Source organism: Salvelinus namaycush, chromosome 31 (genome assembly GCF_016432855.1).
Source record: "Salvelinus namaycush isolate Seneca chromosome 31, SaNama_1.0, whole genome shotgun sequence".
NCBI classification, from domain to species: domain Eukaryota; kingdom Metazoa; phylum Chordata; class Actinopteri; order Salmoniformes; family Salmonidae; genus Salvelinus; species Salvelinus namaycush.
The window spans coordinates 19096738-19237658 of NC_052337.1; the positions used below are offsets into that span (position 1 = coordinate 19096738).

A 140921-nucleotide genomic window follows, 5' to 3' on the forward strand; every position below is an offset into this window, starting at 1 on the left:
CAATCACCGTATTCTAATCGGCAGACTCAACAGCCTTGGTTTCTCAAATGACTGCCTCGCCTGGTTCACTAACTACTTCTCAGATAGAGTTCAGTGTGTCAAATCGGAGGGCCTGTTGTCCGGACCACTGGCAGTCTCTATGGGTGTGCCACAGGGTTCAATTCTCAGGCCGACTCTTTTCTCTGTATATATCAATGATGTCCCTCTTGCGGCGGGTGATTCTTTGATCCACCTCTATGCAGACGACACCATTATGTATACATCTGGCCCTTCTTTGGACACTGTGTTAACAAACCTCCAAACGAGCATCAACGCCATACAACACTCCTTCCGTGGACTCCAACTGCTTTTAAATGCTAGTAAAACAAAATGCATGCTCTTCAACCGATAGCTGCCCACACCTGCACGCCCGACTAGCATCACTACTCTGGATGGTTCTGACTTAGAATATGTGGACAACCTATAAATACCTAGGTGTCTGGCTAGACTGTAAACTCTCCTTCCAGACTCACATTAAGCATCTCCAATCCAAAGTTAAATCTAGAATTGGCTTCCTATTTCGCAACAAAGCCTCCAAAGCCTCCTGCTGCCAAACTTACCCTTGTAAAACTGACTATCCTACCGATCCTTGACTTCGGCGATGTCATTTACAAATTAGCCTCCAACACTCTACTTAGCAAATTGGATGCAGTCTATCACAGTGCCATCCGTTTTGTCACCAAAGCCCCATATACTACCCACCACTGCGACCTGTATGCTCTCGTTGGCTGGTCCTCGCGACATATTCGTCGCCAAACCCACTGGCTCCTGGTCATCTATATGTCTTTGCTAGGTATAGCTCCGCCTTATCTCAGCTCACTGGTCACTATAGCAACACCCACCCGTAGCACGCGCTCCAGCAGGTATATTTCACTGGTCATCCCCAAAGCCAACACCCCCTTTGGCCGCCTTTCCTTCCAGTTCTTTGCTGCCAATGACTGGAACGAATTGCAAAAAATAAATGTTAAAAATCCCCCCCCAAAAAATCACTGAAGTTGGAGACTTATATCTCCCTCACTAACTTTAAGTGTCAGCTGTCACAACAGCTTACTGATCGTTGCAGCTGTACACAGCCCATCTGTAAATAGCCCATCCAACCAGCAACCTACCTCATCCCCATAATTGTTTGTTTTTCTGCACACCAGTATTTATACTTGCACATCCTCATCTGCACATATATCACTCCAGTGTAAATTGCTAAATTGTAATTACTTCGCCACTATTGGCCTATTTATTGCCTTACCTCCTTACTTCATTTGCACACACTGTATACAGATGTTTCTATTGTGTTATTGACTGTGTTTGTTTATCCCATGTGTAACGCTGTGTTGTTGTTTTTGTCGCACTGCTTTGCTTTATCTTGGCCAGGTCTCAGTTGTAAATGAGAACATGTTCTCAACTGGCCTACCTGGTTAAATAAAGGTGAAATAAAATAAAATAAACTTAAATTCTACATATTTTGCCATGGCTTATGCTAGCCGAGTGACTCAAACATAAAATTCAAAGGAGCCCAATACAATGACAAAAATACTGCGGAATACATCATTTTTGGAATTTTAGATTTCCCTGACTGTATAGCTTTTATATTGGTGATTGTTGGTTCTCAAAAATGATCTTATTTAAAAATTATATTGGTCCATTATCTTTTCAACATACTTTATATCTGATTTTAGTTGTTTAAGTTTCCACTGAAAAAAAAATTTACATTCCAAAAAGTATTTTTGGGACATAGCCGGACCGAAAAAACACTTTTCTTTACAGAAAGAAACCCTGGAGTTCCGTCCATTCTATATGGGTCTGAATGGAGTTCCATCCATTCTATACAGCTCTGAATAGAATTCCATCCATCCTACATGGGTCTGAATAGCATTCACTGCTAAAACATATCGTAGCACGGACATAAAGCAACCTTCAAGACAAGGCCAAAGTCAAATAGGTTGGATGATCATGTAAATGCTGTTGCTCGATACGTGCCCCCTATGACCGCTTTGCTGTGCTATCTGAGGGGTCAAGCAGGGGTGGGAGGTCAAGGCTGCGGCTTGCACACACTGGTATGCACAGGGGGGATATCCAGAACTGGAGAGAGAGTTTCCAATAGCAACACCATTAGAGGGTCCAGGACGCCATTCAGCTGTTGTGGACCTGATGAAAGGCCAACTCGCTGAGGTAGGAGGTGGATTGTGTGTGTGTCTCGCTTGTCATGTTCATGTCCATAAGGAGCTGTAGACCTTGGGCCGCTAGAGAAGGTAATATATAGATTTAATTGCACGGCATTGTTAATGGGCATCTCAACCATTTACACTACCATTCAAAAGTTTGGGGTCACTTAGAAATGTCCTTGTTTTTTAAATAAAAGTACATTTTTTGTCCATTAAAATAACATCAAATTGATTAGAAATACAGTGTAAACATTGTTAATGTTGTAAATGACTATTGTAGCTGGAAACAGGTGATTTTTTATGGAATATCTACATAGGCCATTATCAGCAACCATCACTCCTGTGTTCCAATGGCATGTTGTGTTAGCTAATCCAAGTTTATCATTTTAAAAAGGCTAATTGATCATTAGAAAACACTTTTTCAATTATGTTAATACAGCTGAAAACTGTTGTTCTGATTAAAAAAGCAATAAAAAACTGGCCTTCTTTAGACTAGTTGAGTATCTGGAGCATCAGCATTTGTGGGTTTGATTAAAGGCTCAAAATGGCCAGAAACAAAGAAACTCATCAGTCTATTCTTGTTCTGAGAAATGAAGGCTATTCCATGTGAGAAATTGCCAAGAAACTGAAGATCTCACACAACGCTGTGTACTACTCCCGTCACAGAACAGCGCAAACTGGCCCTAACCAGAATAGAAAGGAGTGGGAGGCCCCGGTGCACAACTGAGCAAGAGGACAAGAACATTAGAGTATCTAGTTTGAGAAACAGACGCCTCACAAATCCTCAACTGGCAGCTTCATTAAATAGTACCCGCAAAACACCAGTTTCAACAGTGAAGAGGTGACTCCGGGATGCTGGCCTTCTAGGCAGAGTTGCAAAGAAAAAGCCATATCTCAGACTGGCCAATAAAAATAAAATATTAAGATGGGCAAAAGAACAGACACTGGACAGAGGAACTCTGCCTAGAAGGCCAGCATCCCGGAGTCGCCTCTTCACTGTTGACGTTGAGACTGGTGTTTTGTGGGTACTGCATGAATGAAAATGGACTGAAACAGGGGACCTCAAGGACAAATAAGAAACAATTTTTGTTTTCTATTGCGTCCCCTAATGAACACAATGCTGAAAAAGCAAAGCACATTATCTACTCTTGGCATCAGATGAAAACACAAAGTCACTCTAGCAGGACACCTTCTAATCTATGCGATCTCATGGCAGTGATCAAATATTTGACTCCACAAAATATAATTCTACTAGAAGCTGTTAGACGATAAAATAAAGTTCTACTAGAAAACAGGTTGACAAAGCCATTTGTTTGCGAAACAAATAACATTTTCTGGAAGAGAAAGGCTGCAAGTTCATAGACAAAGAGAAAGTGAAAGAATATGAATTGCAACATGCATGAATGAAAAGTCATTGATGAAAAGTTATGGATGAATAATGGTCAGTGTGAATGATCATTTTAAATTCAAGTCATTATGAAAACACTGCTCATGACGCCATCATGGTTAAAAATGACCTAAGTTAAATAAAGGGGGAACAGACTTCACGCAGCGATCTGTGACATAGATGGATTATAAGACAGTGGGTGTGTGCGTGCATGCGGAGTCGCTGCCATAGCAGTAGCATGCTGAAGTGTGATTGACCAGATCTAAGCTACTCCTCACAATGCAGACGGAGGAAAACCTCTCTCTCTCCTCCCTAAAATAGACTGCTTCCCCCGTACTGTATGCCTCTATCATTGTTCAGAAAGCCTCAACAGGATTGATGAGGGGAGAGGGGGCGAAATGGAGAAGAGAACCCCCTCTATGTCATTCCACCCCCGTGGCCTCAACAGTTGAACAACTATTTCCCAGAGGGGGGAGAGAGATCAACATGTCCCTGCAGTCGCCCCCCCCCCCACACACACACACACACACACACACACACACACACACACACACACACACAGAGAGAGAGAGAGCGAGAGAGACTCGCCGGCTACATCTCAAACATCTGCCAGGCTTTTTCCTCCAGGCTAGCACACAGAGACACACGCACAACGACCACACAGAGAGAGATACATAGTGTCACATTATATCCTTGACCTATCAGATATAGCAGGAGCAGGACTGAACACACATATTGAGAGAGAAACACACACACACACAGACGAGAGAGAGAGATTCTTACAAGAAATCCATGCATCATTGTTCAGCTCTATTTCCTTGGCTGATCAGTAGTTTAAAGTGGGGAACTTGCTCCATAGTCAGTGTATAATTTACCATACCAGAAGCTAAAACAATGATTAAGAAAATGTAAACATGTTACATTCAAATTACAAAGCTTAAACATGCAGAGTTTGAATTGTTGATGTTCGATTTTGTTATGAGTCATGATCATGTAATGTGACTTCAATGTCCAAAAAAAAAGGATTCTGAAAAATGAGTCAAATAATACATGAGGTACAGGAGTTAACGCGATGGCAGAGAATTCCCCCGAAAATAACCATTTACCTCAAATTAGTAAGAGACAATATAAAATGTTTCAATTAAGAAAATGACTACACATTTGTACAGAGCATAAATAATAACCTACACTCATGGTAAGAAAATAGTAGGCTAGCATTCAATCATATACACTAAAATCTTAATTAGAAAAACATTTAGTGGTCGGTCCATATGAAGAGAGAGACGTTTTGTTATTTGTATGTGTGCATTTTACTTACATTTGCACATTTTATTTTAACAGTTCGATCACATACATTTATGCTCTAACTAAACCATATTAAACTATTCCAATAGCCGTGTCTTTTCATAAAAATAATTTAACAGTTTTCTCTGAAAATATCAATATTGACATGTCCCACATAACATTTGTCCAAATTTTTAACTCACTTAACCCCAAGATTTTCACAGGTTTTCACCATCACTGTAAAGTATTGGTTAATTTGTTGCTTTGGGAAAGTAATTCCTGGAGATCTTTGATTAGTGATTAATTTACATTTGACCCTCAGGTTTATGGTCAACCCTGTAACGTGAACGTAACTCTCATTTTAATATGGTAAAACTACTCCTTTTTAAATTATTAAAAAACTGTAAGTGTCGAGGATAAAATGTCAACCCAGTTATCAATAGAAAGATAGGCTCGAAATGTTTTTATTTTTTGTTAATGACTCGTGACTGCCAGTGTGGCAGTAATACTGTCACCGTAACAGCCCTAGTCATGAAGAGCACATGTTCAACTTTGTTAACAAACATGTTTTGCCATCTCAAGATTAAATTAAGAAAAAAATACTATAGAATTCACAGGTTTGACGATTACATGTTAAATCAGCCATAAACTCTTGCCTAGTTAAAGGTTAAATAAAACTCCCTTTGTGACAGGGGGAAATGGAAGCTTGTTGTGTGCAACAGGAAGGGGTTAACGCAGTCAAATTCCACATGACCGTTTAGTCATGGTAATAAGGCTTCTCCATGCTTTGATGCTGCTGATGGTCATTAGTAGCCTACCAAACTTGCTAACTGCCTGGTACTCAGCACTCTACTGTCCCTCTAATCACTCTGACATCAATGAAAATGTAATCGGAAATCAAATCAAACACTTCATGAGAGCCCATGAGATCATGTTGTGCAACATTTCTATAGAATATGCAATTGCGTGAGAAAACAGTGATGGCCTCTACTAAAAAGATAAACCCACCAGCTTTCTATAGGCTAGGCCTAATATATCTATTTCTCAACTTTCCTAATATTAAGCACATTGCTTCGCTTTACAACAGGAGTATAGCCTACCTGGCTGGCATGAAAATTTACCAAGGGAAAAGCGATAGCATGTCTTTTTCCCCCTGCCCCCATTTTGAGACAGGTGCATGATAATGGTCCATTCTAAATCAAAACTCATTTCACACATACAGTACCAGTCAAAAGTTTGGACACACCTACTCAGTTAAAGGTTTTTCTTTATTTTTACTATTTTCTACATTGTAGAATAATAGTCAAGACATCAAAACTATGAACCAACACATATGGAATCATGTAGTAACCAAAAAATTGTTAAACAAATAAAAATATTTTATATTTGAAATTCTTAAAAAAGTAGCCACCCTTTGCCTTGATGACAGCTTTGCACACTCTTGGCATTCTCTCAACCAGCTTCGTGAGGTAGTCATGTGGAATGCATTTCAATTAACAGGTATGCCTTGTTGTAAGTTAATTTGTGGAATTTCTTTCCTTCTTAATGCATTTGAGCCAATCAGTTGTGTTGTGACAAGGTAGGGGTAGTATACAGAAGAAAGCCCTATCTGGTAAAAGACCAAGTCCATATTATGGCAAGAACAGCTTAAATAAGCAAAAAGAAACGACAGTCCATCATTACTTTAAGATATCAAGTAATTTCTTCAATAACTTTCTTCAAGTACAGTCGCAAAAACCATCAAGCGCTATGATGAAAATGGCTCTCAAGAGGACCACCACAGGAAACAAAGACCCAGAGTTACAACTGCTGCAGAGGATAACTTAATTAGAGTTAACTACACCTCAGAAATTGCAGACAAAATAAATGCTTCACAGAGTTCAAGTAACAGACATCTCAACATCAACTGTTCAAAGGAGACTGTGTATCAGGCCTTCATGTTCAAATTTCTGCAAAGAAATCACTACTAAAGGACACCAATAAGAAAAAAAAACTTGCTTGGACCGGTGGACATTAGACTGGTGGAAATCTGTCCTTTGGTCTGACGAGTCCAAATTTGAGATTTTTGGTTACAACCGCTGTGTCTTTGTAAAACACAGAGTAGGTGAACAGATTATCTCTGCATGTGTGGTCCCCAACGTGAAGCACGGAGGAGGAGGAGGTGTGATGGTGCTTTGCTGGTGACACTGTCAGTGACTTATTTTGAATTCAAGGTACACTTAACCAGCATGGCTACCACAGCATTCTGCAGCGATACACCATCCCACCTGGCTTGCGCTTATTGGGACTATCAATTTTTCAACAGGACAATGACCCAACACACCTCCAGGCTATGTAAGGGCTATTTGACTAAGAAGGAGAGTGATGGAGTGCTGCATCAGATGACCTGGCCTCCACAATCACCCGGCCTCAACTCAATTACTGTGGTAGCAATTTGCTTACCGCCCCAATAGATCCACAGTTGATGCAATCACCACCACACTGCCCTGTCCGGTCTGGACAAGAGGAATACCTATGTAAGAATGCTGTTCATTGACTATAGCTCAGCATTCAACACCATAGTACCCTCCAAGCTCATAATCAAGATCGAGGCCCTGGGTCTGAACCCCGCCCTGTGCAACTGGGTCCTGGACTTCCTGACGGGTCACCCCCAGGTGGTGAAGATAGGAAACAACACCTCTTCGCTGATCCTCAACACTGTGGCCCCACAAGGGTGCGTGCTCAGTTCCCTCCTGTACTACCTGTTCACCCATGACTGCGTGGCCAAGCACATATCCAACTCAATCATCAAGTTTGCAGACGACAAGACAGTAGTAGGCTTGATTACCAACAACAATGAGACAGCCTACAGGGAGGAGGTGAGGGCTCTGGGAGTGTGGTTCCAGGAAAATAACCTCTCACTCAACGTCAACAAAACAAAGGAGCTGATCGTGGACTTCAGGAAACAGCAGAGGGAGCACCCCCCATCCACATCGATGGGACCGCAGTGGAGAAGGTGGAAAGCTTCAAGTTCCTCAGTGTACACATCACTGACAAACAAATGGTCCACCCACACAGACAGTGTGGTGAAGAAGGCGCAACAGTGCCTCTTCAACTTCGAGGCTAAAACTCTCACAAACTTTTACAGATGCACAATTGAGAGCATCCTGTCAGGCTGTATCACAGCCTGGTACGGCAACTGCACCGCCTACAACCGCAAAGCTCTCCAGAGTGGTGGTCTGACCAACGCATTACCGGGATCAAACTTCCCACCCTCCTGGACACCTACAGCATTCGATGCCATAGGAAGGCCAAAAAGATCATCAAGAACATCAACCACCTGAGCCACTGCCTGTTATCCCGCCTACCATCCAGAAGGCAAGGTCAGTACAGGTGCATCAAAGCTGGGACCGAGAGACTGAAAAACAGCTTCTATCTCAAGGCCATCAGACTGCTAAACAGCCATCACTAGCACATCATAGGCAGCTGCCTATAGACAGATTAGGAATCACTGGCCACTTTTAGAAATTGATCACTAGCCACTTTAATAAATGTTGCGTATCTAGAGTTACTCATCTCAGATGTATAAACTTCACTCCACACTAATCTACAGTATCTTAGGCAGGTTTCAATTGTGTTTACATATTGCATCACACATTTCATATGTATATACTGTATTGCATTCTATACTGCACCACTGACTGTTAACAGCCATCTCCAGCACATCAGAGGCTGTTGCCTATATACCTAGATTAGGAATCACTGGCCACTTCCAGGAAATGAAACAGTAGCCACTTTAATATTGTCTCCGTATCTTGCATTACTCATCTCATCTGTGAAAACTGTACTCTACGGTATCTCTGTACTCTACGGTATCTTAGTCACTTTAATTGTGTGTAAATATTGCATCAACCATCTCATATGTATGTACTGTATTCTATACTATGCCAATCTTAGTCCAATGCCGCTCTGACATATACGTATATTCTTAATCCATTCCTTACTTAGATGTACGTGTATATGTTGTGAAACTGTTAGATATTACTTGTTAGAATTTACTGCACTGTCGGAGCTATACGCACCAGCATTTCGCTACACCTGCAATAACATCTGCTAAACACGTGTATGTGACCAATAAAATTTGATTTGAATGTAGATGGTTTGGGATGAGTTGGACCGCAGAGTGAAGGAAAAGCATCCAACAAGTGCTCAGCATATGTGGGAAATCATTCAAGAATGTTGGAAAAGCATTCCAGGTGAAGCTGGTTGAGAGAATGCCAAGAGGATGCAAAGCTGTCAAGGCAAAGGGTGGCTACTTTGAAGAATCTCAAATATAAAATATATTTAGATCTGTTTAACACTTTTTTGGTTACTACCTGATTCCATGTGTTATTTCCTAGTTTTGATGTCTTCACTGTTATTCTACAATGTATAAAATAGTACAAATAAAAGAAAAATCCTTGAATGAGTAGGTGTGTCCAAACTTTTGACTGGTACTGTTTATTATTCAGTATATGTAAAGACAACATTAAACTAAGAATAGTCTGATGGGGTGACAATTTTAGCCTTTCACTTGTGAATTATGTATTATCACCTGTGAATGATGCCCAGCGGGTGCAGTATTGCAAGGAACAGCACGTCTTTTTTTTGCGACTTTTCAAATCATAGTCACACACCTCATGTAGACTGATAAGGTTTGTATCACAACTAAAGTGGCCAAAAAACTAAATAACACAATTCGCTTTACAACCAGTGTAGAGCCTAACCGGCATACATAGGCGACGCGTGAGTTTAAAGTTAGGTTTAGATCATTTTCACCATAAAACTGTACCTTTATAATAAAGCATTACATGCGTAATGGCATTTGCGGTCACTTCTGAGAATGGTGTTTTCCTGCTAATTGATTGCATTTTTTTTTTTTTTACATCTGCACTTATAGCCTACTGCCGTGTGCGCATTGCTGCACTTATAACGTGATGAAACAGCTTAATAGTTTATAAAAATGTTAAGCCAAACGATCAGCCTCTTTGCTTTAAAAGGTTTTTTGATGCTATTGATTGTATTCAATTGGGATCTATCGCATCCCACAACTGTCCCAGACTATGTTTGGAATATTTATTTCTCGCACAGAATATGTCAACTTTTGTACTATGGGGGATAGTAGATTGACATAGGCTAGTGCTTTTGCTGTTCGTTAGACCTACTCATCTTGTTGGCTGAAGAAACGTGAACGTGGACAGTTCTTTAGCATCTTTAATATGCGCCTCGGAATTCGATAAGAAGGAAGCACACAGTTGCGTCCCTGATGTGTCTGTCTTCAATTGTAGCCTACTTCAGATGCCTTTGAGAAGGACCCGATCACGTGACAGGCATTGGCTAATAACAATTGAGATATCTGAGACAGCTATGTGAGTGAGAGGTGCTTCAGAGCACGGCAATTGGCAGCCGGGAGAAGGGAATTAATATTATTATATTCAGCCTAAGGTCACAAGGGCCACTTTGGCAGCAAAACGCATGGATTTTTTTAGGGGGCATTACGGCCACACAAGGGGGATGCCAACGGGAAATTTGAGGCCTGGTGAGAATATTATCAAGTCCTCGTCAAATTGTGAATGAGAGACTGATGAAGTGTGTGCAGCAACTTAAAGAAAAATCATCACTAGAGTCGCATCATGCAGCCTTAGAATGTTTTAAAAATCAAAACATATAGCCCAACGTTTATATCACAGCTACATTTGCATAAATAACTAAATTAAGCATATAGGAGGACCTGTTTCTTTGTTAACCAATCAACACAGAATAGCCACATGTGCGTACTCCCTCGCAAATCGTTTGCGGAAAATATCCTTTCTATTTTATGTTCAATTGTATTGTTCATTCTTAAAATAACGCCACGGAATTCTTAGCAAATCTTGTCTGCTAAATGAACTCATGTAGCCCACAGCCATAAGGCATAGCCAAACGTAAGGACATCTCAGAGTATGCTATTCTGTTCTTTTGAAATAGACTACATTTTCTTAATATCATGTTTCTTTAGAGCTGTCTAAAATAAATAATAAATGTATTGTGATGTATATGCTATATTAAATTGATGTAGACTTTTTTTATGTAGATGTTCCAAAGGTCTGCATCAGTGGCTTGCAGACTATGTGTGGAAGCCAGGAGATGCTCAACATGTTTATGTTAATTAACGGTCAATTACCGTAAGACTGGCAATTATTTTCTAGACAATTACCAGCTGACAAAATGTAATGACCGCCACAGTCCTATTCATGACAGAATGTTAACATTTGGTGAATTTATTTATTCATTTTTAAATTACACTTCCTAAAATGCACTCTATTTGTAGAATGACACAAACATAATTTGTTTTCAGCAGCTGTAGCCCTCCTACTGGTTGGTCTATCTTACAGAAATAAACTAGAAAAACAAGTTATTTTTGAGGCTTTGATCTGCAGGTTACGTCTGGTAACACCACAATTGAGAGACATGTCCTTGTAGCTTGAGGGCAATTCCACATTAACAGTGTCATGCTTAGAGAGATTTTTCACTTTAAAATGTTTGTCAAACTAAAATCAATGATTGCAAAGTTAAACAAACCATAACTCTATGCACAAGGACTAAAACTCTTCCAAAAACCTATTTACTTTTAGAATGGTGCGGATGCAAAGTTTCGCCATAGAATGACGGCTTTTGCTGCCATTCTGTTACCAAACTTTGCATCTGCAATGTTCTTAAAGTAAAAAATGTTTTGTAAAATGTTCAAAGTAGTCCCTGTGCATAGTATTGTATGGTTTAACTTTGCAATCATTGGTTTTTGTTTGACATACATTTAAAAAGTGAAACATCTGTCTCAGCGTCACTCTGTTACCATGGAATTGCCCTTAGTTAACATTAAATGCCTACAATACCATTTAATTGTAATAGAGACATCCAAAATGCATACAAAGAATGTGTCAAATTTGTGTTATGGCCTAAGATGATCCACCCCCAAAAATGAAATGATTCAATCTTGGAAGAGACTAATCAGACCTGGAATAATCTGAGTGGTCTAATGTTACATTTATTCAATTGTATTTTTACTTAATGATAGGCAAATTAAAGAGATCAATAAACAGAATAATTAGTAGGTGTTGCACACTAATCACCATCATAACCTTTCAAGTAATTTCAAGACCAGTTCTTCCTATTTGTGACAGTAGAATAATTACTCATATTTAACCATCTGCATTGACTAATTATGGATGTTGATACAGCTTATACAAAAAGTAGGTGTAGCCTACAAGTCTTTTTAATTAGGTGGATTTTGCTGATTCTGCTTGAAGCATACTAAACTACCTCACTGTAAAATCAACGAGGAATATCACAATTAGGCTGTCAGCCCACCCCAGTCAATGTGACAATGGTTTCACATCATAGAGTCGTTCACTTTAATGTTGTCCTTGCACTTTATTTGGGTTGGGGAGTCAGAGCGTTATAAATGGGCAACCACTTTGCCAACATCACCGTGGCTATAGCCTCAGCTTCTGCTTTAATTTGAGAAATTAGGCTACATGGGTGTTTGGGAACGTGGAGTTATGGTTAATTTCACAATGGAAAATAAATGATAGAGGCGACATACCATTAATTGACTTGCTCCGATCAGTGTACTCAAATCCATTTGTCCTCTTCTCAATCTCCATCCTCCTACCGCTAAATAGATCTTCGTCTTGGTTTCAACAGTTGTCCTCTGGAAATTACGAAATGTGTCTTTATGTTTTCATCCAGGTCGCTAATTATAGAAGAACCACTTCATGCCTCTGCCAGTTCAAAGGAAAAACATTTTGCGCCACTCTCGTGCTACAAAACACACCTTGACGTTTTCATGAATCACGTGACGAAACACTATTTGGCGTCTGAATTCTGGGATTTGTAGGATTCAATCATTGTGGGGTTGTATTAGGACAAAACAGTAGTCTAAAATGTCTGAAATAACCTACTAGTTCATCCATTGCATTTCAAACAGTTTCAAACACTTTAATATTTAGTAGTGTCTGTCATAGGCCTAATAACAAATCACAGTAATATAGCTACACTGTATTGACCGGCTTCTCACCTCTGAAAAGCAAAATGCCATCCATAAGAGATCATGACATGATAATGTCTTGTTTGTAATATGGAACTGATTTCCATATTAGGTAAAGGGTTTGTGGAAGGAGGATGTCTCTCTCTCTCTAATATCTGTAGAGTGTATATACACTAAACAAAAATATAAACGCAACATGTAAAGTGTTGGTCCCATGTTTGGTTTATATTTTTGTTTAGTGTATAAATGCTGTATCTACAGATATCAGAGAGAGAGAGAGAGAGAGATCCTCCTTCCACAAACCCTTTACCTAATATGGAAAGAGTGTGCAAAGCTGTCATCAAGGCAAATGGTGGCTACTTTGAAGAATCTAAAATCTAAAATATATTTTGATTTGTTCAACACTTTTTTGGTTACTACATCATACGATATGTGTCATTTCATAGTGTTGTTGTCTTCACTATTATTCTACAATGTAGAAAATATTAAAAATAAAGAAAAACCCTTGAATGAGTAACTGTGTCCAAACTTTTGACTGGTACAGTAAATACAGATTACATGTAATCCGTTACATTACTAGCAAAAATACTGTAATCAGATTACAGATACTTTTGAAAAACCATCGGATTACTTTTATATTCAGAAAGAATGTTTACGAAAAAAAATATTTCACACTTCTCTGTTTTCTCAGTGACATTCAAATCAGCATTGAAAAAATGCGCAAATTTAAATTTGTTCCACCTGAGCGAGTCTGACTACTAGTCAGAGACCACTACGATGACACACCAAATGTATTTGATGGATCGCGGGAAAAAATATTATAGGAATAGGCTTTTGTAGGTTACAGTCCAAGCTATCTCTTCCAATGGTGCGACTGGTGTAGGCATCCAAAAATGATCTAACTTGAATACACGCTTGGAGGTAAGGATGACAGCAGTCTACAGCGTAAGATGGTGAGGATAAGGATGGTGTAGTCTACAGCGATACGGACAACCCTTATTATTGATATCTACAAAGCGGATTGACGTGAATCACGCTGCTACTCTCTCATTTAGCTATTTGCGCCTTTCCGATTGTGGTTGTTGTGGATGGCTGTTCACAAATCTAAATGTGTGATATTTAAACCAAATAATGGTTGAATTCAAGAAGTTTAAACTGCCCATGAAACATTGTTTTTGAAACCAGTGGACAGTCAGTGAAAAATGCGCTCTTACGACAGCTGCATAGTGCGGAACCCAGCCTATGGAATAAAAGTGGGGTTTTTATTGCTCAATCTAATTCATGGTGATAAAAATGTTTTTATCCTTAGGCTTAATGGACACATGCTCAAACTCGTACACTTTTTATAGACTTAAAAGAACAATATGTAGTTGCTACATCCATTTTGGACTTATAAATGATAAATATAAAGATATAATTGAATCGTATTATTATATGTGGTAGAAAGCGATAGGTTAGAAGTAGCCTACATAACCAAACCATAAAGTAAAATGTAACATCCATGTATGGCCAGCTATGTAAACTTTAACATTGATTTATCCTTGCAATAGATGTCGTTCAATTGGTAACATACATGTTTTGTCTTCTTCTAATGCCTCTTAAGGGGAAAGTAATCTAAAAGTAACTGATTACATTTAGAAAGTAACCTACCCAACCCTGCAGAATATATATATATATATATTTTTTTTTTTAACTGGGTGTTTCGAGCCCTGAATGCTGACTGGCTGATAGCCGCGGTATATCAGACCATATACCACAGGTATAACAAAATATGTATTTTTACTGCTCTAATTACATTGGTAGCCAGTTTATAATAGCAATAAGGCACCTCGGGGGTTTGCGGTATATGGCCAATATACCACCGCTAAGGGCTGTATCCAGGCCATGGTATATTGGCCATATACCACACCCCCCCGTGCCTTATTGCTTAAATATATTATATGCAGCCTGCAGGATCGACAGCGTAAATGCTCATCAAATCAAATGTTATTTGTCACATGCACCGAATACAACAGGTGTAGGTAGACCTTACAGTGAAATGCTTATTTACAAGCCCTTAACCAACAATGCAGTTTTAAGAAAAATAAGTGTTAAGAAAGTATTTACTCAAATAAACTAAAGTAAAAAAATAAATAATAATAATTAAAGAGCAACAATAAAATAACAGTAGCGAGGCTATATACAGGTGGTACAGAGTCAATGTGCAGGGGCACAGGTTAGTCTAGGTAATATGTATAGGTTTTTATTTAACTAGGCAAGTCATGTTTTACTTTACCTTAACTAGTCAGTTGAGAACACATTTTTATTTTCAATGACAGCCTAGGAACTGCCTTGTTCGGGGGCAGAACGACATATTTTTACCTTGTCAGCTCGGGGATTTGATCTTCCAACCTTTCGGTTACTAGTCCAACGGTTTAACCACTAGGCTACCTGCCGCCCCGATAAAGCTAGATGTAGGCTAGATGTCCCAGGTACAGTGATGCCAGAGACATCAAAACCAAGTGAGAAATTCCTTATTGTGTTGTCCAACCATTGGAGAGATGCAGAGATGGCTCATTTGAGCACACTTCACTTCACATCCAGGCATAACCTGACTGTGGTCAACTCAGGGCTAGTACATTTCCCCCCATTCCCCTGTATATTGCTGCCCTCTGGTGATGTCATTACATACTTGCTTTGGTTTAATCCAGCAGACTAAAAATAAGGAAGATATTCTCTGTAACAATCCAGCAAAGGACCATTGAAAATGCAGGGTTTCTAATTCTACCCACAGTTTGAATGTACAACTTTGTCGTAGGCTTATCCTGCCACCCACCCTCACATGTGAAATTCATGGGACTTTGCTGGAATAATGTCAGCTATTTAGAAAAAATAAATACATGTTGAATTGTATTTTGCTTCCTTGTAATGTGTTATGCTGACATTTTACATTACATTTTAGTCATTTAGCAAACACCTATCCAGAGCACTGTACAATCCGTGCCGTCAACTAAGGTAGGTAAAACAACCACTTATCACAATAATTTTTTGATAGTAGTAGGCCTATCATAAGCATTTTTTATAGTTTTTGCATTCATAATTGGCACTGGCTTACAAATTATGTACAGTAGCATAAAAGTCTGAAATAAAACGAATACACAGAAACACTCTCACTCTCCTCCTATGCTGTCTTCAGAAGTAATACCTCTAAAACATTAGCTAGATTAGAAATTAATACATTCCCAGAGAGAACTTCCATTTTCACAATCCTAGGATTTGGGAGAAATAATCTCTAATCTATCTAGACTACAGAGAGCTTAATCTGTGACAGTCAACCCTCTGAGATTCATTCATCGGCAGGTAGCATAGCGGTTAAGAGTTTTGTGGCCAGTGACCAAAAAGTTGCGGGTTCGAATCCCTGAGCCGACTAGGTGAAAAATCTGTTGTTGTCCCCTTGAGCAAGGCACTTAACCCGAATTGCTTCTGTAAATTGCTCTAGATAAGAGCATCTGCTGAATGACTAACACTTTTAAATGTATAATCGATTCACAGAATACGGCATGGTATTCTGGTATGTTTTTTTTGTCACACTGCTTTGCTTTATCTTGGCCAGGTCGCAGTTGTAAATGAGAACTTGTTCTCAACTGGCGTACCTGGTTAAATAAAGGTGAAATAAAAATGGTAAAGCATCACTCTGACAGGGGGAGGAGAAAGAGAGTTTGACAGTCAATCAATGAAGCTCTTTGATGTTCAAGAGATGTGAGTCTAGGTTGGCAAGTAAAATAATGTTATATACGTACTACCAGCATCCTATGAAGGATTTGGGAAACCCACCCCACAATAATGACTACCTTTTTCAATGACAGACAGACAGACAATCATTCAGTGAGGTTACCTCCAGGAAATGGATGTGAGCCTCTGTGTGAGCTTCTCCAGCTCAACCTCGCTCTTCTTCAGCTCAGCGATCTCCTGTTCCAAACACTCCATGAAGGCTTCAGCTGCGTTCTCCCAGGCTACAACCAGCTCCTTCACCTCAAAGTGTACGTCTTCTCTCAATTTTACAGATTGACTGACCTTCATGTCTTAAAGTAATGACGGACTACCATTTCTCTTTGCTTGTTTGAGATGTTCTTGCCATAATATTGACTTGGTCTTTACCAAATAGGGCTATCTTCTGTATACCACCCCACCCACCTCCCACCTTGTCACAACACAACTGATTGGCTCAAACGCATTAAGAAGGAAAGAAATTTCACAAATTAACTTTTAACAAGGCACACCTGTTAATTGAAATTCATTCCAGGTGACTACCTCATGAAGCTGGTTGAGAGAATGCCAAGAGTGTGCATAGCTGTCATCAAAGCAAAGGGTGGCTACTTTGAAGAATCTCAAATATAAATTATATTTTGATTTGTTTAACACTTTTTTGGTTACTACATGATTCCATTTGTGTTAGTTCATAGTTTTGATGTCTTCACTATTATTCTACAATGTAGAAAATAGTAAAATAAAGAAAAACACTTGAATGAGTAGGTGTTCTAAAACTTTTGACCAGTAGTATATATATATATATCACTCTGCATTGTTGGGAAGGGCCTGTAAGTAAGTATTTCACTGTTAGTCCACACCTGTTGATTACGAAGCATGTGACAAATAACATTATTTGATACGATACGATACAGGACTCTTATTCTGAAATATTCCCAAAAATCAGACCTGGAAGTACTTAGTCATTCTGGCCTACTTCGCACCAGTTTTTGTAACTAGCTAGCTATAGCAACTCTTGAGCAGCACAAAAATCAATAACTTCTTCCACTATTTTTCTCCCCAAAATGTCTAAACTACAGCTACTCAATGAGGTTCTCGATGAAAAATTAGCTGCAGTTCCCCTGGAGATATCCGTGGTAGTTAAAACAACGATAGCAGAGTACCAGGGAGAAATCTCCCGTTTGAAGCGGGCGGTTGCACGTCTACGAAGACTGCTCGATTTGGTTTTCAAACCAGAGATAAAATTGCAAAGATTAGCAGGTTTGTGACTACGTGTCTCTGTTTGACATGCATTTACAGTGTAGCCCAATATTAATCATTACAATTTTAGGCTTTGATTAGTACATTAGTATATACTGACGAGTAGCAATAAAAGATGTGGGGGATACGCAAGCAGTATGGCTAGCTAACTACATAACGTTAGCTAGCAAGCATGTACAATTACTTTAATTACAATTTAATAGCATACCAATTTCACGACGAAATATTTAAAGAAAATGTGGCCATTGTCCATTGAAAATGCATTTTAAAAAAGTGTTCTATGTGCCATTTTGTCTTAAATGGTCTTTAATCCGTTTTTGAAAAGGTATTATATTTTACTGGGACTCGTGTGTTCAGTACGATAAATCAGTCAAAGTAGTCCTATTTCTTCCATTTCGGCATTTATTTTGTGGATGGGCTCCTGAGCTAAAACACTACATCTCAGTGCAAGGGGTGTCACTACAGACCCTGGTTCGATTCCAGGCTATTTCATAACTTGACGTTATTGCGAGTCCCATAGGGTGGCGCACAATTGGCCCAGCGTCGTACAGGTTAGGGTTTGTCCGGGGTAGGCCGTCATTGTAAATAAGAATGTTCTTAACTGACTTTCCTAGTTAAATAAATACAAATACATTTGATTCTTTCTCCAGACCTCCAGCAGCTCACTCTCACTGAAGAGGTTATTCCTGAGCAGGAATGGAGCCCTGGTCTGGGGCCGGTGGAGTCGGATACCGAAGAGTCTATGTGGGACTCTTTCAACATCATAACTGTGGAGAACCAAACAGAATCTGATGGCGAGAGCCACAACAGAGAATCTGAATCAACCAGTGACTATGAGCCCCCCTCTGAAGTAAGTCCAGACAGTGACAACAGTGAAAATGGAAACGTGGATGGAGTGGAGAGTAGAATACCACTGTCAGGATTAAAGCCTCTCAAATCAAAGAGAGGAAGAGGACGGCCAAGGAAAGGAACCAGTAAGTTGCCTGATCTGAAATGTGACGTGTGCGGGAAATGCTTTACAGCAGCACGTAGTCTGAAAAGGCATCAGCTAAATCTGCACAGTGAAGAGAGACTAACAGGACAGCCAAAGAAAGAAAACTGTGAATTTCCTGATCTGAAATGTGATGTGTGTGGAAAATGCTTTGAGAAAGCACGTAATCTGCAACGGCATCGGCAATATCGGCACAGTGAGGAGAGACGACACATGTGCGACACTTGTGGGAAATGTTTCATCCGGAAGGACCATATGACCCAGCACATGAAGCTTCACACAGAGGAGAAAAAACACTGCTGCACTGAATGTGGCAAACGTTTCCTTCACAAGTCCATCCTGAAAAATCATATGGGTACTCATACAGGGGAGGCTTTTAAATGTGATGTGTGTGGAAAATGCATGACGACTGCAGGTGGTCTGAAAGTGCATCAGAAAAATCACACTGAGAAATCGCATCAGTGCAAAGAATGTGACAAAGCCTACACCTTTAAGGGAGACCTGATAAAGCATGTGAGGATTCACACTGGGGAGAAACCATTTCAATGCAAAGAATGTGGCAAATGCTTCAGCGACAAGGGAAGCCTTCCAAAGCATATGATGACTCACACAGAGGAGAAACCACATCGCTGTAACGAATGTGGCAAATGCTTCAGTCTGAAGGGAAGCCTGACAGCACATATGAAGATTCATACAGGGGAGGGAGTTCAATGTCATTTGTGTGGAACTCACTTGAAGTTAAAATCAAGTCTAAAAAGACATCTGCGAACTCATAGAAGGAATAGCCCTAATGAATGAGAACACGTACAAATGTTTTGGAAAGATCCAAGCTGAATATGAATTATAATTGTTATTTCTGTGGAATGGAGAAGGAGACCATTTTTCATAAATATTTTACCTGTATTTATAGTGTAATGTTTTGGATTGACAAACAGGACATGTGGTACAATTGAATGGCTTTGATCATTACTTATTTCAGAAATGAGATTGATAAGGATTTAGTATATTTAATTAAACTGCTAATAATTATAGGTCAAATTCATATTTACATAACAACTGGTCTGATTTAACTAATATGGCACTATTTTAAATACAATTAAAAACAAAGGCACTATTATTAATCAATATGATTTGTTTGGGTAGGACTCCTGGCAATGTAAAAAGTTTGTTTTTGTATGTGACTATTCCTCTTTCGCTAAAATAATATATATATATTTATATATATATATATATATATATATATATAAAAAAGAGTTAAGGCCCCCACTTGTGTCATGTCACATCATACCTGGACCACCTATTGAGATTAGCTTTTTTTAAAGTAAATCAGGAGTTAAATGAGGTGAAAGGGAGACTGGAGGACTTTAAGCAGATTTCCCAATATTAATGGCCAAAAAATTTGCACAACCACCCTGGGTGGGTAAACGGTGGATTTAGAAACTAGAGGTGCTCCTGTGTAGAATGGACCCCACTTTTACTGTGACACAATTTCCAGAAATGTGTGTATAGTCCCCCCCCCCACAAAACAAATGTCAAGCATAAATGGTCATAGAAATCACAATAGCTTAAAAATACATTAAATTATTTGGATGATAACTAGTATTAAATATATCAACAATAGTGCATATTTTCCCCCAAATTATTTGTTTACAAGGTAAACAGGACAGGACTCTTATTCTGGAGGATTCCAAAATGGTCTCTGTTAACTGGAATCCTTGGGAAGTCCCTTTCTGTTAGGGAACACCTACTCTGGGAAGTGTTTTTTTTCTCACCTTTATTTAACCAGGTAGGCCAGTTGAGAACAAGTTCTCATTTACAACTGTGACCTGGCCAAGATAAAGCAAAGCAGTGCGACACAAACAACAACATAGAGTTACACATGGGATAAACAAACGTACAGTCAATAACACAATAGAAAAATCTATATACAGTGTGTGCAAATGTAGTAAGATTAGGAAGTTAAGGCAATACATAGGCCATAGTGGTGAAATAATTACAATTTAGCATTGACACTGGAGTGATAGATGTGCAGAAGATGAATGTGCAAGTAGAGATACTGGGGTGCAAAAGAGCAAGAAGATAAATAACAATATGGGGATGAGGTAGTTGGGTGGGCTATTTACAGATGGGCTGTGTACAGGTGCAATGATCGGTAAGCTGCACTGACAGCTGATGCTTAAAGTTAGTGAGTGAGATATAAGACTCCAGCTTCAGTGATTTTTGCAATTTGTTCCAGTCATTGGCAGCAGAGAACTGTAAGGAAAGGCGGCCAAAGGAGGAGTTGGCTTTGGCGATGACCAGTGAAATATACCTGCTGGAGCGTGTGCTACGGGTGGGTGCTGCTATGGTGACCAGTGAGCTGAGATAAGGCGGGGCTTTACCTAGCAAAGACTTATAGATGACCTGGAGCCAGTGGGTTTAGCGACGAATATGAAGCGAGGGCCAGCCAATGAGAGCATACAGGGTGCAGTGGTGGGTAGTATATGGGGCTTTAGTGACAAAACGGATGGCACGGTGATAGACTACATCCAATTTGCTGAGTAGAGTGTTGGAGGCTATTTTGTAAATGACATCGCCGAAGTCAAGGATCGGTAGGATTGTCGTGTGCATGTACAATAACTCAAATTTGCCTTTGCACTCCTAAACAGCGCGATTTAAAAACACTTTTGCAAAGGGTAAAGTCTACAAAACTTAGTCCACACTGTTCATAACAGATTCTAGTTTTATGAACAGAAAACAGTATTGAGATCAAATGTTTAATTGAAAATTTGCAAAAGGTTGGCTAAAATCCATCTCTCACTTCCCACCAGTGGGCTTCCTCACATATTTGGTAGTGAGTGGAAACGCTAACCGGATGCTTCACCTTTATACATCAGGTGGAATATCTGTCTCATTGTTCTATCTGTGGTATGAGTATTCGAACACAACTTATGGCTCTGGCACTGACCATTCCCGGAATGCGTCGTTATTCTTGCCAGAAGCACAGATAGAACAATGAGACACACACACACCCATAAAATGAGGTGGAAACTGAGCTGCACTTCCTAACCTCCTGCCAAATGTATGACCATATTAGAGAGACATATTTCCCCCAGACTACAAACTCACAAAGAATTCGAAAACAAATACAATTTTGATAGACTCCCATATCTATTGGGTGAAATACCAGTGTGCAATCACATCAGCAATTTTTGTGACCTGTTGCCACAAGAAAAGGGCAACCAGTGAAGAGCAAACACCATTGTAAATATTTATTTATTTTCCCTTTTGTACTTTAACTATTTGCACATCGCTACAACACTGTATATTTGAAATGTCTTTATTCTTTTAGAACTTGTGTGTGTAATATTTACTTGAAATGTTTTGTTTTTCATTTTTGTTTATCTATTTCACTTGCTTTGGCAAAGTAAACATATGTTTCCCTGCCAATAAAGCCCCTAGAATTGCATCTGCTTGGTGTTTCCACTCACTACCAAATATGGTAGTGAGCGGAAGCCCAGTGGACAGCAGTGGAAGAAGATGGATTCTGCATGTTCTCAGATGAAACATTTGATCTCAAGTTTTCTGTTCCCAAAACTAGAATATGCTATCAACAGAGTGGACTAAGTCTTGTAGACTTTACCCTTTGCCAAAGTTGTAAAAAATTGCGTTGTTTCGAAAGAGTGCAAGGGCTAATTAAGTTATTGCACAAGCGCACTTCAGAGTAGGCGATCTGTAATGGAAATATACAGATGATGCTAGAACGGGCCAATAGAATCTCACTAGCTCGTGTTTGGCTTTGCCCCTCCTTGCTTGTTCTGCCCACTATGACTAATTTGTTCCCATTGGAAACGACAGGCTGTGGTCTATCTTGGTTTAGTTATAAAAAAAAAATCATTGCAATAAGTATTTTAAGAAATTAAGAGATGGTGAACCTAAACTCGATTCGTATTAACGCCCATTTGCCGTGTTCAAAACAACTGGGATATTGTAAAAATACGAGGTCAAATCATGACGTCAGTGATCTTCAGATCAGAGCCTTAGAAAGAGGCCCGAGTTCCCTGGTTAGAATTCCAAGTTGGATGACCTTTCAAATCCATTTTTCCCAGTTGTTTTGAATGCTCAGAAGTGTGAGATTTCCGAGTTCCCAATTGTTTTGAATCTAATCTCATTGTTCTATCTGTGACTATACCCTAGCTTTTTACAATGGTTTTCGTGATGATTAATTTAGCAACAGAGTGACACACCATGACAACGTGAACGTGATTGGTTGATAGTATGCTGGGCAGGCATTATACATTCCTCCATTTATTAACCAATGAGATTACTATCCTCATTTCTTGGGGAGAAGCATGAAGCGAGACGGTGGATGGAAGAGTGCGCTTGTTTGAAATGGAAAAGTGTTGTGGTAGCTTTTGATAAAGAAGAACATCAAGACGAAGCAGCTGCTTTATAAGTGGGATACACTTAGGGGTTTGTGCTGATTGTATGGAGATTGTGACAGCCGGTTAAATGGCGTCCCTTGAGAAGGCAAGAACAATACGTGTCAGGAGATGTGCAGTATTATCATAAGGAGACGTATACTAGGAATACGAAGGAGGAATGAAGGGAAAAAGCGAGGCAGAGGAGGTCTGAGGGAGGAAGAGGGTGAGCTTGAGTCGGTCAAAATAGGGAGATGGTTTGTTAAAGGATGGTAGAAAGTAGCAGAGTGAGCTGAAGACAGGAGGAGAAATGGAAGTGAATGAGGTCGAAGTATCGGAGGTGGTAGGTGTGAAGTTCTCGGAGCCCGAGGCTTGCACTGAGGGTCAGGATAAATATGTCCGACAGTAGGAGTGAAGTTTTTGGAAAAAGTGGACCCTGCCTTTTGGCTGATCCATTTGTGGTTGCAGGGTGGCTAAAAACAGAGTTGGGTGCTGTGGAATCGGTGAGGGTAACCAGAAGTGGTCATAATAATTGTTTGTGTTTCTGTTGGTCAGAGGGAGATGACACTGCGCTTAAACGAATGGGAGCAAGAAATGTGAATGGTTTTGCTCTCAAGAAAAAGGGCGCCATTGAAAGGAGTGATTACTGTTGTAGCAGTCAATGTAAAAGTTGACCAACTGAAGAGGAAGATTCCCGGTGTTTGTGATGCTTGTCGTTTGGTGCGACACACAGGGTGGCGTGACTGGTGAAACAGAAGAGTCTGTTCTTTTGAGTTTTCATGTTGAGGCTTTGCCCGGACAGTGATGTTAGGATATATACGTTATCCTGTACAAGCTTTTGTGCTGAATACATTACGTTGTTACAGGTGTCACGTTTATGGGCATGTGGCAGCAGTGTGTAGTAGAGAGGTTCCTAGGTGTGCAGAAGGGCATGAGACAAAGGAATGTGTAGCATTGGGGAAAGTAGTGGTATGTGTTAATTGTAGGGGTGCCCATGTGGCTGGGGATCAGAAATGTCCTGTGCGAGAGAGGCAGGTTGAGGTTTCCAGGGTTAGAGTAGTGCAGAAGTTGTCATATGCTGAGACAGTGAAGAAAGTAGAGTAAGATGGGTCAAGGGGGAGGGATCCTGAGAGGAGTGGTGTGAGTAGTAGATCTGTACCAGTACAGAGGGATAGGCCAACAAGTGATATGTTTCAGTGAGATTTGATTTTTAGCATTTATAGCAATTGTTATCAACTGTACTGCAGGGATAGAACGTAAGTCTCCGAAAATGTAGGTTGTGGTGGCAGATGCGGAGAGGTATTTGGGTGTGCAAGACTTGACATCAGACAAATTACAGGGTGTGTTAAGCAGTGGTGCAGAATGGTGTTATTTTTGTATAATTTTTGTATAATTTTCAGAGTGTAGTGTTAATGGTAGGGTATGTATTTATTTAAAAATTCAAGCAAAGTATAAGGGAGTTGTACTCCGGTCTAGTAGATGGCGGTAATGCAACATTTATTGGATACCAACCGCCGTTAAACGTCATCGAAGAATCCTCGTTTCTTCAAATATTTCTGTTATTGCCTGCTTCACAGCGGTAGCAAAAAAAAATGCTAGCTAACACATGTAGCTAGCTATATATTTTAACGTTACGTGAATGAGTGAGGGCGAAATGTCAACTTACAATATGTTCCAGTCAGAAACAACATCGATTATGGCTTTTGTCGTCGAGACTGTAATGAAAGAAATTAGCCATCTTTCAAACGCGCAACACTCGGACGCTAACGACTGCAGTAAATCTGAGAGAGAGGTGAGCGCTGACAAATACTCTACTGAGCAGCGTGATGACGGGTGCGTAGTGACTATAGTTAACGTCGAACAAAAGTTTTAGATAACTAGCTTTCTCAATGGTTTAGCTAGGTAACGTCACTACTGCTATACCTTATGCCGCGTTCTTGTCCTAGTCGGAGCTAGGAAACTCGGACATTTCCGACTTGATAATTGGTTGAACGAGGCACGTGTAATTTAAACCAGTTTGCAAGTCTAATTTCCGAGTCTCCTATTTCCGACTAGGACGTGAACGCGGCATTAGCTCCCGAAAACTAGGGAGAAGGCAGAATGCCGCCTAGTTGTCAGGCATTAGCTTCGCCCACTACTACATGTGAACAATCCCGAAGCGCTGTTAACGTTTAGAAACGTCAATAATCGCTTGCAATATGGCTTTCGAAAAATGTAATTTATCTTTCATCAGTGAGAAAAAAATCCTTCAAATAAAACATTTACATACTGTAGCAGTTTTGCATAGAGCCATACAGCTGGGCGCCTACCACCATCGAAACTACACTTCGAGTTACGCTTACACAGGTGTTCGGAGCATGCTAGATAGCTTATTAGCACAGGTGGTAGCTTTTTGTCTCACGTAAACAAGCGCTGTAACATGGAGATATGGCCCTGTGGGAGCATGAACCAAGCCCAATCAAGGTGCTTATCAATTTAACCAGATATCAAGAGACTAGTGTTAATGTTCAGATTGAGCTTTGGGCTCTTTTCTACTAGCAGTATTTCAATCTGTTCAATTTCGCAGTGTGGATAAAGGTCAAATGTGCATGTCCCATCCCAGAATTGAGGTGTCTTAATGTAACCATGATTGCATTCGACCCCAGTGCAACTCGGTGTAAACAAGCTTAACAGTAGGGTCAGCATCTTCTGGCAAAACCCTAAGCTATGTTACTAACTTGCTAGGTAACTATGGTTTCACATCCTCTGCTGTGGCTGGCTGTATACTGTTAGGTAGTCTAATATCCACAGGAAAGTGTTTTACACTTCTCCAGCGTGCCAGTGGCCATCGAAGGTGAGCATTTGCCCACTGAAGTTGGTTACGACTCCAAACTGCAGTCAGGTCAAGACCCTGGTAAGGACAACGAGCACGCATATAAGCTTCCCAGTGATGATTTCTGGCAGTTTGAGGAAATAGTTTGCTTGTGCAAACCCACAGTTTCATCAGCTGTCCGGGTGGCTGGTCTCAGACAATCCCACAGGTGAAGAAGCCAGATGTGTGCTGGTGGTCCTGGGCTGACGTGGTCTGCTGTTGGACGTACTGCCAAATTCTCTTAAATGACATTGGAGGTGGCCTTTTATTGTCCCCAGCACAAGGTGCACCTGTGTAATGATCGTGCTGTTAATCAGCTTATTGATATGCCACACCTGTCAGGTGGATGGATTATCTTGGCAAAGGAGAAATGCTCACAGATTTGTGCACAATTTGAGAGAAATAAGCTTTTTGTGCATATGGAACATTTATGGAATATTTTATTTCTGCTCATGAAACATGGGACCAACACCATACATGTTGTGTTTTGTATTTTTGTTCAGTGTAGTAGCTAGCTAACCAGTTTACTTTTTAAAATTTCTCTACAGCTTTGCACCATAATGAATCTGGTGATGGGGGAGGCTATTCGTAAAATCTGCCAACTATTCCTCGTGGCCTCCTCACGTCTACAAAATGAAAATGGGAAACTGAAGACCAAGATGGAGCAGATGGAGGAAGATATGAAGACAATAACTGAGAAGGCTGAACATTATAGAATGTCTCTAGCTAAAGTGCAGGCACAAGCAGAACCGAAAGGACCTACCCATGTTCTGCACAATGGAATCATCTTTGCAATTAAACCACTTGGTGAGTGTTATAGACCTACAGTCATTACTGTCTATAGCAAGTTAATTAACTTATTTTTTCCCCCTGTATATTTAATAGTTTTGTTTATCAACTTACATCACACACATTGTGTGGAAAGAAAGGGAAAAGTGTTGTAAATATTTCAATGTAATATTGCATGTTACTTTTAGATCTCCCAGTGTTGCCTGGAATGACAGCGGGTTCAGCATTGCCAGGGAATGTCAGTCAAGCAAACCCTGTGACTAACGCAACATCAGTCCGTGCAGGTAATATCCTCAAGTTGGTTTTCATTTGAATAATTGTTGACAAACCAGAGGTGCATTCAATTTAGTTAAATGTTGTCTACGGTTTAATGTTTGTTGGCTGCGTGATGGGTTGTACTTGAACTACATGTTTTCCCTGAATGGTGCATGTGCTATTCTTCAATCTTTTAGTTATGTTTGGTGGGTCAAGTGGGTTTGGCCTGATCAATATGTGACTGTTTCAAATCGCAAAACTTGTGCCGCAAAAAATCACCCTCTGGGCCAACTTAATCACAACATTCTTGGACTGGTCGTTCAGGACAGCGCTGTTTCTGTTGAATCAAATGTTGCACCCCGTTGTGTCCTGCTGAATGCGCTCCAGCATTCAGCAGGACACTAGGAACCAAAATGGTGACTACCTGAACTTGTCCAAGAAACGCTTGTGTTCGTTTTGTTGCTAAATATTTCCATATATTAGTTGATTTTTATTTGACTAATTAACTTCTCTGGGATATGTGGGACGGTAGCGTCCCACCTAACCAACAGCCAGTGAAATTGCAGGGCGCCAAATTCAAAACAGAAATCTCATAATTAAAATTCCTCAAACATACAATTATTATACACCATTTTAAAGATAAACTTCTCGTTAATCCAGCCAACATGTCTGATTTCAAAAAGGATTTACGGCGAAAGCACACCTTGCGATTATGTTAGGTCAGTACATAGCCACAGAAAAACACAGCCATTTTTCCAGCCAAAGAGAGGAGTAACAAAAAGCAGAAAGAGTTAAAGTTAATCACTAACCTTTGATGATCTTCATCAGATGACACTCATAGGACTTCATGTTACACAATACATGTATGTTTTGTTCGGTAAAGTTCATATTTATATCCCAAAATCTGAGTTTAGGCGGGACGCTACTGTCTCATTTGGCCAAAAGCCAGAGAAAATGCAGCGCGCCAAATTCAAATAAAATACTATAAAAATCTAACTTTCATTAAATCACCCATGAAAGATACCAAATTAAAGCTACACTTGGTTGTAAATCCAGCCAACATGTCAGAATTCAAAGAGGCTTTTCGGCAAAAGCAAACGATGCTATTTTCTGAGGATAGCAACATTGTAAACAAAGAGAGAGAAGCATATTTCAACCCTGCAGGCGCGACAAAAGATGCAGAAATAAAATATAATTCATGCCTTACCTTTGACGAGCTGCTGTTGTTGACACTCCAATATGTCCCATAAACATCACAAATGGTCCTTTTTGTTCGATTAATTCCGTCGATATATATCCAAAATGTCAATTTATTTGGCGCGTTTGATCCAGAAAAACACCAGTTCCAACTTGCTCAAACGTGGCTACAAAATATCTCAAAGGTTACCTGTAAACTTTGCCAAAACATTTCAAACTACTTTTGTAATACAACTTTAGGTATTTTTTAACATAAATAAGCAAAACATTTAAGACGGGATGATCTGTGTTCAATACAGGAATAAAACAAACTGTAGCATGCTTTCTGGTTACACGCCTCAAACAAAAAGTACACTTCACTCGACTCTCGTTCTGAACAGGGCTACTTCTTCATTACACAAAGGAAAAACCCTCAACCAATTTCTCAAGACTGTTGACATCCAGTGGAAGTGGTAGGAACTGCAGAAGGTCAATTAGAAATCTGGATTCCCAATGAAAATCAATTGAAAAGAGTGACCTCAAAAAAAAAAAAATATCTGAATGGTTTGTCCTCGGGGTTTCGCCTGCTAAATTAGTTCTGTTATACTCAGACATGATTCAAACAGTTTTAGAAACTTCAGAGTGTTTTCTATCCAAATCTACTAACAATATGCATATCTTATCTTCTGGGGATGAGTAGCTGGCAGTTGAATTTGGGTATGCTTTTCATCCAAATGTGAAAATGCTGCCCCCTATCCTAGAGAGGTTAACCAAATTGGTTTTGGACAACTTTGTTTTCTTATGTCCTCTTAACTTGGGCCATAGTTTTACAATGTGTGTCATCATATTCCTTTTTATATTTAGGTCCTGCAATGGTTTGCAGTAAACCCACAGAGACGTCTTCATTGGAGAATGACTCCTCTCTGGGAGACACAGATGGACTGAATACAGACCTCTCCCCAAGAGACACTGAATCCAACCTTGAGCATATGAGAGCTGCTCTGCCAGAGGGCAACGGGAGAGACAGCCATGAAAGCCAGAAAAACAGCAATACTAAAGGGACACGATCCAAAGAAACCAAACGCTTCAAGTGTGATGTTTGTGAGAAGACCTTCAGCAAGAAAGAGTTGTTGAGAGTTCACAAGTTAACGCACATGAGACCCTTCAAGTGTGATGTTTGTGACAAGGTCTTCAACCTGAACCGCTTGCTGGTACGTCACAAGCTACTTCACACAGGAGAGAGGCCATTCGCTTGTGGTCAATGTGGCAAAACATTCAGAATGTCCAAGCAGCTTGAACATCACATGTTGCGTCACAGAGAAAAAACATTCAGTTGCAAAGTTTGCGAAAGTATATTCCCTACCAAGAAAGATCTGACACAACATCGGCTTGTTCATGCAGTGGAGAGACCGTTCAAGTGCCTGACTTGTGGAAAAGGTTTCACATCAAGGGCCGTGCTTATGGGGCACGAGAGAATCCACACCGGTGAAAAACCACACAGCTGCGCTGAATGTGGGAAGAGTTACAGACTGTCTTATGACCTAAGTATTCATATGCGAAGACATACAGGTGAACGTCCACACTTATGCTCGGAGTGTGGTAAGAGCTTTATAACTAAATCCAGCCTTGAAAACCACAAGGTAATCCATACAGGGGAGAAGCCATTTACATGTGAGACCTGTGGAGCTGCTTTCGGCCATAAAGCAAACCTTCAGAGACACCAAGTGCTTCACACAGGGGAGAGACCGTACAAATGTAAAGTGTGTGGGAAAAGCTACCTTCAGTCCACCGACCTAAAAGCTCACATGCACCGTCATGGGGCAACCAAACCATTTATGTGTGACCTATGTGGAAAGACTTTCATTTACAATTACCAAATGAGACAGCACAATATAAAATGGCACACAGCTGAAGGAGAGAACATTCCTGGGGGAGTGGGAACCTCGACAAAGCCATTCAGTTGTGATGTATGTTTGAATGGCTTCAGCTCCATGCTAACTCTGAAAAACCATCAACAAGTTCACACAGGACAAAATCAATACTCTTGTTCTGTTTGCGGAAAGACCTTTGCCTATAAAAATACTTTGGACTATCACATGAAACTTCACAGTGGAGAGAAGCCCCATGAATGTAAATACTGTGGAAGAAAATTCATTCTTAAGCAAGCTCTCAAAGGACATGAGCGAACCCATACAGGTGAAAAGCCCTTCAAATGCAGTTATTGTGACAAGACTTTCTCAGTCAACAGCAATCTCAAAAGGCATGAGCGAGTCCACACGGGAGTGAAGCCATTCAAATGTGACGTCTGCGGGAGAGGTTTCAGCCAAGCCAACAATGTCAAAGCCCACATGCAAGTCCACACTGGAGTTAGGCCTTATTATTGCAAGAGATGTGGAAAGGGCTTTTCTGACATAAGACACTACAAAAACCATAGCTGTAATGGTGTGGCAGCGACACGCAATCAGTCTCGTAAACCTTCTGACCGTACTTTTAGAAGTAGGAAAGGAGGTAGAGACAGGAGTGCTTGCCTTAATGCTGCTGTGATGTAGACTCAGTGATATAATCTCTATCATTCACAGTGGGGCAACTTCCTGCTTTCAGACATCAGGAACAACATGGATGTATTCAGCAGGGTGAAAAGTTCTCGGGTGAGTTTCCCGAAAGCCTCGTAGGAAATGAAGCATATCTGCCGTAATGCTTGGAGATTTTGCTATAAGTCTTAGTCAATGTTCATGAGCCCACATTATCATGGAGACGTTGTATATTTCTGACTGTGCTCAATCATTTACCATGTGTTTTTTCCTATTGTGTAAATCCTTAAACACCGAATTCATGTGAAAATATCAGAACTACACATTTAATACTTTGTACGTCAGCTACATAGGACTGCTAGAATAGTTATTCAGGTGATTGTCCTGATTGGGCAAGAATTTTGAAGGAATTCTTGTTTTTAAAGGTGCAATTCGGCTGTTTTCATATCAATATCATATAATTTCTTGGTAACAATTGAAGTACCTCATTTTGCTTGTTTTCAATTAAAATGGTCAAAAATATTTATTTTAAAATAGCTTTTTAGCAATGAGCAATTTCTCAAGCAAGAATTTTGCTTGGACTGTCGGAGTGGGGAGAGAAACTGTTGTTATTGGCAGAGGTTTGGAACTCTTCCTTATTGGTCTATTAACTCATTTATCATCAGGCCGCCAGAAACTCCATCCCACCAAAACAGGCTGAAATGTCAGCCGGTCTTTTCAAACAACTCTTACTCTAAAAGGGAATTATCATTCTCACTATTATTCCAACCTCATAGTGTGGAAATACTGTACATGACCAAAGGTATGTGGGACACCTGCTCATGTCACATCTCATTACAAATTCATGGGCATTAATATGGAGTTGGTCCCCCCCTTTGCTGCTATACCAGCCACCCTCCACTCTCCGGGAAGGCTTTCCACTAGATGTTGGAACATTGCTGCGGGGACTAATGCTCTTGTAGCTGAATGGAAGCAAATCCCTGCAGCATTGTTCCAACATTTAGTGGAAAGCCTTCCCAGAAGAGTGGAGGCTGTTATAGCAGCAAAGGGGGGACCAACTCCATATGAATGCCCATGATTTAATGTCCAGCTTTAAGCTGTTCACCTTGGTGTACTATTTTTCCTTTTTGTTAAGAGACTTAAGAATGTCTTTACCTTGTTTGGTTAGTTACTTCCATTTCAAGTTACTTTTGGGAGAAGTAGCCTTTTAGCTTGAGGAGAAGTGCATTGGATCTCCTTTTATTTGCAACACTGCATTTATGGTTTTTAAATACTACATTTAAGACTCGATTCTTGAGTTGTATCTGCATTAGTCCCCATGTATTCTCATTGTCTTACTTTTTTATGATGGTATAATTTATCGTGACATTTTTATTATCTGGAACTGATGCTTGACTTCAGAGTAATTGGTTGTAGACTAGGGCGTCTCAGACTAAGGTAAGTAAGGACTAACCAGTTAATCTTTGAAGCCTAATTATACTGAACAAAAATCTAAATGCAACATGCAATAATGTCAAAGATTTTACTGAGTTGCAGTTCATATAAGGAAATCAGTCAATTGAAAAAAATTCATTTGGCCCTAATCTATGGATTTCACATTACTGGGCGGGGGTGCAGCCATGGGTGGGCCTGGGAGGGCATAGGACCACCCACTGGGGAGCCAGGCCCAGCCAATCAGAATGAGTTTGCCCCCACAAAAGGGCTTTATTACAGTTCACATAAAGCTTTGTAGACTATTAGGAATACAGTTGGTTCACTTACACCACACAAATCTCCTGTTTCACAATGAAGGTCCAAGATGCTAAAAATCTCAAGGTGATAAGTACTAGGAGGGATGGGCCTTCTGTAAAGAGTCAGATGAAAGCCCTGGCTTTCACTAGGCAAGTCGGTTAAGAACAAATTGTTACTTACGGCCTAACCCAGACGCCGCCCTATGGGACTCCCAATCACGGCCGGTTGTGATACAGCCTGAAATCGAACCAGGGTCTGTAGTGACTCTAGCACTGAGATGCAGTGCTTTAGACCGCTGCGCCACTCGGGAGTCAAGGTGAACCTGGGGGCCAACATCCATCAAAGTTAAACCTACTTCTGGACAGGTTTAATGTAAGCTTTCACTTAGATCTAGATTAACTGTAATAGTCCTTCTGGAAATCTGACTTTTTTCGAATCTAGACTAGGGCAAGTCAGACTATTAAACCATGTCTGAGAAAAGCCAATTCAGTTAGTCCAGTTTAAATGCAGTTAGTCTAGGATTAGGCTTAATCTGTGTCTGCGAAATCGCCCCTGAGTGTACAAAATATTAAGGACACCTTCCTAATATTGAGTTGCATCACACCCCTTATGCCCTCAGAACAGCTTCAATTCGTCAGGGTATGGACTCTACAAACTGTCAAGCGTATCACAGGGATGCTGGCCCATGTTGACTCCAATGCTTCCTACAGTTGTCAAATTGTCTGGATGTCCTTTGGCTGGTGGACCATTCTTAATACACACAGGAAACTGTTGTGTGAAAAACCCAGCAGCGTTGCAGTTTTTGACACAAAACAGTGCATTTGGCACATACTTCCATACCACATTCAAAGGCACTTAAATGTGTTGTCTTGCCCATTCACCCTCCATTTCTTTCACCTGGTCAAGCTATCTCAAGGTTGCCCAACTGGAGACCCACGGGTGGCTTTATTTGGCCCCCCAAGTTTGCTGAGCAAAAAAAACAGTTTTCATTGTTGGATATAAAAGACTAAACACCAGGAAATCAGCTCTAGTTGAATTTAATTTTGGAAGTCTGTTCCCAAATGTTCCCACACAACAGATGTGATCGTATACAAATGTAAGCAAGTTTTTAATTTTTTTTTGTGAAATATTATATCTGTTTGGGCTTCTTGCAGTCGATTTGACATTACAAATGATTTGTAATTATGTTCCGGCTGCCCGACCATCCGCTCAAGAACAGAAATCGGTACGTGGCTCAGTCTAGTTGATGATCCCTGGTATGTCATGGAAAGAGCAGGTGTCCTTAATGTTTTGTTCACTCATTCTAAATTCACTTTCATCTTATTCCATTTTGATAGACTGCAGCGGATTTAGAATGTTGAATTTGTTTCATATCTCACTGATGACCTGACACTCCCATCCTCTGAGTTATGTTTGTTATCAGAATTTAACATCATAATCATTATATAGGTTACTAGTTTGTGTTGCTGTACTCATCTTATTTTCAACAATGAATTCCATTTAGAGGAAATAGAATTTCAGCTTTTCTATTGGCATGGTTTCCAAGAACATTGATGTTGCTTCTTTACTGGTAATCTGACACCTTCATCCTCTATATGAGCATCTGTCTGATTATCAACATCATGACCTGTATCTAAGTGACTTGTTTGATGTTCCATAATGATCTTGTTTTCATTCATTGATTCCACTTTGATAGACAAATCTATTTCCTCCATTGGCATGGTTTTCAAGTCCATTGATTCAGATTATTTTGTTTTAGCTTGACCATCATCCTGCATTCATCATCCTGCATTTGGGCTCCCGAATTGCGCAGCAGTCTAAGGCACTGTATCTCAATGCAAGAGGCAAGAACCAATCCCTGGTTCAAATCCAGGCTGTATCACATCCGGCCGTGATTGAGAGTCCCATAGGGCGTTGCACAATTGGCCCAGCGTTGTCCGTGTTTGGCCAGGTTAGGCCGTTGTAAATAAGAATTTGTTCTTAATTTACGTGCCTAGTTAATTAAATAAAGTCTAGGTTCAGGTAACAGTAGCTGTACCCAATGATGCAAACTTTAATGGTATGACACATTTGAGTTATTCAGCAGATGCTCTTATCCAGAGCAATTTACAGGAGCAATTAGGGTTAAGTGCCTTGCTCAAGGGCACTTCGTGATATGTTTCGCCTCATATTTCTACAATGAGTTTCCAAGTCTGACATTTGAGTTGTCTTGAACGTGGCACTATTAGTGTTGGGTCTGAGGATTCTGAAACGCCCCTTTCACTTTGACAACTTCTATAGTTTGAAACCGTACAGAAGCAGACGTGTGGATATGAAAATGCTCTCTTCAAACATGTTAATCCTATTTGACATTGGTTAACTTTTAAACCCACCAACCGTGTTGTTTTTCACAGGGGATTATAATTAAAACCGTCACCAATATACTTTTAAATAATACAGTAAAACTTAGATCTTTGTTAATTGACAAAACATTTGTTTGCATTTCCAAGTCGGGCGACTTTTATTTTGAATGAGGCGTATGATCACGTGACCAAATTTGAACTAGCTTCATTGCTGGCAGGTGCTGGGTTTCCAGTAGATTGTACGCCACAAATTCAAAATAGTCAGTCTGAGCGCAAAATGGCTACAACTTGTTATAATAGGTTTCAGTCAGAAACAACATCGATTATGGCCGTTGTCGTTGACACGGCAATGACAGAAATTAACCGATTTCTGCCCACCGTGCCAAACTCTTACCCTAACGTTAGCAATCCGGAGAGAGAGGTGAGTAGCCTACAGTGCAAATTGCACTACAGCAAAGACTGGATCTCTGGCAACGGTCATTGGTACGTGATTGACGGAGTCGAGCTTGCTACGTAACGTCTAACTTTAGCTGACGAGCTAAAGTTACACCACACAGAACAATTATTAAAACAAATGTTTGGTTACACGTTACGTTGTCTAATAGCAGAGAGGAAGAGGTAAATAGAGGCCTAATATGGCGGGAAGTCACACTCCCTACGGCATGTAGCGTTTTTTCGCCAACCAAGCAAGGCGTTTTTGTCAATAAGTGTCGAATTTGGGCATAAAAAGGTTTATTTGATTAGAAGTTTTGTGCTGGCATAAGTAGGACACTTGACAAACCAGCAACTCAGTGAGAGAAAAAAAAACATCGGAGTTGTCTCGAAATGGATGTACATATTTATAGCATGGGGCCTAGTAGCATAGCATCTCACTCAATTGTTAGGGCGGAGACAAGTATCTTGTCAGTATATCCATAATCTTTGCTAATTTAGTAGTTTATCCACTATGATAGGCTTTGGCGTAACTATGACTACGTTAGCTAGCAAGTTAGCTCTAGAGTGCAATAGCAAAGACAGTACAGTATAAAGATGGACAGAAACTGCTTCTCCTATAGAAATCCCCGATCACGCTTGTACGTGATGTCAATGTGACGTTGGCTAGCTATGCCGCGTTCAAAACAACTCGGAACTGGTAACTCAGTAATTTCTGACTTCAGACAAGCTTCGACTAGGAATATCGTTTTGACTCGAACTCTGGCTTCTTTCTCGAGATCCGAACTGAAGATTACTGACTTAATGATTTCTCCTCGTATTTTTACCAGTTCCCAGTTGTTTTGAATGCGGCACCAGTTGTCTTGAATGTACCATTAAGCTCATCGGGTCTAATGATCATCGCACCTAACTGCGCATGTGCAGGCCGTAAAATCAAAGACACCCCTTCAATATAAACGCGGAAAATGAAAACGTGTCAGTTTGTAACTTTCAGGAGGTCTGATTTAATAACATGTTCAGCTACTTAAAGGAACATTTTACTCAACTCTTAAGGTATCAGCAGTCAAGTTATCAAAGTATTGGACCTTTTGAGAAGTTGTGCGTTTTAGATTTCAAGAAAAGGAACAACTAAGGAATCATTTTTCACTTCTCTCATTGACCACGTTAACATGCACACCAATGTCCTGTTATTATTCGGGATACCCAAGTGTTCTGTTTTTAATTTGACATGTAAACAGCATATCCCGTTTACAATATCCCGGTTATGAGAAACCAGGACAAGATGCCTGGTATATGCTGATACTGTGGCATGTAAACATCGTATCCTGTTTTGCATATCATGGGTGTTGTGTGATGTTTTCAAACAAATCACTTCAAAAAGTAGGCTACCTGCTCAGTTCGATCTGGACTGTATAGCCTACTGGCTACTTTCACCCCTAATTTAGACAACTTTCTGCTTATAATTTCCGCCATTTGCTAGGCCATATTATAATTTACGCCATTTGCTAGGCCATATTATAATTTACGCCATTTGCTAGGCCATTTTTATAATTTACGCCATTTGGTTGCATGTATCAAACTATAGTTTGATACGTGCAGCTTCTCTTCTGTCATTACATTTACATTTAAGTCATTTAGCAGACGCTCTTATCCAGAGCGACTTACAAATTGGTGCATTCACCTTATGATATCCAGTGGAACAACCACTTTACAATAGTGCATCTAACTCTTTTAAGGGGGGGGGGGGGGGGGGGTTAGAAGGATTACTTTATCCTATCCTAGGTATTCCTTAAAGAGGTGGGGTTTCAGGTGTCTCCGGAAGGTGGTGATTGACTCCGCTGACCTGGCGTCGTGAGGGAGTTTGTTCCACCATTGGGGTGCCAGAGCAGCGAACAGTTTTGACTGGGCTGAGTGGGAACTGTACTTCCTCAGAGGTAGGGAGGCGAGCAGGCCAGCGGTGGATGAACGCAGTGCCCTTGTTTGGGTGTAGGGCCTGATCAGAGCCTGAAGGTACGGAGGTGCCGTTCCCCTCACAGCTCCGTAGGCAAGCACCATGGTCTTGTAGCGGATGCGAGCTTCAACTGGAAGCCAGTGGAGAGAGCGGAGGAGCGGGGTGACGTGAGAGAACTTGGGAAGGTTGAACACCAGACGGGCTGCGGCGTTCTGGATGAGTTGTAGGGGTTTAATGGCACAGGCAGGGAGCCCAGCCAACAGCGAGTTGCAGTAATCCAGACGGGAGATGACAAGTGCCTGGATTAGGACCTGCGCCGCTTCCTGCGTGAGGCAGGGTCGTACTCTGCGAATGTTGTAGAGCATGAACCTACAGGAACGGGTCACCGCCTTGATGTTAGTTGAGAACGACAGGGTGTCGTCCAGGATCACGCCAAGGTTCTTAGCACTCTGGGAGGAGGACACAATGGAGTTGTCAACCGTGATGGCGAGATCATGGAACGGGCAGTCCTTCCCCGGGAGGAAGAGCAGCTCCGTCTTGCCGAGGTTCAGCTTGAGGTGGTGATCCGTCATCCACACTGATATGTCTGCCAGACATGCAGAGATGCGATTCACCACCTGGTTATCAGAGGGGGAAAAGGAGAAGATTAATTGTGTGTCGTCTGCATAGCAATGATAGGAGAGACCATGTGAGGATATGACAGAGCCAAGTGACTTGGTGTATAGCGAGAATAGGAGAGGGCCTAGAACAGAGCCCTGGGGGACACCAGTGGTGAGAGCACGTGGTGCGGAGACAGATTCTCGCCACGCCACCTGGTAGGAGCGACCTGTCAGGTAGGACGCAATCCAAGCGTGGACCTTGCCGGAGATGCCCAGCTCGGAGAGGGTGGAGAGGAGGATCTGATGGTTCACAGTATCAAAGGCAGCCGATAGGTCTAGAAGGATGAGAGCAGAGGAGAGAGAGTTAGCTTTAGCAGTGCGGAGCGCCTCCGTGACACAGAGAAGAGCAGTCTCAGTTGAATGACTAGTCTTGAAACCTGACTGATTTGGATCAAGAAGGTCATTCTGAGAGAGATAGCAGGAGAGCTGGCCAAGGACGGCACGTTCAAGAGTTTTGGAGAGAAAAGAAAGAAGGGATACTGGTCTGTAGTTGTTGACATCGGAGGGATCGAGTGTAGGTTTTTTCAGAAGGGGTGCAACTCTCGCTCTCTTGAAGACGGAAGGGACGTAGCCAGCGGTCAAGGATGAGTTGATGAGCGAGGTGAGGTAAGGGAGAAGGTCTCCGGAAATGGTCTGGAGAAGAGAGGAGGGGATAGGGTCAAGCGGGCAGGTTGTTGGGCGGCCGGCCGTCACAAGACGCGAGATTTCATCTGGAGAGAGAGGGGAGAAAGAGGTCAAAGCACAGGGTAGGGCAGTGTGAGCAGAACCAGCGGTGTCGTTTGACTTAGCAAACGAGGATCGGATGTCGTCGACCTTCTTTTCAAAATGGTTGACGAAGTCATCCGCAGAGAGGGAGGAGGGGGAGGAGGATTCAGGAGGGAGGAGAAGGTGGCAAAGAGCTTCCTAGGGTTAGAGGCAGATGCTTGGAATTTAGAGTGGTAGAAATTGGCTTTAGCAGCAGAGACAGAAGAGGAGAATGTAGAGAGGAGGGAGTGAAAGGATGCCAGGTCCGCAGGGAGGCGAGTTTTCCTCCATTTCCGCTCGGCTGCCCAGAGCCCTGTTCTGTGAGCTCGCAATGAGTCGTCGAGCCACGGAGCAGGAGGGGAGGACCGAGCCGGCCTGGAGGATAGGGGACATAGAGAGTCAAAGGATGCAGAAAGGGAGGAGAGGAGGGTTGAGGAGGCAGAATCAGGAGATAGGTTGGAGAAGGTTTGAGCAGAGGGAAGAGATGATAGGATGGAAGAGGAGAGAGTAGCGGGGGAGAGAGAGCGAAGGTTGGGACGGCGCGATACCATCCGAGTAGGGGCAGTGTGGGAAGTGTTGGATGAGAGCGAGAGGGAAAAGGATACAAGGTAGTGATCGGAGACTTGGAGGGGAGTTGCAATGAGATTAGTGGAAGAACAGCATCTAGTAAAGATGAGGTCAAGCGTATTGCCTGCCTTGTGAGTAGGGGGGGAAGGTGAGAGGGTGAGGTCAAAAGAGGAGAGGAGTGGAAAGAAGGAGGCAGAGAGGAATGAGTCAAAGGTAGACGTGGGGAGGTTAAAGTCACCCAGAACTGTGAGAGGTGAGCCATCCTCAGGAAAGGAACTTATCAGGGCGTCAAGCTCATTGATGAACTCTCCAAGGGAACCTGGAGGGCGATAAATGATAAGGATGTTAAGCTTGAAAGGGCTGGTAACTGTGACAGCATGGAATTCAAAGGAGGCGATAGACAGATGGGTCAGGGGAGAAAGAGAAAATGTCCACTTGGGAGAGATGAGGATCCCAGTGCCACCACCCCGCTGACCAGAAGCTCTCGGGGTGTGCGAGAACACGTGGGCAGACGAGGAGAGAGCAGTAGGAGTAGCAGTGTTCTCATTGGTAATCCATGTTTCCGTCAGTGCCAAGAAGTCGAGGGACTGGAGGGAAGCATAGGCTGAGATGAACTCTGCCTTGTTGGCCACAGATCGGCAGTTCCAGAGGCTGCCTGAGACCTGGAACTCCACGTGGGTCGTGCGCGCTGGTACCACCAGGTTAGAGTAGCAGCGGCCACGCGGTGTGAAGCGTTTGTATGGTCTGTGCAGAGAGGAGAGAACAGGGATAGACAGACACATAGTTGACAGGCTACAGAAGAGGCTACGCTAATGCAAAGGAGATTGGAATGACAAGTGGACTACACGTCTCGAATGTTCAGAAAGTTAAGCTTACGTTGCAAAAAATCTTATTGATTAAAATGATATAGTACTGCTGGCTGGTGAAATAGGCTAGCTAGCAGTGGCTGCGTTGTTGACTTTGTTTGAAAGTGTAGCTGGCTAGGTAACCTCGACAATTACTCTAGACTACACAATTATCTTGGATACAAAGACGGCTATGTAGCCAGCTAAGATCAAACAAATCAAACTGTTGTACTGTAATGAAATGAAATGTAATACTACCTGTGGAGCGAAGCGGAATGCAACTACTCGCTCCAACCCGGAAATGCGTATCGTAGAGGGAGAGGCAATAGAAGTGTTGTTTCTTGTATTATTGTCTTTTGTGTCTTTAGAGGACTGCTTCACCTTAATGTCCCCTTTCCCTTTTCTTCTGTCCTTATTTTGTCCCACTTTGTCCCTTCTTTGTCCCTTCTTCTCTTCTGCCAACTAGACACTCCTTGTTAGCTAGCTAGCTTCTTCCAGGAATGTCCCTAGCAACTGCCTAGCAACAGGTAAACAACTTAGCTAGCTAAGAAAACGGTATAATTTTATGAAAAATTGTTACTTTTTCAAAAGCCTTTCTTCTTTGTTAGCTGCTTGTTTGGTCTCCTATTCAGTTTGCAGTTTTCTTTTGATTTTTTTCGATGTACTTTACTCTAAAAAAAACATTTAAATTTCAATATTTGTAGGAGCTCATCTTTTCAGCTGCTGCTGCTTAATTTGGAACTCCGGAACACTGTCATAACATGTTGCCCCAGAAGACTAAAGAATTGCTCACCAGAATGTCTTACATTGATACAATGAATGCACTAGTAATTTAGTTAACACTGGTAAAGTTGTCAGTTTTGTTTAAGGGACAGGGGGAAAACGCAATAACTCAGTGTAAAGGTTGGTCCTGTGCAGAATGTCCAAATGTCATCAGTTTGACTGGTTTTAAGGAAATGGAAGGCTGGGAAAACGATGAAACACGTTACAGATAAGACTTCAGTTTGTCTTGGGTGCATATTTTATGGGTTTGAAATACTGTCTGCTTGCATAAGTGTCAAAGATAACACATTACATTTGCATTTGCTCGAGATGCCGAAAGAAAGAAATCATATTTCTGCGCTAGTGTTCCCGAGACAAACATTTGTTGTATAATTTTACTGCAAGATATACATAATTCTGCAGAAGTTAATATTACACTACGCTACATGTCAGAAGTTATAGGCCTGCAGTCAGTGTCCATATTTCAATTACTATTCCATTTAACGCATATTAACTTAAATGAGGAATATTCTGTTTATTCAATAGTAATGCCAGAGTTTCTAAACCCAGAAGCGCAACATCTCGAGACTTCCGGGAGCACTTGTGAAACAGATTAAGCAGACCGGTTTGAGAAGTCAATGAGAGAAGTGAAAAATTCTTACAAATCTAGGCACTACCTAGATTTGAGTTGTCTTCAGTAATTGAACATGTTATTACTCCAACCTTTTGAAAGTGACAAACTGACAAGTTTTAATTTGAGTCAAAAACATCTTTATCGGAGTGCTTTTGATATGATGGCCTGCACATGCACAGTTTGGCGCGAGACGACCGTTAGGTCCGATGACGTTTCTGCGCATGTACTTAGCTAGCCAACGTCGCCATGCCATCGCCTAGAAGCGTGATCGGGGATTTCTATTGGAGAAGCAGTTTCTGCCTGTCTTCATGCTGTACAGTCTTTGGTAATGTCGTCTTTTTGTAGGCACGAACACCGCCATGGTTCGTTGGACAAAGTCTATGGGGAAATTAATGGAGATTTTTGTAGCGTTTTTGGTTTAATGCCAAAAGTTAGGTCTGTGGTAAGCACAGGCTTATGAGTTCTTATACGTTTTGTTCTATGAGATAGTCTTCATCAGGTTACACAACTTTTTGTGAATTTTTAAGCATTTATCAGAAATCACAAAGGCTTCATAGTTCATAAAGGCCAGGTTAACCGACGACTATAATGTCATAGAACAAAACGTATAAGATCCCCTAAGCCTGTGTTAACCTCAGACCCTTTTTTCTGTGTTCATTCCAAAACCCTATTCTTTTCCCATAGGAATGGCTGAACGAACCAGAGGTAACTCTTTTCCGGTTTTTATGACTACAGGCTGGCGAGTTTTATTGCTAGCCCATCTAGCTAGCTAACTTACTGGTTTCACTTCTTAATTTCAGTGTAGCTGGCTGCACAGCTATCTACTTGGGTAACCTTTTTTTTCTCTCTACACAGCTGTGCACAATTATGAATCTTGTGACAGGGGAGGCTATTAGGAAAATCTGCCAACTATTCCTAGTGGTCTCCTCAAGTTTACAAAATGAGAACGATGAACTGAAGACCAAGGTGGAGCAGATGGATGAAGATATGAAAACCAAGGTGGAGCAGATGGATGAAGTTCTGAAAACCAAGGTGGAGCAGATGGATGAAGATATGAAGGAATTAACTGAGAAGGCTGAACATTATAGAGCATCACTGGCTAAAATGCAGGCACAAGCAGAACTGAAAGGACCCACGCATATTCTGCTCAATGGAATGATTTTTGCAATTCCACCAGTTGGTGAGTGTTCTAGACCTAGCTAGCTACCTAGTCATTAGTGCCTAGGCTTTAGCTATGACTAGCATGTTAGCTATAAGGGTTCTTGGCCTGTTTTTTGTATCAATTTAGACCTACATGACTTGCATCACACATCATTTTGTGGAAAGAAAGGTAAAAGCGAAGCAGCGTTTTGAACGTGTTTTAATGTAATTATGATTGATATGTTTTTAGGTCTCCCAATGTTGTCTGGAATGACAGAAGCTTCAACGTTGCCAGGGAATGTCAGTCAAGCAAACCCGGTCACTAACGCAATGTCAGTCTCTGCAGGTAATCCTTAAGAAGATTCTATTTTGCATAATGGTTACCAGACCAGGGTCTTATTCACTAGGAAGCAAATGGGCCAAAACTGAATGTTTATTTTAACACTCATGTAAAAAAAATTTTTTACATAAATTAATGTATTGGTAGATTTATTTGACAAATGAAATTTGACTAGCGTCCTGTCCAGCTAGTGAATTTGTACATCAAGATGCCTCATGCTACATAAAAGTTTGCTCTATAGTAGGGCAGGGCAATATATCAAATTAATTCAAACGTGTGTTAGTGTAGCGTTCCAAATGCCTGTATTGCAAGACTCTAGGCTGAATTTATTTCCCATTTTTATGAGCATTTGTCTTATTGGTCACGTCTCCTTCGCTCGTCCCTGTACTCTGTGCACACTCTCCCCCTGCTACCAAGCCCCTCCCCCTGACACTCACAACAACAAAGAGTAAAGATCACTTCTTCCTCTCTGACAACAAGCGGTTTCAACTCTATTTGCATTTGAGGTTTGGTCCAACAGGACTGGTCATGTGGACACTGAGACACAATTTTACTGTAATAGAGGAGAAGTGAACGTCTAACGATACCATTTGTAGGTCTCAAATTGTGTGAATAACCTATTAAAACGTGAGTATCAACGAACATTGATTCTGGAAAACATGCTCAGTTTCTGTTGCTTGTGGTACTACGTACCGATAGCAGCATTTTAGCCACAGACAGTAATACTAGATGTCTAGTCTGTTTTATAAATGTGCAATGAGCATAAACTATATTATAAGGAATAGGCAACTCTTTCTCATTCTGAGAAATAAGGTAGGCCACTTGATTTCAACATCTGAACAAAGAGGACAGGCTAGCATCCTTTTAAACAGTTGGAGATGGACAGAAGGGTGTGTTCAAAACAATTCAACTGTTCTGCCTTGTTAACTAGCAAATAGATCCAAGTTGGCTTGACTTTAAATATAAAGGTTAGCTGGCTATTTGCTAGCACCTGGGCTTGAGATTGTTTGAGACCTGTGTTCATTTTCTATAACGCCTACTACAAGAACTTGGTCATTAGTAAATTTGGATTATGCGTGGTTCTGGTTAAATGTTTAACCAAAAGGGCATTTTCATAGATGGACTTAAAAGCCAGATCAGTGATTATTGCAAAAATCAGGTTTAACTATTTTGATAAAATATTAGTGGGTCTTGTGGAAGGCTTTTTAATAGCCTAGGTATATTTTCAGAAGTCCTGAATTCATTAGATTATTGCTGACTGTTTGAAATGCAGTGTATTTTACTTTTAATTGTACAACAAAGTTAATTTAGAGAACATATAAAGTGTGTATCGCCCATGAGTTAGAAGAAATAGATGATTTTTAGGCCATATCGCCCAGCCCTACTCTATAGGCTCCGGACCTATGGGCCGTTCTGGCTCAGACGAGGCTACTTACTTTCAATTAATGAAATTAGTTTAGTATAATCCTCACATTTGTAAAACCTATTTAATTTATAGTTTTCTAATGTGTGTATATACTCATATTTCTTTCATCTTTAGGTCCTGCAAAGGTTTGCAGTAAACCCACAGAAACTTCTTCGTTGGAGTGTGACTCCTCTCTGGGAGACACACATGGACTGAATACAGACCCTTCACCAAGAGACACTGAATCCAACGTTGAGGATATGAGAGCTGCTCTGCCAGAGAGCAACAAGAGAGACAGCCATGAAAGCCAGAAAAACAGCAATACTAAAGGGACACGATCCAAAGAAACCAAACGCTTCAAGTGTGATATTTGTGAGAAGAATTTCAGCCGGAACAACCTACTGGTACAACACAAGCTAACTCACACAAGACCCTTCAAGTGTGATGTTTGTGAAAAGACCTTCAGCAGGAAGGGGTCACTGGAAGCTCACAAGCTAAGTAAACCAAGACCCTTCAAGTGTGACGTTTGTGAGAAGAACTTCTGTCTGAACCGCTTGCTGGTACGTCACAAGCTAATTCACACAGGAGAGAGGCCATTCGCTTGTGGTCAATGTGGCAAAACATTCAGAATGTCTAAGCAGCTCGAACATCACATGTTGCGTCACAGAGAAAAAACGCTCAGTTGCAAAGTCTGTGGAAATACATTCTCAACCAAAAAAGATCTGAAACGACATCAGCTTGTTCATGCAGTGGAGAGACCGTTCAAGTGCCTGACTTGTGACAAGGGTTTCACATCAAGGAAACTGCTTATCGAGCACGAGAGAATCCACACTGGTGAAAAACCATACAGCTGTGCTGTATGTGGAAAGAGTTACAGACAGCATGGTGGCCTTAGTATTCATATGCGACGACATACAGGTGTACGGCCGCACTCATGTTCAGAGTGTGGTAAGGGTTTTATGACAAGCAGCAGCCTCAAAAACCACATGGTTGTTCATACAGGGGAGAAGGCATTTACATGTGAGACATGTGGAGCTGCTTTCGGCCATAAAGGAAACCTTGTGAGACACCAAGTGCTTCACACAGGGGAGAGACCGTACAAATGTAAAGTGTGTGGGAAAAGCTACCTTCAGTCCACCGACCTAAAAGCTCACATGCACCGTCATGGGGCAACCAAACCATTTATGTGTGACCTATGTGGAAAGACTTTTATGTACAATTTTCAAGTGAGACGGCACCATCTAAAATGGCACGCAGCTGAAGGAGAGAAGCAGAAAGAACGAGAGAGAAAAGAGAGAGCGAGAACCGCCAGGAGACCGAGAACCTCAACAAAGCCATTCAGTTGCGACATATGTTTGAACGGCTTCAGCTCCATGCTAACTCTGAAAAACCATCAACAAGTTCACACAGGACAAAAGCAATACTCTTGTTCTGTTTGCGGAAAGACCTTTGCCTATAAACATACTTTTGACTATCACATGAGACTTCACAGTGGAGTGAAGCCCTACGCTTGTAAATACTGTGAAAAGAAATTTGTTCTTAGGCAAGCTCTAGAAGGACATGAGCGAACCCATACAGGTGAAAAGCCCTTCAAATGCAGTTATTGTGACAAGACTTTTGCAGTCAACACCAATCTCAAAAGGCATGAGCGAGTCCACACGGGAGAGAAGCCATTCAAATGTGACGTCTGCGGGAGAGGTTTCAGCCAAGCCAACAATGTCAAAGCCCACATGCAGGTCCACACCGGAGTTAGGCCTTATTATTGCAAGAGATGTGGAAAGGGCTTTTCTGACGTAAGACACTACAAAAACCATAGCTGTAATGGTGTGGCAGCAACACGTGATCGGTCTCGTAAATCTTCAGACCGCTCTTTCAGAAATAAGAAAGGAGATGAAGACAGTAGTGCTTGCCTTAATGCTGCTGTGATGTAGACTCAGTGATATAATCTCAATCATTCACAGTGGGGCAACTTCCTGCTTTCAGACATCACGAACAACATGGATGTATTCAGTAGGGTGAAAAGTTCTCGGGTGAGTTTCTGGAAAGCCTTTTAGAAAATTAGAAAACGTAGAAAAAGTTTAGGAAATTAGATGAGTGCCTGCTGTAATGCTTGGAGATATTGCTATAAGTTTTGGTCATTGTTCATTTGCCCAAATTCTCATGGACATGTTTATTTCTGACTGTGCTGAATCATTTACAATGTTTTCTTTCTTTCTATTGTGTAAATCATTAAACACCTAATTCATGTGTAAATATCAGAACTTCTCATTTACATAATTGTCCGTCAGTTACATAGGACCGCTAGATTAGTTATTCAGGTGATTGTCCTGATTGGACAAGAATTTTAAGTATTTCTTGGTTTTTTTTGCTGGTTTTTTTAAAATATATATTTTTATACCGTATATACGTACACTAAGTGTATAAAACATTAAGAACACTTGCTCTTTCCATGACATCGACTGGGTGAATGGGCATGTCAAAAATTGTAAGTGCCTTTTAAACGGGTATGGTGTCAGGTGCACCGGTTTGTGTCAAGAACTGCAATGCTGCTGGGTTTTTCCTGCTCAACAGTTTCCCGTGTGTATCAACAGTAGTCCACCATCCAAAGAACATCCAGACAACTTGACACAACTGTGGGAAGCGTTTTAGTCTGCATGGTCTAGAGTCCGTGCGTAACGCTTTCGACAACTTGTAGAGTCCATGCCCCCGACTAATTGGGGGGTGCGCAACGCAATATTAGGAAGGTATTACTAATGTTTGGTATACTCAGTGTATATATGTTGGCATTAAAATGCAATTGAAGACCTTTTTTCCTGGTTTCTAAACTTTGGTTGTCTCCCTGGATTTTGGTGCTTTTTAATTTTAAATTGGGCAGGCAAGTAATTGACAACTTTTCCCAGTATTCCCAAGTTTTTTAAATGTTTCTTACCTTTCTGCTTGACGACAACCTTGCTTCAGTCCTACTTTTATAATTATTACATTTACAATTAATACTTTCATAATTATTTAGGGTGCGTAATAGATTTGTTCTGTAGAAGCAGCACTTTACCGGCTTAGTGAGGCAGTGTGGAAGAAATAATCGTGAATTGTTCAAAGCCCCATAAACAAAAACTGTTGCAAAAGGGCTTAATGGTTTTTTCTATGAAGAATCTTAAGTCAAAGTGGATAATAGTGAAGCAATAGATCTTGACTTCAACCTAGACCTATTGCCTCATTTGTTTTGTAATTGGGGACGGATTAACTTGTAGGCCTTATATGGCAACGGTTCATTTCTTTCCTTACATACTATAGCAGGCTGTTTTATGAGGGTAAATACAATTGAAACAGTATTTCATTTTTATCAAGAAGTTTGTGCCATATCCTCCTGATTTTAAGGTTACTGTAATTTAAGGTCACTTCCTCTTGAATTTGCAGACGTGTTGCTGTGCGTTTTGTTGCCAACTTTACTTTGCTCGCTGACAACTTCACGTTTTTTTTTTTTTTTTAATTACCGTTTATATTTTTAGTTTTTCCATCGCAACTTTTTTCCCTCATTCAACTTTTTCACTCCGGACGCTTTATCTGGACATGGTTCGTCAGCACCTTCAACAGCCGAAGCTAAGTAGTAACATTAACATGATGTCTTCTAATTGCAGTCGCTGTACTCATAATATACAGGAGAACGATCGCCTTATGGCGAGGATAGCTGTGCTGCAAGCCCAGCTTCAGACGCAATCGTTAGGCAAGGGTAATTTCAGTGTAGGAAAGGAAGAAACAGCGTCTGTGCCACCAGTAAGTACAGATACTAACGTTAGTATAAACCCCCCCGCACAGTCCCCGCAGCCGGACAACTTTCTCATGGCTTCTGGAGGGAAATGCTGTTGGAATGCTCAACTGGTGTCGCTCATTCAGCCGACAAACTTTCAACCGGTTTTCCCCATTATGTAGCTAGTCGGAGTCTGAGGCTGAGTCTTCTCTTGTCTCTACTCCTCCCGCTACGGGGTCTGAGACGCCGAAGGCTCCAACCATTAGCTCTGACAAATTGAAAACCCTAGTCATTGGCGACTCCATTACCCGCAGTATTAGACTTAAAACGAATCACCCAGCGATCATACACTGTTTACCAGGGGGCAGGGCTACCGACGTTAAGGCTAATCTAAAGATGGTGCTGGCTAAAGCTAAATCTGGCGAGTGTAGAGAGTATAGAGATATTGTTATCCACGTCGGCACCAACGATGTTAGGATGAAACAGTCAGAGGTCACCAAGTGCAACATAGCTTCAGCGTGTAAATCAGCTAGAAAGATGTCGGCATCGAGTAATTGTCTCTGGCCCCCTCCCAGTTAGGGGGAGTGACGAGCTCTACAGCAGAGTCTCACAACTCAATCGCTGGTTGAAAACTGTTTTCTGCCCCTCCCAAAAGATAGAATTTGTAGATAATTGGCCCTCTTTCTGGGACTCACCCACAAACAGGACCAAGCCTGACCTGCTGAGGAGTGACGACTCCATCCTAGCTGGAGGGGTGCTCTCATCTTATCTACTAACATAGATAGGGCTCTAACTCCTCTAGCTCCACAATGGAATAGGGTGCAGGCCAGGCAGCAGGCTGTTAGCCAACCTGCCAGCTTAGTGGAGTCTGCCAATAGCACAGTCAGTGTAGTCAGCTCAGCCATCCCCATTGAGACTGTGTCTGTGCCTCGACCTAGGTTGGGCAAAACTAAACATGGCGGTGTTCGCTTTAGCAATCTCATTAGGATAAAGACCTCCTCCATTCTTGCCATTATTGAAAGAGATCGTGATACCTCACATCTCAAAATAGGGTTACTTAATGTTAGATCCCTCACTTCAAAGGCAGTCATAGTCAATGAACTAATCACTGATCATAATCTTGATATGATTGGCCTGACTGAAACATGGTTTATAAGCCTGATGAATTTACTGTGTTAAATGAGGCCTCACCTCCTGGTTACACTAGTGACCATATCCCCCGTGCATCCCGCAAAGGCGGAGGTGTTGCTAACATTTACGATAGCAAATTTCAATTTACAAAAAAAAAAATGACGTTTTCGTCTTTTGAGCTTCTAGTCATGAAATCTATGCAGCCTACTCAATCACTTTTTATAGCTACTGTTTACAGGCCTCCTGGGCCATATACAGCGTTCCTCTCTGAGTTCCCTGAATTCCTATCAGACCTTGTAGTCATAGCAGATCATATTCTAATTTTTGGTGATTTTAATATTCATATGGAGAAGTCCACAGACCCACTCCAAAAGTCTTTCGGAGCCATCATCGACTCAGTGGGTTTTGTCCAACATGTCTCTGGACCTACTCACTGCCACAGTCATACTCTGGACCTAGTTTTGTCCCATGGAATAAATGTTGTAGATCTTAATGTTTTTCCACATAATCCTGGACTATCGGACCACCATTTTATTACGTTTGCAATCGCAACAAATAATCTGCTCAGACCTCAACCAAGGAGCATCAAAAGTCGTGCTATAAATTCTTTGATGCCCTTCCAGACTCCTTCTGCCTACCCAAGGACAAAAAGAGGACAAAAATCAGTTAACCACCTAACTGAGGAACTCAATTTAACCTTGCGCAATACCCTAGATGCAGTTGCACCCCTAAAAACGAAAAACATTTGTCATAAGAAATTAGCTCCCTGGTATACAGAAAATACCCGAGCTTTGAAGCAAGCTTCCAGAAAATTGGAACGAAAATGGCGCCACACCAAACTGGAAGTCTTCCGACTAGCTTGGAAAGACAGTACCGTGCAGTACCGAATAGCCCTCACTGCTGCTCGATCATCCTACTTTTCCAACTTAATCGAGGAAAATAAGAACAATCCAAAATTTCTTTTTGATACTGTTGCAAAGCTAACTAAAAAGCAGCATTCCCCAAGAGAGGATGGCTTTCACTTCAGCAGTAATAAATTCATGAACTTCTTTGAGGAAAAGATCATGACCATTAGAAAGCAAATTACGGACTCCTCTTTGAATCTGCGTATTCCTCCAGGGCTTAGCTGTCCTGGATCTGCACAGCTCTGCCAGGGCCTGGGATCGGGAGAGACACTTAAGTGTTTTAGTACTATATCTCTTGACACAATGATGAAAATAATCATGGCCTCTAAACCTTAAAGCTGCATACTGGATCCTATTCCTACTAAACTACTGAAAGAGCTGCTTCCTGTGCTTGGCCCTCCTATGCTGAACATAATAAACAGCTCTCTATCCACCGGATGTGTACCAAACTCACTAAAAGTGGCAGTAATAAAGCCTCTCTTGAAAAAGCCAAACCTTGACCCGGAAAATATAAAAAACTATCGGCCTATATCGAATCTTCCATTCCTCTCAAAATTTTTTGAAAAAGCTGTTGCGCAGCAACTCACTGCCTTCCTGAAGACAAACAATGTATACGAAATGCTTCAGTCTGGTTTTAGACCCCATCATAGCACTGAGACTGCACTTGTGAAGGTGGTAAATGACCTTTTAATGGCGTCAGACCGAGGCTCTGCATCTGTCCTCGTGCTACTAGACCTTAGTGCTGCCTTTGACACCATCGATCACCACATTCTTTTGGAGAGACTGGAAACCCAAATTGGTCTACACGGACAAGTTCTGGCCTGGTTTAGATCTTACCTGTCGGAAAGATATGTTTGTCTATGTGAATGGTTTGTCCTCTGACAAATCAACTGTACATTTCGGTGTTCCTCAAGGTTCCGTTTTAGGACCACTATTGTTTTCACTATATATTTTACCTCTTGGGGATGTTATTCGAAAACATAATGTTAACTTTCACTGCTATGCGGATGACACACAGCTGTACATTTCAATGAAACATGGTGAAGCCCCAAAATTGCCCTCGCTAGAAGCCTGTGTCTCAGACATAAGGAAGTGGATGGCTGAAAACTTTCTACTTTTAAACTCGGACAAAACAGAGATGCTTGTTCTAGGTCCCAAGAAACAAAGATCTTCTGTTAAATCTGACAATTAATCTTGATGGTTGTAAAGTCGTCTCAAATAAAACTGTGAAGGACCTCGGCGTTACTCTTGACCCTGATCTCTCTTTTGACGAACATATCAAGACTGTTTCAAGGACAGCTTTTTTCCATCTACGTAACATTGCAAAAATCAAATTTTCTGTCCAAAAATGATGCAGAAAAATTTATCCATGCATTTGTTACTTCTAGGTTAGACTACTGCAATGCTCTACTTTCCGGCTACCCGGATAAAGCACTAAATAAACTTCAGTTAGTGCTAAATACGGCTGCTAGAATCCTGACTAGAACCAAGAAATTTGATCATATTACTCCAGTGCTAGCTTCCCTACACTGGCTTCCTGTTAAGGCAAGGGCTGATTTCAAGGTTTTACTGTTAACCTATAAAGCGTTACATGGGCTTGCTCCTACCTATCTTTCCGAGTTGGTCCTGCCGTACATACCTATACGTACGCTACGGTCACAAGACGCAGGCCTCCTAATTGTCCCTAGAATTTCTAAGCAAACAGCGGGAGGCAGGGCTTTCTCCTATAGATCTCCATTTTTATCCCATGTGAGAGACGCAGACTCGGTCTCAACCTTTAAGTCTTTACTGAAGACTTATCTCTTCAGTAGGTCATATGATTGAGTGTAGTCTGGCCCAGGAGTGTGAAGGTGAACGGAAAGGCTCTGGAGCAACGAACCGCCCTTGCTGTCTCTGCCTGGCCGGTTCCCCTCTCTCCACTGGGATTCTCTGCCTCTAACCCTATTACAGGGGCTGAGTCACTGGCTTACTGGTGCTCTTTCATGCCGTCCCTAGGAGGGGTGCGTCACTTGAGTGGGTTGAGTTACTGACGTGATCTTCCTTTCTGGGTTGGCGCCCCCCCTTGGTTTGTGCTGTGGTGGAGATCTTTGTGGGCTATACTCGGTCTTGTCTCAGGATTGTAAGTTGGTGGTTGAAGATATCCCTCTAGTGGTGCGGGGGCTGTGCTTTGGCAAAGTGGGTGGGGTTATATCCTTCCTGTTTGGCCCTGTCCGGGGGTATCTTCGGATGGGGCCACAGTGTCTCCTGACCGCTCCTGTCCGCTCCTGTCTCAGCCTCCAGTATTTATGCTGCAGTAGTTTATGTGTCGGGGGGCTAGGGTCAGTTGGTTATACCTGGAGTACTTCTCCTGTCTTATCCAGTGTCCTGTGTGAATTTAAGTATGCTCTCTCTAATTCTCTCGTTCTCTCTTTCTTTCTCTCTCTCTGAGAACCTGAGCCCTAGGACCATACGTCACGGCAAACCGGGCATGATGACTCCTTGCTGTCCCCAGTCCACCTGGCCTTGCTGCTGTTCCAGTTTCAACTGCTCTGCCTGCGGTTATGGAACCCCTACCTGTCCCAGACCTGCTGCTTTCAACTCTTAATGATCGGCTATGAAAAGCCAACTGACATTTATTCCTGATTATTATTTGACCATGCTTGTCATTCATGAACATTTTGAAAATCTTGGCTCTCTCTAATTTTCTCCTTCTCTCTTTCTTTCTCTCTCTCGGAGGACCTGAGCCCTAGGACCATACGTCAGGACTACCGGGCATGATGACTCCTTGCTGTCCCCAGTCCACCTGGCCTTGCTGCTATTCCAGTTTCAACTGTTCTGCCTGCGGTTATGGAACCGCCACCTGTCCCAGACCTGCTGTTTTCAAATCTTAATGATCGGCTATGAAAAGCCAACTGAAAATTATTCATGATTATTATTTGACCAATATTGTCACTTATGAACATTTTGAACATCTTGGCATAGTTCTGTTATAATCTCCACCCGGCACAGCCAGAAGAGGACTGGCCACCCCTCATAGCCTGGTTCCTCTCTAGGTTTTGGCCTTTCTAGGGAGTTTTTCCTAGCCACCGTGCTTCTACACCTGCATTGCTTGCTGTTTGGGGTTTTAGGCTGGGTTTCTGTACAGCACTTCGAGATATTAGCTGATGTACGAAGGGCTATATAAAATAAACTTGATTGAGTGGTGTGATGCATTCATTCTGCCTAGATTCCCTGTTTATTGGTCATCAGTGTCCTGGATAACAAAGAAAACACCTCATAATGGTACAGGAAGCAGCTCCACCAGTACTGTAGGTAAGACTTACATTCATCTCAAACTCTCTTCCATGCATAATGATCCTGTTATGTGTCATGTCCACAAGTGAAGGGAAAGGGTGTGTAGAGACGAGAAGGAATTATCAAGTGATCAAAGGGGTCATGCTGTTTTTATATGGCTGCTATGAAAGTGATCTGTGTATGCGTGTGATCAGGAGTGTATTCATTCTGGGCCTCCCGAGTGGCGCAGTGGTCAAAGGCTCTGCATCACAGTGCTAGCTGTGCCACTAGAGATTCTGGGTTAGAGTCCAGGCTCTGTCGCAGCCGTCCACGCCCGGAAGACCCATGGGGCGGCGCACAATTTGCCCAGTGTCGTCTGGGTTAGGGGAGGGTTTGGCCGGCAGGGATGTCCTTGTCCTATCGTGCACCAGCGACTTCTGTGGCGGGCCGGGCGCAGTGCACGCTGACACAGTCGCCAGGTGTACGGTGTTTCCTCCGACACATTGGTGTGGTTGGCTTCCGGGTTAAGTGGGTATTGTGTCAACGATGCAGTGCGGCTTGGTTGGGTTGTGTTTCAGAGGACGCGTGGCTCTCGACCATCGCTTCTCCCGAGTCTCATCGCTGCAACTCCCGGACGGACAAGACTGTAGCTAGCAATTTGGATACCACAAAATTGGGGAAGAAAAGGGTTTTAAAAAGTATCCATTCTGCCGATTCTGTTAAAGGGAAGCGAACAAAACGGGGATAAACACCTTAATTTGTCCAATAGAAACTCTCGTTTACAACTGTTGGACTAATGATTATAGCAAAGATCAGTAAGATGCAGACAAGATTGTGCAAGGTGTTATTGAATGTATGTCTGTCGCCTTGATTACTCAAATTTGTCTTTACCTTTGCATCTACAGTACATTCAAAGTATACAAACCCCTTGACCTTGTCCACATTCTGTTACAACCTTATTCTAAAATGTATTAAATCGTTTTTTATCCCCTCAATCTACACACACTACCTCATAATGACAAAGCAGAAACAGGTTTTTATACATTTTCACATTTTTATTTAAAAAAAATACAAAATTGATCACATTTACATAACTATTCAGACCCTTTATTCAGTACTTTGTTGAAACACCTTTTGCAGCGATTACAGCTTTGAGTCTTGTTGTGTATGATGCTACAAGCTTGGCACACCTGTATTTGGGGAGTTTCTCCTATTTCTTCTCTGCAGATCCTCTCAAGCTCTGTCAGGTAGGATGGGGAGCGTTGCTGCACAGGTATTTTACGGTCTCTCCGGAGATGTTTGATCGATTCAAGTCTGGGATCTGGCTGGGCCACAAGGACATTAAGAGACTTGTCCCGAAGCCACTCCTGCGTTGTCTTGACTGTGTGCTTAGGGTCATTGTCCTGTTGGAAGGTGAACCTTCGACCCAGTCTGAGATCCTGAGCACTCTGGAACAGATTTTCATCAAGGATCTCTCTGTACTTTCGATTCTCACTAGTCTCCTAGTCCCTGCAGCTGAAAAACATCCCCACAGCATAATGTTGCCACCAACATAGGGATGGTGCCAGGTGTCCTCCAGATGTGACGCTTGGCATTCAGGCCAAAGAGTTCAATATTGGTTTCATCAGACCAGAGAATCTTGTTTCTCATGGTCTGAGAGTCCTTTAGGTTCCTTTTGGCGAACTCCAAGCGGGCTGTCGTGCCTTTTACTGAGGAGTGGCTACCGTTTGGCCACTCTACCATAAAATCCTGATTGGTGGAGTGGTGCAGAGATGGTTGTCCTTCTTGAAGGTTCTCCCATCTACAGAGGAACTCTGGAGCTCTGTCAGAGTGACCATTGGGTTCTTGGTCACCTCCCTGACCAAGGCCCTTCTCCCCCCCATTGCTCAGTTTGGCCAGCTCTAGGGAGAGTCTTGGTGGTTCAAAACTTATTCTATTTAAGAATGATGGAGGCCTTTGTGTTCTTAGGGACCTTCAATGCTGCAGAAATGTTTTGGTGCCCTTTTCCCAGATCTGTGCCTCGACACAATCCTGTCTCGGAGCTCTAAGGACAATTCCTTCAACCTCCATAGCTTGGTTTTTGCTCTGATATGCACGGTCAACTGTGGTGCCTTGTATAGACGTGTGTGTGTGCCTTTCCAAATCATGTCCAATCAATTGAATTTACCACAGGTGGACTTCAATCAAGCTGTAGAAACATCTCATGGATGATCAATGGAAACAGGATGCACCTGAGCTCAAATTCGAGTCTCATAGCAAAGGGTCTGAATACTTATGTAAACAAGGTATTCCTGTTTGCAAAAAAAATTCAACAATTTCTAAACCTGTTTTCTTTTTGTGTGTAGATTGAGGAAAAAGTCAATGGGTCTGAATACTTTCCTAAATATACTGTGTGTACAGTGCCTTCGGAAATTATTCAGACCCCTTGTCTTTTTCCACATTTTGTTACATTACAGCCTTATTCTAAAACTATAATATACTATAATTATGGTTAATGTATTTGGATCAATTCTAAATTAATTCCATGAAAACGATACAATGACAAACAAGGCAACAGTAAATGTCATCCCTCACAAATGTTGCAGCCTCCCCCCTTGGGCCAATCAGTGTACTTTTGTAAATGCCGGATCTCTATGGCAAGACGCATCATTCATCCAAGTTTCGTTAAAATTGGGCCAGTGGTGTCTATTGCGTGGGATAGCTAGACTCATATCCCTGAGCATGTGTGCCAAATTTCAAACAGATCAAGAGATGTAAACATGTGCCTGTTAGTGCTACCGTGTGGTTGATATGAATGTTCTTACATATGTTGAGTCTCGACTGTGTTTGCAACATGTGTACCAAATTGTTACAAAACAATATCCTTGATTGATTTATATGCATTTCTGTTCCAGACCACACCCACGTGAATGTTTATTGGTCATGTTTTAAGTACCAGTCTAGACAATATTGGTTTGAGACCTTTGTCCATAGATGCCACATATCATGGGGGACAACTAAATAAATATATAGGCTATAGCAGCCTGTAGGTAAATGGTGATTACTTCCCTGTCTTCTCTCTCTGGTGGTGGAGTGAATGAAGAATACCATTCAAGTCTGTTTTTTTTTTTTAAAGCTATGATCCCTTACTGATGTCACCAATTCAATCAGTGTAGATGAAGGGGAGGAGACAGGCTAGGTTGTGGAAACCTCATGATGGGTACTGGGAAAATATGAGTATCATATAGTAGCCTAAACCTATCTATGTTACACTGAGCTGGTTTGAATGGAAAATGAATGACAGTCATCCAATATGCTGTCCTTGAAATAAGGCCATGCTAATATAAAAGTAGTACAAAGTTAAGTATTTGTTCCCATATTCATAGCACGCAATGACTACATCAAACTTGAGATTGTACAAATTTGTTGAATGCGTTTCACTATTTGTTTTGGTTGTTTCAGGTTATTTTGTGCCCAATAAAAGTGAACGATAAATAATGTATTGTGTCATTTTGGAGTCACTTTTATTGTAAATAAGAATATATTTCTAAACACTGCTACGTGGATGTGATTGTTACCATCAGTACAGATAAAGCTGATGACTGAATGAGTGAGAAAGTTACTCACAAATAGCGTTGTCTTGTTACATGTTCAACTACTTATGGAATAATTTTTTACTTCTCAAACCCCCGCCTGGTCGGCTTTGTCTGTTTCACAAGTGTCACCTCTGGGTTTAGAAACTCTTAGTCCGTTTTCTGTCACACAGTGTAATGGAGTCACACTCCAGAACAGCCCAAACAGTAGGTGGCAGCATGCACTTCTAACGTATGTTTGCAGCCTGCCATAATACCATAGAAGGAGAAGACTGAGGTTGTCACTAGTTACCACAAACACAAAGTCATACATCGGTTTATTTCTACACTATCTTCTTAAAATCAGATTTTAAGGCTAACCGTAACCACACTGCAAACTGTAAATTAAGACCAAAAAGCTATATTTTGGGGGGTTTGCGTGAATTTGTACGATATAACCTATTTTGACTTTGTGGCTGTGGTAACTAGCGACAACCGAATACTGCCTTCCTGTCATGTCTAGAAGGTATACGCAGATATGAGACAGATATTTTACCAGATGTATAAATGTGAAGTATCCGTTTTGGCGTTTCCTCTCTGGTGAGAGGAAGCACAATGGCCGGCAGTGGGAGAAGATGGATTTTGGCTTACATTCTGCTCATTTTCTCATCGATGAAACAATTGGTCTCAGTAATTTTCTGTTCCCAAAACTAACATCTGTTACGGACAAAGTTGTGATGTTTAGAAGGAGTGGAAGAGCGAATTGAGTTATTTTTCACGCTCACTTCAAAGTAGGCGTTCCCTGACGGAAATATGCAAACACATGCTAGAACGCGCTGATAGGCTCTCGCTAACTCGTGCTTGTTCTGCCCACAATGATTAATTTGCTCTCATTGGAAACGACAGGCTGTGGTCTTTCTTGGGTTAATTATTTAAAAAACTTTGGTATACAGTTTGGAGAAAAAATTGGGGGGCATGTTAGCAAACACTTTGCCTAACCTTAATCTAATAATGTCCTGACCTGCTACGTTAATTATCCAAATCTTCTGCGTACTTTCTAACTTGCTACGAAAAGTCAATTTTGACAAAAACAGTATCCCTTCTAGCCAAATCCTTGCCTTCCCGCGTCTGGGACAACTACTCTCATTGTTAAACGGAGACACGGCCGTCTCAGTATTTCTGACGACTAGCTTCCCGTTGCTGGCAGTTGATAGCTAGCTTGGTTATTATTGTATGCAAATTAGTCTGAGGGCAAAATGGCTACATCTTACAACATGTACCAGTCAGAAACAACATCGATTATGGCCGTTGTTGTCGAGGCGGCAATTACAGAAATTAACAAACTTTGGCCAAACTCTTACGCTAACGTTAGCAATCCGGAGAGAGAGGTGAGCTAAAGTTACGTCAATATAATGGTGACTACGCGTAACGTTAGCTATCTAGTTTATCCAACGTTGGTTTTTAACCACATGATATATGATGTAACTATGGCTAAATTAGGTAGCTTCCTGCAATTTGCTTCTCTAGCAGGCTAACGTTACTAGCTAGCTATCTTAGCCTTCGGCTAAGCTTGTTAGCTAACGTGAACTAGTTTGCTGACTTATTGGTTTCACATCTTCTTTGCTGTAGCAGCGTATAGCTTAGCTAGTTACTTAGGTAACATGTTTTTCAATTTCTCTACACAGCTTTGCACAATTATGAATCTGATGATGGAGGAGGCTATTCGTAAAATCTGCCAACTATTCCTAGTGGCTTCCTCGAGTTTACAAAATGAGAACGTGAAACTGAAGACCAAGGTCGCGCAGATGACCCAGTTGTTTGAAAACAATACACAGCCTGGTAAAAGTATGCTTATTTTAACGCTCATGTACAAATATTGATATTGCCATAAGGGTTGGGTCAGTGCAATCCGGAATCCATGGCACGTCCACCCCCTAACAATTTTAATTTCCAACTTCATTGGGTTTAGGAAGTCCCGAGGAACTGGATCGCATGGACCACCATATATTAGTAGACTTATTTGACCAACTAAATTAGACTAGTGTCCAGCTTGTCTATTTCTACATCAAGATGCCTCATGCAACAGAAACAGGAGATCTATAGGCTCTGGCGCAATGGGGCGTTCTGTATTGAGCGATTTCAGTGCCAACAACAGAAACTATTTGAATTCAATATTTTTAATGTGTAAATCATAAATTGAATCATTGACTTCATAAATTGAACATGTTTTTCATGATTTGAAACTGAAATCAATGACTACAAGACAACTTATTTTTAATTTTATAATTAGCTTGGTAATGTGTAAAGCCCGCTTAATTTATAGTTTTGTGTGTATATACTCATATTCCTTTTATCTTTAGGTCCTGCAAAGGTTTGCTGTAAAACCACAGAGATGTCTTCATTGGAGAAGGACTCTTCTCTGGGAGACACAGATGGACTGAATACAGACTTCTCCCCAAGAGACACTGAATCCAACTTTGAGCATATGAGAGCTGCTCTGCCTGAGGGCAACGAGAGAGAAAGCCAGAAAAACAGCAATACTACTAAAGGGACACGATCCAAAGAAACCAAACGCTTCAAGTGTGATATTTGTGAGAAGACCTTTAGCCGGAACAAACGGCTGGTACAACACAAGCTAACTCACACAAGACCCTTCAAGTGTGATGTTTGTGACAAGACCTTCAGCATGGAAGGGTCACTGGAAGCTCACACGCTAACTCACACAAGACCCTTCAAGTGTGATGTTTGTGACAAGACCTTCAGCCGGAACCGCTTGCTGGTACGTCACAAGCTAATTCACACAGGAGAGAGGCCATTCGCTTGTGGTCAATGTGGCAAAACATTCAGAATGTCTAAGCAGCTCGAACATCACATGTTGCGTCACAGAGAAAAAACGCTCAGTTGCAAAGTCTGTGGAAATACATTCTCTACCAAGAAAGATCTGAAACGACATCAGCTTGTTCATGCAGTGGAGAGACCGTTCAAGTGCCTGACTTGTGACAAGGGTTTCACATCAAGGAAACTGCTTATCGAGCACGAGAGAATCCACACCGGTGAAAAACCATACAGCTGTTCTGTATGTGGAAAGAGTTACACGCAGAGTGGTGGCCTGAGTTATCATATGCGAACACATACAGGTGAACGTCCACATTCATGCTCAGAGTGTGGTAAGCGCTTTATGACTAAATCCAGCCTTGAAAGACACAAGGTAATCCATACCGGGCAGAAGCCATTTACATGTGAGACCTGTGGAGCTGCTTTCGGCCATAAAGGAAACCTTGTGAGACACCAAGTGCTTCACACAGGGGAGAGACCATACAAATGTAAATTGTGTGGGACAAGCTACCTTCAGTCCACCCTCTTAAAAGCTCACATGCATCGTCATGGGGCAACCAAACCATTTATGTGTGACCTATGTGGAAAGACTTTTATGTACAATTTTCTAATGAGACGACACCATCTAAAATGGCACACAGCTGAAGGAGAGAAGCAGAAAGAACGAGAGAGAAAAGAGAGAACGAGAGAGAGAACCGCCAAGAGACCGGGAACCTCAACAAAGCCATTCAGTTGCGACATATGTTTGAACGGCTTCAGCTCCATGCTAACTCTGAAAAACCATCAACGAATTCACACAGGACTAAAGCAATATTCTTGTTCCATTTGTGGAAAGACCTTTGCCTATAAAAATACTTTTGACTATCACATGAGACTTCACAGTGGGGTGAAGCCCTACGCTTGTAAATACTGTGAAAAGAAATTTGTTCTTAAGCAAGCTCTAGAAGGACATGAGCGAACCCATACAGGTGAAAAGCCCTTCAAATGCAGTTATTGTGACAAGACTTTCTCAGTCGGCACCAATCTCAAAAGGCATGAGCGAGTCCACACGGGAGAGAAGCCATTCAAATGTGACGTCTGCGGGAGAGGTTTCGGCCAAGCCAACAATGTCAAAGCCCACATGCAAGTCCACACCGGAGTTAGGCCTTATTATTGCAAGAGATGTGGAAAGGGCTTTTCTGACGTAAGACACTACAAAAACCATAGCTGTAATGGTGTGGCAGCAACATGTGATCGGTCTCGTAAATCTTCAGACCGCTCTTTCAGAAGTAGGAAAGGAGGTGAAGACAGTAGTGCTTGCCATAGTGCTGCTGTGATGTAGACTCAGTGATATAATCTCTATCATTCACAGTGGGGCAACTTCCTGCTTTCAGACATCAGGAACAACATGGATGTATTCAGTAGGGTTAAAAGTTCTGGGGTGAGTTTCTGGAAAGCCTTGTAGGAAATGAGATGCAGGCTGCCATAATCCTTGGAAAGTTTATGGTCAATGTTCATTCTCATGGAGACATTGTTTATTTCTGACAGTGTGCCGAATTGGTTCCGATATATTATTTTTTCTATTGTGTAAATCATAAAAAATGTAAATCGTGTGAAAGTATCAAGCTAGGTATTCACCTTTTGTCCGTCAGCTACATAGGACCACTGGGTGAGTTATTCAGGTGACTAATTGGGCAGGAATTTAAGGAATTCTTGTTTTTATACTTTATGTAAAAAATGATTTGCATTTACACGGAGGCCAGTGTATTAGGTACACCCATCTAGTACTGGGTCAACCCCCTTTTTTGCTGCCAGATCAGCCTGAATTCTCCGGGTCATTGAAACATTGCTCAATTGGTATCAAGGGACCTAACGTGTGCTCGGAAAACAGTCCCCACACTATTACCACCAGCCTGTACCGTTGACACCTAGCAGGATGGCGCCATGCTTACGCCAAATCCTGACTACCAACAGCATGACGGAACAAGAACTGTGATTCGTCCCACCAGGCAATGTTTTTCCACTCCTCAGTTGTCCAGTGTTGGTGATCGTGTGCCCATTGGAGCCAGTTATTTTATTTGTCTGATAGGAGTGGAACCCGGTGTGGTAGTCTGCAGCGATAACCCATCTGTGACAAAGACCGTGGAGTTGTGCGTTCCGAGATGCCGTCCTACACAACACTGTTGTACTGCGTCGTTATTAATGAATATCTTAGGCTAATTAATTTATGGTTCAACAATTGAGAGAGTGGGAACTCAAAACATTAACTAGATCACTAACTCTAAATACAATACCCACTGCTAGTAGCGATGTATTCATCCAACAGCAAATGTATTTGCTAAAATAAAAAACTTTGCAGTTGTATGCTACTACCCATGAGCAGCCTACAACTGTCCTCACAATGGCCAGTGTGCATATCTCAAAGCCATATTAAATATCTTGGTTGAAAAATTGTTGCTATTGAGTTGAGAAATAAAAATTATACCTACAGAAAGCTGAGGACCACCTCTTCAAATGGGACAAGGAGACAAAGCTTCCTAAAAATGGGAAGTTTTGAGTGAGGTGACGATGTAAATTGCTCTTTCCATGTTTATAGGCACTTTTTTTTTTTTTTTTACAATCCATGATCTTGGCTGTGTAACTGATGACAGAGTTGGAGCAGGTCTCTTTGCTGATGCCGCATTTTACTTTGAATGAGAGTTTGTGTGGCCTCTGCTCAGCCTATCAGAAAACCTTGGTAGAGGGGCTGGCTGTTGCCCACTGATCAGCCAAAGGCTCATTATAGATTAGTATAACAGGCCCATGGGTGCTGGCCATGTCATCTTTTAACAAATGTGTCAACGTCAACCGGCCTACCCAACTAAAAAATTGCCCAGCCCATCTGGCATTTGCCAGAATTGCCAGGTGGCCAATCAGCCCCTGGCACTGGTGGAGTTGCTTCCTGTACCATTATGAGGTGTTTCCTTTGTATTCTCTGACTAATTGCCAATTGACAGGGAATCCCAGCGGAATAAATGGAATGCATCATACCACACAATTAATTATAGTAGACATGAGTCACTTTAAATCAAGAGTAGGATATATGGCACAAGCTTGACGATAAACCTGAAAATACTGATTCAATTCTAATAAAATACTATAGTATTGTTTAGAAAGAAATGCACTGTAACATTGCCATCTAGGGCCTACAAGGTATTCAGTGGCCTGTTTCTCCACCTATTGCTGAATCTCCATCACTACAGATGGGCATGAGCAGAAAGCACAGCAACATCCAAAATATTATTTCCATTGCCCCTAGAATTTAGAAATTGTCATGTTAGACCGCAAATGTATTTTGTATTTTACCCCCTTTTTCTCCCCAATATCGATATTCTCATCACTGTAACTCCCCAATGGGCTCGGGAGGCGAAGGTCGAGTCATGCGTCCTCTGAAACATGACCAGCCAAACCGCGCTTCTTAACACTCGCCCGCTTATCCCGGAAGCCAGCCGCACCTATGTGTCGGAGGAAACACCATTCACCTGACGACCAAGGTCAGGCTGCCACGAGTCACTAGAGCGCAATGAGCCAAGTAAAACACCCCCAGCCCGGACGACGCTGGGCCTATTGTGCACCGCCAAATGGGAATCCCGATCATGGCCAGCAATGATACAGCCCAGGATCGAACCAGGGTCTGTAGTGACGCCTCTAGCACTTTGATGCAGTCCCTTAGACTGCTGCACCACTCGGGAGCCCCAGGTCACAAATGTAACCGTGCAGCTAACCTAATGTTGCAGGCGTAAAATAAACTCCTCAAACTAGATCCCCCCCTACATACTAGTCCAGACAAGAAATTCTGTTGCGAGAGGTTCTCTTCTGAACTGTTCAACCAATCCAGTAAATGTGGAGGAGGAGTTAAGATGGAGTCTCGCCTGTACTGTCTGTTGTTTCTTTCCAAAAGCGGAAGTTCAGTCACATGCCCTCTATCCATTTATAATGAATTAATATCTATGATATTAATTAGTGCACATAAAGATGTATGTAATTCATCTCTATTGAACAAATCTGGAAATTCTGGATTCCTATTTTGACAGTAACATATAGCAACTATAATCTAACTGTCAACCCAAAATTCATGAACATCACTGGATTAGGTTGCACAAAAATATATTGAATCATGTATTCCAGCTTGGACTTGTTAGATGAAACTACTTATTTATTGATCACCTCAGTAGTCTTATGTGTCATACTTCTTAATAAAGCACTATGTTGGCCAAATCATGGGCTGGTTCCACCAGCTGACATCAGGGGGAAATGTTAGTCTGGAGCTTTGTAACACTTAGGGTTCTATTTTTGGCTGGCGCTGTGGTGGTGCTATTGTCAAATGTACGTTAGTTTGCAAGTTCGTCATGTAATAACTGGCGCACTGGCATTTTCCAGCCCTAATGCCAGGTTTGACAATTTACCGGTCTAACATCAGCTCGCTTGAGGTGGGAGGGGTGGCAATATTTGAGGTGTGGCCTTAAAAACAAGCGCAGAAGTGACCATTCCATGCAGTGCTAATGGGAAGTTAAGGCAAAAAGCAGGTCTTAACGGTAACACAGTTAATGGCATGGATTTTGAGAGCAGAAGCGTAGCCTATCCAGCCATGGCACACAGTGCCCATGGAAGGAAAGTTGTGCCGGTGAATCTCGTATTTAGAAACATTTAAAAAATTGGTTTCCCCCATTTTTGTTTAATTTGCTAAAAAAATTAAAATGAAGTAACATTCAAATTGGACACAATACATAAGTCCATAAATACACAACTTGAAGCAACCACATATTTAGCCATGGAGCATGTTCTGATTGGCCAGTGAGACAGAGAACAACAGGGAGGCCAACGAAATGGCTAGAGCAGAGGATCAGTTATAGTGGTGAGTTGCATCTCCAGACAGAGGAACAGTTGTAGTGGTGAGTTGCATCTCCAGACAGAGGAACAGTTATAGCTGTGTATCTCTAGTGGTGTTTTTACATATTGTATTTTTTATCATGAGCAAGATAAAAAAGAGGAGGACCATGTCTCACCAGTCACTGGTACAGAAATGGTTCAGAAACGCTCTACTGTAACTGTTGTGTCAACAGTACTGCCTGTGTAAGTAGGGTGTGTAGGTTGGGGGTGGGGGGGTTGTCAGCGCATGCAGTGATGTGGGCTGGTGTGTATTTTCTTTTCCCAGTCTGCCCCTGACCAGTGCTGTAGGTAAGACTTACTATTCATCTCAGACTCCCTCCATGCATACTGATCCTGTTGTGACTCATGTATGTTTAGGCACCACTGTGTAAGCCAGACATAGATATGAGTGAAAGAGGCTAAAGCTGGTGGTCTCATTCACAGGGAGCTTTGATGAGACACAAGAAATGCACGAAGTGTGCTGTTGCTCGTCTTCCTCGTGACGTGCTTCATCCTCAGTCTGCTGGTGGACGTTGGGTTCTTTGTGGTCAAGTTGAGGAGGGCTCGCATCCCCTGGAGAAAAGAAAGGTAACAAGAAACCAGCACACTAGGATCATCTCATGACTACCTGTTTGCTTACTTTTCCTATTTTGGTTAATCTCCCGTCCTCAACTGAAATTTCACTCCTGTTGGTTTACCTTTTATTTGAATAAGTTGATATTAGTTGAGTTCAACCAAGTTCATATAAAAAAAAACAATTTTTTAAAGAACACAAACCAGCATAATGTTCAGTCCTCAAGGACTGGAGTTGTGAACCCTTATTATGGCTTATACACTGAGTGTTCAAAACATTAAGAACACCTTCCAATCAATTACATTTATTTATAAAGCCTGTCACAAAGACACAAACTAATATTGAGTTGTAATGCCAAGAAACTGGGTTCGATTCCCGGGACCAACCATATGTAAAATGTATTCACGCATGACTGTAAGTTGCTTTGGATAAGTGTCCGCTAAATTGTATGTATTATATTTTACAAAAACATTTGTAGCATGGCACAACCTCTTTCCCTCTTAGGTGCATAGTCAATAATGGACCTGACCTCAATTTCCCCCAAAATGCTGTGCTGTAAGATGACACACACTCTAAAGTGCAGTCATGCACATCAAAACACGTTGGTAGGGCCTTTTAAAATCCGTTTTTTTTTTGCCTACTTCCATTACATAAAAATAACAAAATTGGATTTTCGTTGTTCACAATGCTTAAACCACAATTGATGAAAATTATATGTTTTATGTAGTTATCCTTTAATTCAGTGAGCATGCCCTGCACTGTTGTTTGGTTAGCGGGTTTCTGTAGTGCAGTAAGCGCACATGTGATGTGATTCGGCCGCCATTGGAATATGGGAGTAAAAGGCCAGCCACACTACAATACTTTTACTGGAGCACCCAGAATCGTTCTTGCTCTAAGCCAATATCTATTCCATATACAGTGATTCGCATTAGGGACATTTATTTGACCTTGGAACATGTTTTAAAACCCAAGTTTAATTCAAATGTCACTTAAATATGAACAAATATGAATCATTGTTAATGTTTAACAATTATTTTTAATATATCATGAATGGTTATTGACACTTTTCTACAATTACGTGGGGGGCTTTTATTTTGAACATTTTCGAAATTCCTTGACCCGGAAGTATTTTATTGTGTTGCTGACGAGACTCTAATCATGTGATGAGTTCAAAAATCAAATGCCCACTTCTGCTGTCACTGGACAGCGAAAAACAAGTTAACCTTTATTTATTGTAATTTAAATTAGTTTGTAATGGTTAAGTGTTGGTTTAGATTACATACTGTAGCAACCTTAATCGTTAATTCAAATAATTTCGATAGGTTTACATCAATTACCAGCTAGCCGAAATTTAGCTAGTTAGCATGTTCAGCTAAATACAAATCCCCCAAGATACAGCCACGTCTCATAGTCACGTCATGAGATTAGTAAATGACAGACAAATATAATAATACGAATTGAATGGAGTTTCCCATCTTCCCATTTACAGTTTCTGGCACAGCACAGAAATGCCCTTATCCAGATGGTGTGACAAAGGCATTTCCTAACAGCTAACTCTTTTTGTTAAGAGAGGCAATAACCATTCATCCACCAGCTCAGTGACAAGCTACACTTCACAGCCCTGTGTAATGTTCAATGTAATTGCATTGCAGGCTTTTTGAAACTTCATGAATTTGTATTGTTTTAAAAATGGACAAATAAAAGGAAATAAGTAAATAAGAATTTGTTTTTAACTGACCTGCCTAGCTAATGTAACGACCCTGGGCAGAGTCGTTACAGTATGGTTTAAACAAGTCTTTAATGTTTATTTGTTATTTGCTGTTAAGGAATTATCACTGTGTTAATACCTTTGTGTTTACATCATTAAGCCTTTATGTATGTGTTATGAATGACCAAAGGTGTTTGACTTTATAGTAAATACAGTGCCATGTGATATAGAGTCTATATGTATTCGTTATGAAAGACCGAAGGTGTCTCACTTCAAACTAAGTAGTACAGGACACTACATGAAGTGTCAATAAATAAGCTATTCATGTAATGCTGATTTAAGGTTCTCTCATGATCCACAGGTTACTGTAGGTTGTGAGAGGTATTTAAATGAGTTGATGGACCTGAAAAGCTTGTGTTTGTGTTTGTGTGTGTGTGTGTGTGTGTGTGTGTGTGTGTGTGTGTGTGTCAGAGCCAAGATGATTTGGAGTAGTCCAATCTGAGACTACCGCACCAGGTATTCCTCCTCCGTTCCCATGCTGGAGACCAGGCCTCGATTACAACCTGTTAGACTGGTTCCAATATTTTATGGCTGATCTTTTAGCGGGGGAGTGGGTGAATGTGTCAAAGACCTGATTGGGCCCAGCACCGCGTGATAGGGCTCGTTTTTGTTGTGTGCGTGTTTGTGTACTGAGGAACAAGTAACTTGATTTCAGAAGACACTGTCAATTTCTTTAGGTTGGGGGCTTTCATCAAGGTAAGTATTTCTTTATGTAACGTTGTCCCCAGGCTATTGCATACACAAGCCTGGGATATCAACCATTCAAAGTTGGCCTTAGTGGGAGTGACCATAGAATTCTATAGGAGTGACCTTACTGAGTAAAGTATTTGTCATAGTCACTAAACACAGTCAAAAAGTCATAATTATGGCTAAACCATGCCTATTTCCACAATTTATTTTCTTAAAATTTGATTTGAAACCTAAGCCTAACTAATGAAGGCCAAGTTTGATGCGTTGGTCCAACAAACCTTCCGTGCGTTTGGGTGGAAGTGTCTGTGAACGAGATTAGGTGTAATGTACGTGACTAACATGACAACACTTCAGAGCAGAAGTTCTCAATCCTCAATCAATTTTTGTTTTTGCCCTAGCACAAAAAGCCTTTTGATGAGTTGATCATTTGAATCAGCTGTGTAGTGCTAGGGCAAAAACAAAAATGTGCACCCCTTTGAGTCCCCAGGACCAGGATTGAGAACCAGTGCTTTAGAGCATATGCCATCCTTCAGCACAACCATAGCTGCGGGAAGTAGGGGTGCTGAGGGTGCTGCAGCACTGAAAAATCACAAGAAAAAAAAAATCACAAAAGTAGTGCACGGGGTCTTTAAAAGTCCTGTATTAGCGGACTGATTCAGCCGTCTGCAGCACAGTGCAGGCCTAGTTTCACTTTGTTTGTGAGGAGGATGCAGAACTGCACACAATGTGGTATTTCAGGTGGCAAAGAGCCAGTAGTCAATCATTCAAGGTTGGAACATTTGTGTAGGTGTTTTAAGAATGCTTGTTAACAATGCTGTTAAGGTGTAGCCTAATAAAGTGCCTAACAAGTTCTTATACAACTATTGAGATTCATCCAAGGATAACAAGGCCACACCTTAACAGAAGAAAATTTTTCTCAAGAAATCGTTTGACACATAGTTAGAGTTAGACTCTTGTGAACATGTTTTACTACTATATAAACTCAGCAAAAAAAGAAATGTCCTCTCACTGTCAACTGCGTTTATTTTCAGCAAACTTAACATGTGTAAATATTTGTATGAACATAACAAGATTCAACAACTGAGACATAAACTTAACAAATTCCACAGACATGTGACTAACAGAAATGGAATAATGTGTCCCTGAACAAAGGGGTGGTCAAAATCAAAAGTAACAGTCAATATCTGATGTGGCCACCAGCTGCATTAAGTATTGCAGTGCATCTCCTCCTCATGTACTGCACCAGATTTGCCAGTTCTTGCTGTGAGATGTTACCCCACTCTTCCACCAAGGCACCTGCAAGTTCCCGGACATTTCTGGGGGGAATGGCCCTAGCCCTCACTCTCCGATCCAACAGGTCCCAGACGTGCTCAATGGGATTGAGATCCGGGCTCTTCGCTGGCCATGGCAGAATACTGACATTCCTGTCTTGCAGGAAATCACGCACAGAACGAGCAGTACGGCTGGTGGCATTGTCATGCTGGAGGGTCATGTCAGGATGAGCCTGCAGGAAGGGTACCACATGAGGGAGGAGGATGTCTTCCCTGTAACGCACAGCGTTGATTACCTGCAATGACAACAAGCTCAGTCCGATGATGCTGTGACACACCGCCCCAGACCATGACTGACCCTCCACCTTCAAATCGATCCCGCTCCAGAGTACAGGCCTCGGTGTAACGCTCATTCCTTCGACGATAAATCAGCCCTGTCTGGTCCAGCGACGGTGGGTTTGTGCCCATAGGCGACGTTGTTGCCGGTGATGTCTGGTGAGGACCTGCCTTACCACAGGCCTACAAGCCCTCAGTCCAGCCTCTCTCAGCCTATTGCGGACAGTCTGAGCACTGATGGAGGGATTGTGCGTTCCTGGTGTAACTCGGGCAGTTGTTGTTGCCATCCTGTACCTGTCCCGCAGGTGTGATGTTTGGATGTACCGATCCTGTGCAGGTGTTGTTACACGTGGTCTGCCACTGCGAGAACGATCAGCTGTCCGACCTGTCTCCCTGTAGCGCTGTCTTAGGCGTCTCACAGTACGGACATTGCAATTTATTGCCCTGGCCACATCTGCAGTCCTCATGCCTCCTTGCAGCATGCCTAAGGCACATTCACACAGATGAGCAGGGACACTGGGCATCTTTCTTTTGCTGTTTTTCAGAGTCAGTAGAAAGGTCTCTTTAATGTCCTAAGTTTTCATAACTGTGACTTTAATTGCCTACCGTCTGTAAGCTGTTAGTGTCTTAACGACCGTTCCACAGGTGCATGTTCATTGATTGTCTATGGTTCATTGACAAGCATGGGAAACAGTGTTTAAACCCTTTACAATGAAGATCTGTGAAGTCATTTGGAATTTTACAAATTATCTTTGAAAGACAGGGTCCTGAAAAAGGGACGTTTCTTTTAGCTGAGTTTACAATATTGGTCTTTATACTTTAACCTACCTCTCAGACAAGTGCTATATATGCCCATATGGCATGACTTTCAACAGTCGCAGATAAAGTAGCTGGAGCATATGAAGGCACATTTTCAGCAATGCTATTATAACAGGGTCAAGATGACCATTGCTGCGTTTACACAGGCAGTTCACTTCTGATCTTAAATTTTACTAATTTGTCTTTTAACCATTTAGATCAGCTCTGGAAAATATCAGATGTGAAGAAAAAAAATCCCAAAAGAAATTAGTGGAAAAAATATCAGAATTGCCTGTGTAAACGCAGCCCCGGTTACATGTATTCCTTTGGAATGTAGGTATCATGGAAAATGTGCTTTGTTATGCTGGCCGTCACTAGTTATCACAACCACAAAATCTGAAACCCGCCTATTTCTACAAATGATCTTCTTTAAATGTGATTATAACCCTAACCTTAACCACACTGCTAACCTTAAATTAAGACCAAAAGGCTAATTTTAGTTTTCGTGAACTTTTATGATTATAGTCAATGTGAAATTTGTGGCTGTGGTAACTGGTGGAAACCCGGTTATTGACTATGTCTACTTTCTTCCCGGCTAAAGAGGTGATTGCGCACACCTGCGCCGCTTCCCTTTTAAATGGGGAGCTCTGGGCGCGAGCCATATCAGGGAGAGGTGGACTCCAAGCTGCAGTGCCAGTGCACAGGTGATTTTACAGTATTGTTGTTGAGTGTATTGTTAGGTTTATTAAAGTAAGAGCAAAACTGGTTTGTGTTTAGATGTGGCATCTTGGAGCAATGCCAGGTAGTGCACAACATTTCATTGTTTGTATTTGTTATTTTGAAAGGGGGAAACTTGATATTCTATAATGGACTCAGGCCTCCCTTATGACTAGTTGTACTTGTTGTAGTTAACTTGGTAGCTTGGTGTGGCCTATTACTGTTTGCTGTGCTGCTCTTTAGTTACCTTTGTGACGTTATCATCTTGTGCCTTTCACTACAGTATATCTTAAACAGAGTGCTGTGTCCTACAACCTAAGTGCAATAATTGTCTACTGTAACCTAGAATATATTATGAACATCGGAAGGTCTCATGCTTACCCCTGCTTGAATTATTGAAATTGTAATGACACTGTAGTAAACAATATATTTTTGTAATACATTGTTGCGTGACCTGTTTACTTACCATGTACCCAGTTGAAGTCTTTATCCACTCTGGCCTATCTGAAAACAATCTGTTTGTTACACTATCAAGTTTTTACTTCTATATCCTACTGTGAGGTGAAGGATGTAAATCTTGCATCAAAATTGGGCATATAACTTTCGTGTCTGTAAGTTTAGCAACCGAACAAAAAATCCAGTCAACTTGTATTTGCATTTGACCCTTTAACAAATGCATTTGTCCAAATACAGTTTGCTTAAACTCTGCCCAAAATTCCCAACAGCAAACCACTGGTCATAGTGACAATGTAAATGTTTTGCATCATAACTACTTTATAAAGACAGACCAAGGACAGACCAACAACCTGAGGCCGGCAACCTGAGGCCGGCAACCTGAGGCCGGCAACCTGAGGCCGGCAACCTGAGGCCGGCAACCTGAGGACGGCAACCTGAGGCCGGCAACCTGAGGACGGCAACCTGAGGACGGCAACCTGAGGACGGCAACCTGAGGCCGGCAACCTGAGGCCGGCAACCTGAGGACGGCAACCTGAGGACGGCAACCTGAGGCCGGCAACCTGAGGCCGGCAACCTGAGGCCGGCAACCTGAGGACGGCAACCTGAGGACGGCAACCTGAGGACGGCAACCTGAGGACGGCAACCTGAGGACGGCAACCTGAGGACGGCAACCTGAGGACGGCAACCTGAGGACGGCAACCTGAGGACGGCAACCTGAGGCCGGCAACCTGAGGCCGGCAACCTGAGGACGGCAACCTGAGGACGGCAACCTGAGGCCGGCAACCTGAGGCCGGCAACCTGAGGCCGGCAACCTGAGGACGGCAACCTGAGGCCGGCAACCTGAGGACGGCAACCTGAGGACGGCAACCTGAGGACGGCAACCTGAGGCCGGCAACCTGAGGCCGGCAACCTGAGGCCGGCAACCTGAGGCCGGCAACCTGAGGACGGCAACCTGAGGACGGCAACCTGAGGACGGCAACCTGAGGACGGCAACCTGAGGACGGCAACCTGAGGACGGCAACCTGAGGACGGCAACCTGAGGACGGCAACCTGAGGACGGCAACCTGAGGACGGCAACCTGAGGACGGCAACCTGAGGACGGCAACCTGAGGACGGCAACCTGAGGACGGCAACCTGAGGACGGCAACCTGAGGACGGCAACCTGAGGACGGCAACCTGAGGACGGCAACCTGAGGACGGCAACCTGAGGACGGCAACCTGAGGACGGCAACCTGAGGACGGCAACCTGAGGCCTCATGAACTACTTGAACATTGTTTTATTTCAGGGCATGGACTGGTATGTTCAGATTAAATGACAGCATAGTTTCACTCTGGTTATGAGGAGGATGTGGAGCTGAACCCAATGCAGGGTTTCAGATGGCAAAGAGACAATAGTTACAGTCACTGGTGGTTTAGACATGCCATTACTCTCAACACCCATGTCTCTCAACGCCCCGAGACACTTCAACTAGTTTGAACTTGTGTGTAGGTCTTTTAACAATGCCTGTTAACAATGCCTGTTATGCATCTTGGCTGCAGGTATTATATTAAACTACTCACCCTAACTGCATCCTGAATAAAGTGACTTATGGTTTGACAAAAGGATTCCATGTATTGTGTAAATGATCTGTCGCTTATAATTGTCATTGAGGAAATGGTTAAATGTTAGGACATTTTGACTATCCACATTGGAACGTTCTTATCTTTAAAGCTAGAATCATATTCACAATAGAACCCCAGATTATGTTTGCAAAGTAGAAATACATGTACATCAGTATGACCTGATGCTTTTCTTGTGACAACAGACCTGATGAAAACCATACAATAACTTATATGCATAATATCCAGTCTTTCTAAATCAGTTTTTGCATGTTTATATTTTATTATGATTCTTCAAATACAACCTGTCACCCATTCTCTTAACATTCAATAAGAAATGTTCTAAGAATTCAAAAAGAGTAAACCGAGGTGTATAATTGTAGCATTCATTTAATTTAACTCACAGATGTGGGAAATCATGTCCCATCCAACCAACCTCTCATTATTTCCTAATTATTTTTCTTATGATGACCAATAGAGTCAGTCCTACTCCCGCTGTGAAAATAATGTTGTTGTGTGACTTCACCATTTCCCAAATTGACTCAAGAACAGGAGGGACAGTGGCAGGGGCAGGAGGGTCCATGTCAGGAACAGAAGAGGCTATGTCAGGGACAGGAGGGACCATGTCAGGGACAGAAGGGACCATGTCAGGGACAGAAGAGACCATGTCAGGGACAGGAGGGACCATGTCAGGGACAGAAGAGACCATGTCAGGGACAGAAGGGACCATGTCAGGGACAGGAGGAACCATGTCAGGGACAGAAGAGACCATGTCAGGGACAGAAGGGACCATGTCAGGGACAGGAGGAACCATGTCAGGGACAGGAGGGACCATGTCAGGGACAGAAGGGACCATGTCAGGGACAGAAGAGACCATGTCAGGGACAGGAGGGACCATGTCAGGGACAGAAGAGACCATGTCAGGGACAGAAGGGACCATGTCAGGGACAGAAGGGACCATGTCAGGGACAGAAGGAACGATGTCAGGGACAGGACAGGTGTCAGAGACAGGAGGGATGTGTGGGGGACGTGTTTGTAACCTTTTTAACAACAGTTTTACTATCATCACTGCTGCAATGACGATAAAGCAACCAGCTGCCCCTTTCCAGTACCATGACCAGCTATTCTGCTTTTTCTGGAGTCTGGTTTCTATTTTTTCTAAAAGCTCTCTAACCTGATTGTTGTTGCTGGTGTCATTGTTTTTGAACACGTGGTATCCACCCCTGCATTTCTTAACCAGCTTCTTCAGATTGCTATCCTCGCAGATGAACTGATCTATAGTTGTGTCTTCCAGTCTCTCCCCATAAGTGAAGAGCACCATCGTGTTTCCATCTATGTTGGCAGATAAAAGCTCCTTGAGTGTCTCCATTACACTCTTCTCTTGTTCTGTGAAGCGACCCAGCTGAATGACCAGGAGGAAGGCATGGGGACCTGGTTCACACAGAGTCATGGCCCTGTTCATCTCTCCTCTCACTTCCTCCTCAGAGAGGTCACTGTTGGACAGACCTGGAGTGTCCACTACTATCACTCTCCTCCCACACACCTCTCCTTCTTGTCTCTCACTCTTCAGTGTTACTGGTTTGAAGCTGATTCTGGAATCAAACACCTTTTGGCCCAGAATGGTGTTCCCAGCTGCACTCTTCCCCACTCCACTCAGGCCGACCAACACCAGTCTCAGGTCATTGCTGTTAGCACCTGAAGCAAGAGTTCAGACATGAAATACTGAAATGTGAATTATAGCTTTAGACAGACTGAACAACTGTGTTAAGTCCAAACATGTTCATGCTACTGATCAGTGCCATATTTTTGTAACACCGGTATTCACTGCCATTATTGATATCCTCTCAGTCTCCTTTCACTTTTAATTTAGTGATTTATTAATTAATTTATTAAGTAGATTATTGACAACACAGCACATTTATGTTTCATGTATATTCATGTATGTTGCATATTGAATTCTACACCATTTTGTCACGACTCCTACCGAAGGTGGCACCCCTTCCTGTTCGGGTGGCACTCGGCGGTCGTCGTCACCGGCCTACTAGCTGCCACTGATCTTTTCCTCCCCCTCCTTGTCTGTTTATTAGTTACACCTGTTTGTAATTAGGTTTATTAGTTGGGCTTTATTACCCAGCCGGCCCGCCTGCTTTGTCACACACCAATGTCACAGAGGAGGAAGATAACTTAGACAAGTTCTTCACTATTGGCACAGAATTGTATGTTTGCAATGTTTGCCCCTTTTCAAGATTTTCATTAATCTGCATTGTCCTTTTGGCTACGGTATATTTTATTGACCATAGATTCATGTGATGTTACTTTGAGTCATATTATTCTTCTGATATTCCAGGGAGATCTCACTCAATCACATGACATGTCAAACAGAATCATTTTACAGTGAGCATCACAATATATAAAATGCTCTGTATTGTATGTTTTAAAAAGTGTCTCAACATCTTCTTATAAACCATATAATACTTTTAAAGAGACACAACCTGTTTTTTCTCACCAATGACTTGGGGACAGTTCAGAAACATCAAACAAACATCCACATGAAATTACAAGCAGAGCAGGTACTGCCATAATTCAATACATATGCAGGAAAGCAAGAGACCTAGGATAGTTAGACATGCACAGTGTTTGTATAACTGTTATTTGTTTAAACTCTGATTAAATTATTTGAGTTATGATTCTGACAGGGGAACTACACATATGGAGTTGTGAAAACAGTGACTTTTGATACTCTACATACAATCAATCCTGTGGGCCATTTCCAAATGAGACGTTTGAAAGTGAATCAAGTTAGTAGGCTTTCTCTTATGTACGTAACCTCCTTTCACTCTTATTTTTGGGGTTTATTTATTTACCATTTTTAAACCTTTATTTTATCAGGTACAATATCGAGGATACATTACATTTTTGTTTGTTGCACACACAATTCAAACCTACTTTATGTAAATTATTTCCATTTCAAAATCATTTCCAAACTAAACAAAAACTCAATTCAACCATGTTCTTTGTCTAACTTTTATTTCAGTTTCTTATGTCAGTGAATCTTTCATTTTCAAATCATATTTCTGCATGCAATAGGTTACATTGAATTCTCTCCTAATAACGTTTTTTTTTCATAGATAGTGAATCAAGGAAAACAATCAGGTTTAAACTCTAAAATGAAAAATGACAACTACAGTAAAAAATGATGAATATATCTGGATATACCTGTGAAATCTGAATGAACTTGAAAAAATAGATACATCTGGACAGTATACAAAGTATGATGTTATTTTACAATTAGCCTGGAATCAACTGCACCCATCACCTAAAATGTTTTATCTTCAAAAACTTAAGCTTATGTAAATGTATCCCGTTATGCAAAATAAGTGTGTTTCTGTATAATTTGTGCTTGTTTCAGCAAACACTAAGTCAGGCAAAACTGTTGTCTGTCATTGTACATTACAGGTTCCTTTCGTGAAGGCTCCAAAAGTCACTCCAACAAGAGTGAAGCCAGCTGCTTTCAAATATGCAATATTTCTTTCAGCTTTATCTCTTGCTTCTCTCTCCTTATTTTGCTTCAGCTCCTTGATTGCTCGATCCAGGGCAATTCTTCCATATTTACCTTTCAGTGCTTCAATCTCTATCCATGTCTTATTTTCATTCTCTTTCAGAATCCTATCTATCTCCTCCTCAATCGCTCTCTCAGCCTCTTGGAACATTTTGTTGGTGTAGTAGTGCTGTCTTCCATCCATTATGGTCATGTTGTTGATCTTCTCAAGCAGCTTAGAGACCTGAGAGCGATTATTGTGGTCTCTGTTGTTGAAGGCATGATATCTCCCATGGCAGGCTTCAAAGACCAAGGTTTTTAAATCTGCACAGACTTCACTTCCCATAATGAATGATTCAATACTTTCTCCCTCTAGATCATCTCCACGAGTAAAAAGCACTATGGTGTACTTTTCTGCCTCTTTGCCAAAGATCTGCTGGAGGATGTTCACCGCCTCTTTCTCCTCGTCTGTGAATCTACCCAGCTGGATCACAATCAGGAACGCATGGGGACCAGGAGCAGCAAAAGTGATGCACTTTTTGATCTCGTTCAGTATCTCCTCTTGGGTAAATTTGGTGTCGAACAAGCCTGGAGTGTCGATGATAGCAATTTTTTGCCCATCCACATTCCTTTTGGTTTTGTCACACACCAATGTCACAGAGGAGGAAGATAACTTAGACATAAAAGTGTTTTCTCCCAGGATGGTGTTTCCTACTGCACTCTTCCCAACTCCAGTCTTCCCAACCAAAACAATCCTCAGCTCATCTTTTTGCTTTGGCTGCTCTGTTGGGTGACAAAGACAAGTTCTTCACTATTGGCACAGAATTGCATGTTTGCAATGTTTGCCCCTTTTCAAGATTTCAATTAATTTGCATTGTCCTTTTGGCTACGGTATATTTTAATGTGATGTTACTTTGAGTCATATTATTGTTCCGATATTCCATGGAGATCCCACTCAATCACATGACATGTCCAATCAAATCATTTTGCAGTATCAAAAATGCTCTTTATTGTATGTTTTAAAAAGTGTCTCAACATCTTAAAAATCATATAATACTTTTTAAGAGACAAAATATTTTTTTTAATTCTCCAATGACTTGGGTACAGTTCAAACACATCAAACAACCATCCACATGAAATTACAAGCAGGGCAGGTACTGCCATAATTCAATACATATGCAAAAATGTGCAGGAAACTAAGAGACCTGTGCTAATTAAACATGCAGCTGATGGTGTCCTTTTTACCCCGACACATGTAACATAGAAAAAAGAGAAAAGCAATGAAAAGCTGGAAACTGGGTACTGGCTTGTGTTTCAGTTAAGTTATTTATCTATTAATTAACTAAATAATCAACTTGAAAGTTTCACTTAAGAAGATAATAATTTCCTGTTTGTGGACAGCACCCTCATAAGTAAAAAAGCTAAAATATTTACATATATTGACAATGCACAGAGAACCCATTATGAACGGATGTACTTGTTGATGAACAGTGAGTGTCTCTTTATTTATTACTGATTGTGTCAACCACAAAAGAAGATCCGGCATTTCACAATAAAGTAATTTGAATTGAACTGAACTATATTGGATATACTTAATATACTGTATGTTTGACAGCAGTATTTCTACATGTTTACTGTTAGTTGAATGAAAAGTTAGTGTAAAGAACCATACTTTTTGTGTACTTTGACCCATTTAACGATAACTCAACAAAATACATAAAATATTATTGCATTGACCTGATGGGTTTGCACTACAGTAGTCTACTGATATAAATACCAATTCTAGTTGATGATGTTATTACATTTAACTTCCTTTCATACAAGTATCATATATACAACAAGAATGTTAATATACTGTTAACTGAGTGTACTTACCCATCTGATTATCCAGGGAACTCATGTTTGAGCTGTGCCGTCTGTCATGTGCTGTGTTTGTTTGATTTTAGAGTGATCTAACGAATCATTACTGTCTCTATAGCCTTGTGTGCAGGGCGGGCTCTAGCCATGAGGGCCCTAAACACATTTTGGTTGGATGATTACATGTTACAACTCAGCGTAAAACACCTCCCCTCAGAGGGGTTGGGTTAAATGGGGATGACTCATTTTGGTTGAATGCATTAAGTTGTGCAACTGACTAGGTATCCCCTCCCTCCTCCCTCCTTTCTAACAGCCTACAGAATTTTAATAGGCCTAATCAATAATCAGTTTCAATAGGCTTATCAATTTCATCTTGCCAAAACAATTTCATCCAATGGTTCATTTCATTTCAAGAGTCTTAAACATGTCTGTGTTTCTATAACTGTTATTTGTTTAATACTATGATTACATAATTTGAGTTATGATTCTGATAGGGAACTACACATGTGGAGTTGTGAAAACAGTGAGTTTTGATACTCTACATACAATCAATCCTGTGGGCCATTTCCAAATGAGACATTTGAAAGTGAACTAAGTTAGTAGGCTTTCTTATATGTATGTAAGCTACAATATGTTATGTTAAAAGTTGAGAACAAGTCTTGTCATGTTACAGTATTACAGGTCAGGGTGCAAATATATAACATACAAGATCACCATCTGCTGGACGATTGATAAACTGTCTCTGGAACATCAGATGATGAAAACAGAGAATTCTAAGTATGAACTTCTTTGGGTTTGATGTATAAAGTTAGTACTCCCTGCAACTTCAGCATCAGTGTCAACCTTGGGCCAAGAGGGAATTGTTTTCTCCCATGGGAGACCCGAGTTCAGATACAGCCCATGACATACAGGCCTACAATAACCTTTTTGAGGGATCACAAAAAATCGTATTCTGCAAAATATTTTACTTAAATTAACTTCCTTCTTAGTATTTTTGGCTCACAACTTTTGCCAGGATGGTTCACAAAGCACCCTGGGTAACCCTTTGCTTTTGTTAGTAATTTCCTTGTTATTTAAATTGTCAAATTATACAGCCCAGTAGTGTCCTCCAATCTTGTTTGACATTTTTGGAAGATAATTGATCATATTTTGTATTCCCTTTCTCCATGAGAAGAGGGTAAGTGCAATTTTTGGGGTTCTAATTGGTGTTCAATTGACTTAATTGTGCTCTCGAAAGTCTAATTAACAAAATATGTGGGAATGTGTTGCACACTGTCTGCCTTTTTGATGCAGCACCACATACTGTACACAACAGTAATGTTTCCACATTCAAAAACTGTTTGTTCAGCATGGCTTGTAATTTATGCTGTCTAAGTTATTGGAAGTTCGAGGTTCCGACTGTTAAGTTGCCCCTGATTACATTTTGCGCAGCACATCAGTGCTAGAACCTACTCCATTATGGTTAAAAGCAGACAGTGACTCTTTAATTGCACTGGAAAGTGCCTCATTGTAATATTTAAAAGCTTTTATGTTTTTCATCTTTTCAGCTACCACCTTTCGCTCAGGTCCCTTAAAGGGCCGACTCACTGGGCAACAACTGGTTGAATCAGCGTTGTTTCCACATCATTTCAACCAATGAAATCAATGTGATGAAGTTGAATCAACGTGGCAAACTGATTGGATTTGCAAAAAAGTCATCAACGTTAAGGGCATTTTGTATTTTTTTCACCCAACTTTTAACCTAAATCCAATGACATGGTGACATTTGTTGTTGATTTCACGTTGAATTCACAGTTAGTTGACAACTCACCCAAATGTAAATCAAAACTAGACATTGATCTGACATCTGTGCTCAGTGGGTAGCCTTTAATCTGTCCCCTTGGTGTACTATTTTTCCTTTGTAAGAGACTTCCGAATGATGTCTCTACATTTTTTGGTTTCACATAGTCGGCTTGGGGATTGGAAACAGCAACCTTTCACTTACAGGCCCAACACTCTTAACCGCTGGGCTACCTGCCGCCCTAGTGTCTTCCTTTTTTATGATGGTATAATATACCATCATGTCCTCAGTTCTTGTAACATTTGAATTATCTGGGACTGATTCTGAAAATTGTTGCTTTACCAGAGAGAATATATTTTATTCAATTGCCATGAAGCAATATATCCTCTATTGATTCAATTTTGATAGACATCATGGTTTCAAAGTTAATTGATTTAGAATGTTGCATTTGTTTAATTTCAACATTTACTGATGACTTGACACGCCCATCCTCTGTCTGAGCTATGTTTGTTACTGACAGAATGTTCTACATTATATTTTTGTAGGTTTCTTATTTTAATTGATTCCACTTTGATGGGCTGAAAATCTATTTCCTCCATTGTCATGGTTTCCAAGACTATTGATTCAGAATCATTTGTTTTGGCTTGATCATCATCCTGCATTCCCCTAGATTCAGGTAACAGGTGACAGTGTCTGTACCCCATAAAAACACCCCAATGACGCAAACTTTCATGGTATGACACTGGATCCTATTAGTAGACGGTGTGATGATTCTGAAACACCTCCCTTTCACTTTAAAAACTTCTATATTTTAAAACAGTACCAAAGCTAACATGTGGAAAGAAACATTTTCTCTTCAAAACATGTTAAAATCCTGTTTTGTTAAATCAACCAATCAATCAATCAATTGTATTCATAAAGCCCTTTTTACATCAGTAGATGTCACAAAGGGCTATAACGAAACTCAGCTTAAAACCCTAACAGCAAGCAATGCAGATGTCCAGCTTCTGCAAAGGATACCAGAAAACACACCCTTTTAACAGGGAAATCATGAGTAATATGACACATCTGAGTGTCATTAATGTCTCCAGGACGGTCTCTGCCGCCCTCTGGTGACAGGTGGAACCATGACAGTACACCCTTCTAGGAGCGGCTCAAACCACAGAGCCAGGGCGACTACCACGTAGTTGGTTGAAGTCCCAAACAAATCCCGGATCCTGGATGTCCCGGCCAGGCACCCACGCCCGCTTCTCAGGACCGCAGCCCTCCCAGTCCACCAGGTACTGCAGGGTGCTTCGGACCAGTCGAGCCTCCAACAGACACCAGACAGTGTAGGCCGGGCGGACATCCACAAGACGAGGGGGCGGAGGGGCAGGTGTGGGGTTAGAGAAGGGACTGGTCCTTACCAGCTCGAGACGGGAGACATGGAAGGATGGACAGACCCTCTGGAGACGATTGATGACCGAGTTGATGCAACTGAGGATCTTGAATGCTCCTATTTAGCATGGAGCGAGCTTCCATGAGTCCACCTTTAAGGGAAGATCACGGGTGGACAGTCTCACCTGTTGACCCGGTTGGGGGAGTCGAAGAGGCCTTCAGTGCCGGTTTGTTTGGTGTTGGTGTCTTGCAGAGGAGCGGAGCTAAGAGGGGACAGCAAGGGGTCATCAGGCCAGGCAATCCTGAGGCATGGTCCTAGGGCTCAGGTCCTCCGAGAGGGGAGGGAGCGGGAGAGAAAGAGAATTAGAGGGAGCATACTTAAATTCACACAGGACACTGGATAAGACAGGAGAATTACACTAGATTTAACAGACTGATCCTAGCCCCCTGACACAGAAACTATTGCAGCATAGATACTGGAGGCTGAGACAGGAGGGGTCGGGAGACACTGTGGCCCCGTCCGCGATACCCCTGGACAGGGCCAACCAGGCAGGATATAATCCCCACCCACTTTGCCAGAGCACAGCCCCCACACCACTAGAGGGATATCCGCAGACCACGGATATCCACGACGATCTTCTTCACCGCACGAGCCAGAGGGGGCGCAAAACCGGACAGGAAGATCACGTCTGTGACTCAACCCACTCAAGTGACGCACCCCTCGTAGGGACGGCATGGAAGAACACTAGTAAGCCAGTGACTCAGCCCCGTAATAGGGTCAGAGGCAGAGAATCCCAGTGGAGAGAGGGGAGCCTGTCAGGCAGAGACAGCAAGGGTGGTTCGTAGCTCCAATGCATTTCAACTCACCTTCGCACCTCTGGGCCAGACTACACTCAATCATAGGACCTACTGAAGAGATGACTCTTCAATAAAGACTTAAAGTTTGAGACTGAGTCTGAGTCTCTCACACGGATAAGCAGACCATTCCATAAAAATAGAGCTCTATAGGAGAAAGCCCTGCCTCCAGCTGTTTGCTTAGAAATTATAGGGACAGTAAGGAAGCCTGCGTCTTATGACTGTAGCGTACGTGTAGGTATGTACGGCAGGACCAAATCTGAAAGATGGGAAGGAGCAAGCCAATGTAATGCTTTGTATGTTAGCAGTAAAACCTTGAAATCAACCCTAGAATTAACAGGAAGCCAGTGTAGAGAGGCTAGCACTGGAGAAATATGATCACATTTTGGGGTTCTACTCAAGATTCTAGCAGGCGTGTTTAGCACTAACGGAAGTTTATTTTGTGCCTTATCCGGGCAGACGAAGGGTAGAGCATTGCAGTAGTCTAATCTAGAAGGGACAAACGCATGGATGAGCTTTTCTGCATCATTTCTGGACAACAAGTTTAGGATTTTTTGCAATGTTACGAAGATAGAAGAAAGCTTTCCTTGAAATATTCTTAATACGTTTGTCAAAAGAGAGATCAGGGTCCAGAGTTAACGCCAAGGTCCTTCACAGTTTTATTTGAGACGACTGTACAACCATCAAGATGAATTGTCAGATCCAACAGGAGATCACTTTGTTTCTTGGGACCTAGAACGAAAATCTCTGTTGAAACACGGGCTTCCAGGGTGGGCAACATCTGCTAACCATGTGTATGTGACCAATCAAATTTGATTTAGCAGTGAAAGTTAACATTATGTTTCCGAATGACATCACCAAGAGGTAGAATATATAGTAAAAACAATAGTGGTTCTAAAAAGGAACCTTGAGGAACACCGAAACTTACAATTGATTTGTCAGAGGACAAACCATCCACAGAGACAAACTGATATCTTTCTGACAGATACGATCTAAACCAGGCAAGAACTTGTCCGTGTAGACCAATTAGGGTTTCCAATCTCTCCAAAAGATTGTGGTGTTCGATACCGAGGTAAAGTTGGTTTTATATTCAGACATTTGGACATTCAACAGACATTCGCCAAAAGTGGAATTTGTATTAAAAACAAAGGTTGTAAGAATATAGAATAAATCGAATAAATAATATCTAGTTTGATGATTCTGTAACAAACTGTGAATTAGTTATTGATTTATACAGCTTTAAATAGCATTTTAAAGATTTTATGTATTTCTATCAAATCAAAACTGGAATTTGTATTCAAAACAACGAATTAACCATATCTATTTTTATGTTTCTGTGACAATCAATTAATTAGTTATTGATTTTTACATTTGTAAATGGATTTTGGCGAATGTCTGAATGTGTGAATATAAAACCAACTTACCTTGGTGTAAAACATGGTGTCAAAAGCAGCACTAAGGTCTAGGAGCACGAGAAAAGATGCAGAGCCTTGGTCTGACGCTATTCAAATGTAATTTAACGAGTGCAGTCTCGTGAAGGTGATTTGATGGGGTTTAAAACAAGACTGAAGCGTTTCGTATATATTATTTGTCTTCAGGAAGGCAGTGAGTGAGTTGCTGCCCAACAGCTTTTTCAAAAATGTTTGAGAGGAATGGATGATTTGATATAGGCCAATAGTTTTTTACATTTTCAGGGTCAAGGTTTAGGTTTTTCAATTGAGGCTTTATTACTGCCACTTTTAGTAAGTTTTGTACACATCTGGTGGATAGTGAGCCGTTTATTGTGTTCAACATAGGAGGGCCAAACACTGAAAGCAGCTCTTTCAGTAGTGTAGTTGGAATAGGGTCCAGTATGCAGCTTGAAGGTTTAGAGTTGACATCAGTTAAAAACCATTAAAACTTCCAGCAACAGTGTTGGTATTGTGTTATCATTGTTGTTTTTCATAGGGGATTATAATGAAAAGCATCACCAATTGTAATATTCATATGTGTAAACATACTGAATTGTAATTGGATGCATTTTACCGCCATATCATACTGTGCTATGATTGGTTAAGACCACCCAAATGGTTAGGTCATGGTCAGTTTGATCCTGGTTGGCGATACGTTAACATGCCAGTTATAGCTAGCTAATAGAGAGCTACGTTAAGAAATATCCTGTAGTACTGCATTTTATTATTTTGTACAAAGTGTGCAAAACAAGACATGGTGTCAGACTAAAAGGTCTTAAAAGATGGATTTTTCTGGAGTTCCTTCACCTCGAATGGACTGGGAGTCTACAAACTTATCTGATGCATGGCGTAAGTTCAAACAGCATGTGGAGCTGATGTTCACGGGTCCTCTGAGGGACAAATGAGAAGAGGGAAAGTGCAGCTACCTGCTCCTCTGGATCGGTGAAAAGGGGAGAGATATTTACAACACATGGACACTTACCGAGGCTGAATCAAAGGTACTGAAAACATACTACGATCGTTTTGAAGCATATGTTGTGCCGAAGACCAATACGATTTTCGCTAGGTACAAATTCCATGAGAAAGTACAGGGAGCTAGCGAGTCTTTTGAACAGTTTGTGACAGAACTGCGTCTGCTTGTGAAAGACTGTGATTATGCAAACAAGGACGAGATGGTCAAGGACCGTATTGTATTTGGAAACTTTTGAATGTTGGGTCTGAGGTAACGTTGGACAAAGCTATCGACATAGCCAGATCTCACGAGCTAGCACAGGCAAGCTCCGAGTATGTCTCGACCCAAGAGACTTGAACAAGGCTATGCCCCCATTATCCTTTACCGACGCTAGATGGCATCACACACAAGCTAGCGGGAGCACACTACTTCAGTGTCATGGACGCTAGATCAGGCTACTGGGCTATCAAGCTCACAGAAGAGTAATCTAAGATCACAACATTCAACACACCGTTTGGACGCTACAGGTTCCGTCGCTTGCCTTTTGGGATTATCTCAGCCCAAGACGAGTTTCAGCGAAAGATTGACGAAGCACAGTGTCCAGTGCCCATGGAAGGACACAGTGCCCATGGAAGGAAAGTTGTGCCGGTGAATCTCTTATTTAGAAACATTTAAAAAAAAATTGGTTTCCCCCATTTTTGTTTAATTTGCTATTTTTTTAAAAATGAAGTAACATTCAAATTGGACACAATACATGAGTCCATAAATACACAACTTGAAGCAACCACATATTTAGCCATGGAGCAGTGAGTGAGACAGACAGAACAACATGGAGGCCAACGAAATGGCTAGAGCAGAGGATCAGTTATAGTGGTGAGTTGCATCTCCAGACAGAGGAACAGTTGTAGTGGTGAGTTGCATCTCCAGACAGAGGAACAGTTATAGCTGTGTATCTCTAGTGGTGTTTTTACATATTGTAATTTTTATCATGAGCAAGATAAAAAAGAGGAGGACCATGTCTCACCAGTCACTGGTACAGAAATGGTTCAGAAACGCTCTACTGTAACTGTTGTGTCAACAGTACTGCCTGTGTAAGTAGGGTGTGTAGGTTGGGGGTGGGGGGGTTGTCAGCGCATGCAGTGATGTGGGCTGGTGTGTATTTTCTTTTCCCAGTCTGCCCCTGACCAGTGCTGTAGGTAAGACTTACTATTCATCTCAGACTCCCTCCATGCATACTGATCCTGTTGTGTCTCATGTATGTTTAGGCACCACTGTGTAAGCCAGACATAGATATGAGTGAAAGAGGCTAAAGCTGGTGGTCTCATTCACAGGGAGCTTTGATGAGACACAAGAAATGCACGAAGTGTGCTGTTACTCGTCTTCCTCGTGACGTGCTTCATCCTCAGTCTGCTGGTGGACGTTGGGTTCTTTGTGGTCAAGTTGAGGAGGGCTCGCATCCCCTGGAGAAAAGAAAGGTAACAAGAAACCAGCACACTAGGATCATCTCATGACTACCTGTTTGCTTACTTTTCCTATTTTGGTTAATCTCCCGTCCTCAACTGAAATTTCACTCCTGTTGGTTTACCTTTTATCTGAATAAGTTGATATTAGTTGAGTTCAACCAAGTTCATATATAAACAAATGTTTTTTTAAAGAACACAAACCAGCATAATGTTCAGTCCTCAAGGACTGGAGTTGTGAACCCTTATTATGGCTTATACACTGAGTGTTCAAAACATTAAGAACACCTTCCAATCAATTACATTTATTTATAAAGCCTGTCACAAAGACACAAACTAATATTGAGTTGTAATGCCAAGAAACTGGGTTCGATTCCCGGGACCAACCATATGTAAAATGTATTCACGCATGACTGTAAGTTGCTTTGGATAAGTGTCTGCTAAATTGTATGTATTATATTTTACAAAAACATTTGTAGCATGGCACAACCTCTTTCCCTCTTAGGTGCATAGTCAATAATGGACCTGATCTCAATTTCCCCCAAAATGCTGTGCTGTAAGATGACACACACTCTAAAGTGCAATCATGCACAGCAAAACACGTTGGTAGGGCCTTTTAAAATCCGTTTTTTTTTTGTCTACTTCCATTACATAAAAATAACAAAATTGTATTTTCATTGTTCACAATGCTTAAACCACAATTGTTGAAAATTATATGTTTTATGTAGTTATCCTTTAATTCAGTGAGCATGCCCTGCACTGTTGTTTGGTTAGCGGGTTTCTGTAGTGCAGTAAGCGCACATGTGATGTGATTCGGCCGCCATTGGAATATGGGAGTAAAAGGCCAGCCACACTACAATACTTTTACTGGAGCACCCAGAATCGTTCTTGCTCTAAGCCAATATCTATTCCATGTACAGTGATTCGCATTAGGGACATTTATTTGACCTTGGAACATGTTTTAAAACCCAAGTTTAATTCAAATGTCACTTAAATATGAACAAATATGAATCATTGTTAATGTTTAACAATTATTTTTAATATATCATGAATGGTTATTGACACTTTTCTACAATTACGTGGGGGGCTTTTATTTTGAACATTTTCGAAATTCCTTGACCCGGAAGTATTTTATTGTGTTGCTGACAAGACTCTAATCATGTGATGAGTTCAAAAATCAAATGCCCACTTCTGCTGTCACTGGACAGCGAAAAACAAGTTAACCTTTATTTATTGTAATTTAAATTAGTTTGTAATGGTTAAGTGTTGGTTTAGATTACATACTGTAGCAACCTTAATCGTTAATTCAAATAATTTCGATAGGTTCACATCAATTACCAGCTAGCTGAAATTTAGCTAGTTAGCAGGTTCAGCTAAATACAAATCCCCCAAGATACAGCCACGTCTCATAGTCACGTCATGAGATTAGTAAATGACAGACAAATATAATAATACGAATTGAATGGAGTTTCCCATCTTCCCATTTACAGTTTCTGGCACAGCACAGAAATGCCCTTATCCAGATGGTGTGACAAAGGCATTTCCTAACAGCTAACTCTTTTTGTTAAGAGAGGCAATAACCATTCATCCACCAGCTCAGTGACAAGCTACACTATTCACAGCCCTGTGTAATGTTCAATGTAATTGCATTGCAGGCTTTTTGAAACTTCATGAATTTGTATTGTTTTAAAAATGGACAAATAAAAGGAAATAAGTAAATAAGAATTTGTTTTTAACTGACCTGCCTAGCTAATGTAACGACCCTGGGCAGAGTCGTTACAGTATGGTTTAAACATGTCTTTAATGTTTATTTGTTATTTTCTGTTAAGGAATTATCACTGTGTTAATACCTTTGTGTTTACATCATTAAGCATTTATGTATGTGTTATGAATGACCAAAGGTGTTTGACTTTATAGTAAATACAGTGCCATGTGATATAGAGTCTATATTTATTCGTTATGAAAGACCGAAGGTGTCTCACTTCAAACTAAGTAGTACAGGACACTACATGAAGTGTCAATAAATAAGCTATTCATGTAATGCTGATTTAAGGTTCTCATGATCCACAGGTTACTGTAGGTTGTGAGAGGTATTTAAATGAGTTGATGGACCTGAAAAGCTTGTGTGTGTGTGTGTGTGTGTGTGTGTGTGTGTGTGTGTGTGTGTGTGTGTGTGTGTGTGTGTGTGTGTGTGTGTGTGTGTGTGTGTGTGTGTGTGTGTGTGTCAGAGCCAAGATGATTTGGAGTAGTCCAATCTGAGACTACCGCACCAGGTATTCCTCCTCTGTTCCCATGCTGGAGACCAGGCCTCGATTACAACCTGTTAGACTGGTTCCAATATTTTATGGCTGATCTTTTAGCGGGGGAGTGGGTGAATGTGTCAAAGACCTGATTTGGCCCAGCACCGCGTGATAGGGCTCGTTTTTGTTGTGTGCGTGTTTGTGTACTGAGGAACAAGTAACTTGATTTCAGAAGACACTGTCAATTTCTTTAGGTTGGGGGCTTTCATCAAGGTAAGTATTTCTTTATGTAATGTTGTCCCCAGGCTATTGCATACACAAGCCTGGGATATCAACCATTCAAAGTTGGCCTTAGTGGGAGTGACCATAGAATTCTATAGGAGTGACCTTACTGAGTAAAGTATTTGTCATAGTCACTAAACACAGTCAAAAAGAAATAATTATGGCTAAACCATGCCTATTTCCACAATTTATTTTCTTAGGTGAAGGCCACGTTTGATGCGTTGGTCCAACAAACCTTCCGTGCGTTTGGGTGGAAGTGTCTGTGAACGAGATTAGGTGTAATGTACGTGACTAACATGACAACACTTCAGAGCAGAAGTTCTCAATCCTCAATCAATTTTTGTTTTTGCCCTAGCACAAAAAGCCTTTTGATGAGTTGATCATTTGAATCAGCTGTGTAGTGCTAGTGCAAAAACAAAATGTGCACCCCTTTGAGTCCCCAGGACCAGGATTGAGAACCAGTGCTTTAGAGCATATGCCATCCTTCAGCACAACCATAGCTGCGGGAAGTAGGGGTGCTGCAGCACTGAAAAAAAAAAATCTTTATGAAAAACATAATCACAAAAGTAGTGCACGGGGTCTTTAAAAGTCCTGTATTAGCGGACTGATTCAGCCATCTGCAGCGCTGTAAAGGTCGTCTTGTGGTGAATGAGCGGACCAAGGCGCAGCGGGTTGTGAATACATAATGAATATTTATTAACAGAACGACGAAACACGAAAACTCTTTAACAAACTACAAAACAAATAAACGACGTAGACTGACCTAAACATGAGAACTTACAAATACACGAAGAACGCACAAACAGGTACAGACTACAAACAAACGCTACAGTCCCGTGTGGTACGAACATACATACAGACACGGAAGACAATCACCCCCCTACAAACAGTGAGAACAGCCTACCTTAATATGGTTCTCAATCAGAGGAAACGTCAAACACCTGCCTCTAATTGAGAACCATATCAGGCAACACATTTAACCAAACATAGAAACACATAACATAGAATGCCCACCCCAACTCACGCCCTGACCAACTAAACACATACAAAAACAATGGAAAACAGGTCAGGAACGTGACAAGCGCAGTGCAGGCCTAGTTTCACTTTGTTTGTGAGGAGGATGCAGAACTGCACACAATGTGGTATTTCAGGTGGCAAAGAGCCAGTAGTCAATCATTCAAGGTTGGAACATTTGTGTAGGTGTTTTAAGAATGCTTGTTAACAATGCTGTTAAGGTGTAGCCTAATAAAGTGCCTAACAAGTTCTTATACAACTATTGAGATTCATCCAAGGATAACAAGGCCACACCTTAACAGAAGAACATTTTTCTCATGAAATCGTTTGACACATAGTTAGAGTTAGACTCTTGTGAACATGTTTTACTACTATATAAACTCAGCAAAAAAAGAAATGTCCTCTCACTGTCATCTGCGTTTATTTTCAGCAAACTTAACGTGTAAATATTTGTATGAACATAACAAGATTCAACAACTGAGACATAAACTTAACAAATTCCACAGACATGTGACTAACAGAAATGGAATAATGTGTCCCTGAACAAAGGGGTGGTCAAAATCAAAAGTAACAGTCAATATCTGATGTGGCCACCAGCTGCATTAAGTATTGCAGTGCATCTCCTCCTCATGGACTGCACCAGATTTGCCAGTTCTTGCTGTGAGATGTTACCCCACTCTTCCACCAAGGCACCTGCAAGTTCCCGGACATTTCTGGGGGGAATGGCCCTAGCCCTCACTCTCCGATCCAACAGGTCCCAGGCGTGCTCAATGGGATTGAGATCCGGGCTCTTCGCTGGCCATGGCAGAACACTGACATTCCTGTTTTGCAGGAAATCACGCACAGAATGAGCAGTACGGCTGGTGGCATTGTTATGCTGGAGGGTCATGTCAGGATGAGCCTGCAGGAAGGGTACCACATGAGGGAGGAGGATGTCTTCCCTGTAACGCACAGCGTTGATTGCCTGCAATGACAACAAGCTCAGTCCGATGATGCTGTGACACACCGCCCCAGACCATGACTGACCCTCCACCTTCAAATCGATCCCGCTCCAGAGTACAGGCCTCGGTGTAACGCTCATTCCTTCAACGATAAATCAGCCCTGTCTGGTCCAGCGACGGTGGGTTTGTGCCCATAGGCAACGTTGTTGCCGGTGATGTCTGGTGAGGACCTGCCTTACCACAGGCCTACAAGCCCTCAGTCCAGCCTCTCTCAGCCTATTGCGGACAGTCTGAGCACTGATGGAGGGATTGTGCGTTCCTGGTGTAACTCGGGCAGTTGTTGTTGCCATCCTGTACCTGTCCCGCAGGTGTGATGTTTGGATGTACCGATCCTGTGCAGGTGTTGTTACACGTGGTCTGCCACTGCGAGAACGATCAGCTGTCCGACCTGTCTCCCTGTAGCGCTGTCTTAGGCGTCTCACAGTACGGACATCGCAATTTATTGCCCTGGCCACATCTGCAGTCCTCATGCCTCCTTGCAGCATGCCTAAGGCACATTCACACAGATGAGCAGGGACACTGGGCATCTTTCTTTTGCTGTTTTTCAGAGTCAGTAGAAAGGCCTTTTTAATGTCCTAAGGTTTCATAACTGTGACTTTAATTGCCTACCGTCTGTAAGCTGTTAGTGTCTTAACGACCGTTCCACAGGTGCATGTTCATTGATTGTCTATGGTTCATTGACAAGCATGGGAAACAGTGTTTAAACCCTTTACAATGAAGATCTGTGAAGTCATTTGGAATTTTACAAATTATCTTTGAAAGACAGGGTCCTGAAAAAGGGACGTTTCTTTTAGCTGAGTTTACAATATTGGTCTTTATACTTTAACCTACCTTTCAGACAAGTGCTATATATGCCCATATGGCATGACTTTCAACAGTCGCAGATAAAGTAGCTGGAGCATATGAAGGCACATTTTCAGCAATGCTATTATAACAGGGTCAAGATGACCATTGCTGCGTTTACACAGGCAGTTCACTTCTGATCTTAAATTTTACTAATTTGTCTTTTAACCATTTAGATCAGCTCTGGAAAATATCAGATGTGAAGAAAAAAAATCCCAAAAGAAATTAGTGGAAAAAATATCAGAATTGCCTGTGTAAACGCAGCCCCGGTTACATGTATTCCTTTGGAATGTAGGTATCATGGAAAATGTGCTTTGTTATGCTGGCCGTCACTAGTTATCACAACCACAAAATCTGAAACCCGCCTATTTCTACAAATGATCTTCTTTAAATGTGATTATAACCCTAACCTTAACCACACTGCTAACCTTAAATTAAGACCAAAAGGCTAATTTTAGTTTTCGTGAACTTTTATGATTATAGTCAATGTGAAATTTGTGGCTGTGGTAACTGGTGGAAACCCGGTTATTGACTATGTCTACTTTCTTCCCGGCTAAAGAGGTGATTGCGCACACCTGCGCCGCTTCCCTTTTAAATGGGGAGCTCTGGGCGCGAGCCATATCAGGGAGAGGTGGACTCCAAGCTGCGGTGCCAGTGCACAGGTGATTTTACAGTATTGTTGTTGAGTGTATTGTTAGGTTTATTAAAGTAAGAGCAAAACTGGTTTGTGTTTAGATGTGGCATCTTGGAGCAATGCCAGGTAGTGCACAACATTTCATTGTTTGTATTTGTTATTTTGAAAGGGGGAAACTTGATATTCTATAATGGACTCAGGCCTCCCTTATGACTAGTTGTACTTGTTGTAGTTAACTTGGTAGCTTGGTGTGGCCTATTACTGTTTGCTGTGCTGCTCTTTAGTTACCTTTGTGACGTTATCATCTTGTGCCTTTCACTACAGTATATCTTAAACAGAGTGCTGTGTCCTACAACCTAAGTGCAATAATTGTCTACTGTAACCTAGAATATATTATGAACATCGGAAGGTCTCATGCTTACCCCTGCTTGAATTATTGAAATTGTAATGACACTGTAGTAAACAATATATTTTTGTAATACATTGTTGCGTGACCTGTTTACTTACCATGTACCCAGTTGAAGTCTTTATCCACTCTGGCCTATCTGAAAACAATCTGTTTGTTACACTATCAAGTTTTTACTTCTATATCCTACTGTGAGGTGAAGGATGTAAATCTTGCATCAAAATTGGGCATATAACTTTCGTGTCTGTAAGTTTAGCAACCGAACAAAAAATCCAGTCAACTTGTATTTGCATTTGACCCTTTAACAAATGCATTTGTCCAAATACAGTTTGCTTAAACTCTGCCCAAAATTCCCAACAGCAAACCACTGGTCATAGTGACAATGTAAATGTTTTGCATCATAACTACTTTATAAAGACAGACCAAGGACAGACCAACAACCTGAGGACGGCAACCTGAGGCCGGCAACCTGAGGCCGGCAACCTGAGGCCGGCAACCTGAGGCCGGCAACCTGAGGACGGCAACCTGAGGCCGGCAACCTGAGGACGGCAACCTGAGGACGGCAACCTGAGGACGGCAACCTGAGGACGGCAACCTGAGGACGGCAACCTGAGGACGGCAACCTGAGGCCGGCAACCTGAGGACGGCAACCTGAGGACGGCAACCTGAGGACGGCAACCTGAGGACGGCAACCTGAGGACGGCAACCTGAGGACGGCAACCTGAGGCCTCATGAACTACTTGAACATTGTTTTATTTCAGGGCATGGACTGGTATGTTCAGATTAAATGACAGCATAGTTTCACTCTGGTTATGAGGAGGATGTGGAGCTGAACCCAATGCAGGGTTTCAGATGGCAAAGAGACAATAGTTACAGTCACTGGTGGTTTAGACATGCCATTACTCTCAACACCCATGTCTCTCAACGCCCCGAGACACTTCAACTAGTTTGAACTTGTGTGTAGGTCTTTTAACAATGCCTGTTAACAATGCCTGTTATGCATCTTGGCTGCAGGTATTATATTAAACTACTCACCCTAACTGCATCCTGAATAAAGTGACTTATGGTTTGACAAAAGGATTCCATGTATTGTGTAAATGATCTGTCGCTTATAATTGTCATTGAGGAAATGGTTAAATGTTAGGACATTTTGACTATCCACATTGGAACGTTCTTATCTTTAAAGCTAGAATCATATTCACAATAGAACCCCAGATTATGTTTGCAAAGTAGAAATACATGTACATCAGTATGACCTGATGCTTTTCTTGTGACAACAGACCTGATGAAAACCATACAATAACTTATATGCATAATATCCAGTCTTTCTAAATCAGTTTTTGCATGTTTATATTTTATTATGATTCTTCAAATACAACCTGTCACCCATTCTCTTAACATTCAATAAGAAATGTTCTAAGAATTCAAAAAGAGTAAACCGAGGTGTATAATTGTAGCATTCATTTAATTTAACTCACAGATGTGGGAAATCATGTCCCATCCAACCAACCTCTCATTATTTCCTAATTATTTTTCTTATGATGACCAATAGAGTCAGTCCTACTCCCGCTGTGAAAATAATGTTGTTGTGTGACTTCACCATTTCCCAAATTGACTCAAGAACAGGAGGGACAGTGGCAGGGGCAGGAGGGTCCATGTCAGGAACAGAAGAGGCTATGTCAGGGACATGAGGGACCATGTCAGGGACAGGACAGGTGGCAGGGACAGGAGGGATCATGTCAGGAACAGGAGGGACGATGTCAGGGACAGAAGGGACCATGTCAGGGACAGAAGGGACCATGTCAGGGACAGAAGGGACCATGTCAGGGACAGGACAGGTGGTAGGGACAGGAGGGACCATGTCAGGGACAGGACAGGTGGCAGGGACAGGAGGGACGATGTCAGGGACAGGAGGGACCATGTCAGGGACAGAAGGGACCATGTCAGGAACAGGACAGGTGGTGGGGACAGGAGGGACCATGTCAGGGACAGAAGGGACCATGTCAGGAACAGGACAGGTGGCAGGGACAGGAGGGACCATGTCAGGGACAAGAGGAACCATGTCAGGGACAGAAGGAACTATGTCAGGGACAGGACAGGTGGCAGAGACAGGAGGGATGTGTGGGGGACGTGTTCGTAACCTTTTTAACAACAGTTTTACTATCATCACTGCTGCAATGACGATAAAGCAACCAGCTGCCCCTTTCCAGTACCATGACCAGCTATTCTGCTTTTTCTGGAGTCTGGTTTCTATTTTTTCTAAAAGCTCTCTAACCTGATTGTTGTTGCTGGTGTCATTGTTTTTGAACACGTGGTATCCACCCCTGCATTTCTTAACCAGCTTCTTCAGATTGCTATCCTCGCGGATGAACTGATCTATAGTTGTGTCTTCCAGTCTCTCCCCATAAGTGAAGAGCACCATCGTGTTTCCATCTATGTTGGCAGATAAAAGCTCCTTGAGTGTCTCCATTACACTCTTCTCTTGTTCTGTGAAGCGACCCAGCTGAATGACCAGGAGGAAGGCATGGGGACCTGGTTCACACAGAGTCATGGCCCTGTTCATCTCCCCTCTCACTTCCTCCTCAGAGAGGTCACTGTTGGACAGACCTGGAGTGTCCACTACTATCACTCTCCTCCCACACACCTCTCCTTCTTGTCTCTCACTCTTCAGTGTTACTGGTTTGAAGCTGATTCTGGAATCAAACACCTTTTGGCCCAGAATGGTGTTCCCAGCTGCACTCTTCCCCACTCCACTCAGGCCAACCAACACCAGTCTCAGGTCATTGCTGTTAGCACCTGAAGCAAGAGTTCAGACATGAAATACTGAAATGTGAATTATAGCTTTAGACAGACTGAACAACTGTGTTAAGTCCAAACATGTTCATGCTACTGATCAGTGCCATATTTTTGTAACACCGGTATTCACTGCCATTATTGATATCCTCTCAGTCTCCTTTCACTTTTAATTTAGTGATTTATTAATTAATTTATTAAGTAGATTATTGACAACACAGCACATTTATGTTTCATGTATATTCATGTATGTTGCATATTGAATTCTACACCATTTTGTCACGACTCCTACCGAAGGTGGCTCCCCTTCCTGTTCGGGTGGCGCTCGGCGGTCGTCGTCACCGGCCTGCTAGCTGCCACTGATCTTTTCCTCCCCCTCCTTGTCTGTTTATTAGTTACACCTGTTTGTAATTAGGTTTATTAGTTGGGCTTTATTACCCAGCCGGCCCGCCTGCTGGGTGTGCGGGATTGTTTGTTGTGTACTGTTGTACACGCCTGTAAGTCACGGTTGTTCGTGTACGTTCATTATTTTCGGGTCTGTTTAGTTCCCCTGTGTTTTGGGGCATTTGTTTTGAGTGACGTCGTTTTCACCTGTGGTGAATAAATAGTAGCGCTACTCTGAACTCTCTGTCTCCTGCGTCTGACTTCTTCCTCCACTACACCCCGGGCATTACACATTTCCATTTCAAAATTATTTCCAAACCATAAACAAACTCAAATCAAATCAAGTTTATTTTATATAGCCCTTCGTACATCAGCTAATATCTCGAAGTGCTGTACAGAAACCCAGCCTAAAACCCCAAACAGCAAGCAATGCAGGTGGCTAGGAAAAACTCCCTAGAAAGGCCAAAACCTAGGAAGAAACCTAGAGAGGAACCAGGCTATGAGGGGTGGCCAGTCCTCTTCTGGCTGTGCCGGGTGGAGATTATAACAGAACATGGCCAAGATGTTCAAAATGTTCATAAAGCAGGGTCAAATAATAATCAGGAATAAATGTCAGTTGGCTTTTCATAGCTGATCATTAAGAGTTGAAAACAGCAGGTCTGGGACAGGTAGGGGTTCCATAACCGCAGGCAGAACCGTTGAAACTGGAACAGCAGCATGCAGCAAAACATATTTCTGCATGCAATAGGATTCATTGAAGTCTTTCCAACCATTTATTTTTTTTAAATTTAATGATACTTTATCTAGGAAAACATTCAGGTTTAAACTGTAAAGTGAAAAATTACAATACAATAAGTATTGAAGTATATTGGGAAATATGGATATTGAATACATGGATATACAGTACCGGTGAAACTTATAAAGTATGATATTATGCTACAATTACATAGCCTAGGATCAACTGTACCTCAGAGCAAACACCTCAAATGTTTTTATCTTTAAAAACGTCAGTTTATTTAAATGTACATGTTATGCCAAATAAGTGTGTTTCTGTATAATGTGTGCTCCCCCTAATCATTATGGTTTGAACATTTCAGCAAACACTAAAAGTTTGGCAAAACTGTTGTCTGTCATTGTATTCCACAGGTCCCTTTCCTGAGGGCAACCACAGCTGCTCCAACAGAAGCCGCTCCAGCAAGAGTGAAGCCTGCTATTTTCAAAACTCGATTTCTTCTTTCAGCTATATCTCTTGCGGCGATCTCTATTTCTCGCATCCGCTTCTTCTTCGCTTCCTCCAGAGCGGTTCCTTCATATTTAATTTCCAGTGCTTCCATTTCACTCCTTGTCTGCTCAGCTTTCTCTTTCAGAATCCTATCTTTCTCCTCCTCAATCGCTCTCTCAGCCTCTTGGAACATTTTGTTGGTGTAGTAGTGCTGTCTTCCATCCGTTATGGTCATGTTGTTGATCTTCTCAAGCAGCTTAGAGACCTGAGAGCGATTATTGAGGTCTCTGTTGTTGAAGGCATGATATCTCCCATGGCATGCTTCAAATACCAAGGTTTTTAAATCTGCACAGACTTCACTTCCCATAATGAATGATTCAATACTTTTCCCCTCTAGATCATCTCCACGAGTAAAAAGCACTATGGTGTACTTTTCTGCCTCTTTGCCAAAGATCTGCTGGAGGATGTTCACCGCCTCTTTCTCCTCGTTTGTGTATCTACCCAGCTGGATCACAATCAGGAACGCATGGGGACCAGGAGCAGCAAAAGTGATGCACATTTTGATCTCGTTCAGTATCTCCTCTTGGGTAGATTGGGTGTCGAACAAGCCCGGAGTGTCGATGACAGCAACCATTTGCCCATCCACATTCCTTTTGTTTTTGTCACACACAAATGTCACAGAGGAGGAAGATAACTTAGACATAAAAGTGGTTTCTCCCAGGATGGTGTTTCCTACTGCACTCTTCCCAACTCCAGTCTTCCCAACCAAAACAATCCTCAGCTCATCATTTTGCTTTGGCTGCTCTGTTGGGTGACAAAGACAAGTTCTTCACTATTGGCACAGAATTGTATGTTTGCAATGTTTGCCCCTTTTCAAGATTTCGATTCATTTGCATTGTCCTTTTGGCTACGGTATATTTTATTGACCATAGATTCATGTGATGTTACTTTGAGTCATATTATTCTTCCGATATTCAATGGAGATCCCACTCAATCACATGACATGTCCAATCAAATCATTTTGCAGTATCAAAAATGCTCTTTATTGTATGTTTTAAAAAGTGTCTCAACATCTTAAAAATTATATAATACTTTTTAAGAGACAAAATATTTTTTTTATTCTCCAATGACTTGGGGACAGTTCAAACACATCAAACAACCATCCACATTAAATTACAAGCAGGGCAGGTACTGCCATAATTCAATACATATGCAAACATGTGCAGGAAACTAAGAGACCTGTGCTAATTAAACATGCAGATGATGGTGTCCTTTTTACCCCGACACATTTAACATAGAAAAAAGAGAAAAGCAATGAAAAGCTGGAAACTGGGTACTGGCTTGTGTTTCAGTTAAGTTATTTATCTATTAATTAACTAAATAATCAACTTGAAAGTTTCACTTAAGAAGGTAATATTTCCTGTTTGTGGACAGCACCCTCATAAGTAAAAAAGCTAAAATATTTACATATATTGACAATGCACAGAAACCCCATTATGAACGGATGTACTTGTTGATGAACAGTGAGTGTCTCTGTATTTATTACTGATTGTGTCAACCACAAAAGAAGATCTGTCATTTCACAATAAAGTCATTTGAATTGAACTGAACTATATTGGATATACTTAATATACTGTATGTTTGACAGCAGTATTTCTACATGTTTACTGTTAGTTGAATGAAAAGTTAGTGTAAAGAAGCATACTTTTTGTGTACTTTGACCCATTTAACGATAACTCAACAAAATATTTAAAGTATTATTGCATTGACCTGATGGGTTTGCACTACAGTAGTCTACTGATATAAATACCAATTCTAGTTGATGATATTATTACATTTAACTTCCTTTCATACAAGTATCATATATACAACAAGAATGTTAATATACTGTTAACTGAGTGTACTTACCCATCTGATTATCCAGGGAACTCATGTTTGAGCTGTGCCGTCTGTCATGTGCTGTGTTTGTTTGATTTTAGAGTGATCTAACGAGTCATTACTGTCTCTATAGCCTTGTGTGCAGGGCGGGCTCTAGCCATGAGGGCCCTAAACACATTTTAGTTGGATGATTGCATGTTACAACTCAGCGTAAAACACCTCCCCTCAGAGGGGTTGGGTTAAATGGGGATGACTCATTTCGGTTGAATGCATTAAGTTGTGCAACTGACTAGGTATCCCCTCCCTCCTCCCTCCTTTCTAACCGCCTACAGAATTTCAATAGGCCTAATCAATAATCAGTTTCAATAGGCTTATCAATTTCATCTTGCCAAAACAATTTCATCCAATATTTCATTTCAAGAGTCTTAAACATGTCTGTGTTTCTATAACTGTTATTTGTTTAATACTATGATTACATAATTTGAGTTATGATTCTGATAGGGAACTACACATGTGGAGTTGTGAAAACAGTGAGTTTTGATACTCTACATACAATCAATCCTGTGGGCCATTTCCAAATGAGACATTTGAAAGTGAACTAAGTTAGTAGGCTTTCTTATATGTATGTAAGCTACAATATGTTATGTTAAAAGTTGAGAACAAGTCTTGTCATGTTACAGTATTACAGGTCAGGGTGCAAATATATAACATACAGTGGGGCAAAAAAGTATTTAGTCAGCCACCAATTGTGCAAGTTCTCCCACTTAAAAAGATGAGAGAGGCCTGTAATTTTCAGCATAGGTACACTTCAACTATGAGAGACAAAATGAGAAAAAAAATCCAGAAAATCACATTGTAGGATTTTTAATGCATTTATTTGCAAATTATGGTGGAAAATAAGTATTTGGTCACCTACAAACAAGCAAGATTTCTGGCTCTCACAGACCTGTAACTTCTTCTTTAAGAGGCTCCTCTGTCCTCCACTCGTTACCTGTATTAATGGCACCTGTTTGAACTTTTATCAGTATAAAAGACACCTGTCCACAACCTCAAACAGTCACACTCCAAACTCCATTATGGCCAAGACCAAAGAGCTGTCAAAGGACACCAGAAACAAAATTGTAGACCTGCACCAGGCTGGGAAGACTGAATCTGCAATAGGTAAGCAGCTTGGTTTGAAGAAATCAACTGTGGGAGCAATTATTAGGAAATGGAAGACATACAAGACCACTGATAATCTCCCTCGATCTGGGGCTCCACTTAAGATCTCACCCCGTGGGGTCAAAATGATCACAAGAACGGTGAGCAAAAATCCCAGAACCACACGGGGGGACCTAGTGAATGACCTGCAGAGAGCTGGGACCAAAGTAACAAAGCCTACCATCAGTAACACACTACGCCGCCAGGGACTCAAATCCTGCAGTGCCAGACGTGTCCCCCTGCTTAAGCCAGTACATGTCCAGGCCCGTCTGAAGTTTGCTAGAGAGCATTTGGATGATCCAGAAGAAGATTGGGAGAATGTCATATGGTCAGATGAAACCAAAATATAACTTTTTGGTAAAAACTCAACTCGTCGTGTTTGGAGGACAAAGAATGCTGAGTTGCATCCAAAGAACACCATACCTACTGTGAAGCATGGGGGTGGAAACATCATGCTTTGGGGCTGTTTTTCTGCAAAGGGACCAGGACGACTGATCCATGTAAAGGACAGAATGAATGGGGCCATGTATCGTGAGATTTTGAGTGAAAACCTCCTTCCATCAGCAAGGGCATTGAAGATGAAACGTGGCTGGGTCTTTCAGCATGACAATGATCCCAAACACACCGCCCGGGCAACGAAGGAGTGGCTTCGTAAGAAGCATTTCAAGGTCCTGGAGTGGCCTAGCCAGTCTCCAGATCTCAACCCCATAGAAAATCTTTGGAGGGAGTTGAAAGTCCGTGTTGCCCAGCAACAGCCCCAAAACATCACTGCTCTAGAGGAGATCTGCATGGAGGAATGGGCCAAAATACCAGCAACAGTGTGTGAAAACCTTGTGAAGACTTACAGAAAACGTTTGACCTCTGTCATTGCCAACAAAGGGTATATAACAAAGTATTGAGATAAACTTTTGTTATTGACCAAATACTTATTTTCCACCATCATTTGCAAATAAATTCATTAAAAATCCTACAATGTGATTTTCTGGATTTTTTTTTCTCATTTTGTCTGTCATAGTTGAGGTGTACCTATGATGAAAATTACAGGCCTCTCTCATCTTTTTAAGTGGGAGAACTTGCACAATTGGTGGCTGACTAAATACTTTTTTGCCCCACTGTACAAGATCACCATCTGCTGGACTATTGATAAACTGTCTGTCAGATGATGAAAACAGAGAATTCTAAGTATGAACTTCTTTGGGTTTGATGTATAAAGTTAGTACTCCCTGCAACTTCAGCATCAGTGGGCCAAGAGGGAATTGTTTTCTCCCATGGGAGACCCGAGTTCAGATACAGCCCATGACATACAGGCCTACAATAACCTTTTTGAGGGATCACAAAAAATCGTATTCTGCAAAATATTTTACTTAAATTAACTTCCTTCTTAGTATTTTTGGCTCACAACTTTTGCCAGGATGGTTCACAAAGCACCCTGGGTAACCCTTTGCTTTTGTTAGTAATTTCCTTGTTATTTAAATTGTCAAATTATACAGCCCAGTAGTGTCCTCCAATCTTGTTTGACATATTTGGAAGATAATTGATCATATTTTGTATTCCCTTTCTCCATGAGAAGAGGGTAAGTGCAATTTTTGGGGTTCTAATTGGTGTTCAATTGACTTAATTGTGCTCTCGAAAGTCTAATTAACAAAATATGTGGGAATGTGTTGCACACTGTCTGCCTTTTTGATGCAGCACCACATACTGTACACAACAGTAATGTTTCCACATTCAAAAACTGTTTGTTCAGCATGGCTTGTAATTTATGCTGTCTAAGTTATTGGAAGTTCGAGGTTCCGACTGTTAAGTTGCCCCTGATTACATTTTGCGCAGCACATCAGTGCTAGAACCTACTCCATTATGGTTAAAAGCAGACAGTGACTCTTTAATTCCACTGGAAAGTGCCTCATTGTAATATTTAAAAGCTTTTATGTTTTTCATCTTTTCAGCTACCACCTTTCGCTCAGGTCCCTTAAAGGGCCGACTCACTGGGCAACAACTGGTTGAATCAGCGTTGTTTCCACATCATTTCAACCAATGAAATCAATGTGATGAAGTTGAATCAACGTGGCAAACTGATTGGATTTGCAAAAAAGTCATCAACGTTAAGGGCATTTTGTATTTTTTTCACCCAACTTTTAACCTAAATCCAATGACATGGTGACATTTGTTGTTGATTTCACGTTGAATTCACAGTTAGTTGACAACTCACCCAAATGTAAATCAAAACTAGACATTGATCTGACATCTGTGCTCAGTGGGTAGCCTTTAATCTGTCCCCTTGGTGTACTATTTTTCCTTTGTAAGAGACTTCCGAATGATGTCTCTACATTTTTTGGTTTCACATAGTCGGCTTGGGGATTGGAAACAGCAACCTTTCACTTACAGGCCCAACACTCTTAACCGCTGGGCTACCTGCCGCCCTAGTGTCTTCCTTTTTTATGATGGTATAATATACCATCATGTCCTCAGTTCTTGTAACATTTGAATTATCTGGGACTGATTCTGAAAATTGTTGCTTTACCAGAGAGAATATATTTTATTCAATTGCCATGAAGCAATATATCCTCTATTGATTCAATTTTGATAGACATCATGGTTTCAAAGTTAATTGATTTAGAATGTTGCATTTGTTTCATTTCAACATTTACTGATGACTTGACACGCCCATCCTCTGTCTGAGCTATGTTTGTTACTGACAGAATGTTCTACATTATATTTTTGTAGGTTTCTTATTTTAATTGATTCCACTTTGATGGGCTGAAAATCTATTTCCTCCATTGTCATGGTTTCCAAGACTATTGATTCAGAATCATTTGTTTTGGCTTGATCATCATCCTGCATTCCCCTAGATTCAGGTAACAGGTGACAGTGTCTGTACCCCATAAAAACACCCCAATGACGCAAACTTTCATGGTATGACACTGGATCCTATTAGTAGACGGTGTGATGATTCTGAAACACCTCCCTTTCACTTTAAAAACTTCTATATTTTAAAACAGTACCAAAGCTAACATGTGGAAAGAAACATTTTCTCTTCAAAACATGTTAAAATCCTGTTTTGTTAAATCAACCAATCAATCAATCAATTGTATTCATAAAGCCCTTTTTACATCAGTAGATGTCACAAAGGGCTATAACGAAACTCAGCTTAAAACCCTAACAGCAAGCAATGCAGATGTCCAGCTTCTGCAAAGGATACCAGAAAACACACCCTTTTAACAGGGAAATCATGAGTAATATGACACATCTGAGTGTCATTAATGTCTCCAGGACGGTCTCTGCCGCCCTCTGGTGACAGGTGGAACCATGACAGTACACCCTTCTAGGAGCGGCTCAAACCACAGAGCCAGGGCGACTACCACGTAGTTGGTTGAAGTCCCAAACAAATCCCGGATCCTGGATGTCCCGGCCAGGCACCCACGCCCGCTTCTCAGGACCGCAGCCCTCCCAGTCCACCAGGTACTGCAGGGTGCTTCGGACCAGTCGAGCCTCCAACAGACACCAGACAGTGTAGGCCGGGCGGACATCCACAAGACGAGGGGGCGGAGGGGCAGGTGTGGGGTTAGAGAAGGGACTGGTCCTTACCAGCTCGAGACGGGAGACATGGAAGGATGGACAGACCCTCTGGAGACGATTGATGACCGAGTTGATGCAACTGAGGATCTTGAATGCTCCTATTTAGCATGGAGCGAGCTTCCATGAGTCCACCTTTAAGGGAAGATCACGGGTGGACAGTCTCACCTGTTGACCCGGTTGGGGGAGTCGAAGAGGCCTTCAGTGCCGGTTTGTTTGGTGTTGGTGTCTTGCAGAGGAGCGGAGCTAAGAGGGGACAGCAAGGGGTCATCAGGCCAGGCAATCCTGAGGCATGGTCCTAGGGCTCAGGTCCTCCGAGAGGGGAGGGAGCGGGAGAGAAAGAGAATTAGAGGGAGCATACTTAAATTCACACAGGACACTGGATAAGACAGGAGAATTACACTAGATTTAACAGACTGATCCTAGCCCCCTGACACAGAAACTATTGCAGCATAGATACTGGAGGCTGAGACAGGAGGGGTCGGGAGACACTGTGGCCCCGTCCGCGATACCCCTGGACAGGGCCAACCAGGCAGGATATAATCCCCACCCACTTTGCCAGAGCACAGCCCCCACACCACTAGAGGGATATCCGCAGACCACGGATATCCACGACGATCTTCTTCACCGCACGAGCCAGAGGGGGCGCAAAACCGGACAGGAAGATCACGTCTGTGACTCAACCCACTCAAGTGACGCACCCCTCGTAGGGACGGCATGGAAGAACACTAGTAAGCCAGTGACTCAGCCCCGTAATAGGGTCAGAGGCAGAGAATCCCAGTGGAGAGAGGGGAGCCTGTCAGGCAGAGACAGCAAGGGTGGTTCGTAGCTCCAATGCATTTCAACTCACCTTCGCACCTCTGGGCCAGACTACACTCAATCATAGGACCTACTGAAGAGATGACTCTTCAATAAAGACTTAAAGTTTGAGACTGAGTCTGAGTCTCTCACACGGATAAGCAGACCATTCCATACAAATAGAGCTCTATAGGAGAAAGCCCTGCCTCCAGCTGTTTGCTTAGAAATTATAGGGACAGTAAGGAAGCCTGCGTCTTATGACTGTAGCGTACGTGTAGGTATGTACGGCAGGACCAAATCTGAAAGATGGGAAGGAGCAAGCCAATGTAATGCTTTGTATGTTAGCAGTAAAACCTTGAAATCAACCCTAGAATTAACAGGAAGCCAGTGTAGAGAGGCTAGCACTGGAGAAATATGATCACATTTTGGGGTTCTACTCAAGATTCTAGCAGGCGTGTTTAGCACTAACGGAAGTTTATTTTGTGCCTTATCCGGGCAGACGAAGGGTAGAGCATTGCAGTAGTCTAATCTAGAAGGGACAAACGCATGGATGAGCTTTTCTGCATCATTTCTGGACAACAAGTTTAGGATTTTTTGCAATGTTACGAAGATAGAAGAAAGCTTTCCTTGAAATATTCTTAATACGTTTGTCAAAAGAGAGATCAGGGTCCAGAGTTAACGCCAAGGTCCTTCACAGTTTTATTTGAGACGACTGTACAACCATCAAGATGAATTGTCAGATCCAACAGGAGATCACTTTGTTTCTTGGGACCTAGAACGAAAATCTCTGTTGAAACACGGGCTTCCAGGGTGGGCAACATCTGCTAACCATGTGTATGTGACCAATCAAATTTGATTTAGCAGTGAAAGTTAACATTATGTTTCCGAATGACATCACCAAGAGGTAGAATATATAGTAAAAACAATAGTGGTTCTAAAAAGGAACCTTGAGGAACACCGAAACTTACAATTGATTTGTCAGAGGACAAACCATCCACAGAGACAAACTGATATCTTTCTGACAGATACGATCTAAACCAGGCAAGAACTTGTCCGTGTAGACCAATTAGGGTTTCCAATCTCTCCAAAAGATTGTGGTGTTCGATACCGAGGTAAAGTTGGTTTTATATTCAGACATTTGGACATTCAACAGACATTCGCCAAAAGTGGAATTTGTATTAAAAACAAAGGTTGTAAGAATATAGAATAAATCGAATAAATAATATCTAGTTTGATGATTCTGTAACAAACTGTGAATTAGTTATTGATTTATACAGCTTTAAATAGCATTTTAAAGATTTTATGTATTTCTATCAAATCAAAACTGGAATTTGTATTCAAAACAACGAATTAACCATATCTATTTTTATGTTTCTGTGACAATCAATTAATTAGTTATTGATTTTTACATTTGTAAATGGATTTTGGCGAATGTCTGAATGTGTGAATATAAAACCAACTTACCTTGGTGTAAAACATGGTGTCAAAAGCAGCACTAAGGTCTAGGAGCACGAGAAAAGATGCAGAGCCTTGGTCTGACGCTATTCAAATGTAATTTAACGAGTGCAGTCTCGTGAAGGTGATTTGATGGGGTTTAAAACAAGACTGAAGCGTTTCGTATATATTATTTGTCTTCAGGAAGGCAGTGAGTGAGTTGCTGCCCAACAGCTTTTTCAAAAATGTTTGAGAGGAATGGATGATTTGATATAGGCCAATAGTTTTTTACATTTTCAGGGTCAAGGTTTAGGTTTTTCAATTGAGGCTTTATTACTGCCACTTTTAGTAAGTTTTGTACACATCTGGTGGATAGTGAGCCGTTTATTGTGTTCAACATAGGAGGGCCAAACACTGGAAGCAGCTCTTTCAGTAGTGTAGTTGGAATAGGGTCCAGTATGCAGCTTGAAGGTTTAGAGTTGACATCAGTTAAAAACCATTAAAACTTCCAGCAACAGTGTTGGTATTGTGTTATCATTGTTGTTTTTCATAGGGGATTATAATGAAAAGCATCACCAATTGTAATATTCATATGTGTAAACATACTGAATTGTAATTGGATGCATTTTACCGCCATATCATACTGTGCTATGATTGGTTAAGACCACCCAAATGGTTAGGTCATGGTCAGTTTGATCCTGGTTGGCGATACGTTAACATGCCAGTTATAGCTAGCTAATAGAGAGCTACGTTAAGAAATATCCTGTAGTACTGCATTTTATTATTTTGTACAAAGTGTGCAAAACAAGACATGGTGTCAGACTAAAAGGTCTTAAAAGATGGATTTTTCTGGAGTTCCTTCACCTCGAATGGACTGGGAGTCTACAAACTTATCTGATGCATGGCGTAAGTTCAAACAGCATGTGGAGCTGATGTTCACGGGTCCTCTGAGGGACAAATGAGAAGAGGGAAAGTGCAGCTACCTGCTCCTCTGGATCGGTGAAAAGGGGAGAGATATTTACAACACATGGACACTTACCGAGGCTGAATCAAAGGTACTGAAAACATACTACGATCGTTTTGAAGCATATGTTGTGCCGAAGACCAATACGATTTTCGCTAGGTACAAATTCCATGAGAAAGTACAGGGAGCTAGCGAGTCTTTTGAACAGTTTGTGACAGAACTGCGTCTGCTTGTGAAAGACTGTGATTATGCAAACAAGGACGAGATGGTCAAGGACCGTATTGTATTTGGAAACTTTTGAATGTTGGGTCTGAGGTAACGTTGGACAAAGCTATCGACATAGCCAGATCTCACGAGCTAGCACAGGCAAGCTCCGAGTATGTCTCGACCCAAGAGACTTGAACAAGGCTATGCCCCCATTATCCTTTACCGACGCTAGATGGCATCACACACAAGCTAGCGGGAGCACACTACTTCAGTGTCATGGACGCTAGATCAGGCTACTGGGCTATCAAGCTCACAGAAGAGTAATCTAAGATCACAACATTCAACACACCGTTTGGACGCTACAGGTTCCGTCGCTTGCCTTTTGGGATTATCTCAGCCCAAGACGAGTTTCAGCGAAAGATTGACGAATTGTACGAATGCTTCGACGGAGTTGTGGCAATTGTGGACGACATCCTTGTCTATGGTCAAACCAAAGAGGACCACGACCGAAACCTCCGCGCGATGCTGCAAAGGTCCCGCGAGAGAGGAGTCCGGCTCAACCCCGAGAAGAGCACAGTCGGCGCTACAGAGGTCAGCTACTTCGGACATCTTCTTACAGCGACTGGAATCAAGCCAGATCCACAGAAGATCTTAGCCATAAAAGAAATGGAGCCACCAAAGAACCGTGCAGAGCTGGAAACAGTGCTTGGCATGGTCAACTACTTAGCCACGTTCGCACGCAGCCTCTCCAATGCTAATGCACCCCTGCGTCAACTGCTAAAGCAGTCCAGTGAGTTTCTCTGGGACAAGCAACACGACATTGCTTTCCAGAATGTGAAAGACTTGATCACGAGAGAACCAGGACCAGTCCTTGCCTACTACGACCCCGACAAAGAGCTCAGACTCCAAGTGGACGCGTCGAAGTATGGACTAGGTGCAGTGCTACTGCAAGAAGGAAAGCCCATCAGCTACGCTTCCAAATCTCTCACAGACTGTGAAATCAACTACGCTCAAATTGAAAAGGAGCTCTACGCCATTCTGTTCGGATGTAAACGTTTCCATCAGTACATATATGGACGACAAGTCATTGTGGAATCCGACCACAAGCCCCTTGAGTCAATCATGAGGAAACCACTAGCCGCAGCCCCGCCAAGGCTACAGAGAATGATCCTTCAACTACAAAAATACGACTTCACAATCACTCACCGTCTAGGCAAAGACATCCCTGTCGCAGACACACTCTCCAGGAAGTTTCTTACCTATAAGGACAGCAGCCTCAGTGAAGGCATGGACATGCAAGTGCACACTGTGTATAGCAACTTACCAGTTAGTGACACAAAACTGAAGGAGATCCAAGCAGAAACAGAAAAGGACTCACAACTCGCACAGCTGAGGAAAGTCATACAGGATGGATGGCCTGAGGAGAGGAGAAAATGCCCTCAGAGCGTCTCAGAATTCTGGAACCATCGTGATGAACTATCACAGATCAACGGAATAAATTTCAAAGGAGAGAAAATCATTATTCCTACCAGTCTCAGAGAAGAGATTTTGACAAAGATCCATGCTGGACACATGGGCATGGAAAAGTGCAAACAGAGAGCACGGGACATTTTGATTTGGCCCGGAATGTGCAAACAAATAGAGGACATTGTTGGTAAATGTGCCATATGTCTTGAACGACGCCCCTCAAACACCAAAGAGCCAATGTTACCTCACTGTATTCCAGACCGACCCTGGCAGGTCGCACATGTCACCACAAGTCCGCATTACCCTCAAAGTAATGGCCTTGCTGAAAAATCAGTGCAGATTGCTAAATCACTCATGGATAAAGCAAAAGCAGACAAGAGAGACCCCTACCTCAGTCTCCTTGAATACCGCAACACTCCAGTTGACAACTTCAAATCACCAGCCCAGCTGTTGATGAGCCGCAGACTTCGCTCAATCCTTCCCAGCAGCTACAACCTGAGGTCGCCAGCTACAAGGAAATGCATAAAAACGTGCACAGAGACAACAACAACAAAAGCGATACTACGACAGGTCAGCTAGACCACTGCCACCACTGATCGACGGAGAGTCAGATAGAATCCAGGAGCATGGCCTCTGGAAGCCAGCAGTTGTCATCCAGCCAGCTGATACTGAACGTTCATATCACGTCCGCACCGCAGAAGGAGCAGTGTACCGCCGCAATCGTCGTCACCTACTGAACACAAAAGAACAACACACTGATGAGATGAACTGTTCCCCTGAAAGAGAACGTGATGGACTAAACACACACACAGCACAACATACACCATACTTACCTGCAACACCACAAGAACTGTTGACTGACACAGAAGCATGCTCAGTATCATATCGCACAAGGTCAGGAAGAGAGGTCAAGCCCAGAGCTGTCCTAGACCTGTGAAATGTCAAAGGGTGTAGGCGGATCGCTGCCCTAAAAGAGTTCCAGACTGTAAACTTGTTATTGGAAGTTCACTTGAAATGCTTTGGTATTATATTTGTTTGAAATGTTAAGATGTTATTTCTACAGTGAAAGCTGAGTTGCTGAGAATCCCTTGTTTGAAAAGTAACAGTATGTTGGATTATTGTTTCAGAGTCTATGTTGATTCAGTTGGTATAGTATGCAATATAAATGGTTACTTACCTTGAGTTCAAACTACAGAGCATGTATTCAAATGAAACGCTTAGAATATGTAAACATTTTTCTTTTGTTTTAAAAGAAGGGGGATGTAATATTCTTATGTGTAAACATACTGAATTGTAATTGGATGCATTTTACCGCCATATCATACTGTGCTATGATTGGTTAAGACCACCCAAATGGTTAGGTCATGGTCAGTTTGATCCTGGTTGGCGATACGTTAACATGCCAGTTATAGCTAGCTAATAAAGAGCTACGTTAAGAAATATCCTGTAGTACAGCATTTTATTATTTTGTACAAAGTGTGAAAAACAAGACACCAATATAATTTAAAAAATGTAATCGTACAGTCAAAAACTTTATTTAAAGTTAGCTTCGTTCTATCTTTGCTAATTGATTTCTATAATGAATTGTTTGCATTTTCAATAAATGTTTAAGCAAGTTCAAAGTATAATTTTCTGATATTTTTTTTTATCCAGAAAACAATGTCAAGTAAAAGTCAGGAGTACTTTTATTTTGAAAATTAGGCGTACAGGAAGGAACTGCCGATGCTAAGTGACAGATGGCTAGCTGTTATGTGAGTGAGTCTGAGGGCAAAATGGCTACAGCTTACAATATGTTTCAGTTAGAAACAACGTCTATTATGGCCGTTGTCGTCGAGACGGCAATGACAGAAATGGGCAAATTTTTGACCACCGGGCCGAACTCTTACGTTTGCAATTCGGAGAGAGAGGTGAGTACAGAGTTGAGCTAACTGCGTCAAATATGTTTTTAAAGTAACCTAACTAGTTATACATCCGGAAAAATATCTGCCTCATTGTTCTATCTGTGGCAACGTATAGTACTGTTAACGCGTAACGTTATCTAACTAGCTAAAGATACGTTGTCTAGTAGTTTATCCAACGTTGTGTAACCACTGCGAATATTTGGTGTAACTATGGCTAAATTAGTCAGCTTCCTGCAATTTCCGTATCTTCGGTAGTTGCTAGCTAGTTAGCTAACTACTAGCCGTTAGCTAAATGTGTTTTTCTTTTTCTTTTTTAAACCTTTTATTTAACTAGGCAGGTCAGTTAAGAACAAATCATTATTTACAATGACGGCTTGAAGACTGACTTGTTCAGGGGCAGAACGACAGTTTTTTACCTTGTCAGCTCGGGGATTCGAGCTGTTACCATGTGTTTTTTAATTGTGTTTCAACAGCACGTACAGCCTGATTCCCCCTAATAGATATCTTTGATTTGAAAGATATCACTGATATATATTAGGGGGAAATCAGACAGTTTCAACAGCACGTACAAACACAATTAAAAAACACATGGAATTGGGAGATATCTTTTACTTTACTGGTTAGTAACCTTTCGGTTACTGGACCAACGCTCTAACCACTATGCTACCTGCCGCGTTAACTTAGTGGTTTCACATCATTTTCTTTGCAGCGTAGCTGACTGCACAGATAACTAAGTTAACGTTAACTAACTATTTAGGTAACATTTTTTTTCAATTTCTCTTCACAGCTGTACACAATTATGAATCTGGTGACAGGGGAGGCTATTCGTAAAATCTGCCAACTATTCCTAGTGGTCTCCTCAAGTTTACAAAATGAGAACGATAAACTGAAGACCAAGGTGGAGCAGATGGATGAAGTTCTGAAAACCAAGGTGGAGCAGATGGATGAAGATATGAAGGCATTGACTGAGAAGGCTGAACATTATAGAGCATCACTGGCTAAAATGCAGGCACAAGCAGAACCGAAAGGACCCACGCATATTCTGCTCAATGGAATGATTTTTGCAATTCCACCAGTTGGTGAGTGTTATAGACCTAGCTAGCTAGCCAGACAATATTTTTTAAATTTAACTAGGCAAGTCAGTTAAGAACAAATTCTTATTTACAATGACGGCCTAGGAACAGTGGGTTAAGAACAAATTCTTATTTACAATGACGGCCTAGGAACAGTGGGTTAACTGCCTTACTCAGGCAGAACAACATATTTTTTTACTTTGGCAGCTCGGGGATTCGATCTAGCAACCTTTCGGTTACTGGCCCAACGTTCTAACCACTAGGCTACCTGCCAAGGCTTTAGCTAAAGCTAGTTATTGGTGTTCTTGGCCTACTGATAATTTATTTTCAAATACATTTAGGCCTAAATCACACAATTTTGTGGGATGAAAGGGAAAGGTGAATGTGTGTTAAAGGTAATTATGCTTGTTATGTTTTAGGTCTCTCAATGTTCTCTGGAATCACAGCGGCTTCAACATTGCCAGGGAATGTCAGTCAAGCAAACACTGTCACTAATGCGATGTCAGTCTGTGCAGGTAATCCTTCAAATTGTGTTATTTGGAATAATGGTTAGCAAACCAAGGTCTTAATCACTAGGAACCAAACAGAAGCAAATGGGCCAAAACGAGAAGGGCATAGGCAGCTAGTGAGTGGTGTCACCACCAGTGAGTGGTGTACAGAATGGTGTTGTCTGTGTAGAGGTGGATCAGAGAATCACCAGCAGTATCATTGATGTATACAGAGAAAAGTCAGCTCGAGAATTGAACCCTGTGGCACCCCCATAGAGACTGCCAGAGGTCCGGACAGCAGGCCCTCCGATTTGACACACTGAACTCTATCAGAGAAGTAGTTGGTGAACCAGGCGAGGCAGTCATTTGAGAAACCAAGGCTGTTGAGTCTGCTAATAAGAATGTGGTGATTGACAGAGTCGAAAGCCTTGTCCAGGTTGATGAATACGGCTGCACAGTATTGTCTCTTATCAATGGCGGTTATGATGTCGTTTAGGACCTTGAGCGTGAGGTGCACCCATGACCAGCTCGGAAACCAAATTGCATAGCGGCGCAGGTACGGTGGGATTCAAAATGGTCGGTGATCTGTTTGTTAACTTCGCTTTCGAAGGCAGGGTAGGATAGATATAGGTCTGTAACAGTTTGGGTCTAGAGTGTCTCCCCCTTTGAAGAGGGGGGATGACCACGGCAGCTTTCCAATCTTTGGGGATCTCAGACGATACGAGAGGTTGAACAGGCAAGTAATAGGGGTTGCAACAATTGCGGCAGATAATTTTAGAAAGAGAGGGTCCAGATTGTCTAGCCCGGCTGATTTTTTGGGGGGGAGGGGTTCACATTTTGCAGCTCTTTCAGAACATCAGCTATCTGGATTTGGGTGAAGGAGAAATGGGGAGGCTTGGGCAAGTTGCTGTGGGCGGTGCAGCGCTGTTGACCGGAGTAGGAGTAGCCAGGTGGAAAGCATGGCCAGCCGTAGAAAAATGCTTATTGAAATTCTCAATTATTGTGGTTTTATCAGTGGTGATAGTGTTTCCTAGCCTCAGTGCAGTGGGCAGCTGGGAGGAGGTGCTCTTATCCTCCATGAGCTTTAGTGTCCCAGAACTTTTTGGAGTTTGTGCTACAAGATGCAAATTTCTGTTTAAAAAAGCTAGCCTTTGCTTTCCTAACTGCTTGTGTATATTGGTTCCTAACTTCCCTGAAAAGTTGCATGTCTCGGGGGCTATTCGATGCTAATGCTGTACGCCACAGGATGTTTTTGTGCTGGTCAAGGGCAATCAGGTCTGGAGTGAACCAAGGGCTATATCTGTTCCTGGTTCTACATTTTTTGAATGGGGCATGCTTATTTAAGATGGTGAGGAAAGCACTTTTAAAGAATAACCAGGCATCCTCTGACGGAATGAGGTCAATATCCTTCCAGGATACCCGGGCCAGGTCGATTTAGAAATGTCTGCTCGCTGAAGTGTTTTAGGGAGCGTTTGACCGTGATGAGGGGTGGTCGTTTGACCGCGGACCCATTACGGACGCAGGCAATGAGGCAGTGATCGCTGAGATCCTGGTTGAAGACAGCAGAGGTGTAGGGCAGGTTGGTCAGGATGATATCTATGAGGGTGCCTGTGTTTACGGATTTGGGGTTGTACCTGGTAGGTTCCTTGATAATTTGGGTGAGATTGAGGGCATCTAGCTTAGATTGTAGGACGGGCGGGGTGTTAAGCCTATCCCAGTTTAGGTCACCTAACAGTACAAACTCTGAAGATAAATGGGGGGCAATTAATTCACATATGGTGTCCAGGGCACAGCTGGGGGCTGAGGGGGGTCTGTAACAAGCGGCTACAGTGAGAGACTTATTTCTGGAAAGGTGGATTTTTAAAAGTAGAAGGTCAAACTGTTTGGGCACAGACCTGGATAGCATGACAGAACTCTGCGGGCTGTCTTTGCAGTAGATTGCAACTCCACCCACTTTGGCAGTTCTATCTTGGTGGAAAATGTTGTAGTTGAGGATGGAAATTTCAGAATTTTTGGTGGCCTTCCTAAGCCAGGATTCAGACACGGCTAGGACATCAGGGTTGGCCGAGTGTAATAAAGCAGTGAATAAAACAAACTTAGGGGTGAGGCTTCTGATGTTAACATGCATTAAACCAAGGCTTTTACGGTTACAGAAGTCAACAAATGAGAGCGCCTGGGGAATAGGAGTGGAACTGGGGGCTACAGGGCCTGGGTTAACCTCTACATCACCGGAGTAGGATAAGGGTATGGCTAAAGGCTATAAGAACTGGTCGTCTAGTGCGTTGGGGACAGAGAATAAAAGGAGCAGATTTCTTGGCGTAGTAGAATAGATTCAAGGCATAATATACAGACACGGGTATGGTAGGATGTGAGTACAGTGGAGGTAAACCTATGTGTTGCCTCCAGAGACGAAACCTCTCTCATCGTCACGCATCAATTAACGTAGGTGAGGTCTCCGCATATGTGTGGGGTGAGCCGAAGGAACTAAGACATTTTGAGCGGGACAGGGCTCTACAGTGAAATAAAACAATAAAAACTAGCCAAGACAGCAGTAGACAAGGCATATTGACATTAGAGAGAGTCATAAAGCAATCACAGGTGTTGATCAGGAGAGCTAAGACAACAACGGATGAATGGGCAGAGCGGGTCAGTTAGGTACATACAGGACCTGAGTTCGAGGCTGGGGCCGACAGGTAAACAAAATGAGGTACCGTGTTATTGAAACAGGCCAGGGTGCATCAGCTGTGTAGCCTAGTGATCATAGGGTCAAACGAGTAGCAATACGTGAGTCAAGGTGCTGTTCGGTAGTCACTACTACGCTGGACAAGCAGGGGACAAAGCGTTCAGAAAAAGTTAGCGGCCTGGGGCTAGTAGATGGTTCTACTGCGATACCTTAACAGAATAGCCTGTTGAGACCACATCGGGAAATCACGTCGGCAGTCCAGTCGTGCTGGATCGACGGGGCTCCGTGTTGACAATAAAGGGTCCAGGCCAACTGGCAAAGGAGGTATTGTAGCCCTAGAATTAGCTGGTATATGGGCCTAGCTCAAGGCTAGCTGGTGCTTGCTTCGGGAAGAGGCGTTGGCTAACAGTAGCCACTCGTTTGCAGCTAGCTAGCTGCGATGATCCGGAGTAATGATCCAGAGCGGCAGGAATCCGGTGATATGGTGGAGAGAGACATTCCAATATGCTCTGGGTTGATATCGCGCTGTGCAGACTGGCAGGTGATTGTCCGAGCTAAGGCTGGCTGATTCCGGGGGGGAAAAGGCGAGGACCGCTAGCCGTGGCTAACAAAGACTAGCAGCTAGTTAGCTGGCTAGCTCTTGATGGAAGTTCCAGTTATAAGGAATAAAAAAAACAGATCCGTACCACATTACATTGGGTGAGGCATGGAGACTGCATGGATATGTGCTGTTTTATACACCGGTCAGCAACAGGTGAAGCTGAAATAGCCGAATCCACTAATTTTAAGTGTTGTCCACATACTTTTGTATGTATAGTGTAGCTCAGATATAGAGGATGGGCGTGTCAAGTCATCAGTAAATGTTGAAATGAAATAAATGCAACATTCTAAATCAATTAACTTTGAAACCATGATGTCTATCAAAATTGAATCAATAGAGGATATATTGCTTCATGGCAATTGAATAAAATATATTCTCTCTGGTAAAGCAACAATTTTCAGTATCAGTCCCAGATAATTCAAATGTTACAATAACTGAGGACATGATGGTCTAAATTATACCATCATAAAAAAGGAAGACACTAGGGCAGGAGGTAGCCTAGCGGTTAAGAGTGTTGGGCCTGTAAGTGAAAGGTTGCTGTTTCCAATCCCCAAGCCGACTGAAAAATCTGTCGGTGCCGTTGAGTAATTTTGCTGGAAGTTTTTATGGTTTTTACTACTGTCAACTCTTAACAAAACAGGATTTAAACATGTTTTAAAGATAATGTTCATATCCACACTTTTGCTTCTGTACCGTTTTTAATCAATAGAAGTTGTCAAAGTCAAAGGGGGGTGTTACAGCAACCTGTTACCTGAATTTAGACGAATGCAAGATAATGGTCAAGCTAAAACAAAAGATTCTGAATCAATGGTCTTGGAAGCCATGTCTATGGATGAAATATATATTTTTTGTCTATCAAAGTTGACTCAATTGATGAAAACAAGATCATTATGGAACATCAAACTAGTCACTTAGATACAGATCATAATGTTGACAATCATGAAAACTGAAACGAGTCACGGATCCCCACATGGCAGTTTCTTGTCATCGTTGGTAGCTATCTGGCCATCCAGAATACACAACTCAGACTTCTGCCCTATTGAACCATGTGCATAGTTTTTCGTGACGACGTCGGCTAACTCATCTATAGCACAAGTCAGCTTGGTTGGTTGCTGTCTCTCGCTCCCTGCATCACTTGGTCACAGTAAGGCCCCTCCCCTGCTTGCTAGAGAGGCACCTCTCTCCCTACTGTGGCGCAGCCCTGGTTAATAAAGTAGTTTAGATTTTTTTTTAAATATTTTTTTATTCTGCTACCTTCACTCGATTCTGACCGGGTTTGGATCCTACCTGTCTATATGGTACAGGTCTCTCTCTATATTAAAATGTTTTATGTACACTACCGTTCAAAAGTTTGGGGTCACTTAGAAATTTCGTTTTTTTTAAAAGAAAAGCATCACTCGGGTTGTAATTCCGATAGTGTCCACAAGATGGCAGCAGTGTGTGTGCAACGGATAACTGAACAACAGGACTTTTAGTGTGAAGTCCCCAGTTACATTTGGGCAAATCGTGAAAGAGACATTCTCATTCATATTCCATTTTTCTGTAAGAATATTGTCAAATCTGTATACTTGGCCATATAAGCCATACAACCAGTTTTCATGACTTCATAAGGCATGCTGTCGTACAAGGTTAGTAGCAACATTTTGCGACCGAGACATGGTTTTTGGATACTCCCGTAAAGCTCAGCTCATTGGTTGGTTCATTAAATAGTACTCGCAAAACACCAGTCTCAACGTCAACAGTGAAGAGGTGACTTCGGGATGCTGGCCTTCTAGGCAGAGCCATGTCTCAGACTGGCCAGTAAGCCATATCTCAGACTGGCCAATAAAAATAGAAGATTAAGATGGGCAAAAGAACACAGACACTGGATAGAGGAACTCTGCCTAGAAGGCCAGCATCCCGGAGTTGCCTTTTCACTGTGAATGTTGAGACTGGTGTTTTGCGGGTACTATTTAATGAAGCTGCCAGTTGAGGACTTGTGAAGCATCTGTTTCTCAAACTAGACACTCTCATGTACTTGTCCTCTCGCTCAGTTGTGCACCGGGGCCTCCCACTCCTCTTTCTATTCTGGTTAGAGCCAGTTCTGTGAAGGGAGTAGTACACAGCATTGTACGAGATCTTCAGTTTCTTGGCAATTTCTCACATGGAATAGCCTTCATTTCTCAGAACAAGAATAGACTGACGAGTTTCAGAAGAAAGGTCTTTGTTTCTGGCCATTTTGAGCCTGTAATCGAACCCACAAATGCTGATGCTCCAGATACTCAACTAGTCTAAAGAAGGCCAGTTTTATTGCTTCTTTAATCAGAACAACAGTTTTCCACTGTGCTAACATATTTGCAAAAGGATTTTCTAATGATCAATTAGCCTTTTTAAAATTATAAACTTGGATTAGCTAACACAACGTGTCATTGGAACACAGGAGTGATGTTTGCTGATATGGACCTCTGTACGCTTATGTAGATATTCAATTAAAAATCAGCTGTTTCCAGCTACAATAGTCATTTACAACATTTAATGTCTACACTGTATTTCTGATCAATTTGATGTTATTTTAATGGACAAAAAGTGCTTTTCTTTCAAAAACGAGGTCATTTTTAAATGACCCCAAACTTTTGAACGGTAGTGTATATCGGGTCCGGGTGGGAAAGCCCCAGGTCCATATCGGAAGGGGTCCAACTGTTTGTACCCATGAAGACCTCTAATTGGGTAGTCATAAATTTGAGATTATAATAACTCTATTTGCAAAAAATAACATTCTGAACAATGCTTTATTTTTTCTTTGCACACATTCGGAGCATTTGCCAAGCTGCTGAAATTGTGCGCTTCCCAAATTTAGGCTATGCGTTTGCGATTTTAAAACCATCCACAATTATTTTTTGGGGAGACACTAATGATCCTCTGTGGCTATATCATGCTCTCTGGTTTAGTATTTTGAATAATTTGATTTATTTCTGTAAAGACAGGAGTAATTTACATAATATGGGTAAATGTAATTAAATTGACTTAGGGGGAAGCTTAGCTAACCTATTGGATGCGCTACCTATGGGGAAGGGACTACCTGAATGTTTGTTTCCACTTTCCTTTGCAAAACGTTTTGCTACTTTGTGCACTAATGAATATGGCCCAGTTTGAAAACAATTCACAGGCTGGTAAACGTATGTTTATTTTAATGCTAATGTTAAAAAAAGATTCAGACTAGCGTCCAGTCCAGCTGCTTTATTTGTACATCATCAAGATGCCTCATGCTACATAAACAGAAGATCTATAGGCTCCGGTTATATGGGCCGTTCTAGCTCGGACAAGGCTACTTATTTTTAATTAATGATATTAGTTTGTATAATCCAACTTTGTAAAACCTGCTTAATTTATAGTTTATTTTTATATATATGTGTGTGTGTGTATATATATACTCATAATTCTTTTGTCTTTAGGTCCTGCAAAGGTTTGCAGCAAACCCACAGAGATGTCTTCATTGGAGAATGACTCCTTTCTGGGAGACACAGATGGACTGAATACAGACCCCTCTCCAAGAGACACTGAATCCAACGAAGAGCATATGAGAGCTGCTTTGCCAGAGGGCAACGAGAGAGACAGCCATGAAATCCAGAAAAACAGCAATACTACTAAAAGGATGCGATCCAAAGAAACCAAATGCTTCAAGTGTGATGTTTGTGAGAAGACCTTCAGCCGGAACAACCTACTGGTACAACACAAGCTAACTCACACAAGACCCTTCAAGTGTGATGTGTGTGAAAAGACCTTCAGCAGGAAGGGGTCACTGGAAGCTCACAAGCTAATTCACACACTGGTACATCAGATGCTAATTCACACAGAAGAAAGGCCATTCACTTGTGGTCAATGTGGCAAAACATTCACAATGTCTAAGCAGCTCGAACATCACATGTTGCGTCACAGGGAAAAAACGCTCAGTTGCAAAGTCTGTGGAAATACATTCTCTACCAAGAAAGATCTGAAACGACATCAGCTTGTTCATGCAGTGGAGAGACCGTTCAAGTGCCTGACTTGTGACAAGGGTTTCACATCAAGGAAACTGCTTATCGAGCACGAGAGAATCCACACCGGTGAAAAACCATACAGCTGTGCTGTATGTGGAAAGAGTTACAGACAGCATGGTGGCCTAAATATTCATATGCGAACACATACAGGTGTACGGCCGCACTCATGTTCAGAGTGTGGTAAGGGTTTTATGACAAGCAGCAGCCTCAAAAACCACATGGTTGTTCATACAGGGGAGAAGGCATTTAAATGTGAGACATGTGGAGCTGCTTTCGGCCATAAAGCAAACCTTCAGAGACACCAAGTTCTTCACACAGGGGAGAGACCGTACAAATGTAAAGTGTGTGGGAAAAGCTACCTTCAGTCCACCGACCTAAAAGCTCACATGCACCGTCATGGGGCAACCAAACCATTTATGTGTGACCTATGTGGAAAGACTTTTATGTACAATTTTCAAATGAGACGGCACAATCTAAAATGGCACACAGCTGAAGGAGAGAAGCAGAGGGAACGACAGAGAAGAGAGAGAACGAGAGAGAGAACCGCCAAGAGAGCGGGAACCTCAACAAAGCCATTCAGTTGCGACATATGTTTGAACGGCTTCAGCTCCATGTTAACTCTGAAAAACCATCAACGAAGTCACACAGGACTAAAGCAATACTCTTGTTCCATTTGCGGAAAGAACTTTGCCTATAAAAATACTTTGGACTATCACATGAGACTTCACAGTGGGGTGAAGCCCTACGCTTGTAAATACTGTGAAAAGAAATTTGTTCTTAAGCAAGCTCTCGAAGGACATGAGCGAACCCATACAGGTGAAAAGCCCTTCAAATGCAGTTATTGTGACAAGACTTTCTCAGTCAACACCAATCTCAAAAGGCATGAGCGAGTCCACACGGGAGAGAAGCCATTCAAATGTGACGTCTGCGGGAGAGGTTTCAGCCAAGCCAACAATGTCAAAGCCCACATGCAGGTCCACACCGGAGTTAGGCCTTATTATTGCAAGAGATGTGGAAAGGGCTTTTCTGACATAAGACACTACAAAAACCATAGCTGTAATGGTGTGGCAGCAACACGTGATCGGTCTCGTAAATCTTCTGACCGCTCTTTCAGAAATAAGAAAGGAGGTGAAGACAGCAGTGCTTGACTTAATGCATCGGTGATGTAGACTCAGTGATATAATCTCTATCATTCACAGTGGGGCAACTTCCTGCTTTCAGACATCAGGAACAACCGGGATGTATCTGTAGGGTTAAAAGTTCTGGGATGGGTTTCTGGAAAGCCTCGTAGGAAATGAATGTGTCATTTAGATGAGTGCCTGCTGTAATACTTGGAGATATTGCTGTAAGTCTTAGGGTCAATGTTCATGAGGCCAAATTCCTCATGAAGGCATGACTGTTTATTTCTGACAGTGTACAGAATTGCTTAAGATTTTATTTTATACTATTGTGTAAATCATTAAACACCTAATTCATGTGAAAATATCAGAATGAGTCATTCACATTTTGCCTGTCATTTTGTCTCCTTTGCCAAGATAACCCATAGGATTTCTGTTTGAGCTATACATTTTTTTATATATATATACACTGAACAAAAATAAACGCAACATGTAAAGTGTACTTATTTCTCAGAAATTTTGGCCTGAATTTTTTTACATCACTTTTAGTGAACATTTCTCCTTTGCCAAGATAATCCATCCAGCTGAGTCATGTCAAGAAGCTGATTAAACAGCATGCTCATTAGATAGGTGCATCTTGTGCTGGAGACAACAAAAGGCTACTCTAAAATGTGCAGTTTTGTCACACAACACAATGCTACAGTTTTCACAAGTTTTGAGGGAGCGTGCAATTGGCATGCTGACTGCAGGAATGTCCACCAAAGCTGTTGCCAGAGAACTGAATGTTAATTTCTCTACCATAAGCTGCCTCCAACTTTGTTTTGGGGAATTTGGCAGTACATCCAACCGGCCTCACAACCACAGACCACGTGTAACCACGCCAGCCCAGGACCTCCCGGCTTCTTCTCCCGGATCGTCTGATACCAGCCACCTAGACAGCTGATGAAACTGAGTGTTTCAGGCTGTAATAAAGCCCTTTTGTGGGGAAAAACTTATTCTGATTGGCTGGGACTGGCTCCCCAGTGCCCACCCCTGGCTGCACCCCTGCCCAGTCATTGAAAGCCATAGAATAGGGCCTAATGATTTCATCTCAATTGACTGATTTCCTTATGAACTGTAACACAGTAAAATGTGATATTGCATGTTGTGTTTATTTTTGTTCACTATATAGATAGATCAATCTCTTGGCATTAATACACATGAAGCCCTTTATATTTTTTTTTACACACTGATGTCCAGTGGCATCACTCAGTCTTTTGGAGCTTGGTTAATTTAAATTGGGAATTTGGAATCAACTTGGGAATCAAGTATAATTTAAAAAAAAAATCTGACCTTCTCAACAAAAACCTTGCGTCAGTTCTACTTTTATAATTATTTACAGTACCTGTCAAAAGTTTGGACACCTACTCATTCCAGGGTTTTTCTTTATTATGACTATTCTCTACATTGTAGAATAATGGTGAAGACATCAAAACTGTGAAATAACACATGGAATCATGTAGTAACCAAAAAATTGTTTAATAAAGAAAATATTTGGTATGGCTACATAAGGGTAACGCTAGCTGAAGTATCTGTTTATTAAAAGTAATTTAACCTACGCTCCAGTTTGCCATTATACAAGGAACAAACATAACATGGTGTCAGATTGGTAGTCGCTATGACGAGACAGAGAAAATTCATAAAATACTCTGCTTCTGGGCTCTGTAGTATTTGAGATTGGAATGTGGCTGTGGCTGTGGAACACAGAGAGACACTTGGACATCAAAAGCTTGAATAATTGAACAGTATTTCTGTATTCCAAGCAGTTGGGGTGGTCCGTGGACACTTAAGGAACAGTCATGTCGAGTTTGTTTCATTTGATGACCTCACGAAGGACAGGAGACACACGGTTTCTTTGTTTATATACACTTCTCAATTATGGAGTTTGAATGTTGTATAAAATAAATGATTAAGCATAAGAATACTTTTGGAGAGATAACAATGTGATTTTAGTCTTCTACACAGTGCCATGGAACGCCCCCTTTTCTACTCCTGTATAAAACCACCGTGACAAACTTTAGATTAGACCAGAAAACATGGAAGCTGTCGCTACATGTTGAAATGGTTGGCAACTCTACCAAAAGTACAAGACCAGAGAACACGGAGATCATCCCCACGCTGAAATGGTTAAGAAAAATACCAATTATTAAAGACCAATTATTCAGGCTGCAGCTGTTTAAGTACTTCAGTCTGTTAATCGCAACCAGTCGAATGACAGAATAGTACGTCTGACGTATCCATTACAACAGACACTATCCAGAGCCCGCTGAGAAAACTACAACCACAAACGACTTTGGGACTTCTGGGGAATGCAACAAGACATTCTATCCAGCAGATGCACCGGCAACTACAGAGAGAGACAACAAAGGCATACACTCGTAAATATGTCAATTGCAATTTCTTTTCGAATGTTCAAAGTATTAGCATTTCCATGAGTGTAGTCAACTGTATGTATCTGGGTCCACTCTGAGTTTCCCGCCCTTGAACTGTCCCCACCCCTTTCCTTTGTCTACCAAGCCGTGATATTGGTTTCATCCACTAGGGACTTTTCCTTTGTATCATGTTAGTAACCAATGTATGACCTATTGTGTGTGTGTTTATGTAATTCTGTGATTGATTAGTTGGTTAGTAAATAAATAAGACAATTTGTATATCGCTGATTCATGATTTATGGTTGGTTTATGGTTGGTTTGTGCAGATATCCAAGGGTTTGCGACATTCAGGAATGAGACTGATGAGGTAATAATACATTAATAGAAGATGTAATCGATAAGATAATAAAATATCTGAAGAGTTATGTTCGGGAAATTGCAACTCTATAAACAAAATTTTCCCGTGGTGCCCCGACTTCCTAGTTGATTACTATTCCGTGATTCGTTTAATCACGGAATAATTACACATAGAGAATTGATTTGATAATATAACAGTCTTCACATTTAATGACAGCAAATGCTATGACAATACCATTGACTGTGAATGAAACTATAATACCATTGACTGTGAATGAAACTATAATACCATTCAAGCACGATACTGGAGCTCAGGTAAACCTGTTGTCGCTGGATGACTACAAAACACTGAAAGTGAAGAGCAAAACACACCCTGTGAAAATCAAGGTTACTGGTTATACTGGGGAGAATGTCCCAGTCAAAGGAAGCAGCATAGTAACTTTACAGCACAAAGGAAAACAGTTCAAAGCACAGCTGCTGATCGCACAAAAGAGGGTGCAGCCTATCCTTGGAATCAGTGCATATGAAAAGCTCAATTTGGTGAAAAGAGTTTATGTAGTTCCATCACAGACTGAAAATGACCAAGAATCACTACTGACTGAGTACAAGGATGTGTTTGAGTGTCTCCGATATTTACCTGGAGAACACAAATATGTACAGATGACAAAATTACTCCAGTTGTGCATGCATGCAGAAAAGTTCCATTTACACTGAGGAAAAAGCTCAAGCAGGTTTCAGATTTCTTCGTCTACCATATGGGATTCTCTCAGGGCTAGAGGTCTAAAACAAGACAATCCTCATGATCTTTGAGCACATTTCAGGAGTAGAGACCACGATGGACAACATCATTGTCTGGGGGTTCACAAAATAAGAACACAATGCAAGAGTGAGAGAAGTGCTGGACCTGACACGGAAAGTCAACCTGAAACTAAACAAGGACAAATGCGAGTTTGGTGTAAAAACACTTACCTTCGTGGGAGACGTATTTTCAGAGGATGGAGTCAAACCAGACCTGAGGAAAGCATATCAGCCATCAACAACACAGAGCACCCGAAGAACAAGGAAGACATGAGACGCTTCATGGACATGATCACGTACCTTGCAAAGCACAGTCCGCTCCACTCAGATGTCTTCCCTTCTTCTTCCCTTCTCTTCTGGGAAGACAATCCCAGAAGAGCCAGCACTCAGGTTCTGTGATCCAGAGAAAAGAACAAGGATTTCTGCAGACGCGTCACAGTTTGGCCTGGGAGCAGTTCTTCTGCAACAGCATGACGACACATGGCAACCCGTCACTTATGTGTCCAGAGCCTTGACAGGCGCAGAGACAAGGTATGCACAAATAGAGAAAAAACTACTGGCGAGCACATACGCGTGTGAAAGGTTACACCCAATACGTCTATGGACAAGCCTTCGAAGTAGAAACAGACCACAAACCATTGGTGTCAATCATGTCTAAGCCACTGAATGATTGTCCAATGAGAATCTAGAGAATGTTGATCAGACTGCAAAAGTATGATGTGAACATGATCTACACCCCAGGAAAGTTCATGTTTGCCACTGACACTCTTTCTCGGGCAGTCGACCAAAAAGAGAGCGCCGACACACAGAAACACTGAGATTCAGGCCTACATCAACATGATCGTAGCACCACTTCCTGTGTCTTCTGAGAAAATGGAGCAGATCAAAAGAGAGACCTCAGCTGACCAAACAATGACAGAGTTGAAAGAAACAATACTGATAGGATGGCCCGCACAGAAAAACAACTGTCCAAGGAGAAAACAGGATTACTGGATGTGCAGAGCGGAGCTCACCATTGTGAATGACATAGTGTTCAAAGGCAACAAGATTGTCATTCCCATGACACTACGCAAAGAAATGCAAAAAAATTAAATAGAAAGAAAGGTGGACCACTTGGAAAAGGAAGAATACAAAGGACGAGCACGAGAAGTAATGTACTGGTCAATAATGAACCAAGAAAATCGTCCAGACCACTGCTTTATGTGAACTGTGTTTACCTACAGTCGTGGCCAAAAGTTTTGAGAATGACACAAATATTAATTTCCACAAAGTTTGCTGCTTCAGTGTCTTTAGATATTTTTGTCAGATGTTACTATGGAATACTGAGGTATAATTACAAGCATTTCATAAGTGTCAAAGGCTTTTAATGACAATTACATGAAGTTGATCCAAAGAGTCAATATTTGCAGTGTTAACCCTTCTTTTTCAAGACCTCTGCAATCCGCCCTGGCATGCTGTCAATTAACTTCTGGGCCACATCCTGACTGATGGCATCCCATTCTTGCATAATCAATGCTTGGAGTTTGTCAGAATTTGTGGGTTTTTGTTTGTTCACCCGCTTCTTGAGGATTGACCACAAGTTCTCAATGGGATTAAGATCTGGGGAGTTTCGATGGGAAATATCGACGTTTTGTTCCCCGAGCCACTTAGTTATCACTTTTGCCTTATGGCAAGGTGCTCCATCATGCTGGAAAAGGCATTGTTCGTCACCAAAACGTTTCCTTGATGTTGCTCTCGGAGGATGTGTTGGTACCATTCTTTATTCATGGCTGTATTCTTAGGCAAAATTGTGAGTGAGTCCACTCCCTTGGCTGAGAAGCAACCCCACACATGAATGGTCTCAGGATGCTTTACTGTTGGCATGACACAGGACTGATGGTAGCGCTCACCTTGTCTTCTCCGGACAAGCTTTTTTCCGGATGCCCCAAACAATCGGAAAGGGGATTCATCAGAGAAAATGACTTTACCCCAGTCCTCAGCAGTCCAATCCCTGTACCTTTTGCAGAATGTCAGTCTGTCCCTGATGTTTTTCCTGGAGAGAAGTGGCTTCTTTGCTGCCCTTCTTGACACCAGGTCATCCTTCAAAAGTCTTCGCCTCACTGTGCATGCAGATGCACTCACACCTGCCTGCTGCCATTCCTGAGCAAGCTCTGTACTGGTGGTGCCACAATCCCGCAGCTGAATCAACTTTAGGAGACGGTCCTGGCGCTTGCTGGACTTTCTTGGGCGCCCTGAAGCCTTCTTCACAACAATTGAACCGTTCTCCTTGAAGTTCTTGACAATCCAATAAATGGTTGATTTAGGTGCAATCTTACTGGCAGCAATATCCTTGCCTGTGAAGCCCTTTTTGTGCAAAGCAATGATGATGGCACGTGTCTCCTTGCAGGTAACCATGGCTGACAGAGGAAGAACAATGATTCCAAGCACCACCCTCCTTCTGAAGCTTCTAGTCTGTTATTCGAACTCAATCAGCATGACAGCGTGATCTCCAGCCTTGTCCTCGTCAACACTCACACCTGTGTTAACGAGAGAACCACTGACATGATGTCAGCTGGTCCTTTTGTGGCAGGGCTGAAATGCAGTGGAAATGGTTTTTGGGATTCAGTTCATTTGCATGGCAAAGAGGGACATTGCATTTAATTGCAATTCATCTGATCACTCTTCATAACATTCTGGAGTATATGCATATTGCCATCATACAAACTGAGGCAGCAGACTTTGTGAAAATGTATATTTGTGTCATTCTCAAAACTTTTGATTTGGCCACAACTGTACAGGCCAAAGCAGCAAGCAGAGCCGCTAATGCCTCATCCAGTACCCAAACGACCATACTACAAAATTGGAGTTTACCTTTTTGACTGCAATGGCAAAAGTCACATTATTTTGACCAACTACTACTCAAACTACCCTGAAGTAGAAACACTGCCAACTACCTCCAGCAAAGCTGTAATCACCTACCTGAAATCAGTCTTCGTAAGACATGGGGTTGCATCTGAACTGTACTCGGACAATGGCCCGCAGATCGTTTGCTAACGACTGGGGAATCCAACACAACACCCCCAGCCCCAACTACCCGAGGTCCAATGGCTTAGCGGAGAGTTCAGTCACAATTGTCAAAAGGTCTGATGGAAAAAAGGCACATGATGGAAATGAGGATTTCCTGAAAAGTCTGATCTACTGATCTACTTCAGCGCACCGCTGCAGAACAGACTTTCACCTGCACAAATGTTAATGGGACGTCGCATTGGAACGAACCAACCTACCCATCCATGAGGACTTGCTAACACCCAGAGGTTTTCACGAAGTCAAACTCGCAAAGGAAAAACAGAGACAGGACAACAGTTCAAGACACTTACCTGAACTGAAACCTGGAAATCATGTACAACTCCGAGACATCACTGCAGGAACCTGGATGCAGCAAGGGCGCGTGCAGAGAGAAGTTGCACCACGACCTTGTGAGATCCAAATGCAGCATGGATCACAACTGAAACTAAACAGAGTGGATCTAATGCTTCAGTCATTCACTCAAGGGATTGAGGTTCATCAGGAGGATACTGCTGAAGCGTCAAATGCCTTTAGCAATGGACAATTCAGTCAGAACACCCTGACTGACAATGAACACTGTCCAACTGCTTCAGTAAGCACTTCAGCAGAATGACCAAAAAGGACTGTCAGAGCCCCTGAAGGCTTATTGAGACTTGCAACAACAACAAAAAGCACCTGTAATGAATGTTTTTGTTTATGTGAAAACAAATAGATCCACAATAGATTACTGTTGGACAGAGACTGCATTTAGTAAAAAACATTTATAAACACACTCAAAATATGTTTCTTGCCTCTTAAGTGATAAAGAGCGATTAAACATTTATAAAAAAAAGAGTAAAGAAATGTGTGTTATTGAAAATTGCATCTTATTCAGGTTGAGTAAACAAATATGAGATTTGATATGTGACATGTTTAGTTACAGAGAAAAATATGTTTTCTTTTATATGAAGGAAGATGTGTTAATAACATTAAGACTACATTACCCAGCAAGCTATGTGAGGGTGGGGGAGTTGAAGTATGCCTTACATGGCTATTCAAGGATATTACTAGCTGAAGTATCTGTTTATTAAATGTTAAACCTACGCCCGGTTTGTTATTATACAAGGAACAAACAAAACAAAATGTTCATAATTGTAAAAGTTGTCAAAAATATAAATAACCAAAAAAAAAAAACTTAAGTATTACTTTCAAGTATTTTTACTTAAGTACTTTACACCACTGAAAAAGTTCAGCATTTCCCAACTTTATGCAAATCACCAGCAGCGACCGCTGGGCGATGACCAATCATATTGAGTGGTTCCCATGATGAATTTGACGCTATGCGACCCAACGCTGGAGACTTTCTTCAGCAAAGATAGCTGACAAAAATACTAGGATGGAAGCAAATGTTAGTAATTATAACATCTTATACAACAGGTGGGTCTAATCCTGAATGCTGATTGGTTAAAACCGCATTCCAGCCGGTGTCTATTCCATCAGTTGCCACTGGCTAAATCTATGACATTGAAAATGCCTATTTACTCTCTTCCGTCTGACTGTGCAATCCACTGTCACATTTTCTATGCCAGGCGAAATTGCGCCTCATTAGCTCATTGTTATGGATGTATCCAAATAAGGGTGATTCTGCAACTACGGGCACTTCCATGTCCTCGGGTCAATTTTGGGGATTTTACGAAAAAATAAAACAAATACTTGTATGTTAAATTCACACGAATCACCCCATACTTTTTTAAACACCTCTCTATCAAGTATTTTAGCTACTTTTCAGATGCATTTTATATCTCAATTTCACTATTTTGCCCTTGTCCCTGACCCAGACTTTTAAGCTTCTACTATGTTTTTCTATGAGAAAACATTAATAATTACACATTATATAATGTTATGTACTACAGAAAGAGTCAATTAAATAAAATCTATATCAATATTTATTGCGAGTATGCCCTTTATATTGTTTTTTACACAAAATATACCTGTCCTTTGGGACAAATTCCTTATTAATAAAGATTTTTCAAGAGAATGTTAATTTAGTTACCATGGAAACATATTGTGACACTGAAGCGCATGGCTGCAGTGGACAGTTGTTCCAGATGTGATGTCCAGAAGTTGAAGAAAAATCGAGGTAAATATTGCTTGTGTAGAGAATATTTTAATTTGTGGTAGAACTTTATATTTTTTATATATTTGATGTATTTAGTGTAAACGATATGATAGCTGTAATACTAATCAAAGCATGCTAAGCTGTCTGTCAATTTTCTCCAGAAACTGTAGAAATGTCATTTCCGTCACAAACTTAAGTGTGGTGGAAATGACAGAAAGTGGTGGAAATGACACAAATCCATTATCTTATTAATTTTTACTTTACTTTTTTTTAAACTTTAGGCTTATTTAATCATGTTTTAAATTAATTTAATCTAGAAAATGCTCCAAGGTGTGCACAAGTTGAAAACGAAGTAGTATTTGTCTTTATTTTTAGAAGATACCACATAAAACAGCACAGAGGTCACAGACATATAGAAACAAAATAAAAAAATTATCCTATACGATACTAGGAACATCTGCAAAAAAGACAGGGAGAGATACTGGAAGAAAAAAGAGAAGGGAGAAGTGAAATCTATCTCTGAGCTTACATAGTGAGAACAAAGAAACAAGAGATGGCAATGGAAATGTAACCAACGGAATAGAAGACAGACTTTAAAGAGAACAGTTGCAATGGAGGCCTATCTATCAGGCAACACACCACCTCAGTCACCAGATGACTTGCAGCCAGAACATGAGGCTAACATACCTGCCCCTAACTTACCTGCCCCTGATGCACATCCTGATATCCCTTTTAGTATTGTCATACTAAGATCTCTGTATGCTTTTGAGCGACCTCTTCCAACCTTTTTCCTTCCAGCAAGTATTCGACTTCTCATTCCTGTTGCAGACGATGAGAGGTCGCTCAAAAGCATACAGAGATCTTAGTATGACAATATGTCAAACTTGATAATGCTTTACGGAAAGCTGAGAAATACAAAAAAAGGTATGATTGACTGATGAACAAAATGAAGAGACAAGATTCCCCAAAGACAAAGACAAAACAGCAAATGAAGGGAACTCCGAAGAACTTGAGAATGATTTTATTGTTTCAAAATGCCATCATTGCAGAGTTAAAACAAAAGTATAAAAAAATGTGCAGAGCAAAAATTCTCAGAGGCAACATCCTGAGAAAGTATGGCCTGGTCAAAGTCGCAAACAGAGAATTTGGATTTTCAGCAAAAGCAATGAGGGCAAATGAAAACAGGCCATCAAGTCTTCAATACTCCAGGAAAAATCAGTGTAACAGAATTAGCACTACCACAGAAGAGAAAATCACTAGATTCTATGAACGTGATGACAACAGCAGAGCAACAACGGGGAAAAAGGACACACTAACGAGGAACAAGAAGAAATAGCACAAGTGCTTCTTGAATGGCATAATTCAGAACCTTTATCAGAAGTTTAAGAGGGAATATTCAGAAATTCAAATGTCCTACTGTGATTTCTGCAAAAGACGTCCTTTTTGGGTTGTTAAGCCAACAGTCCAGGATAGGGACACGTCTCTGCAAAACCCACGCCAACCTCCAGTTCATGGTGGACAAACTACAGCATCACAAAGTGATCAGCTGCAGCAACATTGAGAAAGGTAGTGAGTCTTTGTGCTGTGAGAACCTGAAGAAAGAGTGTATGTATAGAGAGTGCTCCCTTTGTCAAGCAAAAGAGCTTAAAACATCTGACTTTGATGCTGGTGAGCAGACATGGTGGTTTGAGTGGAAAAACATAGCTGAAGAGAGAGAGAAGAAAAACAAAGAGGGAAACATGGAGAAGTTCACTGTGCATTTGACAGTAAAAGAAAAGATATGTGGCACACTGCAGATTCTATTGGAGGACTTCTCCAATAGAAGTTGGGGAAACACGTGTACAACATTCGACACCAATACTCCAAACTGAGAGAATTAAAAGAGAATCTGGGGAAAGAGGAGACCATTGTGCATATTGACTTTGCAGAGAACTACCTGTGTAAATACACCAGTGAAATCCAGGCAGTTCACTTTGGTGATTCGCACAAGCAGGTGACCCTCCACACCTGTGTTGGATATACCACAAATTATACAGTTTCACTTTGCTCACTGAGCTCTTCTATGCGGCATGACCCCTCTGCTATCTGGGCCCATCTCTCAAAAACACTGGCCTACTTCCTTGAGCTCTGCCCATCGGCTACTGCTGTACACTTTGTGAGTGATGGGCCTACAACCCAGTATAGGTCTAAAAATAGTTTTTACTATCTCTCCACCCGTCCCTTTGAAATGGGCCTCCAGAGAGTTACATGGCATTTCCTAGAAGCCGGACATGGAAAAGGCCCAGCTGATGGGGTAGGAGCAGCTGTGAAACGAAGAGCGGATGAAATTGTGGCACAAGGCAAGGACCTCCCAAATGAAAAAACTGTATTTGAGGAACTGTCAAAAGATCAGTCAGCTGTCAAGCTCTTATATATCTCAGAGGAGGAGATAGAGAGCATCGAGGCCCTCCTACCGGATCACCTGGAGACAATCCGTCGGACAATGAAGATACACCAGGTAATAATTGTGGGTTATTTTATGTCGAATTTCACATTTGTTATACAAACATATTATCACTACACTATGTATCACTAGACTATGTTATGATTACATATTCCGAATGTGCATAACTTTTTGAATTTCCTGTGTTTCCAGATCGTCACCGACAGTCCAGGGGAGATAACTTGGCGGATACTTAGTTGCTTCTGTTCCTTTCCACATCACTGCAGCTGTTTCAGCCCACAGACTGTGACTCTGGTTGAAAAAACTGAAGCAGACCAAGATGGAAAATTCAACTCATCTCAAAGCACCGTCCAGCCCATTGAAGATCTAAGTGAAGCATTGATTGGAAAGTGGTGTGTGGTTGAGTATGATCACGACGTTTACCCTGGTATCGTGCAAGAGGTTCACGCACAAAAAGAGTGCTTTTGTGAAAACCATGAGTCGCATTGGCCCCTACTGTTTTTTTTGGCCAATGAGAGACGACATCATATGGTACAGACCACAGCATGTGCTTGGACTTGTCCCCGAGCCCCACCCAGTGACCAAAAGGCACATGGAGCTGGATGCCTTGGTCTGGGAGGAACTTAGCTCTCTTTCTAAGCCTTAGATACACTTGGAACTCACTATACAGTACATACAAAACAGGGCATAAAATCATACATTAAATAAAACATGTGTAGCTCTCAGTTAACTCTTCCCTCTATATATGTGCTAGAATTTATATTTGTAGGATCTGTAACACATTGTTCTCAAGTGCTAGTTCCAGTGTTTTGGAATCTTACTTTGTCTTATATTAATGAAATGTTTAACAATGGTTATTGTTCAAAATGTTTGCAATAAAATATTGTTTTCATAGGTATTTTTTTACATAGATGTCATTTCCACCACTCCTTGTCACTTCCACCACACCTTGTCATTTCCATCACAACCCATATTTTGAGATAAATTAATATATTATGTATAATTTACATACATTTATTTGTTTTAGATATGGAAATCATATGGTTGTTATCATAATCTCAAAAAAGGTTGGGTGGAAATATCTTATTTTTCATGATAAATAAATGTTTTCAGCTGTCACCAAGGTAAGTTTATACATTCACGCCTCGTTTTATTATTTATATTAGGAAAACCTTAAACATCTCTTTAAATAATATTCAATACAAGTTCATGTACAAATGTATAAGACATCCGTTATAAATCAACTGTTTGATATTTAATTTTCAACTAAAATGGATGTTTAATGACGTGATGGAAATTACATTTGTTTATTGCGGTCTGGGAAAAATGACAAAAATATATACATTCCTGAATAGTACGATCACAGCCATTATCAGATATAGTTTCTAGACAAATCAAAGAAGAGTACAATACTGGTAAAATGGTGTTTGAATAAGTTTTAATTGCTGAAAGTTTGCATGGCCAAAGTGCCCGAAGTTGCATAATCACCCATAAATGTCACTAGAAAACAGTTTATGCAAATGCAGCTACTTTGCTGTTATTCTGGCTGTTATTTTGATGACTAAATTAGCCGTAGTTGGCATGGCTAGTAAGCAAGGAATAAGAACTGGCAATGGAACAATAGTCGCGTCTCTAGCAACCCTAGATTTGTGTCGGGACTACATCTTGTGGAAGGATGAAATAGTATGAATAAATTAATCAAAATAACATTTTTAATGAAAATATATCAATCATTATTTGAATATGTTGGTAACCCTTTGTATAAAAGTGATAATGCCCTCAAAGCCGGTGTTTGAAGGATATATTGGCACAGTTTGCCGGCCTGAGACGAACCCGTACCAATATATCCTCCAGACACCGGCTTTGAGGGCATTATCACTTAAATAAAGAATCATGCAGAACATTTAGTCGAGAGGAATATGTTAGTTAACGTAGAGACAAACAATTATTTATATATTTTTTGTCATAAAGTTAACTTACGAAAATCGCTATTTAGCAAGCTAGCTGACTAGCTAACATTAGCCAGCTAGCTTGATGGGCATTGAGTAGGTTATGAAATTGTAAGTTGTGTTGTTTAATGTTTTCGGGACTCCTGAGAAAACCACAAACCAGGTTGTCTTGTTTAACAGTGGATGTAAAGAATCTAGCTAGCTAAAGCATTTACTGAAATTGCATACAATGTTGTAAGCTTGCTTTGCTGATACTTACCATGCAATGCAGCTGAAGTAACATAGCTAACTAACTATTTTCTTGCTTATTGTGTAGTGAAGGATTAAAATAACTGTATGCTATGGATGTGTAGCTGGCTATGTAGCCGATCTGTGTAGGGACCCTAAAATGTTTGGTATAAATATTAGTTCAGAATCTAGCTATGAACCTCAGCTATCATAGCCGGTTGTATCGACTTCAAAACAGTATGAATGGCATCACTGAAGCCAATGGATTGAGTAGAATATAATATAACTTTATTGTGCCAAGGGTGCAAGTTGTATATACATATAGTTATTACCAAGCATGAGATCCTCACATTGATGCCAGTACATTGAATATATTCACTGATCATGTATCCTACCTTGGCAAATAAAGGTGCGGTCCAGGTATGAATGTCTGTGAGATATTCTTTTTCAGTCATATCCAATACCAGGAGTATCAAACTCCAGTCTTTGAATGCTGCTGTGTCTGCATGTACATTGCCTTTGGAAAGTATTCAGACCCCTTAATTTTTCCCACATTTTGTTACATTACAGGCTTATTCTAAAATTGATTAAATAAATGTTTTTCCTCATAAATCTACACGCAATACCCTTATGACAAAGTGAAAACAGCTATTTAGAAATACGTTATTTACATAAGTATTCAGACCCTTTGCAATGAGACTCGAAATTGAGGCCAGCTGCATCCTGTTTCCATTAATAATCCTTGATGTTTCTACAACTTGATTGTAGTCCACCTGTGGTAAATTCAAATGATTGGACATGACAAAAACCAAGCCATGAGGTCGAAGGAATTGTCCGTAGAACTCCGAGAAAGGATTGTGTCGAGGCACAGATCTGGGGAAGGGTACCAAAACATTTCTTCAGCATTGAAGGTCCCCAAGACACAGTGGCCTCCATCATTCTTAAATTGAAGAAGTTTGGAACCACCAAGACACTTCCTAGTGCTGACCTCTCGGCCAAACTGAGCAATTAGGGGAGAAGGGCCTTCTTCAGGGAGGTGATCAAGATCCTGATGGTCACTCTGACAGAGCTCCAGAGTTCCTCTGTGGAGATGGGAGAACCTTCCGGTAGGACAACCATCTCTGCAGCACTCCACCAATCAAGCCTTTATGGTAGAGTGGCCATACGGAAGCCACTCCTCAGTAAAAGGCAAATGACAGCCCGCTTGGAGTTTACCAAAAGGCACCTAAAGACTTTCAGGTGAAACCAAGATTGAACTCTTTAGCCTGAATGCCAAGCATGGTGGTGGCAGCGTAATGCTGTGGGGAAGTTTTTCAGCTGCAGGGACTGGGAGATTAGTCAGGATCGAGGGAAAGATGAATGGAGCAAGTACAGTGAGATACTCGATGAAAACCTGCTCCAGATCTCAGACTGGGGCAAAGGTTCACTTTCCAACAGGACAACAACCCTAAGCACACAACCAAGACAACGCAGGAGTGGCTTTGGGACAAGTCTCTGAATGTCCTTAAGTGGCCCAGTCAGAGCCCGGACTTGAACCCGATCAAACATCTCTGGAGAGACCTGAAAATAGCTGTGCAGCAACACTCCCCATCCAACCTGACAGAGCTTGAGAGGATCTGCAGAGAAGAATGGGAGAAACGCCCCAAATTTGAACCCGATACAGGTGTGCCAAGCTTGTAGCCAAAAACCCCCAAAAAACAAAAAGCTTCAAAGCTGTAATTGCTGCCAAAGATAATTCAACAAAGTACTGAGTAAAGAGTCTGAATACTGATGTAAATTTAATTTTTATTTTTTTTATTTTTTTATTTTAGAAATGTGCAAAATGAATTGCTTTGTCATTGTGGGGTAATGTGTGTAGATTGAGGGAAATCTACACACAATACCCCATAATGACAAAGAAAAACACTGGTTTTTAGAAATGTTAGAGCATATTACTTAGAGCATATTACTTACTTATTATTTACCTGTGAATAAATTCATGAAATGGAGACTGGATTAAACTATTTACCCATTTAATAACCAGACCTTTATACACTTAATTGTTATTGTCACGTTCCTGACCTATTTCTGTTAGTTTGTTGTATGTGTTAGTTGGTCAGGACGTGAGTTTGGGTGGGCATTCTATGTTTTCTGTTTCTATGTTGGTTTAAGGGTTGCCTGGTATGGCTCTCAATTAGAGGCAGGTGTTTGGCGTTTTCCTCTAATTGAGAGTCATATTTAGGTAGGTTGTTTCACAGTGTTCGTTGTGGGTGGTTGTCTCCTGTGTCAGTGTTTGTCGCACCATACGGGACTGTTCGGTTTGTTTGTACATCGTTCTTTTTGTGTAGTCTATTTTTCCCTGTTCGTGCGTTCTTCGTGTTTTATGTAAGTTCGTATAGTTCAGGTCTGTCTACACATTCGTTTTGTTATTTTGTTAGTTAATTCAAGTATAGTTCGTTTTGTCTTCGTTGTTTTGTCGTGTCTTAAATAAATCATGTCATTTCACAACGCTGCGCCTTGGTTCAATCCATGCTCATCCTCTTCGGATGAAGAGGAGGAGGACTACCGTTACAGTTATGTTGAATTTTTGATATTCTGAAAAGCCCTGCTTGCAGAGGTGTCCATAAACAGAACATACCAATGCTTTTTAGTGGACACAAATACAGTAGGTTGATCATTAGGAGGGATAGGTTTAGGGGTCAATAAGCTGTTCTGTGTAACATTATGTACTTTAGAAACACAGTTATCCAACAAAAGTTCGTATTACAGAACACAAGAGCAACATCAGAACTGGTGAGATAAGTCCCCTGTAGCCAGACATTTTAAGGCAGTCGCACCTGTGTGCCAACCGGTTCCAGGGCTTAGAAGTTGTACAGCCACTTAACAGAGGAGGGGATAGAGAACAGTTGCTGTTACAGAGTGTCATATTATATCCATGCCTTACAGAGAGCCCTAGAGGCCTTAGAACTCCTGTTAGTTTGCTGCCTGTGAACAACAGGTGAGCTTTTTCTTTGCTTATTATTTATTGTTAAGCTCTTGTGGGAAACAGAAATTAACGTAAATAATGATTGAGAAAAAAGAAAGAAGCAGTACTACAATGTGCCATCCTCTATAAATATGGGTGGATGTCTATTATTCTCCAAATGCTAACGAAGGCTATCACCAAAACGCGTCAGTTTGTTTTGACCTCTGCTGTAAAGAATAAGACAATAAAACGTAAAGAATATTTCAGTGAGTGTGGGTTTTTCCTTTCCTCCAGTAAAATGTATTTTATAACGTAAGGGCAGAGTGGGGGGACTCCGTAGTTTAAAAAAAAATACGATTAAATGTAACGAAGAATCCTGGCAGTGGTGGAAAAAGTACTCAATTGTCATACTTGAGTAAAAGTAAAGATATTTTAATTAAATTACTCAAGTAAAAGTGAAAGTCCAGTAAAATACTACTTGAGTAAAAGTCAAAGTATTTTGTTTTGTGTATCAACAGTAAATGTAATTGCTTAAATATACTTAAGTATCAAAAGTAAAAGTATAAATCATTTCAAATTCCTTATATTTAAGCAAACCAGAAGGCATAATGTTATTTTTTTCCTTTTATTTACGGATAGCCAGGGGCTATCTCCAATGCTCAGACAATTTATACTCAAAGCAGGTGTGTTTAGTTTGCCAGACTAAGTAGTAGGGATGACCAGGTGTTCTCTTGATAAGTGTGTGAATTTGACCATTTTCCCGTCCTGCTAAGCATTCAAAATATATCAAGTACTTTTGGGTGTCAGGGAGTAAAAAGTGCATTTCTTTAGGAAGGTAGTGAATTCAAAGTTTTTAACATTAGTTTTACACAACATTAATGTCATAATAGTGCTGAGTAGATGATTCAATATTAATGCTGCAGTAACATGATTTTCACTAGGCCTTCCCTTTAAACTTGGTGGTGCAAGTTTGAGCGCATGGAAAGTTGCACTGCCGTTTGGATGACCAGGAAGTGAGACACTTTGTCTTGCAGCTCTAAGTAAACTTCAGGGTAAGAACAGCTAACACAATATTTGGTTAGTGATAGCATGACTTTCACCATGTAAATACTGTAGGTTTACCACTAAAGTTACCATATGGTTTTAACCATTATGCATTCGATATGGGCAACATGTAACGTTCAATGAGAGCGCCGCAAGGCAATCAATGCACAGGTGGGCTCGTAGTAACGTTTGAATTGCATGGTTTTGATGGGGGTAATCAAGTCTAGTGAAAAGGTAGGAGATGTTGAGGTAGACCTGCTTGCCACTTTAAAATCAGTGTCACCCTCAGCCCAAGAAAGGATTTCCCATGGGAGGCCCAGGTTCAGCACCCAACATGGAGTGGTCTCTCATAGGGAAGGAGGTCAAAGGGGAGTTTAATGTAGCGGGCGAGGTGAGGTTAACCAGCCTGCCACTTCAAAATCAGTGTCACCCTTGGGCCAAGAGGGAAATTGGTTTCTCCCATGTGGAAATAGCAGCGAGGAAAAAGGAAAGGAGTTGAGAGTAGAGGGAAGGTGCGTTGAGGAAAGGAGCTGAGTGAAGCGGTGCGTTGAGGAAAGGAGTTGAGTGTAGCGGGGAGCGGTGCGTTGAGGAAGTTTGGCGTCATGTACAAAAAGCAAAAAACGTACTCCGGTAGCTCAGAAATTGAACCTGACAAAAGTTTGGATGAATTACCTGCGGTGGCAGGTGTGGAAGACCGTCAAGTTGGAGCCTTGCCCTGATGATGACAAAGATTATTCTGGCCCGTTGGGAATCACCATTTTTTGAGAAAATGTATCCTTGCCTTCTGGCTGATCCATATGTGGTGTCAGGTTGGGAGGAGAAGAGTTTGGGGACTGTTGAATCGGTGAAAGTAAGTGGAAATGGGCTCGTGATGATTTTTTGTGTCTCTTCTATCCAGAGGGAGTGGGCGTTCGACCCCACACGCCTCGGGACAAGACCTGTGACTTGCTTTGCTCTCCGGAGCAGGGCGCCATTGAAAGAGAGATAAATCAAATCAATTGTATTTGTCACATGCGTCTAATACAACAGGTGTAGTAGACCTTACAGTGAAATGCTTACTTACAAGCCGTAACCAACAATGGCATTAAAAAAATACAAAATGCCAACAAAAATAAGAATAAGAGTTATAAGTAACAAATAATTAAAGAGCAACAGTAAAATAACAATAGCGAGGCTATAAACAGGGGGTACCGGTTAGTTGAGGTAATTGAGGTAATATGCACATGTAGGTAGAGTTATTAAAGTGACTGCATAGATAATAAGAGTAGCAGCAGTGTAAGGGGGGGGGGGGGCAATTCAAATAGTCTGGGTACCATTTGATTAGATGTTCAGGAGTCTTATGACTTAAGGGTAGAAGCTGTTTAGAAGCCTCTTGGAGCTAGACTTAGCTCTCCGGTACTGCGTGCCATGCGATAGCAGAGAGAACAGTCTATGACTAGGGTGAATGGAGTATTTGACTATTTTTAGGGGTGGTGTTAAGTTCTGAGGAGGATCAACTGAAATGGAAGATTCCTGGTGTCTGTGACACCCGCCGTTTGGTGTGACGCAGACCCGGTGGATTCCGTGGTGAACCAGTTATCCCGTCAGAGCTTTTGTCCTGAACCCATTATGGTGTTTTAGGCTCCAAGCTTATGGTCATGTTGCAGCAGTGTGTAGGAGGGAGATTGCTAGATGTGAGGAGGGCATGAGGCAAAGGAAAGGAATGTGTGGTATCGGTGGAAAAAGCTGTGTGTGTTAACTGTAGGGGTACCCATGTTTCTGGGGCTCAGAAGTGTCTAGTGAGAGAAAGGCAGGTTGAGGTTGCCAGGGTCAGATTAGTGTAGAAGGTGTCGTATGCGGAAGTGAAGAGAGTATTAGAGGAAGATGGGTCTAGGGTGAGGGATCCTAAGAGGCTCCCTCTGACTAGGCCGAGGCCTATAGAGAGTGATAGGAATAATATGTGCTTCAGTAAGGTTGGCTTCTTAGCGGTCATAGCCGTCAACTGTACCGAAGAAATGGAACATAAATCATAGAAAATAGATGTTCTGGCACATGCATGTAAGTACTTGGGTATATGAGATTTTACTGCAGAAGAGTGACAAGGTGTGTTGATTGTTGAAAGATAGTGTCCCGTCTTCCCATACTGCCGGCCTGATGTAGGATCAAATGGGGCAGTGGCGGTTCTATCTCGTATGGCTCCCTGGGCGAGACATTTGGAACAACACAAATAAATAATCATAACATTTAAAATTATATACAAAAATAAGACTCGTAAATATCAAAAAGTAACAAAGACAAATAGAACAAACAGTGTAGCTATTCCCTCCGCAAGGCAATCAAACAAGATAAGCGTCAGTACAGAGACAAAGTGGAGTCGCAATTCAACGGCTCAGACACGAGAGGTATGTGGCAGGGTCTACAGTCAATCACGGACTACAAAAAAAAAAACAGCCCCGTCACGGATCACGATGCCTTGCTCCAAGACAGACTAAACAACTTTTTTGCTCGCTTTGAGGACAATACAGTGCCACTGACACGGCCCGCTACCAAAACCTGCGGGCTCTCCTTCACTGTAGCCAACGTGAGTAAAACATTTAAATGTGTTAACCCTTGCAAGGCTGCAGGCCCAGACGGCATCCCCGGCCTCGTCCTCAGAGCATGCGCAGACCAGCTGGCTGGTGTGTTTGCAGACATATTCAATCAATCCTTATCCCAGTCTGCTGTCCCCACATGCTTCAAGAGGGCCACCATTGTTCCTGTTCCCAAGAAAGCTACGGTAACTGAGCTAAATGACGACCGCCCTGTAGCACTCACTTCCTTCATCATGAAGTGCTTTGAGAGACTAGTCAAGGACCATATCACCTCCACCCTACCTGATACCCTAGACCCACTCCAATTTGCTTACCGCCCCAATAGGTCCACAGACGACGCAATCGCCATCACACTGCACACTGCCCTAACCCATCTGGACAAGAGGAATACCTATGTAAGAATGCTGTTCATCGATTACAGCTCAGCATTTAACACCATAGTACCCTCCAAACTCGTCCTCAAGCTCGAGACCCTGGGTCTCGACCCCGCCTTGTGCAACTGGGTCCTGGCCTTCCTGACGGGCCGCCCCCAGGTGGTGAGGGTAGGTAACAACATCTCCACCCCGC

At 41.7% G+C, this 140921-nt stretch overlaps 6 protein-coding genes and 2 long non-coding RNA genes across 13 annotated transcripts; 7 read left to right on the forward strand and 1 right to left on the reverse strand.

Moving 5' to 3' along the window:
- The first annotated feature begins 17640 nt into the window (after positions 1–17640).
- LOC120025468 (zinc finger protein OZF-like) lies at positions 17641–19865 on the forward strand. The gene is made up of 2 exons (XM_038970023.1): positions 17641–17920; positions 18571–19865. Exons 1-2 carry the CDS (start codon positions 17725–17727, stop codon positions 19707–19709), a joined length of 1335 nt encoding a protein of 444 aa, XP_038825951.1. The 5' UTR covers positions 17641–17724; the 3' UTR covers positions 19710–19865.
- Positions 19866–24865: 5000 nt separating this feature from the next.
- LOC120025462 (zinc finger protein 708-like) lies at positions 24866–31223 on the forward strand. Of its 2 annotated transcripts, none has more exons than XM_038970011.1 (4): positions 24866–25144; positions 26711–26969; positions 27140–27235; positions 29247–31223. In XM_038970011.1, exons 2-4 carry the CDS (start codon positions 26723–26725, stop codon positions 30929–30931), a joined length of 2028 nt encoding a protein of 675 aa, XP_038825939.1. In that variant the 5' UTR covers positions 24866–25144; positions 26711–26722; the 3' UTR covers positions 30932–31223. The 2 variants fall into 2 exon arrangements, with proteins under 2 accessions (XP_038825939.1, XP_038825938.1); XM_038970010.1 differs by having other exon boundaries at positions 24866–25103.
- A 3968-nt stretch (positions 31224–35191) lies between these two features.
- On the forward strand, positions 35192–46718 carry LOC120025460 (zinc finger protein 708-like). Its single transcript, XM_038970007.1, has 4 exons — positions 35192–35407; positions 42436–42760; positions 42971–43066; positions 44601–46718. The coding sequence occupies exons 1-4, from the start codon at positions 35264–35266 to the stop codon at positions 46394–46396; spliced, it is 2361 nt and encodes a 786-aa protein (XP_038825935.1). The 5' UTR covers positions 35192–35263; the 3' UTR covers positions 46397–46718.
- An 11442-nt stretch (positions 46719–58160) lies between these two features.
- LOC120025463 (zinc finger protein 883-like) lies at positions 58161–61476 on the forward strand. 2 transcript variants are annotated; one of them, XM_038970012.1, is made up of 3 exons: positions 58161–58437; positions 58735–58894; positions 59410–61476. In XM_038970012.1, the coding sequence occupies exons 1-3, from the start codon at positions 58306–58308 to the stop codon at positions 61203–61205; spliced, it is 2088 nt and encodes a 695-aa protein (XP_038825940.1). In that variant the 5' UTR covers positions 58161–58305; the 3' UTR covers positions 61206–61476. The 2 variants fall into 2 exon arrangements, with proteins under 2 accessions (XP_038825940.1, XP_038825941.1); XM_038970013.1 differs by having other exon boundaries at positions 58735–58888.
- A 3403-nt stretch (positions 61477–64879) lies between these two features.
- On the forward strand, positions 64880–73088 carry LOC120025477. The gene is made up of 3 exons (XR_005473026.1): positions 64880–65359; positions 70810–70912; positions 71708–73088. It is a non-coding gene; the product is annotated as an uncharacterized LOC120025477 (long non-coding RNA).
- Positions 73089–76092: 3004 nt separating this feature from the next.
- LOC120025498 (GTPase IMAP family member 9-like) lies at positions 76093–82433 on the reverse strand. The gene is made up of 4 exons (XM_038970065.1): positions 82408–82433; positions 81718–81795; positions 81336–81556; positions 76093–77301 (listed from the first exon to the last, which is right to left on the reverse strand). Exons 1-4 carry the CDS (start codon positions 82431–82433, stop codon positions 76421–76423), a joined length of 1206 nt encoding a protein of 401 aa, XP_038825993.1. The 3' UTR covers positions 76093–76420.
- Positions 82434–84532: 2099 nt separating this feature from the next.
- Positions 84533–93854, forward strand: LOC120025474. 4 transcript variants are annotated; one of them, XR_005473021.1, is made up of 4 exons: positions 84533–85663; positions 86122–86265; positions 92190–92292; positions 93088–93854. It is a non-coding gene; the product is annotated as an uncharacterized LOC120025474 (long non-coding RNA). The 4 variants fall into 4 exon arrangements; XR_005473023.1 differs by lacking the exon at positions 92190–92292 and having other exon boundaries at positions 93088–93114; XR_005473020.1 differs by lacking the exon at positions 93088–93854 and having other exon boundaries at positions 92190–93072.
- A 16468-nt stretch (positions 93855–110322) lies between these two features.
- Positions 110323–121055, forward strand: LOC120025461 (zinc finger protein 23-like). Its single transcript, XM_038970008.1, has 4 exons — positions 110323–110494; positions 111276–111567; positions 111981–112076; positions 118765–121055. The coding sequence occupies exons 1-4, from the start codon at positions 110324–110326 to the stop codon at positions 120495–120497; spliced, it is 2292 nt and encodes a 763-aa protein (XP_038825936.1). The 5' UTR covers position 110323; the 3' UTR covers positions 120498–121055.
- The last annotated feature ends 19866 nt before the right edge of the window (positions 121056–140921 follow it).

What these genes read in the sequence shown, in the direction of transcription:
- LOC120025468 (XM_038970023.1), top strand. Translation starts at nt 17,725, where the DNA reads ATGTCTAAACTACAGCTACTCAATGAGGTTCTCGATGAAAAATTAGCT. An exon ending in AAAATTGCAAAGATTAGCAG is followed by an intron (nt 17,921 to 18,570) that starts GTTTGTGACTAC and finishes TTCTTTCTCCAG; the next exon opens with ACCTCCAGCAGCTCACTCTC.
- LOC120025462 (XM_038970010.1), top strand. Translation starts at nt 24,951, where the DNA reads ATGAGTGAGGGCGAAATGTCAACTTACAATATGTTCCAGTCAGAAACA. An exon ending in GCAGTAAATCTGAGAGAGAG is followed by an intron (nt 25,104 to 26,710) that starts GTGAGCGCTGAC and finishes ATTTCTCTACAG; the next exon opens with CTTTGCACCATAATGAATCT. An exon ending in CTTTGCAATTAAACCACTTG is followed by an intron (nt 26,970 to 27,139) that starts GTGAGTGTTATA and finishes TGTTACTTTTAG; the next exon opens with ATCTCCCAGTGTTGCCTGGA.
- LOC120025460 (XM_038970007.1), top strand. Translation starts at nt 35,264, where the DNA reads ATGGCTACAACTTGTTATAATAGGTTTCAGTCAGAAACAACATCGATT. An exon ending in TTTTGCAATTCCACCAGTTG is followed by an intron (nt 42,761 to 42,970) that starts GTGAGTGTTCTA and finishes ATATGTTTTTAG; the next exon opens with GTCTCCCAATGTTGTCTGGA. An exon ending in CGCAATGTCAGTCTCTGCAG is followed by an intron (nt 43,067 to 44,600) that starts GTAATCCTTAAG and finishes TTTCATCTTTAG; the next exon opens with GTCCTGCAAAGGTTTGCAGT.
- LOC120025463 (XM_038970012.1), top strand. Translation starts at nt 58,306, where the DNA reads ATGGCTACATCTTACAACATGTACCAGTCAGAAACAACATCGATTATG. An exon ending in TTAGCAATCCGGAGAGAGAG is followed by an intron (nt 58,438 to 58,734) that starts GTGAGCTAAAGT and finishes TTCTCTACACAG; the next exon opens with CTTTGCACAATTATGAATCT. An exon ending in CAATACACAGCCTGGTAAAA is followed by an intron (nt 58,895 to 59,409) that starts GTATGCTTATTT and finishes TTTTATCTTTAG; the next exon opens with GTCCTGCAAAGGTTTGCTGT.
- LOC120025498 (XM_038970065.1), bottom strand. Translation starts at nt 82,433, where the DNA reads ATGATTGAGTGTAGTCTGGCCCAGAG. An exon ending in GAGTGTAGTCTGGCCCAGAG is followed by an intron (nt 81,796 to 82,407) that starts GTGCGAAGGTGA and finishes GTCCCCTCTTAG; the next exon opens with CTCCGCTCCTCTGCAAGACA. An exon ending in GGACTTCAACCAACTACGTG is followed by an intron (nt 77,302 to 81,335) that starts GTAGTCGCCCTG and finishes GTCACCCAACAG; the next exon opens with AGCAGCCAAAGCAAAAAGAT.
- LOC120025461 (XM_038970008.1), top strand. Translation starts at nt 110,324, where the DNA reads ATGGCTAGCTGTTATGTGAGTGAGTCTGAGGGCAAAATGGCTACAGCT. An exon ending in TTTTGCAATTCCACCAGTTG is followed by an intron (nt 111,568 to 111,980) that starts GTGAGTGTTATA and finishes GTTATGTTTTAG; the next exon opens with GTCTCTCAATGTTCTCTGGA. An exon ending in TGCGATGTCAGTCTGTGCAG is followed by an intron (nt 112,077 to 118,764) that starts GTAATCCTTCAA and finishes TTTTGTCTTTAG; the next exon opens with GTCCTGCAAAGGTTTGCAGC.